Source organism: Rhinatrema bivittatum, chromosome 11 (assembly GCF_901001135.1).
Source record: "Rhinatrema bivittatum chromosome 11, aRhiBiv1.1, whole genome shotgun sequence".
Taxonomy (NCBI): Eukaryota; Metazoa; Chordata; class Amphibia; order Gymnophiona; family Rhinatrematidae; genus Rhinatrema; species Rhinatrema bivittatum.
In genome coordinates this window covers 50,102,417-50,218,320 of record NC_042625.1, presented here as the reverse complement: position 1 = coordinate 50,218,320, position 115,904 = coordinate 50,102,417, and the positions used below count along the sequence as shown (strand labels likewise).

Sequence of the window (115,904 nt, the reverse complement as noted above, 5' to 3'; positions counted from 1 at the left end):
CGTAAATTTTATAAAACTCTCTCTCTACTCAGATCTGTTTATTTTACAATCCTTATTTGCCTCGTCCATAGATTTTTCATTCCCATCTCTAAAGCTGCTTTTCCTATAGTTGGGGAACAAACTTCCTAAACCTTAATATTTAAAGCTCAGTTTCCTATTATCTGGAGAATTAGTCTAGCGGTTAGAACCGCGGGCTTGAGATCAGGGTTCACATCCCACTGCTGCTCCTTGTGACCTTGGGCAAGTTACTTTATCCTCTATTGTCTCAGGTACAAACTTAGGGGCAGATTTTCAAAGGGTGACGCATGTAACCCCCCCCCCCCCCCCCCCCCCCCCCGACAAGCTGCCCCTGTGCTCTCCGAGCCTATCTTGCATAGTCTCCGGCGGGGAAAGCCCCAGGACCCGCATATGTTCAGGCCCGGCTTCGAAAAAGGGGCGGGTCTGGGGGTGTGGCAGCAGCCCAGGGGCGGCCTGGGGGGCATCCCGAGTCCTCCCCACAGCGGCCTGGGCTATGGGCTGGAGAGCTGGCAGGCGTAACTTCTACAATAAAGGTTAGGAGGGGGGGCAGAAGGATTTCGGAGCGGTCTTGGAGGAAGGCTGTGCGGCTCGGCGTACGCAAGTTGCACAATTGTGCACCCCCTTGCGCGCGCCGACCCTGGATTTTATAACATGTGCGCGGCAGCGTGCGCATGTTATAAAGTCGGGCGTAGATTTAAAGATCTTCCCCTTAGATTGTAATACCTCTGGGACAGGAAAATAACTATAGTACCTGAATATAATCTTCTCTGAAGTGCTGAAAAACTGAATATAAAGAAAAATCTGAGCAAGAAACGTCAGTGGTATCTGAAGCTCACCTACTACAGTATCTTTGGTTAATTCTTACACTGAATCAATGAAAAGGATGGATAAATAATCCTCTTTCCTTAGAAAAGGAAATTCAAGGACAAGGGGTCTTGATCTGAAGCTGACAGGGTTGTAGATGCCTAGCTAGCATAGCCAACTTTCAGATAAAATGGCAGGAAGGGGGTGGTTTTTATTTCATTTTGTTTTCAATTTTTTTTTATTTTGTTTTGTTTTATGCTATATAACATAGAAACAGAGAGATGTAACAGTAGAAAACAACTGTAAGGCCAATCCATCCAATTAATTTAGCTTTACAATTCCCAACACTCCCTTAGAGATCCCCTGTATTTATCCCATGCTTTCTTAAATTCAGATACTGTTTTTGTCTACACCATCCCTCAAGCTTCGCTAGATTCATTTTCATGTTTTCCATGCCTTCCTGGCTGTCTACTTTGTTGCAGATTTTGGTATCATTAATAAAAAAGACAGGCCTTTCCTGACAATCTTTCCGCAATGTTCCTTATGAAAATGTTGAAAAGGACTGATCCCTGCAGCATGCAGCCATAGAGTGAACTCCAAATAGCCATCCCGAGGCCTCCCTTTCCCACTGCAAAAATTGTGATTCTTAAAAAATAAAACAAGTCCTACCAGGCCTTTTTCACATTCCCCTTACCCACCCAGATTCCCTTCTTCCCCGAGTCATAAGCGTTTTCATGAGGCAGATACTCGTGCCCCCTCCTTGTCCCCTCTCCAGTGCTTTAATCAAGATGGTGCAAGTGAAGCCTGAGACTGGTGCTATTTCATTTTGTCGTATGGAGGTACCTCTGTAGGGTGGGAACAGATATCCCTCTGTACAATTAAATGGCATTGCAGGGCCTGCCAGAGCCATTTTAAATAGAACAGGAGGTAGGAGGGGCAGGAACATAAGATATGCCATACTGGGTCAGACCAAGGGTCCATCAAGCCCAGCATCATGTTTCCAACAGTGGCCAATCCAGGCCATAAGAACCTGGCAAGTACCCAAAAACTAAGTCTATTTCATGCTACTGTTGCTAGTAATAGCAGTGGCTGCTCCTGTCCTTGGAGATACTTACTATTGTAAGTAAGCGGGGGAGAGGGGGAAGCAGAGAGGGTTCTGGGAATGTTGAAGGATGGGGAAAAAAGGCACGATGAGACTTTGTTTTTTAGAATTGCAATTTTTGTGGTGGAGCAGGGGAGCCTGGGCCTGGCCACTGCTGCCTACTTGGGGTAAAACAAAATTGTTTGTTTTTCTTTCATCTCAGTTTAAAAAAGAAATGGGAAATTTATTTAAAATTTTGATTTGATGGAAGCACATCCCTCATGACAACCAAAACCATGACATGATTTAAACCTGCCTGAGGCAGCACGAAGAGCAGGTGAGGAGTTATAGGAAGTAGGGTGCTTGAGTGACTGCTCAGTCATATAAATCTTTAGAGGGCTAAGAAGGGAGAACAAGCCAAAAGGCAGAGAATGGTGGCACAGGTGCATCACCGTTCAAGAAAAGACTGGGGTAACCTGCAAGGAGTGGATCATAGCATCATAACTGATTGCATAAGATGTAATACAGGCTAGAGCTGGGGGTTATTGCGATGGACTGGGAACCAGCATTGAAATCCCATCTCACCCACTCACAAACCTTGTGACCTTGGACAATTGCTTTGTCGCCCATTGACTCAGCTATCAACATATATTATAAACTCTTTGGGGAAGGGATTTATTGCAGCTGAATACTTATAACTATTGTACAGTGCTGTGTATGTCCAGTAGCACTATAAAAATGGCAATTATATTATAGAGATCTACTAGCCAGATGGAGAAAACTGTTGGCTGTGCCACCTTTGAAAGGATCATCAAAACAATTCTGGACCTCACAAAATTCTTCATTTTTTTTGTCGGTCCTTTCAAAGGTGTCACAAGTCATAAAAAGTAAAAGGAGTCTTGTGTCTGTGGCAGCACTCAGGGCAAGCCGCATGCCAGCCTTCTGCTATGTATGTGGGTGAATGGGTAGTTGTAGGCATGGCAGTGGGGGGTAGAAAGACATGACTGTGAGCAGAGTTGAGGCTATGAATAGAATATCTCCTTCTCCTTCACTCTGCACATAGATTTTTGCACCAAATATTTCATGAATATCGCCCTTTATGATAGTTTTTATTTAGCAAAACCAAACATTTCTCACTATTCAGCCTGCAGTGATGGGTCAGGTTGTGTGCTGTGATGAGTCCATAGTGATGGTCTAGTTGTGTGTAATGATGAGGCAGGAATGAAGGAATAGCCTAGTGGTTAGAACAGCAGGTTAAATCCAGGGACGTCACCTGTACCTTGGGCAAGTCACTTGTCCTTCCATTGTCCCAGCTACCAATTTAGCTGATCATCCCTTTGGGGCAGGGAAATACCTACAGAACCTGATTGTGGCTTGCCATGAGCACAGATTTGGGAAGGTGAGTGTTTGAATCCAGGATATTGGCAGTGATGGATCCAATTAACCCACAGACTTATTCTGCTTTAGCTTATATCTGGAGCAGAGACCAGCGAAGGCAAATTATGATATTTATTATGATCTAACAGTAAACACAACAATACCCCTTACATACTGTATACATATATGATGAATGATATTAACATAATATTGTATTTCAATGATAGAATACAAATAGAGATTAGTTGTGCTTCACTATTGTAGCCCTCATATGGTACAGAAGGAGCCTGGATTTCAATTATATCTATCTACTATTGTGCATAAATGTTTTCTGCTTTCAGAGAAAAAATGTGATAAGTGTGCACACCTTAAGACAATAAGCCATATGCATCCTATGGACCTCTTTCTTAAATCAACTCTTTATGCGGCTGTTTCAGGCTCTTTGGGTTGAGTATAAAACAGTAAAAGGGTCTTTCTGGCACTTGTCATTTTCTCTTTCTGTCCCTGGCACTAAGAAGAAGGAAGATACTTTGAATATCCTTTTAAGGTGCTGGAGAATATTGAGGCACCAAGGGCCTGGTAGATAGATGAGAGCAGAACCTCTTTTAAAGGAACTGGAAGCTTCATGAGGAGCAGGACAGAGAATGCCTTTGTCTGTGATGTAAGATGTGATGAGAATGCAACACAAGCGCACACCTTTAACCGCACTAATCCAGCAAGCAGAGCTCTTGGGCTGTCAGCTGGAAACGTGAGAAGGGAGAGAGTTTAACTTGCTTTACCCCTGGAAACCCCAGGGTGAGACCAGCTGCTTTAGCTAGCACAAGAATAGGCAGCCAGCTGTTCTAGGAGACAGGTCTGAAGAAGAATCCGTCCCGTTGCAGGATTTCTTTCCTGTGGAGGTTCCTGGGGCCTGGCAGCAGTGGATCTCTAGCAAGTCTCCTCTGTAGGTCTCTTGGCTCCCTGGAGGAAGAGAGCTGAAGTACAGACTCGTTTCTGCCGTCTCCACTTGGCTCTTCGATTCTTGAACCAAACCTGAGAAATAAGGTGCAATGAGAGTGTGCGAGAGGGAGGTGATGCAGGGCTGACAGCAGCTCCCTTAGCACTGAAAAGACACCTCCTACCTTCTCATGGAATTCCCTCAGTACAGAACACACAGCTCTACCCCCTCCTGCAGCTTCCCCAGCACTGAACACATAGCTCCTGCCTTCTGCAGCTTCCCCAGCACTGAACACACACCTCCTGCCTCTCCTGCAGCTCCCTGGGCACTGAACACACACCTCCTGCCTTTTCTGCAGCTCCCTTGGTACTGAACACACAGCTCCTGCCTCTCCTGTAGCTCCCCTAGCAACTAACACACAGCTCCTGCAGCTCCCTCGGCACTGAACACACAGCTCCTGCTCTCCTGCAGCTCCACCATCACTGAACACAGCTTCTGCCTCACCTGCAGCTCCACGAGCACTGAACACACAGCTCCTGCTCTCCTGCAGTTCCACCATCACTGAACACACAGCTCCTGCGTCTCCACCAGCACTGAACACACAGCTCCTGCTCTCCTGCAGCTCCACCAGCACTGAACACACAGCTCCTGCCTCTCTCGCAGCTCCACCAGCACTGAACACACAGCTCCTGCCTCTCTCACAGCTCCACCAGCACTGAACACACAGCTCCTGCCTCTCTCGCAGCTCCACCAGCACTGAACACACAGCTCCTGCTCTCCTGCAGCTCCACCAGCACTGAACACACAGCTCCTGCTCTCCTGCAGCTCCACCAGCACTGAACACACAGCTCCTGCGTCTCCTACAGCTGCAACAGCACTGAGCACACAGCTCCTGCTCTCCTGCAGCTCCACCAGCACTGAACACACAGTTCCTGCGTCTCCTACAGCTCCAATAGCACCGAACACACAGCTTCTGCCTCTCCTGCAGCTCCCCAGACATTGAACACAAAGCTCCTGCCTCACCTACAGCTACCCTAACACTGAACACACAGCTCCTGCCTCTGCTGCAGCTCCCCTGTACTGAACACACAGCTCCTGCAGATCTCCAGTACTGAACACACAGCTCCTGCCTCACCTACAGCTCTCTCAGCACTAAGCTCCTGCAGTTTCTTGCAGTGCCCTCAGTCCTGCTGCTAATGCTGACGCAATCTGCCTTTGCAAGGTTACTTCAGCTTTCTCCTTAAACCCTACTCACCATTCTTTCCAGACTTTATAGTTCTGTTCAGTAGGAAATGTCCCAGAAATTATTATTTTTAAATGTGGTCTAAGGGAACCAGGCTATGAATAACCTGTTAAGACTAACCTGTTAAGACTAACTGGACAATCTAGTGACATCCCTTTTCCATTCTCCACCTTCCCTCCCATCCCAGGAATCGCCCCATTCTGAGTAGTCACAGGAAACAGGGGAAATGCTCATGGTTACGCACATATAAGAGACGCACTGTTAGAAAGGAATACTTTGTAACTCTACTATTATTATTATTATTATCAATCACTGCTAAAGCGCTGTTAGACATATGCAGTGCTGCACAGATGCATATAAATGACAGTCCCTTCCTTCTCCAGGGAGCTTAGTGTCACCTTGAAGACCTCTGAGTCACAGGGTGAAAGCACTTCAGCCAGCCTCAGTCCCACATCATGAGCCAGATAAGCTGCCCTCCTGGCTGAGGCGAAGGACCCATTCCCCTCCCTCAACCCCCAGATACCTCCACTCGCTCCTCCTTCAGGTGGATGCGGCTGGCCAGCTGCTCCCGAGTAATGATGTCCGGGTACTGGTTCTGGTGGAAGAGAGCCTCCAGGGCTTGCAACTGCTCCTCGGTAAAGATGGTGCGGTGCCGGCGGGTCCGTCGCTGCAGGTGCGGGAAGGTGCCCTGTTCGGCCGGAGCAGATTCATCGGGGTGAAGCAGCTTCATGGGCCAGGGGAACCTGGCAGCTAAAAAAAAACAGAGCAGAACTACTTCCATCAGCCTGGACCGAGCAAAACCCGATCTTCCCCCGACGCAAAAAATGGTGAACTTCCAGGGCCAAACTTGCTTCCCTTAGTACATCTGGTCTGTATTCTGTCGTCTTTTCCAGGCAATGGAAACCTCCCGGAAACCTTTCCGGGAACATCTCCTTTTACAACCCCCTTACCCCTTTCTCTTTTTTCCAGTCCCAGCCCAGGAGCCTCTGACAAAGGCAAAGCCGGATTTTTGGCATGAGAGGAAGCGCTGACCTGTCTCCAGTAGCGCAAAACCAATAGCGCGCAGCGCGACCTCCGGGCTCTGCGTGTTGGACGCTCTCCGGCATTCTGCAGCAGCAGGGGGGGGGGGGAGGGGCAGCCCGGGGCTCGGAGGGCAATGATCTCGCTGGAAGCAGCCGCACAGCGCAGCTCGCCCTACCCCAAGGCGCACTATGGGAGAGCGCTCCAGTCACCTCAGCTGCCCCACTAGCGCCCCGGGCACTCCTTACCTAGCCAGGCGGGGGAGCCCTGGGAGGCAGGGGCGCCTGAGTGCGAGCAGCAGCAGCAGCTGCAAGAGCCTGTCCGCTGCGGCCTCTGCCTGGGGCCGGAGCAGGGCGGCCCGCTCGGGCTGGGGGGCTCCCCGCTGGGAGCCGAGAGGATGTGCTCGATGGTGAAAGGCCGACGCTTCCGTGGCCGTCCCTTGGGGAGGCCGCTGTCCCGGGGAGCCTCCAGAGCCATGAGCAAGGGCCGAGACTGGCAGCCGGTGCAGGGACCGCACTCTTCTCTTAAGACCTTAAAGCTGTTTGCATTGCGCTTACTCTGATTTTGTATGTAAAATGTATATATATATATATATCTATCTCTTCTTTGAGCTGTCTGATTTATAGTTGAGACCATCTTAAACAAAAATAGTAATCCCTTCGGAGAGAAAAACCTCCCCCATGTGAATACAATAAATTCGAGCTAATCTTGGCTGTCTTTGTTAAGGGTTCGTATGGGATCTAAGATTTAGCTAATCCCACCGAAATGAGTTCAGAAAGAAATCAGCTTTCTCCATCTGGAGGGCCCATTTTAGGCACTTTATATGATCTGTATTGTATTGGGGGGGGGGGGGGGGGCGCCTTCCAGTACCTGAAGGGGAAAACAGCAATTCCCCGCTCTAGAATTGGCAAAGGATTAACTTGAATAGAAGCAGAAGTATCTAAGGCAAGCTTTTGCAATCAAAAGAAAACTGTCATATCACAAAGTATTAGAGAAGCGGGCAGTCAGGGCTGAGCCCAGTTACATGAAATTCAGTCTTTGCTAGATAAAGCTGCCTCTCTCTCCCCTTACAGGAAAGTGATCGTCCCAGCTCTCCACTTCCTGCTGGCAAGACTAGGGGCTGGCCACCAGTGGGTCAGTTCCCATGAGAAGGGGTTACCCCTCTGGGTGTTTCTTCCAGAGCAACAGAGAGGGACTGGGAGCTTGAATGATATTGTTATTTGGGGGTTGTTAATGTGGGGTTTTAGTTGATCTTATTATAGTGTGAGTTCTATTTAGGAGATCCTGTTGTATAGTGAGATGGGAATTTGCCGGGGCAGGGTGGTTAGAGGGGAGTTTGATTGTATTGTACTATTTTGAATTGTTACTATAATTTATGCATTATTAGGATGCTATTGATATTATGTTGATTATACTGATATTATATTGATTTATGATGTTTTATTGCTACTGATATTTCTTGTAACTGTTTTGAGCAATATTTAGTGGAAAGTGTGAAACAAATCTAAATTGAAACTGATAGTGAAATTAAGAACATAAGGTTTGCCATCCTGGATCAGACCAAAGGTTCATCAAATCCAGTATCCTGTTTCCAACAGTGGCCAATCCAGGTTACAGCTACCTGGCAGGATCCCAAAAGGGCGATAGATCCCAAGCTGCTTATCCCTGGGATAAGCACTGGATTTCCCCAAGTCCACCTTAATAATGGTTTATGGACTTTTCCTCCAGGAACTTGTCCAAACCTTTTTTAAACACAGTTACAATAACAGCTTTCACCACATCCTCTGGCAACGAATTTCAGAGCTTAATTATGCATTGAATAAAAAAAAATATTTTCTCCTATTTGTCTTAAATATATTATCTAGTAACTTCATTGTATGTCACCCAGTCTTTTTACTTTTTGAAAAAGTAAACAACCAATTCATGTTTACTCATTCCACACCACTCATTATCCAATTTCAGATCCTGGGGTCCCAAAATAAGATGTGAGTGTTATCCATATTCAGATCACCCTCATCCAGAATCTGAGAAAGGATTCAAGGTTTCCTTTCACATAAGTTGTTTTGCCCAGTAGCCACATCTAGACTAATTGGATGTGATCTTAGACAGCAGGACTCATACTTATGTGCCTTATTAACTAACACCAGCCCAGAAGTAAAAACCAGGATGAGCCTGATCCAGAAAATCATGGGAGAGCACATCCAGAACAGTACAACAGGAGCCCTTGTGCATTCTGCTGCAGAATCCTACTCTGTCTCAGGAACCTGCAATCAGCAAACAAACTGGCAGCTAAACGCTGCTCTGAAGACAGAGACAAGGGCTCTCGAGTCTAGCCTGGGCCTCCTGGTGCTGACTCATTCTGTTCCTTCTCTCTTTCATTGCAGTTCTATTATGACACAGAAAATATCACGGGCAATGCACCAATCTTGCTATTCATAGGCCACTCTGGAAATCAGAAGGCAGTACCTAGGGTGCTAGGGAGCAAACCATCAAGCAGATGAATAGAATTGTGGGATATATGCAGCTCACTGGATAAACTCTACAGCAGAACTTCCCTGCTTTGACCTTCCTTGAAGACAATGGACAGCGCTCAACAGAATCCACACAGGGCTGAATGATGTGACCATTTGTTCAACAAGTGAAAGATGAGAGATGACCCTAAGTGAGACTGTAGCCATGAGTCTCACAGCAAGAAGCACATTATATCAACCTGCCCATTGGGAGCCTCATTTTTCTACTTGGCATGTCAGAAGGCCATTGAATGGACTAATAGACTGGACATCATAAGAACATAAGAATTGACATATTTGGTCAAATCAAGGGGCCATCAAGCCCAGTATCCTGTTTCCAACAGTGGCCAATCCAGGTCACAAGTTCCTGGCAGGATCCCAAGGGGTAGATAGATTCCAAGCTGCTTATTCCAAGAATAAGCAGTGGATTTCTGAAACTCTCCCTTAATAATTGATAATGGACTTTTCCTCCAGGAATTTGTCCAAATTTTTTAAACACAGCTATACTAATACTTTTCACCACATCCTTTGGCAACGAATTACAGAGCTTAATTATGTGTTGAGTAAAAATATTTTCTCTTATTAGTTTTAAATGTATTACCCAGTAACTTCATTGTGTGTCCCCTGGTCTTTGTATTTTTCTAAAGAGTAAATAACTGATTAATGTTTACTCATTCCTTTCCACTCATTATTTTATAGACCTCTATCCAGAGGCGTGCTAAGGAGGGGGGGGAGGGGGCAGTCCGCCCCGAGAGGCAACGGGGGGAGGGGTGCGCAGGAAGGTCCTGTGGTGGCATGGAACAGTGATGTAGCGGGGAAACGCCACCAGTAAATGCATGGAGCTGCAGTGGCAGAGCTTCCGGCATTTCCTGGATCCGGTGCCAGAATAAAAGGCCCAGCATTGCCGTCAGTGGCTGAAGAAGGGAGAGACTGGCCCTGTGAGAGTAAGTGCCTGTGTATGAGGGAGTGCGTGTATGAGTGGGTGGGTGTGGGTGTATGAGGGTGTTTGGGTGGGTGTGTACAAGAGTGTGTGTGTGTGTGTGTGTGTGTGTATGAGAGGGTAGGTGTGTGTGTATGAGACGGTGAGTGTATAGAAGAGTGAGTGTGTGTGTGCCTGTGGGTGCTTATGTGTGAGAGGGAGCCTGTGTGTGGGGGTGGGGATGAGAGAGAGTAAGCATGTGTGTGTGTATGTGTGTATATATATATATATATATATATATATATGGGTGTTTGGGTGTGTGTATGAGGGTATTTGTGTGAGTGTGTACATGTGTATACAAGGATGTTTGTGTGAGTGTGGGTGTGTGTATGAGTGGGTGAGTGTGGGTGTATATATATATATATATAAGGGTGTTTGGGTGGGTCTGTGTGTATGAGGGTGTTTGGGTGGGTATGTATATATGAGTATACGAGGATGTGTGTGTGTGTATGAGAGGGTGGGTGTGGGTGTGTGTATGAGACGGTGAGTGCATAGAAGAGTGAGTGTGTGTGTGCCTATGGGTGCTTATGTGTGTGAGGGTGCCTGTGCATGGGGCTGGGGATGAGAGAGAGTAAGCGTGTGTGTGTATATATATATATCTATATATATATACATATATGAGGGTGTTTGAGCGTGTGTGTGTATGAGTGCATTTGTGTGTGTGTGTGTATGAGAAGGTGGGTGTGGGTGTGTATATGACAGGGTGTGAGTGTATAGAAGAGTGAGTGTGAGTATGCCTGTGGGTGCTTATGTGTGAGAGGGTACCTGTGTGCGGGGGTGGGGGTGAGAGAGAGGAAGCATGTGTGTGTGTGTGTGTGCACGCGTGGGTGAGACAGGAATCCTGTGTGAGAGATAATGAGGTGTGTATGTGTAAGAGAGAGACGGAGGAAACATGTCTGTCTCTTTCACATACACACACACACACTCAAGCTCCCTCTATCTCTCACCAAGTGTGTATGTGTGTGAGAGACAGATGTTGTTTGTGTCTCTGTGTGTGTGTATGTGTGTGTGTGTGTGTACGTACCCACAGTTCATGACAATCTTGGGGTGACAGGTATGAAAAGTGGGGGATTTTAAACATCCTTATTAGTTTTAAATACTAGGTGTTATTTGATGTCTGCTGTTTTGAAGTATTTTATCGATGTTTAGGAATTTTTTAAACACTTTTACAGAACTTCTAATTTATGAATATTATTCTATTCATCAGCTGTTTTGAAATGTATATTTTTAGTATGGTTTTACTATTTTGATTGGTTTATATTTCTTAATTGTATCGTTTTGAGGAATAGTGATTTTCTGCTTTTCCATTGTTGCACTGCATACAGAATCTGACTTGTGGTTTTCAGTTCAGTTTTTGTCTGTGTGTGTGTGTGTGTGAGAGAGAGAGAGAGAGAGAGAGGAAGTATGTATGTGGGTTAGCATGTGAGAGAGACACAGAGGAAGTGTGTGTGTGTGTGTGTGTGTGTGTGAGGGAGAGAGAGAGATAGCTGGAGTAAGCATGTCTGTGGGTGAGAGAGGTACAGAGAAAGTGTGTGTATCTTTCACACACATGCAAGCTCCCTCTGTCTCTCACCAAGCATGTATGTGTGTGTATGAGAGAGAGGGAACATACTTTGTGTGTGTGTGTGTCTATGCATGCAACAATCTTAGGGTGACGGATATGGAGAGCAGGAGATTTTTAAAATCCTTATTAGTTTTAATTATTGGGTATTATCTGATGTGTTTGCTGTTTTGAAATATTTTATCAATGTTTAGGAAATTTTAAAATTATATATTACAGGGGGGTGTGTGCCAAAGAAGTATCCGCCCCAAGTGCCAAGTACTATAAGTACGCCTCTGCCTGTATCATATTCCCCCTCAGCCATCTCTTCTCTAAACTAAAGAGTCCTAACCTCTTTAGCCTTTCTTCCTAGGGAAATTGTTCCATCCCCTTTATCATCTTGGTCACCCTTCTCTGTACCTTTTCTAATTCTGCTACATCTTTTTTTGAGTTTTGGTGATCAGAACTGCACACAATACTCTAGATGAGGTTGCACCATGGAGTGATACAGAGGCATTATGATATTCTCTGTTTTATTCTCCATTCCTTTCCTAATAATCTCTAGCAGTCTATTTGCTTCCTTGGCTGCTGCTGCATACTGAGCAGAAGATTTCAACATATTTTCAACGATGATGCCTAGATCCTTTCCTGAATGGGGACTCCTAATGCGGAACCTTGCATTTTGTAGCTATTATTTAGTTTCTCTTCCCTAAGTGCATCACTTTGCACTTGTCTAAATTAAATTTAATTTGCCATTTGCATGCCCAGTCTCCCAGTTTTGTAATGTTCTCTTGCAATTTCTCACAATCTTCTTGAGATCTGAAAGCTTTGAAAAATGTTGTGTCATTGGCAAATGTGATCACCTCATGTGTTGTTCTCATTTCCAGATCATTTATAATTATACAGTATTAAAAAGCATTGATCCCAGAACAGATCCCTTGGGCTCTCCACAATTCATCTTTTTCCTTTGGGAAATTTACCATTTAGCCCTACTCTCTGTTTTCTATCTTTTAACCAGTTGGCAATTCACAGAAGGACACTGCCACCTATCCCATGACTTTCTAATTTCCTTAAGAAATCCCTCATGAGGGACTTTGTCAAATACTTTCTGGAAATTCAGATACATTATATCAACTGGCTCATCTTTAACCACATGTCTATTTATGCCTTCAAAGAAATGTAGCAAATTTATGAGGCAAGACTTCCCTTGGCTAAATCCATGTAGGCTTTGTCCCATTACACCACATCACTTTATATGCATGAAGAAGACTCCTGGGATCCCAGAATGAAGGGACAGGCCTTACGCATGCTCAGATTCCTGGGGTCTAAGATGCTGTGGTGTGTGTTAGCTATGCTAATATCCTTGGAGTAGCCGTTGCCCATGGATAGATAACGGATCATCTTAAAATCAGATGAGAAGAAGAAGATAACATTGAAGTAAAAGACAGAAACTCATAAAGAAACAAGAATAAAATCATAGGCCTCAATGCTGCAGAATGGACAAAGCTGACGGAAGCAATATTAGAGTGAGGCTGGCAAACCTAGAAGGGGCCCGCCTGCTCCTTTCCCCTGTGGCACTCCCTGCTCACCCTGCAGCTTTGGTCTAAAAACCAACGTTAGCTCCCCTCACACACAAGAGCTACAAACACACTTACACTATTAGTATCTGTTGATTGCTTTTATTCATCCAGCCCTGGTTCTTTCTCTGCAGAAAATGTGACTAGTAATACTCCTTTTATCAAAAGAATTACGGGATTTAGAAACTAGAATTTACAAAGGGGCTTCTGATAGCTGTCCATAGGAAAATACCAATCGGAAAAAAATCTTCGTGCCCCGCTGCAAAAGGGTAATAAAGAGAGACGGATTACTGCCGTGGCCAAGATAGCATCATGCAGCTATTTCCTATGAAAGGTGGGGAGGAGGGGAAGAATGCTTATAGCTATATATTTATATATATATATATATATATAGGAAAGAAAAAAGATTTACTGTTTCCCATTGCTTAAACAGAGAGACTAAAACCATTATGGAAGATTAGGCTAATCTGTATTAGCTGGTTAGTTAGCTTCAAGTGAATTTCTTTGCTGTAAAAATCTTTGCCTTTGGCAGAGAGATCAGCGCTAAACCCCTGTCCTTCTCCCTCTCACACTTCCTTTGTGTCACCCCCCTCAGTCTGTTTAGCTTGGGGCTGAGAATACCTCATCTTTGCTCCTTTTAAACTCCTCTGCTAAAAAACAAAAAACCAACAACAACATTTGAAGCTTTTAGTTGTCTGCCACAGAGAAATGTCTTTTATTTCTCATTTTCTTTGGAAGTCTCCCTTGTTTTCAGACCATGGGATTATCTGAGAAGATGGAAGGTTTCATGGGCTTTGGAATGCAGGGCTTTTTTTGAGTGAGTGAGTGAGTGAGTGAGTGAGTGAGTCGTGTAGCTGAGCAGACATCATAATGAGACAAATATCAAGGGTTGAAGTAACAACAAATGAAAATACTTTGTAAGGAAACAGATGTTTGTTATGACTAACTGTAGGGAATCCCAATACACAATCCATTTTTAGAGCCCACCTAACCGCAGTGAAAAAGTACCTAAGAAGCCAGCAGACTGCTGGAGAATCTGTAGGGACAGACGGAACATTCCTTCACCTGTGGTGGGACTGGGTAGTGATTCAACAATTAGAAAGTGAATAAGCATAATTGTAGACTTTGGGCTGAGGTTGGACCCGAAACTCTTTCTAGCAGGTTGGAATTGGATTTAAATTCTTGCCTTCCCATATCCATGCTCGAGGCCAGTTTAGAGCAGAAAGCACATCCCTTGGGTTACATATAGTCCTTAGCTGGATGGAAAAGTAGAAGAGCAGAGGGCAAAACTAAAAGGAGAGATGATTTTCTAAAGAAGTACCTGAAAAGGTAAAGGAGAAGAGTCTAGCATTCATAACATCCAAGAGATGACAGAAAGAGGAAGGCAGCAATAATATCTGGAAAAGCTAAGAGAAGCTGGGAAAGTAGTCACAAGGACAGCGCTAGTTTCTGCACTGCCCTATGCATAGAGCCCCCGCTGCTACCCCCATTCCTCCGTGCCCCCCTCCACACCATCCCCCCATGTCTTTGGGTACTTGCCAGGTTCTTATGGCCTGGACTGGCCACTGTTGGAAACAGGATGCTGGGCTTGATGGACCCTTGGTCTGACCCAGTATGGCATGTTCTTATGTCTCCCCCCTCCCCCGTGGCAGCATGAGCGGCCCTCTGTTTCTTCCACGGTGGTGCTCTCTCCGCCTCTGCTGCCGACCGGCTGGCCCACCACCTCCCCGGGTATACCGCTGTGTGCAATTGCATGGTTTGCCCACCCGGTTGCGCCAGCCCTGACTAGTCAGGAGAGCAAAGATGCAAATGGAAGAAAAATCAGCTAATACAGCAAAACAGAAGGCAACACTTGTTTTATTTTTTTTTAGATATGGTACTGATAGAAAAAAAATAGAAAAGTGGGATTGTAAGATTTGGAGGTGAAGGCGAGGAATACATGGAGGCTGACAAGGAGAAAGTGGAAATGCTTAACAAATATATCTGTTCAGGGTTCATTGAGAAAGGGCCTGGCGAAGGACCACAGAAAATTGTCACAAATAGGATTGGGAGTAAGGTAAAGCTGAAGCAAATTTCAGAAGACTGTTCATGAGTTGCTAGCTCAACTAAAAGCAGATAAGGAAATGGGGTCAGATGGGATACATCCAAGGAACAAAGAAGTCCTGGAAGCTCTGCTCAGTGTGCAGCAGCAGCCAAGAAAGCCAAGAAAGCAAATAGAATGCTAGGGATTATTAGGAAAGGAATGGAGAATAAAATGGAGAATATCATAATGCCTCTGTAATGCTTCATAATGCATGGTGCGACCTCATCTTGAGTACTGTGTTCAGTTCTGGTCACCACATCTCAAGAAAGATATAGCAGAAGGGCGATCAAGATGATAAATGGGATGGAACGAGTCCCCTATGAGGAAAGTCTAAAGAGGGTAGGACTCTTCAGCTTGGAGAAGAGATGGCTGAGGTCTATAAAATAATGAGTGGAATGGAACGCATAAATGTTAATTGATTGTTTACTCTTTCAGAAAGTACAAAGACCAGGGAACACACAATGAAGTTACTGGCTAATACATGTAAAACTAGTAAGAGAAAACTTTTTTTTACTCAATGCATAATTAAGCTCTGGAATTCGTTCCAGAGGATGTGGTGAAAACTATTAGTGTAGCTGTGTTTAAAAAAGGTTTGGACAAGTTCCTGGAGGAAAAGTCAATAAAACATTATTAAAGTGGAGTTGCAGAAATCCACTGCTTATTCTTGGGATAAGCAGCTTGGAATCTATCTACCCCCTGGGATCCTGCCAGGTACTTGTGACCTGGCTTGGCCACTGTTGGAAACAGGATACTAGGCTCCTATAGAGGACGGAATATTGCAATTTATTCAACCTAGAACTACCAGCAAAACCATACCTATATTGGATGCTTTTCTTAACTTGTAGGATGTAAGATGGAATATTCAACAAACAATTATCCCTAATCCAAAGAGTTGATCAATTAAAAATCACAATTGCCACATGAATCCCTTATAGTACAGTCAGCAATGAAATGTCCCAAAAAAATCAAACCTTTTCAAATTCATCTCCTGGAAAAGATCCGAAGATCTTAGATAACATGGTGAAAAAGGTATTCTCGGCTGCTATATTACAATCACATATTGAGGTGCACCAAATTCAGACTGCACAATTCTTATTCAGTACTTCCAATAGTATCAAAAGCTTCAGTGATGCTATTCCAGAAGACAGGAAGGAGGAGTGTGAAACATTAACTAAATATTCAGATGAGGCTATAAAACATCTTACTAGAGCAATTTACAATTCCTTTGACATTGCTTCTAAAACGTCCATCATAGCCATAGCAGCAAGAAGAATGGCATTTTTACAAGCTTCAAGTGTCCGTCAAGACATTCATGAGAAGATAGCTGGTACACCATGTAAAGGAGAGAACCTCTTTGGTGAAAAAGTAAACGAGGCAGTAGAGTTACTCAAAAAGAAAAATCTAGCCTTACAGTCTCTTTCATCCAACTCCACCAACCAACAACAGAATAGAAGAGGTCAATTCTGTTCATACAAACGACCTTATTCTTCTTCTTCTTCATATCGAGGTTGTTTTAGTAGTTAAAGCTACTATCGTAAATAGCCTCAAAACTATAATGCATTTGTTCAGAGAGTTAATCAATCTCAAAGAAATCAAATATCTCGATCGAGTAATAGATGTAATACTAGGCAGAACAACTCTGCTAAACAGTGCTCTCAACAGAGTTTTTGATATCATATACATCCTCAAACCCTCCATTGAGTCCCTGACAGGAGGAAGACTCACAAAATTTCTCAAAGCATGGGAAAATATAACAGCAGATCAATGGGTCCTACAGATAATTCAACAAGGCTATCATTTAAATTTTCAAAAATTTCCCAAAACCCATTAGTGCATCACCAACCCTTCAGCACATCTAAAATCAGAGAAACTATGGGAAGAGATAAAAACCCTATTCCAATCTCAAACCATCTCAAGGATCTCTCTATTTCAAGAAAAGAGAGGGTTTTACTCAAAATACTTTCTAATCTCAAAGAAAACAAGAGAATTCTGACCTATTTTAGATTTACACCTGTTAAACAAGCATCTCCGAAAGGAGAAGTTCTGCATGTTTTCTCTACAGACAATAATGCCATTTCTTCAAAAGGATTATTGGTTAATGACTATAGACCTAAAAGACGCCTATACTTACATTCCCATAAGACTCAAGCACTGAAGGTTTCTCAGATTCTCATTTCAGGGACATTATTTTCAATATTAATTCTATCATTTGGTCTCGCCTTAGCATCAAGAGTATTCACGAAGGTATTAGCAGTGGTAGTTGTTCATAGTCGAAAGTTAAATATTCTCATATTCCCATATTTGGACAACTGGCTGATTACAGCCACATCAGAATCCGAAAGCATTCACCATACAAGAGTAGTAATAAAGGTCCTAGGACCTAGGCTTCATAATAAATTTAAAGAAATCAAATCTCTACCCTTCACAAAAATTGGAATTCATTGGGGCCATTCTCAACACCTAGAAAATGAAAGCCTTCCTTCCCTCAAGAAGAGCAGAAGCTCTCGGAAAATTGATTCACCATATCTCCAAAAGAAGCAATACAGACGCAAGAAGAATGTTAAGGATAATTGGTTTCATGGTCCATGTAGTTCCCAATGCAAGATTAAAAATGAGGAAAGCACAGTGGCATCCGAGGTCTTATTGGAAATAGAGCCGTCAATCTCTTACAGCCAAAGTTCCCATATCAGAGCATTTAAAGAACTCTCTCCATGTTATGGTTTCGAGGTGTTTGAGTGGATTCTTGGGTACTATGGAGATGGCAACTCCCACGGGGAGGAGCCCTGTGAGGAACCGCAGTACTAGGCCAGACTCTATACATGCAGACACAGAGAATTCTTGTTTATTATACAGCTTGAGGGTACTGCCCAGGAGACGGCAGCAGTGAGGTAACCAGGGGTCCTCGGCAGAGGAGCCCCATCCCACACTTCTATGATGGTAGGCTGCAATGGGTAGAGGAGACAGTCCCGGATGTAGACTCACAGCGCTGAAGCTGAAGGTGAGACAAGCTGACAAGGTTAGTTTACTCACTGAATAGATAACTGTATTAGATGATGATCCTGGCAGGCAGAAGTAGTTGGATTTGCAGGCACCAAGGCAGGGAGAGCAGGCCCTCGAGGAGCGAGTACCTGGTATCCCAGATAGACACCTGAAAGAAAGCATAGGGCCTCCCGAGGAGCGGGTACCCAGGTTAGAGGTGAATGGCCCTGGAGGGCAGAGAGAACTTCCAGCGGCAGCAAGGAAGCGGCAGAGCAGCTTAGACCGGAGGCATATCCAATCCTTGCTAACTCAGTTTCAGGTCGATACAGTAACGTGCGGTTGAAGATTTCCCGTCTGTAACATGCTGGGAGCGCACAATACAGACGAGTAAGGCGATCCAGCGATACAGTCTCCAGTTTCACGCGTCCTTAGCGCTTCGTAAAATAGACACATAACCCTTTCCGCACGCAGCATGTAAATGAACGAATTAGCTGTATAATGAAGGAATTAGCTATTCCCCTCCGATACTGTAACGGGCGCTGATATTATCTCCTTAGTAACCCGCTGTTTTGCCGCGGCCTTAACGTGTTAGTTTACCGCCTCCCCCTAGTAGGAGTTAGGACTGTGAGTCTAGTAACAAATCCATCGACACCGCTTAAGATACTCAAAAACAATAAAACACAATAAAAAAAAAGCGATACAGAGATGATCGAGAAAATGTAATGCTGTGGGACACATAAAACCTGTCAGAAAAAAAAATAAAAATTTTTAAATACCTGTCGGAGGGCCGCGTGGGTCCAGGCGGCCGGCGGGCGGGCGGCGGCGGGAGCCGGGTGGTCGCGTGTTAAATCTAGGCCGGGTCACACAGGCGCGCATTCATCCACTGTTCCAGGCGGCGGCGGCGGGGGCGGGTGGACGCGCGTTAGTTTCAGACGGCCGGCGGGCAGCGGCGGGAGCCGGGTGGTCGCGTGTTAAATCTAGGCCGGGTCGCACAGGCGCGCATTCATCCACTGTTCCAGGCGGCGGCGGCGGGGGCGGGTGGACGCGCGTTAGTTTCAGACGGCCGGCGGGCGGCGGCGGGAGCCGGGTGGTCGCGTGTTAAATCTAGGCCGGGGTCGCACAGGCGCGCATTCATCCACTGCCGGTGGGGGCTGCCTCCGGAAACCCCCACCGGCAGTGAATGAATGCGCGCCTGTGCGACCCCTGCGATTCGGTGCTCAAGGCAGTCACATGCCGCCTGGATGAATGAATTCATTCACTGCCTGTGGGGGCTGCCTCTGGCAGCCCCCACCGGCAGTGGATGAATGCGCGCCTGTGCACAGGCGCGCATTCATTCATCCAGGCGGAGGAGCCGGCGGAGGAGCCGGCGGTGAAAGCAGCCGGCGGAGGAGCCGGCGGCGAAAGCAGCCGGCGGAGGAGCCTGGATGAATGAATGCGCGCCTGTGCGACCCCTGCGATTCGGTGCTCAAGGCAGTCACATGCCGCGCATTCATTCACTGCCGGTGGGGGTTTCCGGAGGCAGCCCCCATCGGCAGTGGATGAATGTGCGACCCGGCCTAGATTTAACACGCGACCACCCGGCTCCTGCCGCCGCCCGCCGGCCGTCTGAAACTAACGCGCGTCCACCCGCCCCCGCCGCCTGGAACAGTGGATGAATGCGCGCCTGTGCGACCCCGGCCTAGATTTAACACGTGACCACCCGGCTCCCGTCGCCGCCCGTTGGCCGTCTGAAACTAATGCACGTCCACCCGCCCCCGCCGCCGCCAACAGGCGCCCACCCGCCCGCGGCCTAGATTTAACACGCGACCACCGGCCCCCCGGATCCCGCCGGCCGCCTGAACCCACGCGGCCCTCCGACAGGTATTTAAAAATTTTGTTTTTTACACTTCCTGGTGCCTGTCATTTCAAATGTCATTTGAAATGACAGGTACCAGCGCACCCAGGTTACTGTATAGGCGCTGTATTAAGCGCCTATACAGTAAAATGGGTTGCGCGGGCCTAACCCTTCCCTAACGCTTCACAGCCGCGGCATGCATTTGCATGCAATTAGAAGAGAGTATCAGGCGCTAGGTCAAGAGAACTGTGCGTGCGGGGAGGAAGGGTGCGCCTGACACTGCCGCACTGTTTCTACCGCGGCCTTACAGTATCGACCCGAAACGGGTCGATACTGTAAGGCCGCGGTAGAAACAGTGCGGCAGTTAGCAAACGAAGGGCAGGCTAAATACCCGGATGGCGTGACGTCACTCGGAGGGGCTGCCCCCAAGGTTCCTACCATGATGTGGATAAGATGTGGGTGGCGTGCGCACGCACACCCTAGGAGGCCCTCAGGAGAAACATGGCAAATACCGTCGCCGTAGCCATTCCGGGGACGCTGGAGAGAGAGGCATGAAGACGCGGCAGCAGCCATCTTCCCAAGGCTAGTGGAGAGAGAAGGAAAAAAGGTGAGGCACAGAGGTCGAAGCCATCTGAGACCAACTGACGCAACACTCCATTGGTGGACAATTCACAGCAACCTACTCTGTGGTCAGAGTATGTGCAATCCCAAGAATCAAAACAGGATTACAACAGACGCATTGTTAGACAAAAACACACAGGGGCAATGGTCCAAAACTCAGATGCACCTGCACATAGATCAGTTAGAAATATGGGCTGTTTACAATGCATTACAAGCTTTCAAACCTCACCTTCTCAACTCAGCAGTTCAAATTCAAACGAACAACCAGGTCACCATGTTCCACATCAACAAGCAAGGGGAACAGGCTCATTCAGACTCTGCAAACTTGCTTGCCGGATATGGGACCCAGCAATATCCATGCAAATAGAACTATCAGCAGTATACTTTCCTGGGAAGGACAACATATTAGTGGGCTGTCTAAGCAGACAGTGGAACCGGCATGACTGGGAATTAGATTCTCTATTTGGTGCAAACCTTGACATATTTAACCTGAGCCATGCTCCCTAGCGCAGCTATTAACCTGCTTGCATCATTTAAGTGCAGAACATTTAACAAGTTCCACTATCAAGGTATACTTAAGTGCCATAGCTTCTTACCACATTTCAACTTTTTCAGATCCAATATCTCAGAATCCGTTAGTTCAACATTTCATGAGAGGTCTTCAGAACCTGCATCCATAAGAACATAAGAAATGCCACACTGAGTCAGACCAAGGGTCCATCAAGCCCAGTATCCTGTTTCCAACAGTGGCCAGTCCAGGTCACAAGTACCTGGCAAGTATCAAACATTAGATAGATCACAAGCTACTATTGCTTATTAATTACCGTAATAGCAGTTTATGGATTTATCCTCTAGGTCCTCTAGGAACTTATCCAAACCTTTTTTAAACCCAGTTACACTAACTGCTGTAACCACATCCTCTGGCAATGAATTCCATAGCTTAACTATGTGCTGAGTGAAAAATAATTTTCTTTGATTTGTTTTAAATGAGCTACTTGCTAACTTCATGGAGTGCTCCCTGGTCCTTCTATTATCTGAGAGAGTAAATAACCCATTTAATTTAAACTTGTTCAAGTCCTTTCATGATTTTGTAGACTTCTATCATATCCCCCCTCAGCCGTCTCTTCTCCACTCTGAACAGCCCTAACTTCTTTAGCTTTCCTCATAGGGCAGCCGTTCTATGCCCCTTGTCATTTTGGTCGCCCTTCTCTGCACTTTCTCCATTGCAGCTATATCCTTTTTGAGATGGGGTGACCAGAATTTTACACAGTATTCAAGGTGCGGTCTCACCATGGAGTGATACAAAGACATTATGACATCCTCCGTTTTATTTTCCATTCCCTTCCTAATAATTCCTAACATTCTGTTTGCTTTTTTGATCACCACAGCACACTGGGCCGACGATTTCAATGTATTATCCACTGTGACTCCTAGATCTCTTTCCTGGGTGGTAACTCCTAAGATAGAACCTAATATTGTGTAATTAATGCACATAGGGAAAAATAACCCTTGCTGTACTTTGCACTTGTCCATGGTAAATTTCATCTGCTATTTAGAAGCCCAGTCTTCCAATCTTGCAAGGTCCTCCTGCAGTTCATCACAATCCACTTGAGATTTAACTACTCTGCAAAATTTTGTGTCATCCGCAATTTTGATAACCTCACTCATCGTACCCCTTTCCAAATCATCTATAAATATATTAAAAAGCACCAGTCCAAGTACAGATCCCTGAGGCACTCCACTGTTTACCTTTTTCCACTGTGAAAACTGACCATTTAATCCTACTCTCTGTTTCCTGTCTTTTAACCAACTTGCAATCCACAAAAGGACATCGCCACCTATCCCATGTCTTTTTAGTTTTCCTAGAAGCCTCTCATGCGGGACTTTGTCGAACACCTTCTGAAAACCAAATACACCACATCTACCGGTTCACCTTTATCCACATGTTTATTCACCCCTTCAGAAAAATGTAGGAAATATTTGAGGCAAGACTTCCCTTGGGTAAAGCCATGTTGGCTGTGTCCCATCAAACCATGTCTATCTAAATGTTTTGTGATTTTATTCTTTATAACAGTTTCCATGATGTTTCCTGGCATTGAAGTCAGGCTTACCAGTTTATGGTCTCCCAGATCACCCCTGGATCCCTTTTTAAATATAGGGGTTACATTGGCAATCTTCCAGTCTTCAGGTACATTGGATGATTTCAAAGATAGGTTACAAATTTTTACTATTAGTTCTGAAATTTAATTTAGTAGTTCTTTCAGAATCCTGGGGGGTATACCAGCCGGTCCAGGTGATTTACTACTCTTCAGTTTGACAATCAAGCCTACCACATCTTCCAGGTTCTCTGTGATTTGGTTCAGTTGATCTGAATCATCACCCATGAAAACCTTCTCTGGAACCGTTATCTCTCCAACATCCTCTTCAGTAAACACCAAAGCAAAGAAATCATTTAATCTTTCCACAATGGCCTTATGATCTCTAAGTGCCCCTTTAGCCCCTTGATCATCCAATGGTCCAACCGACTCTCTTGCAGGCTTTCTGCTTCCGATACATTTAAAAATGTTTTTATTGTGAGTTTTTGCCTCTAGGGCCAACTTCTTTTCAAATTTTCTCTTAGCCTGTCTTATCAATGTCTTACATTTAATTTGCCAATGCTTATCCTATTTTCTTCTGATGGATCCTTCTTCCAGTTTTTGAATGAAGATCTTTTGGCTAAAATAGATTCTTTCACTCACCTTTTAAACATGCCGGTAATTGTTTTGTTTTCCTTCCACCTTTCTTAATGCATGGAATATATCTGGTCTGTGCTTCTAGTGTTGCACCTGGAGGTGGACCCTTGTCCTAGAGCAGCGTGGAGCGGTTCCCTAGTCGGACCCAGGAAGCACCGGCCTCCAGGAGGCGGAGCACAGGAGGAGACAGAGGCTAGCTGGAGCTTCACCACTGGAAGCCCGCGGTCTCCCCAGGTGGAGCCCTTGGGCACCCGGGCCACTTGGACTTAGGTGGGCCTCGCAGGGTCTCCCGGAAAGGAAGTACAGAGGTGTTGCCCACCAGGATCAAAGGTGCATGGTTGATGTCAAGACTGGAGGCCTGAGGAATCAAGGAAGGCCAGAACAGTCTGCAATGACAAGGCTAGGAGCAGGGCCAAGCTCAAGGAGGCGTGGTCAGTGATAGCAGGGATCAAGTTCCAAAGGTCAGTCCGAGAGTAGTCAGCCAAAGCAGGGGTCAAGTTCTAAAGGTCAGTCCAAGAGGAGTCAGCCGAAGCAGGGGTCAGGTTCCAGAGGTCAGATGTGGTCAAGGAGGCAGGCAAAGGTCAGAATCCAGGCAGCGGTCAATGTAGTCAAGAGCAGGCAGAGGTCAGTATCCGGGCAGCGATCAGCGTAGTCAAGAGCAGACAGAGGTCAGTACCAGATAGTCAGTCCAAGAGGTAATATCTGAGGGAACGCAGGAACAGACAGATGCTGGAACAGAAGGACACTGGAACAAGACTGGAACAAGCGATGAGATACTGAGGCAAACTAGTACACACACGGTGTCGACCCGATTGCCAAGCAAGGAAGTGCAGGCAGGGACTTCCTTTAATATCGTGATCAATCAGGACGCGTTGCAGAGCTTGGACTCACCCCTGGCCCTTTAAGGGACTGGGCGGTCCGTGCGCACGCACCTAGGGGCAGGGCCGATGCCATGGAGGACGCTGAGCCCCGCCGTGAGGCCTGGTGCGCTGAGGAAGGCCCAGCAACTGCTGTCACGGGACGCTGAGGCCTCGAGGAACTTGCAGCTGCCACGGGAGAGGCCGACCCGGGACCTGCAGAGGAGTTGGGAAGATGAGCAGGCATAACGGGGCGCGCAACATCTAGGATGGAATTTTTAACACTTTTTACCTTTGTAGCTGCACCTTTCAGTTTTTTTCTAACTATTTTTCTCATTTTATCAAAGTTTCCCTTTTGAAAGTTTAGCACGAGAGCTGTGGATTTACTTACTGTCCCCCTTCCAGTCATTAATTCAAATTTGATCATATTATGATCACTATTGCCAAGTGGCCCCACCACTGTTACCTCTGTCACCAAATCCTGTACTCCATTGAAAATTAGATCTAAAATTGCTCCCTCTCTTGTCAGTTCCTGAACTAGTTACTCCATAAAACTGCCTTTTATTCCATCCAGGAACTTTCTTTCTCTAGCATGTCCTGATGTTACATTTACCCAGTCAGTATTGGGGTAATTGAAATCTCCCATTATTACTGCACTACCAACTTGGTTAGCTTCCCTAATTTCTCTTAGCATTTCACTGTCCATCTCACCATTTTGGCCAGGTGGATGGTAGTATACCCCTATCACTATAGTCTTCCCCAACACACAAGGGATTTCTACCCCGCCCTTCAAGGTCTTCTGACAAATTACAGCTAATCATTCCTCCTCTCTCAGCTGCGAAACTATCCTCTACCAGACATAGAGCCTTCTCTATAGCTGGACCAACAGAATGGAACTCTATCCCAGGATACCTAAGTTCCATCAAAGATTCCAAAACATTCAAAAAAGAACTAAAAACATGGTTGTTTAGACAATCATTCACAGACTGATATGATCAATATATATATCAATATCAACCTTCATCTTGAACTCTAATACTTCTTTAATAAGTTTCTTCTAAATTAAGCCTTAAATTGTCTCATTCTAACATGTTATACTCTGCTACTGCTGAGATGTTATAACTTTGTTTATGCTGTGTTATAATTTATAACCTGTTCATTGTATGAAGTTGTTACACTGTAAACCGGGGTGAAGGCACTCAGCTATACTTCGGTATAAAAAAAGAATATAAATAAATAAAGATTCTGTTGTGCATTTAGTCTCTGTTATTATTTGTGATAATTGTGGATGGATCCTTGGGCCGGTGGCAGATGACCATGCCCACGGGGGAAGATCCCGAGAGGGACCACCGGTCAGGCTCAGAGTTGGGAGATAGACACACACTAGTTCTTTTATTAAACTGTTTTAGAGAACCACCAGAGGTGGCAGTAGTGAGCTGGAAGAGCTGTAGTCCCTCAGGCACTGGAACTGGGCTGTAGTCCCTCAGGCACTGGAACAGCAATCCCAGCTGTAGAGAAACTGAGATAGCGAATAGGCAGAGTATGCAGAGTTCAGGAACAAAACCTTGATGGTAGCACTCACACTGTAGTCTCTTAGAACAGCCCAGGAGCTGGAATGAAGTAGGCCCTCGAGAAGCGAGTACCTGGTTCCAGGGAAAGCTCTGGGAGAGAGATGGTAACTCACTGGTGTTGTAGGCAGCAGTGACTTCCTGGCAGAAGTTATATTCAGTAGCAGGTCCGGGAACGTGGGCTCTCGAGGAGCGAGTACCGGTTCCAGACTGCGGCCTGAAAAGCAAGAGAGAGAGCGAGGCCCCCGAGGAGCGGGTACCCCTGGTAAAGTCCGAGGAGGCAGAGTAGCAAGGTAAGCGGAGAGCGAATCCCATCCGCAGCGATACCTGGAGGCAGCTAGGTAGGAAACCCTTTGCTAACTCGATTAGCCAGCAAAACAAGAGACCTTAAATATCTGGCGATGATGATGTCGTCTCAGAGGGACGCCCCTGAGGTTCGCGCCACAGCTGGTACTTGAGTCGGGGCCGCGCGTGTGCCCTTAGGCCTCAGGAGAACATGACGGAAGGCAGCGTCCAGCCGGTCCGGGGACGCCAGAAGAGGTCAGCAAAATGACACCGCGTCAGCCAAACTTCCATCAACCAAAGAGGGAGTCGCCAAAGAGGTAAGGTGGGCGGAGTGGAGACGTCGGGCAGCGACGGTCGCAACAGTCTCTTGCAGGATCTTTATCCTGTTGGATTCTATGCCATCCTGGACATAAAGTGCCTCCCGCCACCAAGACGCTTCTCTCTGTCATTGCAATATAATTTGTACCCCGGTATAGCACTATCCCATTGGTTATCCTTTTCCACCATGTCTCTGAGATGCCAATTAAGTCTATGTAATCATTCACTGCTATACGTTCTAATCTGCCATCTTATTTCTTAGATCTGGCATTAGCATACAAACATTTCAAAGTGTGTTTTTTGTTTGTATTTATATTCTGCTTTGCAGTTGACAGGGATAATTTGGAATCTTTTAGCTCAGGTGAGATTTTAATTTAGGCACTTGGGCTACATTTATTATTAGTGGAACCTCTCTGTTGGGATGCCAATACTTCATTTGTATCCTTTGAAGATACCTCCTTCCGAACCATGCGCTGCTGAGCGACTGTTCTAGTTTAAAAGCTGCTCTATCTCCTTTTTAAAGGTTAGTGCCACCCTTAAGACCACCAATGCCGGCATGGGACTTAACTTATGTGCTAACAAAACTAACAATACATCCTTTTGAGCCACTTGTATCTATCCCGCTTCAATTATTATCATGGAAACTTTCATTTCTCTTGGCCATCACTGCGGCTAGAAGGATAAGCAAACCTCAGGCAATAGTAACCTACTCCCCCTATACAATCTTCCACGAAGACATAGTATCTCCTAGAACAAGCCCTACATTTTTTCTAAATTACTTCTGATTTCCATCGTAATCAGCCTATAGAACTTCCTGTCTTCTTGCCAAAACCACACCAAAACAAAATGCAACAATTGTACCGCAATGTAGATTTCAGGGTCTTGCTCTTCTATTTGAACTGAACTCGAACCTTTAGAAAATCAAATCAGCTATTTGTCTCTTACTCTGAATTTAAAAACGGTGGGAAGGTATCCAAACAGATGATTTAAAATTGGATAAAACAGTGCATAAACTGCCAGGGGCGGATTGGCCTATCGGGGATCCCCTGGTGGGCCAGTCGCTCCAGTCACGTGGTCTGCCGTGTGCGGCCATGACAGAGCCTAGGCAGTGAATACCTGGGCCAGTTGTCCTCGGGAATCCGCCGCTGTACACTCCAGAAAAAAAATCTAAACCAGAGGATATCAGACCTCATCAAATAAGAACAGGGGCAACCACAATAGCTTTTTATTGACCGCTAACAGATATTGAATGCGGCGATGTCATCAAGCACCAATACCTTTATCAAGCATTACTATTTAGACCATTACCTCAGACTGAGTACAGAATTTGGAAAAATAATATTAAAGACTATAATTCATTATGTCAAGACTGCTAGCTCTTTCTGCACAAGACCAGTGGATGCTAAATACCAAATCGTTACTATGAGAAATTTTTTTTAGCATTCACAGTTTGGGAGTCCCACTTGTGTGGCTGTTAATGCGTGCTTCACCCCAAAGAAAGCAAAGTTTCTTACCTGTAACAGGTGTTCTCCGTGGACAGCACGCAAACAGCCACACAATCCCTCCCTCCCTCCTTCCTGGAAAGGGTGGAAGAAGATACGATATTCGCAAAATTATTTGCTAAAGCTATTGGATTGAACTGAGGAGTTTGTTGCTACTGGCAGTGGGAATCCAGGGGCATGCTCAGATCTTCAAGAACTTTCTGAGCTTCATCTATAGTGAGCATGCCCGAACTCTAGGCGGGAGGCTGACATTCCCACTTGCGTGGCTGTTTGCGTGCTGTCCACGGAGAACACCTGTTACAGGTAAGAGACTGCTTTTTCTCTTATTAGGAGCTGTGGGCGGGGCTGGAGGTGCTCGATGGGCTCAGGGCGGGGCTGGAAGCACTGAGCAGATTGGAAACGGTGCTTGAGGCGCTGAGGGGTCCCCGCTGGTGCAGATCAGGCAGGGAAGGGACTGGGGGGCGGTACCGGAGAAGCTGGGAGGGCTCGGGGCAGGGCTTGAGGCGCTAGGCAATCCTCGATGCTGGCGCAGATCACGCAGTTAAGGGGCTGGGGGCGGGGCCAGAGGAGCTAGGCGGGCTCTGGGGTGGGGCAGGATACGCTGCGTGGTACTTGGTTTCTGGCGCAGATCGCATAGGGGCGGGTCTGGAGGCGCTGGGCGGTCCCTCACTGCTGGCGCAGATCAGGCATGGAAGGGGCTAGGGGCGGGGCAGGAGGAGCTGGGCAGTTCCCGGGCTCTTGGCTCCACCTCTTCCTCGGCCCTTAGCGATGACTGCGGAAGCGGCTGCTGGGATGGAACAGGAGGTCCAGCGCTGTCTCCTCTTCTACGGGGCCTCGAGGTTCGGAGGCTTGGGGAGTTCGGTCTTCGCTTTCCTGGAGAAATTGCGGCAGTTTGCGGGGTGAGTGAGGCCATATGAGTTTATGGAAACTGGGGCTTAGTGCAGCAGATTTGGAGGCCTCTCCTCCCCTTGCGTTTTATGGTAAAGAAATCCAGAAGGACATCCGAGAAATTCCTAGGAGTGCATGGGACAGAAGAAGGAGGTGTATTAGCACAAGTTGGAAACTCGTGAGAGTAGCCCGGGTTGTCAGAGCTTCCGAAGTATTCAGGATCTTAAACTTGTTTGGATCTGGAACTGAGAGTGCATTTCCCATTCTAACAAGCAGGCAGAGAAAGGAGCTGCCTTGGGAAATTATCAGTAGGTGACCAGTCCTGTTCCCAGCTACTTTAAAATAGTCAAATCCCCTTTCTATTCCCAAAGCAACTCCTGAAGAACTTCAGCCTGCCTGCTACCCAGGCACAGGGGAAATGAAGGCGAGAGAGACTCATTTTTAAGATGATTGACTTATGAGTGTGAGAGAACATAAGAAAATAAGAAAATGCCATACTTGGTCAGACCAAGGGTCCATCAAGCCCAGCATCCTGTTTCCAACAGTGGCCAATCCAGGCCATAAGAACCTGGCAAGTACCCAAAAACTAAGTCTATTCCATGTTACCATTGCTAATGGCAGTGGCTATTCTCTAAGTGAACTTAATAGCAGGTAATGGACTTCTCCTCCAAGAACTTATCCAATCCTTTTTTAAACACAGCTATACTAACTGCACTAACCACATTCTCTGGCAACAAATTCCAGAGTTTAATTGTGCGTTGAGTAAAAAAGAACTTTATCCGATTAGTTTTAAATGTGCCCCATGCTAACTTCATGGAGTGCCCCCTAGTCTTTCTACTATCCGAAAGAGTAAATAACTGATTCACATCTACCCGTTCTAGACCTCTCATGATTTTAAACACCTCTATCATATCCCCCCTCAGTCGTCTCTTCTCCAAGCTGAAAAGTCCTAACCTCTTTAGTCTTTCCTCATAGGGGAGTTGTTCCATTCCCCTTATCATTTTGGTAGCCCTTCTCTGTACCTTCTCCATCGCAATTATATCTTTTTTGAGATGCGGCGACTAGAATTGTACACAGTATTCAAGGTGCGGTCTCACCATGGAGCGATACAGAGGCATTATGACATTTTCCGTTTTATTCACCATTCCTTTTCTAATAATTCCCAACATTCTGTTTGCTTTTTTGACTGCCGCAGCACACTGACCGATTTCAATGTGTTATCCACTATGACACCTAGATCTCTTTCTTGGGTTGTAGCACCTAATATGGAACCCAACACTGTGTAATTATAGCATGGGTTATTTTTCCCTATATGCATCACCTTGCACTTATCCACATTAAATTTCATCTGCCATTTGGATGCCCAATTTTCCAGTCTCACAAGGTCTTCCTGCAATTTATCACAATCTGCTTGTGATTTAACTACTCTGAACAATTTTGTGTCATCTGCAAATTTGATTATCTCACTCGTTGTATTTCTTTCCAGATCGTTTATAAATATATTGAACAGTAAGGGTCCCAATACAGATCCCTGAGGCAGTCCACTGTCCACTCCCTTCCACTGAGAAAATTGCCCATTTAATCCTACTCTCTGTTTCCTGTCTTTTAGCCAGTTTGCAATCCACGAAAGGACATCGCCACCTATCCCATGACTTTTTACTTTTCCTAGAAGCCTCTCATGAGGAACTTTGTCAAACGCCTTCTGAAAATCCAAGTATACTATATCTACTGGTTCACCTTTATCCACATGTTTATTAACTCCTTCAAAAAAGTGAAGCAGATTTGTGAGGCAAGACTTGCCCTGGGTAAAGCCATGCTGACTTTGTTCCATTAAACCATGTCTTTCTATATGTTCTGTGATTTTGATGTTTAGAACACTTTCCACTATTTTTCCTGGCACTGAAGTCAGGCTAACCGGTCTGTAGTTTCCCGGATTGCCCCTGGAGCCCTTTTTAAATATTGGGGTTACATTTGCTATCCTCCAGTCTTCAGGTACAATGGATGATTTTAATGATAAGTTACAAATTTTTACTAATAGGTCTGAAATTTCATTTTTTAGTTCCTTCAGAACTCTGGGGTGTATACCATCCGGTCCAGGTGATTTACTACTCTTCAGTTTGTCAATCAGGCCTACCACATCTTCTAGGTTCACCGTGATTTGATTCAGTCCATCTGAATCATTACCCATGAAAACCTTCTCCATTACGGGTACCTCCCCAACATCCTCTTCAGTAAACACCGAAGCAAAGAAATCATTTAATCTTTCCGCGATGGCCTTATCTTCTCTAAGTGCCCCTTTAACCCCTCGATCATCTAACGGTCCAACTGACTCCCTCACAGGTGCATGAATGGACAGTAGCCAGGGTTGAAGCCTTCACGAGTGGCGCTACTGCTCACAAATTTCAAACGTGTGCTATTTCAACTTCTTTTTTGTGATAATTGTGTAACACACCTGACTACAAAAAAAAAATCCCTCCCCCCCTACTTTGTGCCAAGCAGATAAAAAAAAAAATTCCCTCCCTTACTTTGCTGTGTGCCTCAGCTCTTCTTTTCCAGAGATTGAGGATGCTTTTGGCACGTTGCTGTTATTAAAGCCCCACAGGCAGAGTTGAGCGATATCTATCACACTGCCTCTTCTACAGGCCGGCATTTGGACGCGTGTTTTGGACACGCTAGCTTTACCCCTTATTCAGTAAGGGGTAATAGCGTGTCCAAAACGCGCGTCCAACCCAACCTCCCCCCCCCCAACCTAATAGCGCCTGCAATATGCAAATGCATGTTGATGGCCCTATTGGGTATTCCCGTGTGATTCAGAAAGCAAAATGTGCAGCCAAGCAGCACATTTTCCTTTCAGAAATTAGTGCCTAATTTCTCCGGGCACCAGTGATATTAAGTCGGAGGTCCCGAAAGTTTAAAAAAAAAAATTTAAAATGGGCCCGCGGCTGGCGGGTCGAAAACCGGAAACCCAATTTTGCCGGTGTCCGGTTTCCGAACCCGTGGCTGTTCTCCCCCCCCCCCCCCCCCCCCCCTCACATACACACACGCTGGAGGGAGGAAACGGGATAGTGGTGTGGTTGGTTTGGGAGAGCGAGTACTGGGATTGGGCAGGGATGAGGATATTGGCATCATTGTCCTGCAGTTGCAAATGTTTCACAAGTCTCTACTAATGTATACATAAATATAGTATGTTTACACATTTCAGGTGAGTGAGTGAGGGACTAGTTTGAGATTTTTATGGTGATTATTGACTGCTAAATGTTTAGGGATGCTGCAGAGAATGTGGTTACAGCAGATAGTGTAACTGGGTTTAAACAAGGTTTGGATAACTTCCTAGAGGATAAATCCATAAACTGCTATGATGGTTATTAATAAACAATAGTAGCTTGTGATCTATCTAATGTTTGGGTACTTGCCAGGTACTTGTGACTTGGATTGGCCACTGTTGGAAACAGAATACTGGGCTTGATGGACTCTTGGTCTGACCCAGTATTCCATATCTTATGTTCTTATAAATGGACAGTAGGGTTGTGTACATTTTTTTACATGCATAAAATTAAATTTGATAAGTGTAACTACAACATATGGTCCTAACATTTAATTTTATGTGTGTAAAATGGCATTTACTCACACGAACTACTGAAACGAATGAAGGAAAACAAAACAGGAAAGCTTGAACAAATGGAACCAAATCTCTTTTCTTGTACCTCCCTAATGGCCATTAGCTAGTGCTGAAGTCTGGGCGATGGATGCTTCTGCTTGTGCCAGTGTATTTTAAATCTTTTTTATGTAAATATTTTAGGAATAGAAGGGGTGCACTTTTTGATTCTAAAAGCCAGTATGGGGCTATGACAGCACCCAGTGGGTGTATCTTTCAAAAACTTTGGAATAAAGGAGAGCTTAGGGAGCCTGTTTTAGTAACCACATGAATTGGGTGCTGCTTCTGTACCAGCCTTGTATTCAGTATCCACATAAGGATTCCTGAAATTTTATTTTGTGATTGCTGCCTGAAGACCAGTAAAATCAAATTTTCCTAGCGTGTAGCCAGATGGACTCAGGACCAGTGGGTTATGTGCTCCCCTGCCAGGAGATGGAGACAGTCAGATTTCAAAGCTGACGTCACCCTACGTACACCCCTGCAGTGACCTCAGCCCCTCAGTATTCTCCATCTCCAGCAGATGGTGGAAGTATCTCTCCCTAGGGGAATGCTGTACTTTTTGGAAGGAGAAATTCTACTTTCCTAGCGTGTAGCAGATGGACTCAGGACCAATGGGTATAGTGTACTCCTGATAGCAGTTGGAGATGGATCAGATTTCAATCTGATGTCAGCCCTAGTACATATACCCCTGCAGGAAGTGCAGCTCTTCAGTATTTTCCGTCTCCATAGCAGTTAGGGACTCTATGCATGCTAGCACAGCGTTAGAGTAATTTTACCAAAAGAAAACCAAATTAAGAAGAAAATCTTACCTCTACAGACGAGCCCCGCTCTCCTGTGGTGACACCCGTTGGGTCCCTCCCCCAGTTGAGATTCCTGAGGTGATTTCCACGATCCCTCGGAGGTAAGCCGGGGACCTAGCCCCTGACATTGGGTGAGGCTGAGAGGCAGCGGGTGCAACCTCGAGCGCGGTGGCAAAGGTATTTTCCCTCTCCCCCCGCAGCAGGAGACCGCCCGGAACGAAACCGGGAAGCGCCGAGACAAGGTTACGTAGAAATCTATTTAAAAGTCTCCGGTCTCCGAAGCTCGAGGAGACACACAGGTCACCAGCCGGGACCAGTGCCACCGGGTTGATCGGCCCTAGCAGGGCTAGACCCCGGTCAGATCCGAGGGCCATCTCCTCCTTAGGCCATTTCCCACTATTACAAGCGGTCCAGCAACTAATTGACCTGGAATGGGATGCCCCAGAAACCACGTTCAAAAGGGCTGGGCTCTGGCAGCTATGTACCCTCTGGACCCAGCCACCAAAGATCTCCTGGCATGTCCGAAAGTGGATGCCATGGTTTGTGCGGTCTCAAGCGCACTACTATCCTGGTGGAGGGAGGAGCAGCACTCAAGGATGCTCAAGACAGACGTCTGGAATCTATCCTCAAACAGTCCTTTGACGTCTCCGCTATGTCTTTACAGATCACGGCCTGCTTAGCACAGCCCAGGAACAACACTCCTGGGGAAGCCCTGGAACCAGCTGTATCATTCCTCGCGGATGCCGCTTTGGATCTGGTATGCACAGCAGCTAGAGGAGTCTCATCCGTCGTGGCAGCCAGAAGACAAATCTGGCTCCAAAACTGGTCAGCTGACACATCCTCCAAAACGAGACTCACAAGGATGCCTTTCAAGGGAACACTCCTGTTCAGAAGCGAACTAGAGAAACTAGCCAACAAATGAGGCAAGTCCCCACTGCCGCGGCTACCGGAGAACAGGAATAAGAGAAACCAGCGATCCTTCCCCCGGACCTCCAGGGGCAGAGGATCACGACATTTCAATCCATATAGAAGCTCATATCAAGCGGCCCGCCCCGCAGGCTGGAGCCAGTCCTTTTGGAACAAGCACAATAAAAGGGGAGCCAGCTCGGGCCCAGGCCCCAGCCGCACCTCACAATGAAAATCAGCCGACCCATCCAAAGGAAGAAGCCATAGGGGGCAGACTGGCACTATTCTACCAAAGATGTCGAGATAACTTCGGACAAGTGGGTCCTATCCATCATTCGAGAGGGATATTACCTGGATTTCCACCACCTTCCCCCCCCCCCCCCCCCCCGGACAAGTTTGTGGAATCTCCCTGCCACGACCCTTCCAAGAGAATGGCAGTGGAAGCTACATTGACCAGATTGCTAGCCTTAGAGGCTATAACACCAGTGCCGCCACAACAAATAAATACTGGCCATTATTCCATCTATTTTATCGTTCCCAAGAAGGAAGGAACGTTCAGACCTATCCTGGACCTCAAGGCGGTCAACCGTCACCTGAAGATTCCTCGCTTCCGCATGGAAACCCTATAGTTGGTAATAAGGGCGATACAACCGGGAGAGTTCCTTACCTCCCTGGATCTGTCGGAAGCCTACCTACGCATTCCGATCCAACAAGAGCATCAGCGTTTTTCTACGCTTCTCGATCCTGGGTGTCAATAATTTCTGGACTCAAAGCTAGGGCAACAAGAACACTTCGACTCAGCAAGAGGTTTTTAAATTTAGTTTATTCAGCTTTTTAAAGAAGAGTCAGACAAGTGTTCCTGGGAGTTGCTATATGCCCTCTATCTGTAATAACTAGCATCTCAATGAATATATGACATGCCCTGACTTTTATATAATCAAAATACAGCACTACCGAAGTTTCCAGAATCATGTAACTGCCCACAACCTCATTTACAAAAACACATGATGCTGTTGTCATGACAATCTATCATGTATAGGAAATGCTTGTGAGGACATCCTCCATTCATTTGTAAAAATCATACTATTTACTTGTCTTCCCTGAAACCACCCTTCCACCATAAAAGTTCCTTTATCAACACGGCTTTGATGCACTCTGTTCTTCTGTTCTTCTCTTGATATTCTTTGTTGTGTAAACAAATCGCAAGTCTCTGGCCTTAATAGGAAGCTCAGCATGAATTCCGTTTTCTGGAGCCAGGACTTAATTAAAACTGTAACTTTAAAAGAAGAATCTTTTCACCTGGCTCCTGTCCGTTGAGATAGGCATTTGTAAGACAAAAGCTTGTATCCTGGTTTCATGCGAACCCAGCTTCATTGTATTATGAAGTAAATGTTGCCATTGAATAGGCCTCTTCCTGTTGGTGCCAGTAGATCTCTCTCAGGGACATTCTGCAAGTCATGCTCAGAAAGGCACTCAAAGTTCATTCACCTCTGACAGGCCACAGTACAGCAGAGGCGTCTGGGTATTTTTCCTTCCTAATATTGTGTATCTGATCAATCATATTCTTCATGGGCCGTCACTACCAGTTCAGGGCACTACCTTTCGGGTTAGCCACTGCACCCCGTATGTTCACCAAGATCATAGTGCTGGTGGCAGCAACACAGAGGAAGGAAGGAATCCGCGTGCACCCTTATCTAGACGATTGGCTGATCAGAGCGAAATCCCCAGAGGAAAGCCACCAGGCAACCAACAGAGTCAAAACTCTACTGGAGAGCCTCGGGTGGGTGGTCAACACAAACAAGAGCTGCCTACAGCCTTCCCAATCTCTAGAATACTTGGGAGTCCGGTTCGACACCAACAAGACAAGATCATCCTGACACAGACAAGGAGATCAAAACTGATGACTCAGTTACAAACACTGTTGAGCGAACTTTGCCCCACAGCATGGGATTACCTACAAGTTCTCAGCCTCGTGGCAGCCACACTGGAAGTAGTCCCGTGGGCACAAGCTCACATGAGAACACTACAACACTCTCACTACTATCCGCAACGCATAGCAGAAAGAAAATTTCAGTGGTGGGGGCCAGAAGACAGCTATGGCTACAGAATTGGTCAGCAGATGCAACCTCCAAGGCCAATCTTACAAAGATGCCTTTTAAAGGGTCGCTCTTTTTTGAAAGCGAATTGGAAAAGCTGGCCAGTAAATGGGCGAATCCCCAGTCCCCCAGCTACTGGAAGGTAAGAGGAAGTGGTTACAGCACCCCTTGCCTATGAGGGGCCAATCCAGGGGCTCCCAACATTTTTGCCCCTACAGAAGCTCAACATTACAGAGGTCTCAGTCCTTTTGTAGTTGACAGTCAGAGAGGAGCAGGCTTGGGTTCAGGTATGTACCAAAGCCCCTAATGACATTTTGCTAACCCACTCTCAGAACGGAGAAAGGGGGTCGACTGTCCCTCTTCTACCAGTGGTGGTTCGAGATCACTTTGGACAAATGAGTATTGGAGGTCATATGAGAAGGCCATGCGCTGGAATTTCACAGCAATCGAGGATCTCTGTCCTCTATTGCTGTGCCTGTCCGTCCAGGCCTTACATCCATGTGTACCCCTGTATTCATGATGTTTCCTTGCCACTCCCAAGCACAAGAAGCAGGCAGTGGAGATTAATCTTTTAAGGCTTCTCAGGATGAAGGCTATAATCCCAGTACCTGCACCCCAGGAAAATACAGGGCATTATTCTATTATCTATTTCATCTCACCTGAGAAGAAAGGTTCTTTTCGCCCCATCCACCGACATCTATGAGTGAATCGTTTCTGCATGGAAACCTTATGCTTCATGATAATGGCCGTACAATCGGGAGAGTTCTTAACTCCCCTGGACCTATCCAGGGCCTACTCACATATTCCAATCCATCTAGAACACTGTTTCCTATGCTTTGTGGTACTGGGTCACCATTATCAGTTCTGGGCACTGCACTTTGGCCTAGCTACTGCCCCCAGAACATTTTCCAAGATTATGGTGGTCATTGCGGCAGCATTGAGAGGGAATCCTGGTGCATCTGTACTTGGACGACTGGATGATGTGGGCCAAGAATGTTGAAGAGAGTTTCTGGGTGACCAACAGGGTGACCTCCTTGCTTCAGGAGCTCGGTTGGGTAGTAAACCTGGACAAGAGCTGTCTGAAGCCTTCCCAGTCTTTGGAATATTTGGGAGTATGGTTCGACACCAAGCAGGGCAAGGTCTTCTTCCCAACCATGCAGATAAGGAAGTTGATGTCCCAGGTGTGTTTCTTGATGGGCAAGATACGCCCGAGGGTGTGGAGCTATCTCCAAATTCCCTGTTTGATGGTGGCAATCTTGGAAGTGGTGCCGTGGGCGAAGGCACACATGGGACCACTTCAATACTCACTGCTGTCACGTTGGAACCTGCAGTCTCAAGACTATTCAATTTACCTCCACTTGCCGATGGGAGTATGTTCTCTGCTCCAGTGGTGGTTGCAGGAAGTTCATCTGAGCAGGGGTGTACCCTGTCCTCACCAAACTGCTGGTCCTCACGACAGGCACGGGTCTCCAGGGCTGGGGAGCTCACTGTCAGGAACTATTGGCCTAGGGACGTTGGACTGAACAAGAGGCCTCTGGAACATCAACCGCCTGAAAGCCTGAGGAGTCAGATTGGCATGTCTACAATTCAGCCACAGACTCCAGGGTCAAGCAGTCCACGTGATGTCTGACAACACAACGAAGGAAGCCTATATCAACCACCAGGGTGGAATCAAGAGCCAGCAAGTGTCACAGGAGATGTATTTTTCACCCATTCCATAAGGAGATCTATCTACAGATGATCTCAGCCTACCACATCGCAGGAAAAGACAAAGTCAGAGCAGACTTTTTAAGCAGGGAGAGTCTGGATCCAGGAGAATGGGTGGTGTTGGCCAAAGCCTTTCAACTGATAGATCATTGGGGCCTCCCTTCCATTGAACTGCTGGTCGCATCTCACAATGCAAAGGTGCCCTGATTCTTCAGTCGCAGAAGAGATCCGTTGTCCCTGGGGATTGATGCTCTTGTTCAGACCTGGCTGGAAGAAGAATTGCTTTATGCCTTCCCTCCGTGGCCCCTGCTGGGCAGGGTCATTCGCAGAATCGACCACCACAGGGGATTAGTCCTACTAGTAGCTCCAGATTGGCCTAGGCGTCCGTGGTCTTCGGACATGCGGAGACTCCTGATGGAGACCCCCTGTGCCTCCCACTGCACAGGGACCTGCTACAGCAGGAACTGGTCCTTCATGAGGATCCAACTCGATTCTGTCTTGCGGTCTGGCCCTTGAGAGGGCTCGCCTGATGAAGCAAGGATATTCTGCGACTGTAATTGCCACCATACTCCGCGCTCAGTTCTCTACATCCCTAGTGTATGTGCGGGTCTGGAGAGTATTTGAGGTCTGGCATGAAGATCGTGGTATCCCCCCTTGGGCAGTCAAAATCCCACACTCTGGAATTTTTGCAGAACAGCTTGAATAAAGATTTGGCCCTTAACTTCTTGAAGGTGCAGGTAGCAGCTCTCCTGTTTCAGAGGTGAGATGAACGGAATCGCCCTGTCTGCTAATCCAGATGTGGCCTGTCTTCTGAAAGAGGTGAAGCACCTTTGGCCAATTCTATGGTGGCCAGTTCCCTTGTGGAATCTTAATCTAGTATTGGAGTTTTTGGCAGGGCCCTCCTTTCGGCCCCTGCGCACTTTCCTTGCATTTATTAACCTTGAAAATGGTATTCCTGGTGGCTATATACTTGGCACATCGCATCTCTGAAATACAGGCATTGTTGTGTCTGGAACCATTCCTCCGGACGATTCCAGGAGCTTTACAGCTTCGTACTGTTCCATCCTTCTTGCCCAAGGTAGTCTTGGTGTTTCATTTGAATTAATCAATTTCGTTGCTATCTTAGGAGAAGCACAAGGACATGGAGGAATACCTCTTCCTCCGTCATTTGAATGTCGGTAGACTTTTGGTGCGGTATCTGGAAGTTTCAGAACCGGTGTAAAAGACGGATTGCCTGTTTGTCCTTCACGGTAGAAAGAAGCAGGGAGAACCAGCTTCACGGGTCACCATTGCTCGCTGGATTAAGAAGGTAATCACGGGAGCCTATGGGGAGGCAGGAAAGCCATTACCTTCTCAGGTTAAAGCTCATTCCACCAGGGCTCAGGCAGTCTCATGGGAGGCAGTTAGTTTCTGTCCCTGTTGATATCTGCCGAGCGGCAACGTGGTCCTCCTTGCACACCTTCTCCAGGTTCTATCGCCGGGACGTACAGGCCCGAGAAGACACAGCCTTTGCAAGGGCGGTGTTAACCGGACCATGGGCAGCCCCTCGCCCCGATCGAGAGTAGCTTTTGTACATCCCATTGATCCTGAGTCTTATCTGGCTACACGCTAGGTAATGGAGAAATTACTTACCCGATAATTTCATTTTCCTTAGTGTAGACAGCTGGACTTAGCATCTCACCCCCAGCCACCCAAGAACTGTGCCAAGGATTCGCCCGTGGAGTGAATATCGAATCCAAGAGATTACAGGTAAGCCTTCATCCAGTCCCTAGATTAGGGCACCTATATTCTTACTGGAGTTCAGTGTTTATGATTGGTTGAGTATAGTTACAGTTATCCATTTTTAATCAAGTTTTTTCACTAATGGGTCCACAGTGGCTTTTCAAGAGAATACTGAGCGGCTGAGGTCACTGAAGGGAGTGCATGTAGGGGGGTGTCAGGTCTGAAATCTGACTCCGTGGTCTCAGCGTGGGCAGGGGAGCATAACCCATTGGTCCTGAGTCCATCTGTCTACACTAAGGAAAATTTAAATTATCAGGTAAATACGGTAATTTCTCCATTACACAACTATGTGACAGAAGCACCAGCAGTAACTGGTGCTATCGCACAGCAGCTCACAGATAGAAACAACAATTTATTTATTTATTTATTTGAAAGTTTTGTATACCGACCTTCGTTAAGAAAACATCACATCGGTTTCCATAGAACAATAAGGAGCCAACAGGGCTTTACAATGAACCAGATAAAATAAACTGGGGAGGGGGAGAAATAGGGGGGGGGGATTAGAGGGAGTGGGAAACGAAGGTTATGCTGTACATATAGGTTAACAAAAAATATAGTTAAATACAATTATAAATGCCTGGAAATTGTAAGAAGATAAGGGTATGAGGTCAATGACTCTCAAGGAATGCAAGACAGGTAGAGGCGGGGGAGGCAGCTCAGTGATCCCCTGGGATGGTACCCAGTACAGTATGTGGTCAGCGACACCTGAGTGATACCCAGATGAAGTGTGAAGGGTCAGTGCCCCCCCTGGGAATTGTAGATAGTTAACATGTGCATGTGTATGTAGGGTGCCAATGACACCTGAGAGGTACACACATGCACTACAGGATGTACAGGGAGTCTTTCACCTTTTTATTTTAGCCTGTTTTTTCACTTTCCAGCAGTGGCTCTGTGAAGGGCTGCAAGACCAGAAGCCTGAAGGAGGCTCTGCAGATCCTGGACAGGATGTGCAAAGGATTCTGGGAATTGAGCGATGAGGATGCACTGCCCTTGCTCGAGTGCCTGCTTGCATTTCAGCTGAGCAGTGCAAGCAGCTCATGCTGTTTCCAAAAGCTAGAGAAGGTAAGCAGATCTGCTGATGTTTGTATGTTTTAGGAGGCATTTTATGTTTTGATATTTTTTTATTTGTTTGTTTTTGTGCTGTATGTTTGTATGTACACCGCTTAGTCCAATTTTAGTTGTGATTTGCGGTCTATAAGTTTTTTAAGTTATGGTATGCAGATTGGACTGCCACCTTTCTCTGAGCAGCCTAGAAGCAGAGCCATTCCTTTCCTGCCAGTCGGGGTATGCAGTGGCTATTGCCAGCCCTGGGAGGAAGGCATAGGAACAGGTGCCCTCTGAAATACTGTGCTGTGGCAGATGGACCTTTGGGAGAGGTGCAGATTAATGCTAAGGACCTTGCTTAGGGTCTGTCCCTGCTGCAGCCACCCTAGAATGGCTCCTTTAGAAGACAAACTCCCTGTGACTCTGGGATGGGAGCAAGAGGAGGGCAGATAAAAACTTGCTGTTTCTCTTGAGGGAGGGGAACAAAATACCACCCTAGTGCTTTTTTTCCCCAGGATTCAGTCAGCAGTGCTGTGTGCTCCTCACTGCACCCTTGCAGCTCACAAAAAGAAGTAAATTATTTTATCTTCACTACAAGCTGTTCATGCTTTGCTTCCTCCCCAATACTACAGATCATCATAAAGTTAGCAGAAGGTAAAGAGAACCTGTGCTCCCGCGAGATGAAGAAGTTATTGAGAGCCCAGATAGAGGACAAAGAGGTGAGAGCAGCACCCAGCAAGAGGTACTTGAGATTGTGGTAGGAGGAGAGAAGTTCAGCGCATTGGCTGCTCCTGAGCTGATGGGAAAGAGATACAGAATTCAGCCCAATGGCCTGCACACCAGGATGATGGGAGAAGATACCACACTGTTTTACAGTATTGCACCCTGGGAGGGTGGGAGGGGAGATACCATGCTCAGTGTACTGGTCCACAGTGATGCAGCCTTTTTTGTACTGTCCAGGTTTTTGCTTGGACTCTTGCTAGCCTGCTCTCATTCTCTTGCCATCTTCTTTTCTGCTTGTAGATACTGCTTGCTGGAGACCTGGAGGCGGGTAAGTTTGTGCCATGCTCTCTGCTTCTAGCCCACTCTTGCCTGTGCTGCTGACTGCTCTGTTTCTCCCTGGGTGCAGTCTGCATGTTTCTGCAGGAGAGTGACCCTGCTCGTGCCTTCCTCGGACAGATTCTCCCCACCTTGCTACTGAAAGTTGCTGCTACCTTTCAACGGGTGCTGCAGGATGAGATGGCAAAGGACTTTGTCTGGGAGCAATTGATAGTCAAGGTAAGAGCAGTTATATAGGGCTGGAGCGTATTACATAATCTTCCTTATCCTTTCCCAGGCAGGGCCCTGGTATGTCACCCTCAGGGATATTTTGTGCAATGCCTGTTCCCATAATGGAGGGGGGAAGCAGTTTGTCTGCTGGAGGGTGGGGATAAAGGTTAAGCAGTAACTCGCTGAGTGGACACACTGTTGATCATTTGAAGTCTCTGAAGACTCTGGAATTTTTCCCTTTTTCTCCTCCAGATGTGTCTGCAGATGTTCCAGATGATGCCAGATCTGATCAGACCTCTGGTTTGGAGTAGAGCAGAAAGCAGTGAAGCTCTGCAGAGGATTCTGGGATGCCTGCTGCAGGTGCTTATGGGAAAGGTAGGCGTGGCACATTCTGATCCAGGAGACTGAGCACATGCATGGTCACTGATGAGACTCTGATGTACTGACCAGAAACTAATCATCCAGGATGGAACGGGTAAATGAAGGATGGTTGTTTACTCTTTCAAGTAATTCTAACGGGACATACCATGAAACTAACATACATGCACAATTTACTAAGCGCAGAACACAGGAAAAGCCGGGCGCACGGGCTATGAGTGTGCGTCACCGCGCCCTGCCTAGACGCTCAAAATCTGTGCGCATAAAAATCTTTAAGTGCAAGAAAGATAAGCACATTTCTCTTTGTATTACTTGTCATGTTAGGGCTTCGCGGTCTGATCTGGATTCCAACTTATATCAGCACTGTGAGGAAGCCCAAGGAGAGTTGGCCTCCCCGGACTTTAAGCCCGGCTCCTCCCATTCAGAGGAAGGGTTAGGCACAGACTTAACTGGAAGTACCCTGGATCTGAGTACTCCCTTGATTGGGTCATCCATGGGAGAGGGAAATTCAGAGGCACCTACCTCCAGTACCTTCTGGACTAGGCATGGACCCGGCTGCCTTCTTTTGGGTGGAATTTTTCCAGGATCTACAAGCCTTCGTACAGGTGCAGTCTACTACCTCAATTGCCCCTGTCCAGATGGTAAGCCCTCCCTCTCCCAGTCGTATCGGCAGACATCGAGACATGCCTTGTCTTACCAAGGGCATCCCTGGTAGGGACCCGGATGGCTCAGACGAAAAGGATGATCCTGACCCCTTGGAAGAAGGGGAAATTCCCCCTGGGTTGGAACCATATCGAACCATGTTGCAGTTTTTTCATAGAGATGAATTGCCGGCCTTGGTTTTCCAGACCCCGAAGACGGTGGGAGTCCCATGGATCGATTCTATGATGGAACCAAAGAACAATCCAATTTTGATCTTCCTATGGAAAGCATCTTGCTACTTTCCAATAGTGGAAGCCATCCAGGTGTTGCGTCCGTCGGTCGCAGACGGCTGCGACCGCTCTGCCTTACCTCCTTTTCTTCCCTATTCTCTCTCCTTGGGAAAGATAGCTGTCTATGGTGCCGAGGGCCTCTGCGTCTCCAACTTAGCATGGGCGTTCCAGTTCGCCATGCCCACTCCTGTGGCCTCCTAGGGCAAGTGCACGCACATCTCCTATGCTCAGATACACGTCATGGCGGGATCCTCGGGGGCGTCCCCACCGCATGATGTCAATACCTCCGGGTATATCAAGCCTCCGATTCGCTACCACCTTTGAGTTAGCAAGGACTTGGTTTAGCTACTCTGACCGCTCTAAGCTGCACGCTTAGATGCTGCTTTCACTCTAAGGACCTCGCTTCTCTAGAAGCTCTGGACACCTGCTCCTTGGGGGGGTCTCTCGCTTCCATCTACCCTTCGGGGTTCTCTACTAACTAGACAACCGCTCCTCGGGGGTCTTCTCTCTCTTCTACATTTCAGGATATCTGACTATCAGGTACTCGCTCCTCGAGGGCCTACCAGCCTTGTATCCTGCACCACGGACCTTCGGGCCTACCATTTCAACATCAGGATGACGCCTACATTCCGGTGAGTACCTCTATGTTGCGGTGCTCCAACTCCACCAACCAACTGCGGCGTAACCTGCACAGCGGGCTTCTGCCTATTGTGAACATCTGGGTGAGATTCTACATCCGAACCTGTTGAACGTATTGGCACCTTGCAGATATCAGTACCTTACCTTCCTGCCTACATCATCTATCTACAGCAGTACAGTAAAGCCTTCCAACCATCCCATGTCTGCTATATTGAGTTCAGCCTATCACTGTGGTTCCCCACGGGGTGCCTCCCCGTGGGCAGAATCATCTCCACAGCAACCAAGGGTCCACAATGCCACAAACACAACACCTGGAGTGGGATGCCCCGAAGCAATTTTTAAAGGGGGATGAGCATTAGAAGCTCTATACCTAGTGGATCCCACAGTGAGAGAATGTTTGTGTTTCCCTAAAGTGGATGTGCTGGTCTGTGCCGTGTCGAAGTGAAGAACTATCCCAGTGGAGGGAAGAGCGGCCTTAAAGGATGCACACGATGGATGGTTTCCATCCTTAAACAAGCCTTTTGATGCAGTAGCAATGACCTTGCAGATTTTTTCATGTTGTGCTCTGGTAGCTCATTCATCCTACTCCTCTCTCGGGGTGGATAACTCGGGGGTAAATTCCAGAGTGGTTATTGATATGATACGGACTTTGATACTTGAAAGGTTTTAATGATCCAAAGAAGACGACAAACCTTTTCCGTTGGAAAAAAATCAGCAGAACCAGGGAGGAAGACTCAGAACCAATGTCGGGAAGTATTTCTTCACTGAGAGGTTGGTGGATGCCTGGAACGCCCTCCCGGAGGAAGTGGTGAAGACCAAAACTGTGAAGGACTTCAAAGGGGCGTTGGATAAACACTGTGGATCCATAAAGTGTAGAGGATGTGAATGAAGAGAGGGTGGCTTGCGGGAATGACGGCTACTACCTGGAGATAATACCCGTATTCAATAAATATACACATGGTTAAGGCGACTCCAACATTGCTCTATGCTTCAACGGCAAGAGGAAATGTGGAAAAAAGGATTTGCATTCACAAAAAAGTGGGGAGTAGCTTGCTTGTTACAGCAGTTACTACCCCAAACCAAACAAGCCTGATACTTCACTTTCAATGCATATCCAGATTAGCTCTCTGCTTCAACGGCAGGGGAGAATGAAGAAAAGATGATTTATATTCAGACAAAAAGGACTGAATTACATAGTCTGGGTAAATAACCGTGGGAGTAGCTTGCTTATTGCGGCGGTTACTACCCCTAACCAATTAAGCTAGATACTTCACTTAGTTGCAGCTCCAGCACTGCTCTCTACATTAATGGCGGGGGTGGAAGGGAAATAGTACCAAAAGGTTATTAAGGGCCAAGAATAACAGATAAGTATGAGAAAAAAAAACAAGTGTGAAAGCTTGCTGGGCAGACTGGATGGGCCGTTTGGTCGTCTTCTGCCGTCACTTCTGTGTTTCTATGAATCCCACCAAGCCCTTGTCTGCTAAAAAGTCCATACTTCAGCCAGAGGAGTGGCCTCAGTGGTGGTGGCCAGAAGACAGCTATGGGTACGGAATTGCCTTTTAAAGGATCACTCCTTTTCAGAAGTGAATTGGAAAAGCTGGCCAGTAAATGGGGCAAGTCTCTGGTCCCCCGGCTACTGGAAGATAAGAGGAAGCAGTTACAGTGCCCCTCACCTATGAGGGGCCGATCCAGAGGCTCTCAACGTTTTCGCCCCTCAGAACTTGACATTTCAGAGGTCTCGGCCCTTTGGGAGGCCTCAGTACTTTTGAGGTTGACAGCCCAAGAGAGGGGCAGGCTCGGGTTCAGGTTTGTTCCAAATCCCCCCAGTGAAATTTTACTGACCTACCCTCTGAACAAGGAAATAGGGGATCAACTGTCCTTCTACCAGTGGTGGGTTGGGATCACTTCAGACAAATTTGTACTGGAGGTCATATGAGAAAGATATATGCTGGAATTTAACAGCACTCTTCGGGGCATATTCATGTCTCCTTGCCACTCCCAGCACAAGAAGCAGGCAGTGGAGATTAATTACTCTTTTAAGACTCCTCAGGATGAGGGCTATAATCCCAGTATCTGCACCCCAGGAAAATACAAGGCATTATTCCATCTATTTCATTGTACTCAAGAAGGAAGGTTCCTTTTGCCCCATCCAGGACCTCAAGAGTGTCAACAGACATCTACAAGTGAATCATTTCTGCATGAAAACCTTACGTTCTGTGATAATGGCCACACAATCGGGAGAGTTCTTAACTTCCCTTGTCCTATCCGAGGCCTTCCTACATATTCCAATCTGTCAAGAACACCAATGTTTCCTACTCTTTGTGGTACTGGGTCACCATTATCAGTTCTGTGCACTGCCCTTTGGCTTAGCCACCGCCCTCAGAACATTTTCCAATATTATGGTGGTCATTGCAGCAGCATTGAGAAAAGAGGGAATTCTGGTGCACCCATACTGGACAAGAGCAGTCTCAAGCCTTCCCAGTCCTTGGAATATCTGGGAGTCCGGTTCGACACCAAGCAGGGCAAGGTCTTCCTTCCGACCACATGGATAAGGAAATTGATATCCCAGGTGCGTCACTTGATGAGCATGATACGCCTGATGGTGGAGTGATCTCCAAGTTCTTGGTTTGATGGCAGCAACCCTGGAAGTGGTGCTGTGGGCAAGGTCACACATGCGACCTCTTCAGTGCTCACTAATGTCATGTTGGAAACCGCAGTCTCAAGACCATTCGATTTGCCTCCTCTTGATGAGGGAAGTATGCTATGTGCTCCAGTGATGGCTGCAGGAAGTTCATCTGAGCAGGGGTGTGCCACTGTCCTCACCAAACTGGCTGGTCCTCACGACAGATGCGAGTCTCTGGAGCTGGGGATCTCACTTTCAGGAACTGTCGGCTCAGTGATGTTGGACCGAACAAGAGGCCTGCTGGAACATCAAGTACCTGGAAGCCTGAGATTGGCATGTCTACACTTCAGCCACAGACTCCAGGGTTAAGCGGTCCACGTGATGTCGGACAATGCAATGACAGTAGCCTACATCAACCGCCAGGGTGGAACCAAGAGACAGCAAGTGTCAAGGAGATAGATCTCCTTATGGAATGGGCAGAAATACATCTACAGATGATTTCAGCCTTCCACATCACAGGAAAAGACAACTTCAGAGCAGACTTTTTAAGCAGGGAGAGTCTGGATCCAGGAGAGTGAGTTTTGTTGGCCAAAGCCTTTCAACTGATAGTAGATTGCTGGGACCTCCCGTCCATCGACCTGCTGGCCGCATCTCACAATGCGAAGGTTCCCCATTTCTTCAGTTGCAGAAGAGATCCATGGTCCCTGAGGATCAACGCTCTTGTTCAGACCTGGCCGGAAGAAGAGTTGCTATATGCCTTCCCTCCATGGCCCCTGCTAGGCAAGGTCATTCGCAGAATCGAGCACCACAGGGGATTAGTCCTACTAGTAGCTCCAGTTTGGCTATATGCTTGGCACGTCGCATCTCTGAACCGCAGGCATTGTCGTGTCAGGAGTTTCATTTGAATCTGTTCATTTCATTGCTATCCTTAGATAAGCATAAGGACGTGGAGCAATACCGCCTCTGTCATTTGAATGTCAGTAGACTTTTGGTCTGGTATTTGGAAGTTTCAGAACCAGTCAGAAAGACGGATTGCTTGTCTATCCTTCACTGTGGAAAGAAACAGGGCAAACCAGTTTTGCGGGCTACCATAGATCGCTGGATTAAGGAGGTGATCATGGGATCCCATGTGGAACCTCTGGGCTACATAGAGGAATATTTAGTAAGAAAAAGGAAGTGATAATTCCCTTGTATAGGTCCTTGGTGAGGCCTCACCTGGAGTACTATGTTCAGTTCTGGAGACCGTATCTCAAAAGGTATGGAGGCAGTCCAAAGAAGGGTGACCAAAATGGTGGGTGGTCTCTATCAAATGACTTATGAGAAGAGGTTGAAGAAGCTAAATATGTATACTCTGGAGGAGAGGAGGAGCAGGGGTGATATGATACAGACCTTCAGATACTTGAAAGGTTTTCATGATCCATGGTCAACAACATCTTTTCCATTGGAAAGTAATCTGAACTAGAGGTCATGATTTGAAACACCAGGGAGGAAGGCTTAGAACCAATGTCAGGAAATATTTCTTCAAGGAGAGGGTGGTGGATGCCTGGAGTGCCCTTCCAGAGGAAGTGGTGAAGACTAAAACTGTGAACGATTTCAAAGGGGCACTGTGGATCCCTAAAGGCAAGAGGATGGGAATGAATGAGAAGAGACATGGGGATAGCTTGCTGGAATGGTGGTTACTACCCTTATCCAATAAGCCTTCATATGGATAATACAACTCCAACATTGCTCTCTGCTTCAACAGCAAGGGGAAATGTGGAAGAGAGGATTTACGTTCAGACAACAACCAACAAGAATATTGAACTGTACAGTCTGGGAAAATAAGCATGGGGATAACTTGCTTAATGTGGCAGTTACTACCCTTAACCAATAGGCCTGATATTTCACTTTTGATGCAACTGCAATATTACTCTCTGCTTCAACAGCAAGGGGTGGCAGGAAATTGGACTCAAACAGTATCCAACAAGGTCCTGACCTTAGCAGTCTGGGGAGCTTGCTGGGCAGTCTGGATGGGCTGTTTTGGTCTTTTTCTGCTGTCATTTCTATGTTAAGTTAAAGCTCATTCCACTAGGGCTCAGGCAGTCTCATGGGCAGAAGTTAGACTGCTGTCCCCCATCGATATCTGCCAAACGGCGACATGGTCCTCCTTGCACACCTTCTCCAGGTTCTATCGCCTGGAAATACAGGCCCGAGAGGACGCAGCCTTTGCAAGGGCGATGTTAACCAGCCATGGGCTGCCTCCCACCCCAATCGGGAGTAGCTTTTTTTTACATCCCATTGGTCCTGAGTCCATTTGCCTACACACTAGGAAATAGAGAAATGACTTACCTGATGATTCTGGTTTTCTTAGTGTAGACAGATGGACTCGGCATCCCGCCCACGGCTGCCCAAGAACCGGTGCTAAGGATTTGCCCATGGAGTAGATATTGAATCCAGGAGACTACGGGCCTAGATAAGGGCATCTATAATCTTACTGGGGTTTAGTGTTTGGTTGAGTTCATTTACTTTCTGCTCCTCTGGCTGTAACAGAGCAGTGGAGAGTGCTGATGGTGTCTCTGTCTTTGATTTCAGACGGGGCCCAGTTCGGACCTGGCAGGCACAGCTGTGAGCATGTTGGTGAACAGCACACCTGCGGCAGAGGGAGGAGCCCAGGCTGTGCGGAATCTCTTCCAGCTGTTTCACAGAGGTGGGGGGCATTATTGAAGAGACACGTGGGAGGGGGCGTAGAAGGTGGTGGTTGTGATAAGTGTGGATACAAGAGTGACACCGAGCAGAAACATCAGGATGTAAGGACGGGAGAGTGCATGGAGGCAGAGACAGGATTAGAGATTGCTTCATTCTGAATGTGGTAATAAGAGAGACCAGACAGGAAGAGACTGCGGGAGTCTAGGCATGAAAGGGAGGGAGGTGTAAGAATAGTGATGCCAGAGTAACAAGGGGGTCTCCCTATGCTTGGGGGGCAGAGATGAAAGAGATCACCAGGGAGAGGAACATCTTTGGGGAGACGGCAAAAAGATTGTCAGGACCCTGGGACTGGACAGCGAGGTCAGGGGTAGAGAAAGACAGACTTGAGTCTGGGGGATTAGCCTGTAACCCCTTCCTTCCCCCTCAGTATGTGAGAGAGGTTCCTCTTTGCTAATCATCTACCTAGTTGACATTTATTCAGTTTAGGTAAAGGTGCACATAAAACCCCCTTCTGAACCCAACCCTATTCCCACCCTCAGTCCTTCACATCCATCCCAGGTCTGCCTGGGGTGCGGGCCTCCACCACCTTTGCTCATAGGCTTATTTCAGGCCTTGCTATCTTCAGCTGGCACCAGGCCCCCTTCTCTGTTACCTCTTCATAGCTGCCAATATGGGAGCCAGCTCTGTGGGGGCTTGAGAAGCTTCAATATTGAGCAAACTCCTTCAGGCATGGGGGGGGGGTAATTTGAATTGCGTGTAGCAGCCCCAATTGTTTTGAAAAGTTGGCTCCCATGATCACTAAAGGTCAGTATGCCATAGTTTAAAATGGAAAAAAAAATAAATAAAAGATCCCGCAGTCCCATTGCTCATTAGGTCTGGTCTTTTTTTTTTTTTTTTTTTTTCAATTTAAATTTTATTGAATTTTCAAAAATACAAAACACCCAGTCAGTGCCAACAAACAAAACTACAACATCATAGATAGAATAAACAAGGTCTGGTCTCTTAACCCAGGTTGCCTGATGCTGTTGTAACACTGCTGGTCATGGCTGAAACTGCTGCTTCTTGCAGATTGTACCCCAGAGCGTTCTTGCAAACACGATGCAATGATAGCACTGCTGTTTAGGGATGCAGCTGTCACTCTGTGCGGGATACCCCAGTGCGTGCTGTTTAGGGTCGTAACTGCCGCTTGCTGTAATGCTCCTTTTATTCCACTCCAGATGTTGGGGAGGTGGCGTTTGGGAAGCTGATACTGTCAACTCGTGCCCATCCGGAGGATGGATTACAGACGTTGGAACTCATCAGGGGCTTATTGGCCTGCAGCCGGAAGGATATTCTGAGCTGTGCTCAGAGCGGGTCCCTGGGACAGGTACAGTCAGAGCCCCGTCCAAGGGGGCTGGGGGCTGCTGCCTGCTATCCTGGTTCCTGTGCTCGGAGAGGGGCATAGGAGAGTGAATTCTGGGGGGCAGGGGGCTGGTGAGGTGCATTACTGCACACTGTGGCAGACACTGGGCTCGGCTGCGTTTTGACTTTGTGTCTCTCTCCAGGGGTGCCTCCTGCTCGATGTGCTCTTCCCAGACTTGTCTTCCCTGTGCCAAGAGAAAAACAGCTGTCGCTACCGCTGTCTTCCAGGTGAGGAGGGAAGGGATTGGGGGGGCGGGAGGGGGAGAGGAGTAGCCTGGAGGGGCAAGAACAGCATGGGAGGCAGTGAGGGAGGAGGGAAGAGAGTAGCCCAGGGTGGGAGGGAGGGCTCGTTTCGTGCTTGTCTGGGGACTGACATTGTTCATTCTCCTCTGCTGTTCAGTGCTTGCCCTCTGGCTGCAGCGACTGAAGGAGTGTGCAGTGGACGCCTGGCGTGTGAGGGAGAAGCGGCTTCTGACCGGCCACTCGGAGCTGCTTCAGAAACTCTCCCAGCTCTCCTGGTTCAGTGCGGAGAGACTGGTAATGGCGACACCCCCTGATCAAGCCCACACATGTCTGTCTCGTGCCTTGCTGCAGCTGGACGGGGCGTCTCGACTTCCCTGTGTCTCTTGTCTCCTCGTAGGCGGATGGTGTCTCCGTGGGTGTGTTTGAAGCCTTTGAACGCCTCTTGGAGATTTACCTCCTGGAGTGTCAGCACTTTGGAGACCTGGCACAGCCTCTCTTCCAGCAGTTCCTGCAGAAAATCCTGGGTATCCCCTGGCAGATGAAAGTCAGATACCCAGCGCTCTGTGCCCTCCTGCCCTATGTGGGAACTGAGGTGGTAAGAACGCCCGGGAGGCTGTGAATGTGAGCAGCAGACAGCGATCGCCTGCTGGTCCAGCCAAGGGAGCTGCTGGGAAGGGAAGGAGACGTTCAATATTTTGAAAAAATACCGACGGCAGAGGTCAGCCGTGGCACAGATGGAGGCTGTGCAAGCTGTGACCGTTCTGAGACTGACAATCCACTTCCATTCTTGCCCAGTAGCACCCTCGCTATTCCAGTACTGAGCCCCCCACCACACACACAGTTTATGCACCTCAATCCTGCCCTGTCTCCCCCCTCCCCCCCCTGCTATTCTAGTACTAAGCATCACACATGGCTCAGCCAATGCACCTCACTTCAGCCTGCACCACCCTCTGCTATTCCAGTACTGACCCCTTTCCCTATACACACAGCCCTATGCACCTCAGTCCTACTCTGTAGTCCCATCCTCCCCTGCTATTCCAGTACTTAGCTCCAAACACGGCTCTGCCAGTGCTCCTCACTCCTATCCTGCAGCACCCCCTGCTTTTCCAGATAGTCTTTCAGTCAGTCACTTTCCTGTAGGTTGACAGAAGCACAGTGAGTAACTCCTCTTGTCTTACAACAGGTTCTGGATGTGTACAGAGAGTTACCCCAGCACCTTCTGCTCTGCCTGTCCACAAACTACCTGTGCCCTTCTGCTGCAGAGCTGTACAAGACCTTTCTGGAGCTGCAGAGAAGACGGTGGATGGAAAGCATTGCTACCATCTCGGAGGACGAGCTGGCATGGCTTTGGGCGCAACGCTGGTTGCCCACTCTCTCTGAAGCCCTGGCCTCCCCTGATTCCTTCCTACAGAGCAATGCAGCCACCTATCTCCTAGCACCTACCTTACGGAGCTTCCCCGCTGCTTACCCTCTGCTGGCAGAGGGCATCCAGGGCATGGATTCGGCACCGCTCCGGGCTTGGGTCACCCTACTGAGCGCCCGGAAGATGACCTCCGGGGTGGTGCCTTCGGATGGCGAGACTTTGCAAAAGCTGAGCCTCTGTATCCATTCTGAGGATGAGGCTGTGCGTCTGGCCACCTTGAGCGTCCTGTGCCGCAGCCCCAGGACTAATCAGATGCTGTCGGAGGTGGAGCTGCAACTACTTCAGAAGTTCCTGCCACTGAACCTCAGCTGTGACTCCTCCGGTTTCCGCCAGGCGCTGCAGGCCCTGCTGAAGAAGGCTTTGGTTAGGCAGAGGAACAGCTCGCTCGCTCTTCTGAGGAGCCTGGAGGAGCAGACGGCGAGGGATGGGGGCAGGGCTGCTGCAGAGAGGACCCTTTCCCGAGGAATAGGTAGGTGCACGAGTACAGCGTGTGTGCCGGGTATACTAGGCACCCGTGCAGCCCCAGTCTGGGAGGACTAATTATCTGGGCCCTTTCTCTCCTGGGATCAGCAACAGGGGATTTGTTTGGGGGGGGGGGGGGCAGGGGGAATTGAGAGGAAGAGGAGTTATAGCAACTCCTGTTGAGGGTGGGGGAGTGGGCACAGAGTGGAAGAGGAGTTACACCAGCTCCTGACTTCTTAACACGTTCTTTAATTGTAAAATTGTCGAAATTAGTTTATTTCTTACTATTACAATGTTTGCTGTTCCATTTTCTCATGCCATTAATTCAGTGAACTTCTCTGCTCCTGAGGAATCTGGGTTTTGTGTGTCTCTGATTTAGAGCAGAAAACTGATGGACTTCTTATTCACGAGCCAATACAGAATGGTGCACTCAGCCAAACACACCATTTAGCCCCCGTTTTGGCCGCGCATTTTAGACGCGCGATTATTACCCCTTATACCCTAAGGGGTAATAGCGCGTGGAAAACATGTGGCCAACCCCCCCCCCCCCCCCCCCCCGAAAACTAATAGCACTCATCACATGCAAATGCATATTGATGAGCCTATTAGTCACCCAGAATACAGAAAGTAAAATGTGTGGCCAAGCACAAGGGCAGGCATTAACTTCAAAGCAACCGGGAAAAGTGTACAGAAAAGCAGAAAAAACGGCTTTTCTGTACACCCTCCGACTTAATATCATAGCGATATTAAGTTGGAAGCACCAAAAATACAAAAAAGAAATCTGTCCGGGGGTTCGAAAATGGATGCTGAATTTTGCCAGCGTCTGTTTTCTGAACCCGAGAGTTTGCCAGCGGTTCGAAAACCAATGCCGGTAAAATTAAGCGCCGGTTGTTGGACCCGCTGACAGCCACTGCTTCCGCTAATAAGGAGGCACTAGGGACGTGCTATTGTCCCTAGCGCTTCCTTATTAGCACCCGGCCTAATTTGAATACAAAATTGCGAGCCCAGGAGAGGTGCCTGGGTGCTCAACTTGGAGCGCCAGCTCTCCCGCACGTCTTATTGCATCGGCCTCTCATTAATGATTGGTCTGTATTTTAATTAGGACCAGCAGTGTCCTTGGCTCTGTAATTGCTACCAGCATCCTTAAGAACATGCCATACTGGGTCAGACCAAGGATCCATCAAGCCCAGCATCCTGTTTCCAACAGTGGCCAATCCAGGCCACAAGAACCTGGTGCTATAGTGACTGGTTATTGGCTCTGCAGGGATCAGCGGTATCCTTGGCTCTGTAATGACCAGCGGTGTCCGTGGCTGTGTAATTGCCACCAGCATCCTCGGCTGTCTGGGATCAGCGGTATCCTTGGCTCCGTAATGGCCAGCAGTGTCCTTTTTTCTCATGTAGATTTCGTGCAGTGGCTGTTGGAACTCAGCATCTCTTCACTGACTCCAGGGTCAAACTTCCAGCGGAAGAAAACTGCACTGCTCCTGCTGCAAGCCATACTGGAGACCTGCACTGACAGCTGGAGCCCTGAGAGGAAGAAGGGGCAGCCACCCCGTGAGTAACGCCTCTGACCTCTCCTTGGTCTTACAAATGAGCCGAGGCCTACAGTGACGCGCTTCACACTCTGCCTCTCTTCTTTGGCTGCAGAACACATGGTGGGGCTGCTGGATTATGCCAGGGAGAAGGGATGCTGGGATTTCTTCTCTACATCCAACTTGTTGGTGTTGCTGAGCTGCTGTCGGGACAGAACTAATGAGGTAACTTGGCTCCGTGCTCAGCTGCCAAACTGCTCTCCAGCATTGTTCCTTACAGCCCTCTTCTCTCCACTGTAGATCCGTGAGCTGGCTGCCGAATTGCTCGTCCAGTACTTCCCATCAGCTTTCCCAGAATTCCTTGTGCAAGCTGTGTTTGATTACGCTGAGGAGTCCATATGCAGTCCTAGGGTGCAGGAGGCTGAGGCTGGAGCCCTGCTCATGAAAACCCTTTTACAGAGGTAAGGGGGCAGCTCTGGGCACTGCACTATTGCTCATGCATGTTCCAGGGGGCATGTTGGCTGGATCTGTGAGGGTTCTAGGTCTGCGCAGGGCTAAACTGTGCTCGTTGTGTTTTCTAGATCAGACAGAAGCACACTGAGGAGACTCTTCCCTCAGGAAGCAGAGTTGGCACTCTGTTGCAGTGGCCTGTGCTATGCTCAGCACCTTCTGCGGATGCTGAAGGATCAGTATGCCATCGCTCGCCAAGACCTGCTGCAAGCTGCAAAGGAGAGGCCAATGCATGGTGAGTGGGCCGGGTGCCTGAGAGACCAGGGTGCAGCGAGTGTGGCACGCCGGGCACGTGAGAGAGCGAGAGAGACCAGGGTACAGCAAGTCTAGTATGCCGGGCACATGAGACCAGGGTACAGTGAGTATGACAGAAAGAGAGAGACCAAGGCACAGGGAGTATAGCGTGCCAGGCATGTGAAACTAGTGTACTGTGAGTGTGGTATGCCAGGCGCCTGACAGGCCAGGGTAGAGAGAGCATGGCATACCAGGCATGAGAGAGAGAGAGCCTTGAAGAGCGAGTGTGCCATGCCAGGCACTCACTGTCCCGACAGACACTGCAAAGACAGCCCCTGAGACGTGGACACTAAAAGCGGCTAGTGGGAGCAGATTTTTCTTGTTTAAGTGAACGGAGAATTTCTTCTCTGGATCGTGGCAGGTGTGATCTTGGCCTTGCGGCGATGTTTGCTGGAGGTTCCTGAAGTGGTTGCCTCTATGGTGAAGGCAGAGCATACGTCGCACTGGAAAGGGTTTCTCGATAGCTTGGTGAGAAGTTTGAAAGGGATCAGTGACTTCCTGCTGTGGATCTTACACGGAGCCCAGGGCACCAGCTCTGAGAGGCCAGGTGAGGAGGGCACGGGGGGGGGGGGCTGTGCATGGCAAGCGTGCCACGCCCAGGGGGGGAAAGAACGCAGACAGATCCCAAGTTTGTTCTCCGCACTGTGCTCCACTCTGTAGCCTTCACTGACAGGGGAGGGAGAGGAAGAGGAAAGAGGGAGTTCTCTGCAGTCAGCGGCGGGATGGGTCTGTCCCCAAGTCTCTGTTCTTCCACACCCACAGGGAATATTTTACTGAAAATGTTTGTACAGCAGTCACTGTTTCGTTAAAAAAAAAAAAAAAACCAAACCAACCCAGCGAGTTAAAATCGAGGAGCAAATTTTGAATGGCAAAGAATTCTTAAATCACTTTGCTAACCTTTTGTGTCTGGTGTTTTTATTCTCCACCTCTCTGTGTCCTCCCTCTGTTTTCTTCTCGTGAAAGTTCTGTCTTGCAGTCTCCTGTCAACTCTGCCTTCTTTAATGTTCTTCTTTCATCTTCCCATGAAGCAGTAGGATCCCTTGCTGCATCCATCATGGTCATGCTTCTCCTACATTGGAGCAGCAGGAGTTCTCTCACCCCCACCTGCATTGGAACCAGAGGAGCCCGTCCCGGCCACCTCGAGACACTGTGCCCGTGGGAGGGTGTAGTGGGGCAGAGGAGAACCTTGGTGGCTGGTTAGTGTTCACATTTGTCTCCCAAGCCATCAGTTGGCATAAACATTGCACACCCTCCCTGTTAGCAGCTAAAACTCACATCCCAGCTACTGCAAAATATGTAGGAGGCCCAGCAGGCCTAACACCTTGCTGGTTGCTGCCGAACAGATGACTGGAATAGCCAGGCATTCAGGTGCTGTGCCCGCTCCTCCATGTAGCATGTTCTGATCCCATCTGCTCTTATCCTTTGCAGTTGCTGCCCCATCCATGGCTGACATGGGAAATGCTATCAATGTCCTCATCTCTCAGGGCGGGGGACTGGAGCGGTCTCTTGGCATGGATGGAGAGGATCCTGTACTCCTGTCTGAAGAACACGGGCTCCTCATGACCTGCTGCTGGGTATCTCTTAAAGTAAGACCTTGCTGAACGTGTATTACCTGTTTAGTGGCTGGGATTAGGACATCTGGGAATTATGAGGTGGAACTGATGTCGTCGTTCTGGCTAAATGTCCCATTTCTTTCTGCTTTTCTCTTCCTGCTGACATGGGCCTGTGTTTCACTGGCAGGAAGTGGGGCTGCTGCTGGGATCACTGGTGGAGAAGATACTGAGTCTGGTGCCGCCTCCTGCTGGTCCGCTGCTGCCTGTTGCGACCTTGGAGATGGTGGCTGGTATATTTCAGGACACTCTGCTCAGGTGTCGACACTGGGTAAGGAGCTGTCCTGCTCTGTTCCACTCACGGCTGAGACTCTCACTCAGATTGCATCACCTAGGGATCTTAGAAAAAAGGGGGGTGATATTGCCCTTGTATGGGCCCCTGGTGAGACCTCACTTGAAGTACTGTGTACAATTCTGGAGACCACACCTTCAAAAGGAAATAAACAGGATAGAGTCAGTCCAGCGGGTGGCTACTAAAATGGTCAATGGTCTTTATTCTAAAGCAGACTTAAAGATCTAAACGTACACACTAGAGGAAAGGCGAGACGGATGGAGGCAGAGAACTAAAACCTTTGAGGCACTGCTACATAACCTCATGTGCCACCTGCAGTCCCTCAATATTTCTCCGTCTCCAGCAGATGGTAGAGGTGCAGACCTGCAGTTAAGAAGAAAGCAAGAAGGGACAGAAGAAGAGAAGTTAGAAGACGCACCCTGAGATGTTAGGTTCCTTCAGGGGGGCCATCCCTCAGGTTGAGCAGGGGGGTTGGTAATCTCTGATCAGCTTTAGCCCACAGCAGACCCAGGGGTCTGACAGCCAGGAGTCCTGGTTCCCTCTTATCTCCTGAAGGCTTCTTCCTAGAGGTGTTGCCAGCGGTTTGCTGTGGCTGCTGTTTCTTTAAAAAAAAAAAATAATAAATTTAACATTTTTCTTTCAGCAGCAGTGCTTGAGCTGTTTCTGGTTTGGTCATTGGAGCAGGCCCAGGTTGGGGAAGGGAGCAGTGTAGCTCTTCTGTTCGCAGGTTTGGGCTGCTCAGGGAGCTGGAGGCTGCGTTGGGCCATGTTCTCCTCTTCTCCCGTGTGCCACGATCATGCGGCTTCTGTTTCTCTGCAGCAGGCCCGGCCACATGGAGACAAGATGGCACCAACAGCAATTTCCCAGTGCAGGAAAGCTTGTTGGGTCGGTGGCCTGGCTCGGGGACAGCTGAATACAGCGGCACTATGCAGTGTTTCGTTTCTGGAGGGGAGGGGCCCTCCGGGGAGGAACGAGGCAGGTAGGCGAGCCACAGGTTCCCAAGCACCTGTCAGGCTCAACACTGGGAGCCGGAAAAGTGACCATAAAGTCCTACCCTCTGCTTCCTGTCTTTTATTCAGTTACCAATCCACAACAGACTTTCTAATTTCTTGAGGAGTCTGTCATGGGGGGAGTTCTTGAGGAGTTTGTCAAACGCCTTCTGAAAATCCAAATACACTATAGCAACCGGATCATCTTTATCCGCGTGTTTATTTACACCTTCAAAAAAAAATCTAAGAGTGATAGGGCACTGAATCCCTGAACCCCAGGGGCGGTTCCATCATCCTCACTATGAGAGCTCTCTTAGTCTTCCCAACAGCAGCTGATCACAGAGGCGTAGCTCTGGATTCATGATGTGTTAGTGAACAACCACAACTCCAACGCCCTCATCTGAGAATTATTCAGCAAGGAACAGCAACTAAAATGCAATAAATGCCATTGTGTGACCGCATCTCGAGTACTATGTGCAGTTCTGGTCACAGTTTCTTCAAAAAGAATTAGAAAAGGTACAGAGAAGGGCAACCAAAATGTTGAAGGGGATGGAACGGCCCCCATATGAAGGAAAGCTAAACAGGTCAGGGCTCTTCAGCTTGGAGAAGAGACAGCTGAGAGGAGATATGACCGAGGTCTATAAAATGGTGAAGATGTGAAGGGAAAGCCAGAATCAGCTGATCAGACTGGATGGGTCTCGTGGTCCTGATCTAGCCTCACATTCTTTGTTTGCGTCTTGCAGGGAGTGGTGGAAGGTTGCAGCTCGGGACTCGCAAGGTTCTGCGCATCGCTGCTGCGCCACCCTGACCCAGCCATGCAAGTGCTGCCCAGACACATGCTGACACAGGTACTTGCCACTCAATGCGCGCAGTGGCACTCGAGTCGTGCGGGCGCACAGTGACAGGCAGCAGGCAGTCCCGTCCACCAGACTGACCCTTTCTCCCAGCGAAGAGAGGTTCTGGAGGGTTTGATTGCAGAGCCCAGTGTCTGCTCCCTGGGCTGGCTGGGGCCAGAGATGGGACAGCTGGTGGCCAGGCTCTGGATGCAGCAGCAGTCTGCCCCTGCGATGTCTGGGCTGGATGGGACGGGGATAGAACACAGGGAGAAATCCCCATGTGAATGAAGACTCCTGGTTCTGATTGACCTGGAAACTCACAGGAGCAGGAAGAAACTGCCCACAATTTGTATTTTGCAGCCGGGGGGGGGGGTGTGGGGTGTGTGTGATTCCTGTCCCCGTTCCCTGGAGAAGTGCAGAGTTTCTTTTTCTGTGTGGCTGACGTTCAGGATTATTTCCCTTCCTCTGTAGCTGCACAGGTCTCTGCACGGCAGGCAGGTCCTCTGCAATCCCTTCCTGTGCTCTCTTTCTCTGCCAGGCACTGGCTCTGTTGCAGGGACCCCGAAGCTCCTCTCTCACCCGCCGGGCTGCAGGATTCCCCATGCTGATCCTGGGCATCGTGTCTGGGGAGGACATGCTCGCATCACGCCCACTCCTGAAGGACTCTATCCAGGTCCTCCTTGGCCTGGGCAGCACCCCTCTGCCAGCTAACTGGGACCAGACCCTGGACCTGCCGCAGGTACAACCACAGGAAGCAGCACTGGGTATTGAGGAACTAGGCTTTAACCTGTGCATGGTGAGGTCTGCAGCCGGTCGCCTGCGAGCTCTGGGGAGGCAGTGTCTTAACACTGCACCTGGTACGCAGGCAGAGGCTTATGTGGAACGATCTGCCTGGGGAGGCGCTGCTTGACTCTCTCTCTCTTTTCTTATCTGGTTGTCCTCAGATCTCCGCAATCCACGTGCTGCAGGTGCTAGTGTGGCGTTCCCGCCTGGGTCCTGAGCTGCTGCCCCTCACCACACCCACCATGGTCCTGGCCCTGAGGTCCCTGGGCTCCCCCTGCTGGGCTATGAGGAATGCAGCTCTTCAGCTCTTCAGTAAGTGTGCAGATAACGCCCCGGGCACCCTCTGTGCACTCTGGGCAATAGCCAGGCTCTGAACTCTGCTTTCTGGGAGGATGAGGGAGGTGGTGGATGCCGCAGAGGGAAGGAATGCTCAGCTTTTGGGTGTAATTTTCTCTTCAGAGCATTCTGTTTTGGAGAGGATGCCTTGTTCTGTGGTTTGGGAGGTGGTCACTCTTCAGTATTGGTGTTGTGCTGGGGGAAGGGAGCTGTGATTTTCCATTATTTCTATTTTCCAGGCTCCTTCTCAGCCCAATTGTTGGGGCAGACCCTGAGTCAAGAGGACAGCTTCACTCGGAGCACGCTGACCCCCCAGGCTTTCTTCACCCAGTACCCCCAGCTGAGGGACGTTCTGCTGCGAGAGCTGCACCAGGCTTTGGAGAGCTGTGATCCTTCCCAGAAAGGGACCTTCCACCTCTGCCCCTCCCTGCACTCTGTCCTAACGCTGTTGGCGAAGCTGCAGCCAGGGGCTGATGACCCACCCAGGTAAAGAATGAGACAGTGAGCGCATTGGGATCTGCAGCCAATCGGATCCCTGCATTAATTTGGGCATGCCGTGCCCTCCTATCTTACCTTCAGTGTGCTTTTGGACAGGGCAGAACTGATGGACCATAGCGAACCCTGCTTGGGTTTGCTTGCTGACCCTCCTCCTCTTCCCCACAGTGGCGCTTCTCGTTTCCTGGAGCCTCTGATCCGGCTTGCAGGGAGCCCCGTTTACGCCATTCGGGTGATGGCAGCCAGGGCTCTGGTCTCCCTGGCTTCGGTGACAGAGTACGAGGATCTCCTACGGCAGTTAATTGGAGATTTATCTACCATAGGCAGCGCCATCTCCCACAATGCCTTGCATGGACGCTTGCTGCAGGTAGAAGCTGTGCTGGCCGAAACGCTGCAGGGGACGCGGTAAGAGTTGTGTGATTACCACCCTCGCAGCCAGTGATTGGTGGGTGCTTCTGCAGAGGGGGCAGGGGGGGATTTCCCCAGGCATCGCTCTGTAATCTTAGTAGTAGCGATCGCTGAGGCTCGAGATCTGAGGGTTTGCAGCAGGCTTCCACCAGGATCCTGCTGTTTGCTACTGTAGAGGGGGGTCTCGGAGAGGTGCATTGCCAAAACAGAGAGAGCAGCAGCCAAGTGTTAAGGACCTGAACACAGATTGCCCTCTTCTTGTCCCAAGGGATTGTTTTGGAAGGGCTCAAATCTCACTGAAGATTTGGATGTGATCCCTGAGGAGCTTTTGGTATCAAAGACTAGGGAAAGCTACAGTGAGGGCTGGAGTGCTAAGAACAGCTGTGCTAGGTCAGAACAATGTGCCATCGAGCCAAGCATCCTGTTTCTAGGTCGCACCCAGCAGATCACAAATAGGAGAATCCCATTCCATGTACTGAGTAACCTTTCTTACCTCTGCTTCTCCTTGCTGATACAACCTGCAGAGCGTAGCCCAGGATCCTCTTTTACCCTCCTCTCACTAATACATACTGTCCCCAGCAAAGAGTATACCCCAGGTAACCTCCCTCATTGATAGTACATCATATATCCAGGTAACCTCCTCTCCTTCCTACTGTTCTGATGCTGCAACCTCCCTCTCTGGTTTTCAGCCTGTCCATGGATGCTTTGCGCTCTCTTACTCTGGAGCTGGAAGAGCAGTTCTGGTTGGTTGCCCCAGTGCAGCGCTGCCCCCTTATTCGTGCAGCTTACCTCCGGGTCATCTTGCTGCTCACAGAATGCTGTACGCAGGATTTCAGACGGCGGCTCCGAGAACTGTTGTATGTGGAAACACTCGCACTGCCATGTGGGCTGAAGGTGAGATCCCGTGGGCCATGGTGCATACACCTCATTCACCATACACCTGATAGTGCAGTCCTATTGTCCATGAAAAAATGCTGGAAAGCCAGCAGGGCTCTTAACATTCATCATTAAAGATTCTTTTCTTTCTATGTTTTAATCAATTTTTTTTATTTTTTTATTTTTTTTTTACATTTGAGTGTGTTTCTTTTCCCCTGGGGTTGCCCACCCACCTCAACTCACCCCATCGCTATTAGATTAGCCAGTAGGAACTCATGCTCCATACTTTTAAATTAGGAAAATTTCCTAGCATGTAGCCAGATGGACTCAGGACCAATGGGTTATGCTCCCCTGCCAGGAGATGGAAACAGAGTAAGACTGCAGAGCTGACATCACCATACGTATACCCCTGCAGTGACCTCAGCCCTCCAGTATTCTCTGTCTCCAGCAGATGGTGGACATACTTCTCCCTAAGGGGATTGCTGTACTTTTTGGAAGGAGAAATTCTACATTTATTGGAGAAAGATTGAGCTCTGCTTTCCTAAAGGTCCCTCCCCCAGTTGAGAATTCCTGAGGTGATTTCCGAGATCCCTCAGAGGTGTGACTTGGTCCAGTAGCCGGTTCCCAGCATGGACTTTGCTGCGGAAGCAGTTGAAAGGCAGTGGGTACAGGAACCTGAGCCTAAAGCTGGAGTCCCACTTAACACCAACACTGCGAGGAAGCCCAAGGAAAGTTGGCTTCCTCTGACTTTGCGAAACAAGGCTCCTCCCATTCAGATGATGGGTTGATCACAGCCTTAAACGGAAGTACTCCAAACCTGAGCACACTCCATTGATTGGATCATCCATGGGAGAGAGAAATTCAGCGGCACCTACCCCAGTACTTCCTGAGCTAGGTATGGACCTGGCTGCCTTTTCCTGGGTAGAATTGTTCCAGGGGCTACAAGCCTTTGTACAGGTGCAGTCTACTGCCTCGCTTGCCCCTGTCCGGACGGAACCTCAACCGGTATCCTCTCCCTCTCCCAATCCTTTCAGCAGACCGTGAGGCATGCATCGCCCTACCAAGGGCAACCCTGGTAGGGACCCAGATGGCTCAGACAAAGAGGATGATCTGGATCCCTTGGAAGAGGGGGAAATTCCCCCGGGGTTAGAACCATCTAGAACCATGTAGTGGTTCTTTCATAGAGACTATTGCTGGCCCTGGTTTCCTGGAGATTGATTCCATGTCAGAACCAAAGAAGAATCCCATTCTGATCTCCCTATGGAAAGCCTCTTGCTACTTTCCAATACTGGAAGCCATCCAGGATTTGATTGACCTGGAATGGGATACCCAGAAGCAAATTTTAAAGGGAGACAAGTGTTAGAAGCTCTGTACCCACTGGACCCAGCAGTGAGAGAGCATTTGCGTTTCCCTAAAGTGGATGCATTGGTCTGTGCCGTCTCTTAGTGAACAACTATCCCAGTGGAAGGAGGAGCGGCCTTAAAGAATGCACGTGATAGGTGGATGGAGTCCATCCTTAAACAGGCCTTTGACGCTGTAGCAATGACCTTACAGATTGCTTCTTGTTGTGTCCTGGTAGCTCGTTCGTGCCTACTCCTCTCTGAGGAGGTGGATGACTCGGGAGTGAATTCCAGAGCGGTTATGGAACCCGCTGCTGCCTTTCTAGCAGACACGGGCTCTAATTTAGTCCAGCCAGAGGAGTGGCCTCGGTGGTGCGGCCAGAAGAAAAGCTACGGCTACGCAATTGGTTGGCAGACGCAATATCCAAGACCAGTCTTAAAAAGATGCCCTTTAAAGGATCGCTCCTTTTCAGAAGCGAATTGGAAAAGCTGACCAGTAAATGGGGTGAATCTCTAGTTCCCCAGCTACCGGAAGATAGGAGGAAACAGTTACAACGCCCCTTGTCCATGAGGGGATGGTCCAGGGATTCCCAACATTTTTGCCCCTACAGAAACTTGACATTTTAGAGGTCTCTACCCTTTGGGAGGTCTCAGTCCTTTTGTAGTCGACAGCCCAAGAGAGGGGCAGGTGCGGGTTCAGGTTTATCCCGAACCCCCCCCCCCCCCAATGAGGTCTTGCAGACCCACTTTCAGAACGAGGAGAAAGGGGGTCAGCTGTCTCTCTTCTACCAGCGATGGTTCGAGATCACTTCGGACAAATGGGTACTGGAGGTCATACGAGAGGGATATGCACTGGAATTTCACAGCATTCCTCGAGACATATTCATGATGTCTCCTTGCCATGCTCAGCACAAAATGCAGGCAGTGGAGGCTACTCCTTTTAAGGCTCCTTAGGATGAGGGCTCTAATCCCAATACCTGCATTCCAGGAAAATATGGGGTGTTATTCCAAGAAGGAAGTTTTATTTCACCCCCATCCCTGGACCTCAAAGAGCGTCAGCTGACATCTTCAAGGGATTCATTTCCGCATGGAAACCTTACACTCCGTGATAACGGCCGTACAATCGGGAGAGTTCTTAACCTCTATGGACCTATCTGAGGCCTACCTACATATTCCAATCCATCAAGAACACCAATGTTTTCTACACTTTGCAGTACTGGACCGCCATTATCTGTTCTGGGGGCTGCCCTTTGGCCTAGCCACTGCCCCAAGAACATTTTCCAAGATTATGGTGGTTGTAGCGGCAGCATTGAGGAAAGAGGGAATCCTAGTACACCCGTACTTGGACTGGCTGATTCGGGTCAAATCTGTGGAAGAGAGCCTCCGGGTGACCCACAGGGTGACCTCCTTGCTTCAGGAACTCATTTGGGTAGTAAACCTGGACAAGAGCAGTCTCAAGCCTTCCCAGTTTTTGGAATATCTGGGAGTCTGGTTTGACACCAAGCAGGGCAATGTCTTCCTTCCAACCACGCGAATAAGGAAGTTGATGTCCTAGGTGTGTCTGCTGATGAACACTATACACCCGATTAGTGTGGAGCTATCTCCAAGTTCTCTGTTTGATGGCAGCAACCCTGGAAGTAGCGCCATTGGTGAGGGCACACATGCGACTGCTCCAACGCTCACTGCTGTCATGTTGGAACCTGCAGTCTCAAGGCTATTCGATTCATCTCCACTTACCAATGGGGGTCTGCTCTCTCCTCCAGTGGTGGTTTCAGGAAGCTCATCTGAGAAGGGGTGTCCCTCTGGCCCCCCTGAACTGGCTGGTCCTCTCAACAGACATGAGTCTCCAGGGCTGGGGAGCTCACTGTCAGGAACTGTCGGCCCAGGGATGTTGGATGGAAGAAGAGAACCTCTAGAACATCAATCACCTGGAAGCCCGGGCAGTCAATTGGCGTGTCTACAATTCAGCCACAGACTCCAGGGTCAAGCAGACCTCGTGATGTTGGACATCGCAACGATGACAGCCTACATCAATTGCCAGGGAGAACCAAGAGCCAACAAATGTCACAGGAGATAGATCTCCTTATGGAATGGGCGGAAATACATCTACAGATGATCTCAGCCTCCCACAACACAGGAAAAGATGTCAGAGTAGATTTACTAAGTAGGGAAAGTCTGGATCCAGGAGAGTGGAGATTGTCGACCAAAGCCTTTCAACTGATGGCTTGATTGCTGGAGCCTCTTGTTCATCGACCTGCTGGCCGCATCTCACAATGCGAAGGACCTCAGATTCTTCAGTCACAGAAGAGAACCATGGTCCCTGGGGGGTAGACGCTCTGGTTCAGTCCTGGCCAGAACTATATGCCTTTTCTCCATGGCCCCTGCTGGGCAGGGTCATTTGCAGAATCAAGCACCACAGGGGATTAGTCCTACTAGTAGCTCCAGATTGGCCCAGGCATCTGTGGTATGAGGAGACACCTGCTGGAGATCCCACTGTGCCTCCCATCGCACATGGACCTTCTGCAGCAGGGACAGGCCTTTCATGAGGATCTGATTCAAATCTGTCTTACGGTCAGATCCATCAGGTGAGCCCTTGAGGGCTCACCTGATGAAGCGAGGATATTCAGCGGCGGTAATAACCACCTTGCTCCCTGCTCTGAAGTTCTCCACATCCCTAGCTTATGTGCGGGTCTGGAGAGTATTTGAGGCAGAGTGCAAGGAACCCAGTAGGCCGCGCCCCCCCCCCCCCCCCCTTGGGTGGCCAAAATCCCACTTATTCTGGAAGTTTTGCAGGGTGGCTTAAATAAAGGGTTTGTCCTTAACTCCTTGAAGATACAGGTAGCAGCTGTCTCCTGCTTAAGGGGTGAGGTGAACAGAACCTTTCTGTCAGCTCAACCGGATGTGGCCTGTTTTTCTGAAGGGGTGAAGCACATTCATCCTCCCCTGTGGTTGCCGGTTCCCTTGTGGAATCTTAATCTAGTATTGGAATTTTTGGCAGGACCCTCCTTTTGGCCACTGTGCGGTCTCTCCTTGCATTTATTAACATTAAAAAATGGTGTTCATGGTGGCCATATGCTTGGCATGTCAATTCTCTGAATTACAGGTATTGTTGTGTCGGGAGCCATACTTCCGGATGACTCTAGGGGCATTACAGTTATGTACCGTGCCATCCTTCTTGCCTAAAATAATCTTGGAGTTTCATTTGAATCGGTCCATTTCATTGCCGTCTCTAGATAAACTCAAGGATGCAGAGGAATATCGCCGCCTCTCATTTGCATGACAGTAGACCTTTTGGGTGGTATCTAGAAGTTTCAGAACTGGTCTGAAAGAAGGGACTGCCTGTTTGTCCTCCACGGTGGAAGGAAGCAAGACTAACCAGCTTCATGGGATACTATAGCTCGCTGGATTAAAGAGGTAGGCACGGGAGCCTATGTGCATTACCTTCTCAGGTTAAAGCTCATTCCACAAGGTCTCAGGCAGTTTCATGGGTGGAAGTCAGACTGCTGTCCCCTGTCGATAACTGCCGAGTTGCGACATGGTCTTCCTTGTATATCTTCTCCAGGTTTTATCGCCTGGACGTACAGGCCCAAGAGGACACAGCCTTTGCAAGGGCGGTGTTGACCAGACCGTGGGTAGCCCCCGGGGTCTCCTGAACCAGGCCTGATGACTGGGTAGAGTGGACACCATCTGAGACCCCTGCGGCCAAACCTATCCCTCCAGAGGCACAATCGTGGCAAAATGAGGCTGCATCAAGGCATGGTCACCTCAGGTCACAGCCCCGACAGAATATCCCATGCTCAGTAGGAAGCGCTATGAAGTCACAGTCAGCTCCAAAAATAATTCCTGCCATGATTGATTCTCCCGCCGCCACTGGAATGATCTCCGACTCTGTCCTGACACAACGGCTGAATCACTTGTATCCTCACTCACCCGACTATGGCCTCCAGGCACAAATAGTTTTGCCGTCGTGCTTGCTGGTTACCAATGTTAACTTTATTTATTTATTTTGTTTTTTTAAAGTAACAGTGCACACCAGGGAAAGAAAGAAAGGAAAAATAATTCTTCCCTTGCACCTGGATGCTGACGGTTGAGGGTGAGAAGGACACAGAGGGAGCGAGGGAACCAGGAATCCCCTGGCTTTCCCTCCCCTCTGGAGGATGAGGGCCAAGCTAGATCAGGGACAACCAATCCCCTGCTTGCCCTGCTCTACTCGAGGGATGGCCCACGAAGGAACCTAACACCTCGAGGATCCACCTTGTTAGATGTGTGTCTTCTTCAACCTTTTTCTTTTCTTAAGTTCAAAACTCTAAATTGCAGGTTTGCACCTCTATCATCTGCTGGAGACAGAGAAATACTGAGGGACCACAGGTGGCACTCTCAGCTATGTAGCAGTGCCTGAAAAGTGTTTTGTTCTCTGCCTCCATCTGCTGGTTGGGATGCAAAATCCACTTGTCTGGACTGATCTGGGGAATGAACAGAAACAGTATTTCCCAACCTTTTCAAGCCTAAGGCACACTTACATTAACAAAAATGTTAGGTGGCACACGAGCTCCATGTTGCAGGCCATATGGCCAGTAGAAGAGCTAGGGAAGCACTGAAAGCCCTGGCAATCTCTCTTCCAATTTTAAAACAAAGGAAAATGGACAGGAAGTGACATGAACCAATCATGATGGACAAGCTCTCTATATACAAGTGCAAGGGAGAAGTAAGCGTGGCATGGGTAGCTGGCTAACTTTATTACCTGCTGCTGCTCCAATGCTCAGTGTATGTTCTCCCCACCTTACGCAGCCAAGGGATAGGTGGGAGGATGTAAGGACTCGGAGGAGGCCGAGGATGGGGAAGATGAGGAGGTGCTGTGTGCCACACGAAGCAGGGCCTAGCTATCTATTCCCTGCAAGCTGCCCATTAATTACCACACCCTGGGGCTCATGCTGTAACAAGGAAGAAGAGGCATGCATGATTACACATGCTCTCAGAAAGGAGCCACCCCTGGTATTTCTAAGAGGAGAGCCCAGATGCTAGCCTGGATCTGAGACGGTAGTGACTTTTCCATGGCACACTTGATGAGGTCTTAAGGCATACCAACCCTTCTTTAAATAGCCCCTAGGGCCATCTTCAGACACAATCCCACATTTCCGAGGCTTGCAGGAGTAGAGAGTAGATCTCTTCACATCTCGCTGACCACTGTGGGAAGTTGCCTCTGCAGGGAAATGCAGACATGATGGCAGAGAAAAACTGTGTGGCTCATCCAGCCTGCCCATCCACAGCAATACTTAGCTCTCCAATCCCTACCGGTCCCTCAGGGATCCCCTGTGCTTGAATTCAGCTCCTGTGCTTGTCTCCACCACCTCCACTGAGAGGCCATTCCATGCATTCACCACCCTCTCTGTAAAGAAACACTACTCCCGGGTCTACCCCCTTGCCTTAATAGTATTGCAGAGTCTCTAGTTAAGCAGCCGTTGGCTTATTGCACTTGTAAAGAGATTCCCCCTGACCCCAAAGCTTTGCAATACCTTCATTACCTTTCCCCAGGATAAAAGCCTGTCCAGGACCATTTGAGGTCTGAATCTCCTAAAGAAACAGGACCGCAGCATCCAAAGCCATTTCGGCCCTCCCCCAGGTTTCTGTCCTCTCACAACTGATTTTGAGGCTTCCCTCCCCCCCCCCCTTTTTTTTTTTTTCTTTTTTCTAAGAGGTTCCGTGTAGCTTCAATTCTAAACACAACTCTAGGCCCAAACCTTTCTCTAGGTCCCCCCTGATATGTGTGCCTGAGCTTGAGACCAACATGGAGACGGCAACTGACCCAGAATCCTCTGCTATCTTAGCCTTTCTGTGAACTTTAAATGCCCTGCTGAGCCTGACCTGGAGCAATTCCAAGGACACCTGGACAGCAGTTGAAGCTGGCGACACTTTGTGATGCCTAATTATAGGGTCACAAGAGCAGAAGGCAACTGTCAGAACCTCAGGCTAGAATGTTGGTTACAGGGACATCGGTAAATCTGCACGCAGCCTAAGATGTAACGATTTCCTTGAGCAGCAAGATTTTAACAGAAGAAAGGATTATCCAGAGAGTGATGGTAAATGGGCCCCAACTTGGAGAACTGTTTAGGGATACTCATCATGCTGTTGACATGACAACCTATGTAGATGATACTCCAGGTGGTCCCGCAACTTAAGAATTTCTAGTACTGTGTTTGTATTTTACCTATAAAAGAAGGATCAGTTCATGTATACGACGAGATGCTGGTGGTCAGTTTGTCAGAGAACGGGCATCCAGCATCTCCCAAGAATACTTATATTCCTCAATAAAAAATGATGCTTTTTACAAAATCTAAGTGCTCTTGTTTCCATGGAGAAGCGTCATAAGCGTGTTTGGCGCATACGGTAACACCCTCGCACCTTTTATTAGGCCGAGCTGTGGGGTGATAGTGCAAACTCTCAACCTGCCCGGAAAGGATTTTCTTAAGGTCCTAATGCGCTTTCATTTCTTTCTGGGATGTATGTTCTGCCTATATTGGACGGGTGGATTACAAAGTGCACGCAACAAGAGACGTCCATTACAAGCTGCCAGTGGTGGGTTTGGCTGTGTGTGTGCCAGGGTTGGGGGGGGGGAAGGTCACTCATGCTGTCACTGGCTCTTCCACAGGTGGGTTCGGCTGTGTTTCGCCAGCTTGCTGCCCACTTCCTGTGCACGGAGGCGGCATCACCGGAGAGATATGCCCATGTCTGCCAGCTCTTGACCGGTGGGGACCCAGACATGCGCCTGGCAGTACTGAGTTGGGTGATGGAGCACGATGACGGGAGGATGGATGAAGGCTTAGAAGCGGCAGTGCGCAGGACCCTACAGGTGACGGTTGTCTCCTTTTTGGCATTCGTTACCACGTTCAGTGCTGATCAGGGGTGTCCTGGGCACAGTTGATGGCTCGTTTTTTGCCTGCACATACTGCTTGACTGGAAGGAGCATGGTGCGGCTGTTTTAGTGACACGGGTGCTGTCTCTCCGCATGTCTCAGGAAGAACTCCTGTCTGTACTGCGTGTGGTGAGGAGCAATGAATTCCTGACGCGGTTTCTGCAGGCGTACGTCTCTCTCCACCATGCCTGCCCCCCTCCGCAGCCCTCGACCTCTGTGCAGGCGTCTGTGCGCCTCCTGCTGTCTCTTCTGGAATCGGGCTCCTCGGGTCCTGACCTGCAGAGCCATGCGCTTTGTGTTGTCAGCTTGCTTCTGCTGCAGGGGTAGGTCCTGAGGTCTCGCAGTGTGCCTGACTCTTATTGTGTCAGGGCAGAGGCTGCTGCTCTGATTCTGCTGTGCTTGACTTCCCTGTGTAGGCAGGAGCTGGAGGATCTCTCACTGCTGGAGCGCTGGAGCCGGGTGTTGGTACTGTGCAGCGATCCCTGCTCCTCTGAACCTCTCAGAACGGCTGCAGCAAGAGCTCTAAGGCTGGCAGGAGCTCGTGTGGTTCAGAGGGCCCTGAGCTGTGCCTCCTCTTCGTCGCTTTCAATATTGGCTGTAAGGTATGAGCCACATCACTGCTATCCCACATTGCTCTCCCCCTCCCCAGGATCAGTGTAGAGATCTAGAGGTTCAGTCACATTTAACATCATCTCAGCCACAATGCATGTGATCAGATAGAGCTAGTTTAACAACCTGGAGAGTTTGAGAGTGGTAGGACAGGGATGGGAAAAAAGTTGGATGGGTTCTGGGAGGGAAGGGAACTGCTAGGTGGGTGGCGCATGCTGGTGGCTGGGGAATGTGAGTTGTTTTGTCCTGGCAGTACATTTTGTGTTATGGAATTGTACAGATTTGGTTCAACTGTAAAAGGCACCCAGGAATGGTATCTGAGCCTTAGCTGAAATATAAACCCCTAAATGTAAGATTTATAAACCCTGCGAAGCCGGAGTATTATAAATGATTCTCAGCTGCAGTGAGAGTGCATGGAAAAGGCAGTTCCCTGTATGTACCCAGATCAGTCCAGACTCCTGGGTTTTGCCTCCCTGCCAGCAGATGGAGACAGAGAAATTTTCACTGACACTGCACATAACCCAGTGTGCCACCTGCAGTCCCTCAGTATTTCTCTGTCTCCAGCAGATGGTAGATGGTGTAAAACCTGCAGTCTGGAGAGAGAGAGAGAGAGAAAAAAAAGATTAAAAGACACAATTTCTGGATCCTCGCAGCAGGTTGTGAGGTCCTGGAGGGGCCACTGCCCCTGGTTTGAGGCGGACGAGCAGGGGGTTGGTGACCCTTCTAATAGCTCAGTCCGTAGGGTGGACCGCTGGTGGTCCAGATCCCTCACCCCCCATGAGCCAGCGGTGGAATCTGCTGGCAGTTCTGCACTGCAGGCCCAGTGAAGCAGGGGAAGTGTCCCTTTTCTATGGTTTTGAAAGAAACAAGCAAACAAATCCTTCTTGGAAGGAAGGAGCGTGAACACAAGTTTAGTGAAACAGTATAAGTTTTATTCACGCTCTTGCAAGAACGGGTGTCGTATATTTATTTATTTATTTATTTAAAATTTTTATATACCGACATTCATCCAGGATATCATATCGGTTCACATTGTAACATAAACTGGCGCTAGGCATGGCGCTTTACATTGAACGATTAAAACATGCGAACAAGGTATTAAAAGGGGGTGGGAGATAACATGGGAAAGTTTGCATTAAATTATATTATAGCAACGTTTGCAAATATATACATATGTACAATGGAAAAAGACTAAGAAGTGCAGGCAGGCTAGTGAGGGAGAAAGGGGAGGAGGAGAGAGGAGAGCTGAGAAGGAGGGAGGAGCGGGGAAAGAGGTAGGAGGGGGAAAGAGGGAGGGGAGAGAGGGAGAGAGGGACAGTATAGAAGCAGGCACATCCCCCTCGGGCTCAAGCAGTACATTTTCTTGCTTATGCAAGCCCCTTCTTCCCCCTCCCTTTTCCCTTGGGTATAAGATACTGTTCATGATGCCTTTGTCTATGTGCAGTTGCTAAGTTTTTCGGTTTTCTATGCCAAAGTCCTTGCTGAAGCCAGGTGTGGGGTGGGCTACAGTCTTATCTCTGCCTGCAGCATTCCTCTCCCTGACAATCCGTTCTTCACAGGCTCCCTCCCCTGTCTGTACCGTATGCGCTACTCTCAGCAGATTGGGGTTTCTAATTTGTTCTTAGGCCTTACTGCTCCCAAGGCTTTCTCTTGTAAGTTGCTTGCATGCAGCTAAGCCAGTTTCTAAACAATTTGTGGGTTCTCTCCTTAACTCTATTTTATGAGAAGCAAAGAAAAAGAGAGGGGATACAGCTCTAGCCCTGTCTTAACCACCGAGAAGGCAGCAGTGGTGGGCCTTTGCTCACAGTTTGTCCTGGGCTGGGTCGCTAACATTTGGCAAAAGGAGACCGATTTATATGGCCAGCGGTCTGGCTCTTTTCTGATCTGCCATGCGGCCTGCGCTCCTGGAACCTGAACCTCTGCACCAAAGGAAAGTATTAGTTTCTACGTTTGCTCTCAGAAAGTAAAAAAAGAGAACAAAGAACTTGTACAGCAGCGAGCTTACAGGGGGGAGAAGCTTTCTTAGCAGCTCGGGGGAGCTCAGCGATGAGGTTTTTCAGCAGCTTCTCTGCCTGCAGAGGAGACCGGGGGTGGGGGGTGTTGGCTCCAGGGCACGAGGGACTGTTCACCTGCTTGCCGTTGAGGTGCTGGTGGTGCTGTGGGGAGGAACAGCGAGTGGTGCAGCACAAGCATTGGGGGGAGGGGGGAGCTGCGTCAAGCATGACTGCACCGGTAGAGCAAGCCTCCCTGGTCTAGCGCTGAGGCTTTCCCCGTCAGCATGGAAATGGCAGTCATTTTCAATTCCCTAGCAGCGTCGGCGGGAGAGGCAGGGGAATCCCCTCATCTATCACCAGTGGTTCCCTGTCCCGAAGAAGTGCAGAGAGGCACGTGCACCGAGGAGGAGGAGGCTCTGGTTCTGGTAGCCGTCTTCTGATTGTTTTAATTTGCTCGTGCGCAAAGCGTGTTTAGCGAGATGCTGGTTCTTGGCCCCAGCCTCCAGGGATTCTCGGCCAGTCAAGAGGCCTGAGCTGTTCAGAAGCTCTTCAGGCCGATGATTTTTTGGGGCCGGGTGTTAAACGGATCCGGGCCTAAACACGCTGAAAATGCAGGTAGGCTTTACTTAGCCGTGTGGAAGGCCACTGCAGCGGTTCTTTTCTCGTGTGTGTGTGTAGGCGTGTGCTGGCATTCTCACTGCATGGCGGTTGCATGTGCTGGGACCTGTACGCTTAAGGCCATGGCCTAGATTTGAGTGCGTACGCCTGTGACCTAGACTTGACCAAGTATTTGCGCAGGTACTTGCGTGCATAAGACTACAACCTAAACTTGAGCGCGTTTGTGCAGCTACTTGTGTGCGTACGAACATGACCTCTACGAGCGCGTATTTGTGTGTGTATGACAGCGACCTAGTCTTGAGTGCGTATTTGCGCACGTCCTAGAGGGGTATACGTGTACGCCCAGTTTGCATTGGTGTGCGCACAGGAGGCTGCCTAGAGCTGAAGCTCAGGAGAGCTAGGCGCCGGGGATGAAAAGGTCTAAGCGCCTTGCTGTCTGTGAGGCTTCCTGTCTGATACAATTTAGTCCTCACTCTCTCTCCGTTTGCGTCAGCGCTGTTTAGATGCTGAAAGCCTAGGGTGTGTCTGGAGGGGGAATGAGTGGGAGGTGAGGCAATGGTCTGTTCCTGAGGGCAGAAGCTTCCCCGAGGGAGGTTGGAGAGAGCAATGTTGGGCCTATGGGCTCCGGTATAGATCCATCTTCCTCCTCCTCCTGGGTGGAGTGTTTCCAGGGCCTGCAGACCTGTTATAGTTAGTGAGGTTTGGGTGGACCCTTGGACACTGTGGAAGCTGACCACACCCACGGGGGGGCAGTCCCGTGAGGGGCCACAGGTCAGGCTCAGCTCTGGACACACAAACACACAGGCCGATTCACTAAAAGTCGCGTGCGCCAGGAGAGCGGGTGCTCGCCCGCTCTCCTGGCGCACGCGCAGGCCACTTTCCTGTGCGCGCGATTCAGTATTTAAATGAGGGCTCACAGTAAAAAGAGGCGCTAGGGACACCAGCGCGTCCCTAGCGCCTCTTTTTTGACAGGAGCGGCGGCTGTCAGCGGGTTTGACAGCCGACACTCAATTTTGCCAGCGTCGCTTCTCAAACCCGCTGACAGCCACGGGTTCGGAAACCAGTCGCCGGCAAAATTGAACGTCCGGTTTTCAAGCCGTGGGCCCATTTTAAATTTTTTTTTTAAATTATTTTTAACTTTTGGGACCTCCGACTTAATATCGCCAAAATATTAAGTCGGAGGGTGTACAGAAAAGCAGTTTTTACTGCTTTTCTGTACACTTTCCCGGTGCCGAGAGAAATTAACGCCTACCTTTGGGTAGGCGTTAATTTCTGAAAGTAAAATGTGCGGCTTGGCAGCACATTTTACTTACTGAATTGCGCGGGAATACCTAATAGGGCCATCAACGTGCATTTGCATGTTGCGGGTGCTATTAGTTTTGGGGGGTTTGGGCGTGCGTTTTCGAACCCCCCCCCCCCTTACTGAATAAGGGGTAAAGCTAGCGCGTCAAACGCGGGCTAACAGTGCACTCCGGCGGCGCGCACTGTACTGTATCGGCCTGAAAGAGAGTTCTTTATTTAGACAGTTTGAGAAGCCACCAGAGGTGGCAGTAGTGAGTAGAAGATGTAGCCCGGCTGGGCTAGTATTCCCCAGGGCGCTGGAACAGCGGTTTCTCCGGTAGCAGTGCTGTAGTAGAGAGACTGAGAAAGTGAGTACAATAGAACATTCACAGAGTCTTAAATATGGAGAAGCCCGGAGATAGGGAGAGCTGGCCCTCGAGGAGTACCAGATCCCTGGAGGTAGAGAGACTTGTTGGCAAAGTACTCACACAGCGGTTCCACGTAGGAGATGGCACTGGCACTGGAACGGGGGCAGGCCCTCGAGGAGCGAGTACCTGGTTCCAGGGAGACAGCTCTGAGGAGTAGATGATGATAGTAGTACTCACTGATGGTGCCTGTAGAGAATTCTTCCAAGTAGAAGAGAAGATAGATGCAGGCAGCAGGTCAGGGAACATGGGCCCTCGAGGAGCGAGTACCGGTTACCTGACAGCGACCTGAAAGAAGCAAAGGCCCCTGAGAAGCGGGTACCCCGTTAGAAAGAGTCCAATGGAAGTTGGAAGGCAGAGTAGCTGGGTACGGAGAGTGAATCCCATCCGTAAGATCACCCTTGCTAACTCAACGGCTAGCAATAAACAGTAGGCTTAAATATCCGGGCAGCATGACATCATCACAGGGGGACGCCCCTGAGGAACACGCCAATGAGGAAATAAGAATGAGGGCGGCGCGTGCGCCCTAAGGTACCTGGAGAGCATGGCGGGAGGCAGCGCCCGAGCCGGTCAGAGGACGCTGGAGAGGGTGGCAGACGGACGCCGCGGCAGCCAGGCATCCATGAGGAGCAGGAGTCGTCGCAGGAAAGGAAAGGTAGGTGGAGTGAAGCCGTCGGGCAGTGACGGTCGCAACAAGACCTTTCTGCAGGGGCGCCCAGCTGTAGCTGAAAGTCATTATTTATATTCCTCAGGGTTTATAAATTGTACATTTAGGGGTTTATATTTCAGCTAAGGCTCAGATACCATTCCTGGGTGCCTTTTACAGTCGAACCAAATCTGTACACTTCCATAACACAAAATGTACTGCCAGGACAAAACAACTCACATTCCCCAGCCACCAGCATATGCCACCCACCGAGCAGTTCCAGGAATACTACAGATCAGTCCAGACTCCCGTCCCCTTATTTTTGCGAAAGACCTTTCCCACTTCTGGATGTTTATAAAATGAAGATTTTTGCGAAAAATGTATATAGGTTAAGCTGTTAGGGTAGAAAGCTTTTTTAGTTACCCTGGAATTTGGGGTCCAGATTTTAAAGGGTATTCCCACTTTGCTCGCCCCAGATGGAAATCATTTGGGGCTTTGAGAGTAGAGATCTTGGCTTGGGTACAGGTCAATACTGAGGGACTGCAGGTTGCACTTTCAGTTAAGTAGCAGTGCTTGAAAAGTTTTTATTCTCTGCCTCGATCTGCTGGTAGGGATGCAAAACCCACTTGTCTGGACTGATCGGGGGTATTCCAGGAATGAAAATTAGCAGTAAGAACCCATTTTCCTATACAAGCCATCCCTTGCAAGCTCTTTATAGTGTCTTTATTCTAATTTTAGAGTAATTGGTGTAGGCATCAAACTCCTGCAAGATGGGGACAAGGGAGTAAGGAAAGAAGCCTCCGCCTTTGCCACCCTCACCCCCCAGCTGTTGAGGGAGGCCCCTACAGACTGCGCCCCAGTGCAGAGCAGCAGAGGCCTGGAGGACCTCCTGGAGCTGCTGCTGCAGCGCTTCTGGGACAGTGCGGAAACTCTCCAGCTCTGCCTGCAGCACCTGCCCTCGGAGGACCTCAGCAGTGTCCTGATGGATCTGAAGAAGAGCAGGTACGCGGCTCGCTCGGCAGTCGTGGGGAGGGAGGGATACTCTGGCCTTGTGATTCTCACTTCATTACCCTGCATTTGGGACTCTTGAACACAGAGGCCTCCGTTTATGATCCGTAACTTCCCAGACCCTATGCAAGCATCGGGCACTGACGGGGATGCTGTCGCTGGATGAGCTACAGACACTGGGGTGAGTCTCAGGCATGGTGTATTGCTAACGAAGCTGTTTCCTGACAGGGCTGCCAGTCTGTATGAACAGGATGAGCCCAATGTTTCTTCAGAACCCGCTGTCTTTGCCTGCATATTGCTGCCATTCCTGCTTCAGCTGCTGGAGAGGATTCCCACATCTGCTGAGCTGCGTGCACGCCTGGAATGCTGGGTAAAGGACACCGGTGCCAGCATTGTCTATCAGGTGCAGTGCTGTAGGCAGTGGTGGAGCCAAGGTGAGTGCTGAGCACGCTCCGGTTACGCCACCTCCCATCCACTTAGGATTCTGTGGTATAATACGTCAACCCTCTCCCCCAACTGAATGTGCTCTGCAAGGGAGGCATGGGTGTATCTTTCTATACACGCCTCTTCATTCCAGGTTTCATCAGGGAGCCATCATGCACAGCCTCTTGTGTTGTCATAGAATATGGCTGTAGATAAAGATTGCAAGGCCACTACAATTGGCCCATTTTATCTTCCTACTTCAATATGGTAGACCCTACCTCATCCCAGACTTTTACCCCTCACTCCCCCACACCTAATGATCCTCTCTGCTTATCCCAGGCTTTCCCTGTGTGTACCCAGATCAGTCCAGACTCCTGGGTTGTGCCTCTCTTCCAGCAGATGGAGCCAGAGAAATTTTCACAGCCACCAGCACATAACCTGGTGTACCACCTGCAGTCCTTCAGTATTTCTCGGTCTCCAGCAGATGGAGGAGGTACAAAACCTGCAGTTCTGAACCTCAAAAGAAAAAAAAATATTGAAAGTCAGAGATTTTTCTTTTTCCAAGAGGATTTCCCTCCTCGGAGGTTGGTAGGTTCTAATGGGACCCTCCCTCCTGGTTGTAGGGGCGGATGAGCAGGGGTTGGAAACCGTAAATTGCTCTTGATACCATGCCGGAGGTGAAAGCTTGGTGGTCCAGTTCCCTCACCTCCTGTAAGTCAGGGAGAAGCCTTTGCCAGGCTTCAGATAAGGCTGTTCTTTTTTTTTCTCTCTTGTCTGGATCTTATTTGTTGTAAAGTTTCAAAAAAAAGAAAAGAGAAGTACAGTGTGTTTGCAAGTAAGGATCGTGGTGCCTTATCTCTGTGTTTCCCTGGCACCTGTGGTGCAGGGAGGCAGCTCGGGGGATCGTTCTGCCTTTTGACTCCTGGTGGTATTATTCCTTGTTTGGGTGTTTGCCGTGTAGTCGGCGTGGTGCCCAACCATGCCGAAGGAGGTCCGATGCTCCGTTTGTGGCCACAACTCCACGCGCCTGTTGCAGGATGGTCGATATTCCTGGTGCCTCTCGGCACGGGAGGGCACATTGGGAGGGACTGCGGTGGCATCCCCTCTGCAGCATCCGTCTAGTGGGCCAAAAGCCACACAGTACGAGGCTGACGATCCATTCCTGCTTGGAATGGGAATGGTGGCCATTTTGGAAACCCTCGCGGCTAAGTCACAGTTTGCAGTGAGGAGAGGGGATCTCCCACCCATGCTTTTTCCACCCGATTTTAAGTCCTCAAGAGGCCTGGGAGGCAGACAGAGGAGGATTCTGAGAGTTTCTCTTCTTTTTCCACTGAATTTGTGGTGTTAATGCACAAAGCCTTTTTGGCCCACCAGGCTGTGGGGCAGCCCTCTCGCAAGCGCAGGACTGCTGGACCACTTTCTGGTGATGAGATCCAAGTTTTCGGGGGCCACGAGGATTCGGTGGGTCTGTGGTCCCCCGACATCAGGGGCCACCTCAGAGGATTCTGACTGAGGATTGTCACAGGGGGATGGCGCCTCTGACTCTGATCCAGATCGGGGTCCGCAGGATCTTGCTGAGGAGCCAGGAAAGATTTCGACAATGGACTGGGACAATCCCAAGGTGCTCCACCTTTTTCAGAAGGAGGAGCTGGGCCTCCTGATACCGTTTGTCTTGGCGAAGTTAGGTATAGCAGCATCTCAGGAGCAATTGGACCGGGAGGATGTGGATCCGGTCATGACGGGCTTGCAGGGTCCGGCCAAGACTTTTCCGTTTCGTAAGTCAGTGAAATAGTTGGTGGTCAGGGAGTGGGATACTCCAGAGTGTGGCCTTAAAGTGAGCCAGACTATGGATAAGCTGTATCCGTTGCCCGAGGGCACTCTAACTCCTGCAGGTTCTGAAGGTGGATGCTTCTGTCTCCGTAGTTACGAAAAGGACGACCATCCCAGTGGCAGGGGTTGCGGCTCTGAAGAATGTGCAAGACTATGTCTGCTCTGGGCATCCGAGAGGCTGTCTGCAGTAGTTTTTATGCTTCAAGCGTCACGGCGGCGGGTGCAGCAGTTACAGGAGAACAGACATTCCCTGTACGTACCAGGATCAGTCCAGACTCTTGGGTTTTGCCCCCCCTCCAGCAGATGGAGACAGAAGTTTATAAACAAAAACTCCGCCTACATTTAGGCTGGTGCCACCTACAGTCTGGCAGTATTCTTCTGTCTCCTAGCAGGTGGAGAGGGTGCAAAACCTACAGTCTGTGTTAGGCCTACGTTGGTTAGGTGGTTTTTGTAAAAAAAAAAAAAAAAAAAGGTAGGAAAGTTTTGTTGGTTTTTTGTCTAGTGGGAAGGGACCGCAGAGGCTTGCCTGCTGGTCCCAATCCTCGCCTCCCAGGGGAAGTTAGGGTCCTGAGGGGACTGTTCCCCCTGGTAGAGGCAGCCGAGGAGTGGGAGAGCCCCACGTACCGGCTCTACAGGGCTGGGGGTGATACCGGGGGTCCCGGCTCACTCCCCCCAGCCGGCTCCGGATCCGAGGTAAGCAGTTTAAAAAAAAAAAAAAAATAAAAAAAAAAATTTGTTTTTATTTATTTTGTGTGCTGTGTGTGGTGTGTGTGCTTGTGCTTGCTAGGCTGTGCTTGCTCGCGGTGACTGGGGCCCGCCGATCCGGGGAGAAACTTTGATTTTTTTTTTTGTGTTCTCTCTGCCTCCGTTCGCCGCGCCAGTGTGAGGGATGCCTCGGCAGGCATCGTGCAGGGCCTGCGGGTCCGCGGCAGGGAGGCTGTCGCGCGACAGTCTTTGTTCCGCGTGCGTGGGCGGCGGAGAAGGAGGGTCGGCGGTGCCTTCGGCGTCTCGGCGGGGTAGGCAGGACCGCGAGGTAGCAGCGTTCCCGGAGCGGACGGCTGTGAGTTCGTCAGGGACGGCGGCCATTTTGCCAGCGTTTTCGGCGGGAACGGCGGCCATTTTCTCAGCGCGGGCAGCACAAGTTAGCGCGGGCCGGCAGACCAGCGCACAGGTGCGGGACCCGCCGCGTTTGTCCCCCCAGAGGGTGTCTGGAGGCGAAGAAGGGCCGTTAGGGTCCAGGTCTCCTGGGGATGATTCCCCCGAGGATGAGGAGGAGGGGTCATCGGATTCCTCCTTTAACTCGCGGTTCGTGATGCTTATGCATAAGGCGTTTAAAGCACGCCGCCTGGCTCGGAAGAGAGGTCCGGGGGTCCCCGCTTCTGAGAGCGGAGCGCCAGCGGTCAAGGCCCCAAAATCCAGTACGGGGGGAGGGGGGCTGTCTAGGCCCCGGCCCAGGCCAAGGCCTCTTCGTTCCAGGGGGGCGGAGGGGCCTTCGCTCTCCTCGTCAGAGTCGGAGGCGCTGGCGGATCCGGAGGAGGATCTGGACTGTCCATCCCAGCCCCCGAGGGGGGTTGAGGGGGATGAAGAGCCGGAGCCTAAGGATGCAGGGACACTGCACGCTGCGGATGGGGACGATCCGAAGGTAGTTCGGTTGTTCCATAGGGATGAGCTAGGGCCCCTCATCCCGGAAATCCTGGGGGAACTGGGAATCCCACTTCCCCAGGTAGAATCTCGTCTGGGTCAGACGGATCCGGTTGTCTTGGGCCTCAGGGGTCCCTCGTCGGCGTTTCCACTACATTTCTCGGCATCGGATTTGATGTTAAAGGAGTGGGATACTCCGGATTTGGGACTCAAGGTAGCTAAGGCTATGGATAAATTATATCCACTGCCGGAGGATGTGTTGGAACTTTTGCGCCTGCCAAAACTTGATTCGGCGGTGGCGGCGGTTACCAAAAAGACCACCATCCCGGTAACGGGAGGTACGGCTCTAAAAGATATACAGGATAGAAAGTTAGAGGTTCAACTGAAGCGTATTTTTGAGGTCTCGGCGTTGGGTATCCGGGCCGCGGTTTGTAGTAATTTTTCGTTGCGAGCCGGTTTACGCTGGGCACAGCAGCTGTTGGCGAATGAGTCTCTATCGACGGATGAGGCGAGACAGGCGAGTCGATTGGAGGCGGTCATCGCGTATAGTGCGGACGCCTTTTATGATCTCCTGCGCACTTCGGCACGGACCATGGTCTCTGCGGTAGCGGCGCGGCGACTGTTGTGGCTTCGCCATTGGGCGGCGGATGGTACCTCCAAGGCTAGGTTAGGCTCTCTTCCCTTTAAGGGGAAGTTGCTCTTTGGTAAGGAGTTGGATGATATTCTAGAATCCTTGGGGGACAATAAAGCGCACCGTTTACCGGAGGATAGATACCGCTTCCGGGGTGCTCCAGCCGCTCGGCCGCGGTTTCGTGGGGGCCGTAGAACTCGTGCGGCGCGAGGATCGAACTCTTCGTTCCGTCACGGTGCGGCCCGCCAACAATCGTACTCGCAGTCCTTTCGTGGGCGTCGATTCGGCCGTCCGGGGGCCAGTCCGGCTGTGCAGGGCAGTAAGCCAGCGCAATGAAGTGAGGCCGGTCCGTTCCTCGGTTCCTCCGGTTGGAGGCAGGTTAAGCCGGTTTTACGAGGAATGGACCAAGATTACGTCGGATCAGTGGGTCCTAGAGGTGATAAAACACGGCTACGCGTTAGATTTTTCACGCCGTCCGGCTCCGGCTTTTCTGGTATCCCCTTGCGGGTTTTCGGAAAAGCGCCGGGCGGTGCGGGAGACTCTGGCGCGGTTGCGCGACCTCGGGGCCGTCGTTCCGGTTCCGACCGGCGAACTCCGACAGGGCCGGTATTCCATTTATTTCGTGGTACCCAAGAAGGAGGGGACGTTTCGTCCCATTCTCGACTTGAAGAGTGTCAACAAGTGTCTAAGGGTTCCGCGTTTTCGAATGGAAACTTTGCGGTCCGTGATCGCGTCGGTCAGAAAAGGAGAGTTTATGGCCTCTCTGGACCTCACAGAGGCGTACCTGCACATTGGGATTCGACGGGAGCACCAACGGTTTCTCCGTTTTGCGGTACTGGGACAACATTACCAGTTTCAAGCGTTGCCATTTGGCCTCGCAACGGCTCCGCGCACGTTCACCAAGATTATGGTGGTGGTGGCGGCGAGACTCCGCCAGGAGGGGCTGTTGGTGCATCCATACTTGGACGATTGGCTGATTCGGGCCAAGTCGAGGACTCTTTGTCAGCTGGCGATTCAGCGGGTGCTGCACCTGTTACGCTCACTGGGCTGGGTGGTCAACCTGGCCAAGAGTCATCTGGTGCCGTCGCAATCCCTGGAGTATTTGGGGGCGGTGTTCGACACGTGTCAAGGCACGGTGGCCCTAACGCAAGAGCGTATCCTCAAACTACAGGGGCAAATTTGCAGGTTGTTGCGCAAACCGGTCCCAGTGGTCTGGGACTATCTGCAGGTCTTGGGCTCTATGAACTCCACGCTAGAGTTAGTTCCATGGGCGTTTGCGCATATGCGTCCCTTGCAGTCCGCGTTGCTCTCCCGCTGGAGCCCGGTCTCGGAGGAATTTTTCCTCAGCCTGCCGTTGACCCAGGAAGCCAGAGACAGCTTGCCATGGTGGCTCTGCCAGGAAAACTTGAGTCGCGGGGTTTCGTTGGAAACTCCGTCGTGGACGGTGGTTACCACGGATGCCAGTCTGCTCGGTTGGGGAGCAGTCTGTCTCGGTCGAGCGGTTCAGGGAACATGGTCGGCTCGGGAGGCGTCGTGGTCCATCAATCGGTTGGAAACTCGAGCGGTGCGATTAGCTCTGGTGAAGTTCCTCCCGCTTCTCCGCGGGCGTTCCGTCAGGATTCTGTCGGACAATGCGACCACGGTGGCTTATATCAATCGTCAGGGGGGAACCCGGAGTCAGCCGGTAGCGGCAGAAGCTCGGTCGTTGATGATATGGGCGGAGGCCCATTTGAGCAGTATCGCGGCTTCCCACATAGCCGGGGTGGAAAATGTCCAGGCGGATTTTCTCAGTCGGCATTGGTTAGATCCCGGGGAGTGGGAGCTCGCGGAGGACGCCTTCAGGCTCCTTTGCGATCGGTGGGGCACACCGGCGGTGGACCTGATGGCCACGTTCCGCAATGCAAAGGCTCCTCGATTTTTCTCTCGTCAACGGGAGACGTTGGCGGAAGGAGTGGATGCACTGGTAGTTCAGTGGCCGAGGGATGTGTTACTTTACGTGTTTCCTCCGTGGCCGCTTATCGGACGGGTGCTGCGTCGCATAGAGCAGCATCCGGCGGAGGTGATCATGGTGGCTCCAGAATGGCCAAGAAGGCCCTGGTTCGCGGATCTGGTGAATCTAGCGGTCGAGGGGCCACTTCGGTTTCCGTTTCTGCCGGATCTCCTACATCAGGGGCCCGTTTGTTTCGACCTGGTGCATCACTTTTGTCTAGCGGCATGGCTTTTGAGAGGCAGCGGTTGAGCTCTAAAGGATACGCGGCTTCCGTGGTGTCCACGCTGTTGCATTCCCGAAAGAAGTCTACGTCTTTGGCGTACGTGCGCGTGTGGCGACTGTTTGAGACTTGGTGTGTGCTTCGCGGCACAGCACCTACCCGGGCGACTATTCCGGATATTCTGCTGTTTCTCCAGGAGGGGTTGGCTAAGGGCCTGTCCTGTAGTACTTTGCGGGTGCAAGTGGCAGCGCTAGGAGCTTTTCGGGGGCGGGTGCACGGAGTTTCGGTGGCGCAGCATCCGGATGTGGTGCGTTTCCTTCGGGGGGCAAAACAGTTACGCCCTCCGTTTCGTCCTCCGTGTCCGTCTTGGAATTTGAATGTGGTTCTTAAAGCGCTGTGTAAGGCACCGTTTGAGCCTCTGCGACACGTCACTCTTAAGGACTTGACGCTCAAGGTGGTATTTTTGGTGGCTATGGCATCGGCGCGGCGGATTTCTGAGCTGCAGGCTCTGTCGTGTCGAGAGCCTTTTCTGAGGATTTCGGATTCGGGAGTCTCCTTGCGAACTGTGCCGTCTTTTCTACCAAAGGTGGTTTCGGCCTTTCACGTCAATCAGACGGTGGAGTTGCCATCGTTTGGTCAGGGACAGTCTTCGGATCCCTTAGCTAGGGACCTGCGGAAGCTGGATGTTCGGCGCGTCTTGTTACACTATTTGGAGATTACTAATGTGTTCAGGGTCTCTGATCATCTGTTCGTCCTCCATGGTGGTCCCCGGCGAGGTAAAGCGGCTTCCAAGACTACAATTGCTCGTTGGTTGAAGGAAACCATTCGCTCAGCATATCTGTTGGCGGGGAAACCGTTGCCGGTGGGACTGAAAGCCCACTCAACTCGCGCCCAGGCTACATCCTGGGCGGAATGCCAACATATTCCTACAGAGGAGATCTGTAGGGCGGCCACTTGGAAGTCAGTCCATACTTTTGCCCGGCACTATCGTTTGGATGTGAAGGCGCCAGGGCCGTCGGGGTTTGGAGAAGGGGTGCTTAGAGCAGGCCTCTCCGGCTCCCACCCTCAGTAAGGGAAGCTCTGGTACATCCCAAGAGTCTGGACTGATCCTGGTACGTACAGGGAAAAGAAAATTAGGTTCTTACCTTTTGCTAATTTTCGTTCCTGTAGTACCGAGGATCAGTCCAGAGTCCCGCCCAGTATTGCGATTGTCTGCCGGGAGAGGATGTGTGCTCTGTGTGCTGTTTTCTGGAATATGTTTTGTTTGTTGGTTACCTCGAGTTCGGTACCCAGTTGGGTGGAGTTAAGCTTCAGTTTGGCTTAGTTTGGAGGTAATCTTCAGTGTTCTTTGGGTTATTTGTTGCGGGTTCTCCTGCTACTTTGACATTCAGTAATACTGCCAGACTGAAGGTGGCACCAGCCTATATGTAGGCGGAGTTTTTGTTTATAAACTTCTGTCTCCATCTGCTGGAGGGGGGGCAAAACCCAAGAGTCTGGACTGATCCTCGGTACTACAGGAACGAAAATTAGCAAAAGGTAAGAACCTAATTTTCTTTTTGTTGCCCTCGGAGCCTCAGTGGGCAGAGCATCTCTAGGCCACAGTCACTTATGGCGCGGATGCCTTATATGACTTCATTTGTACTTCTTCCAGAACACTGATGTCTGCAGTCTCAGGCTGGAGGCTTCTTTGGTTGCGAAATTGGTCAGCTGCCATTCAAGGGCAAGCTCCTCTTTGGCAAGGACCTGGAGCAGCTGATAAAGCTTTTGGGTGAGAATAAGGTTCACAAATTGCTGGAAGACAAGTCCAAGGGGTCTCTTCCAGTATGCTCTCTGTTTCGTGAGCAGAGGCGTTTTCGGCAGAGTAGAGCTCCAGATTCTGGGCAGAGACATGCTTTGGGGAGGCCGCAGTCCTGGAGCCAGTCCTTTCGGGCCCGTAGAGTGGGCAGGAAGCTCACAAGCGCCAGGGTCCTGGTGGGATCAAGTCTTCACAATGAAGTGAAGCTGGCTCATTCCTCCGTCCCAGTGATAGAGGGTTGCCTCACGCATTTTTACGAGGCGTGGGCCAAGATCACATTGGATTGGTGGATTCTAAGCATGATAGAGCAAGGTTACACTTTAGAGTTTGCTCAGCCATGCAGGAGTCTCTTTATGAGGTCTCCCTGAGGCTCGGTGAAAAAGGAGCTAGTCATGCTGCAAACTCTCGAGCACCTGCATCTGTTAGGAGCCATTGTTCCCGATCCTCTGCTCGAGTGAGAGAGGGGACTTTATTTCATCTATTTTGTGGGACCCAAAAAGGGATGGGGTGTTCCACCCAATTCTGGATTTGAAGAAGGTGAATCTAGTTCTCAAGGTTCCACAACTTTGGATTGAAACTTTGCGTTCTGTCATCACAGCGGTATGAAGAACAGAGTTCCAGGTGTCCTTGGATCTGACAGAGGTGTACCTGCACATTGGGATCTGTCTGGACCATCGGAGATTTCTCCGGTTCATGATCCTAGGGCAGCATTTTCAATTTTGTGCTCTTTCATTCAGATTAGTGACAGCTCCGCAGACCTTCACCAAGGTGATGGTAGTGGTGGTGGCGGCCCTCAGGAGGAAGGGTACTCTTTTATACCCATTTCTGGACAATTGGCTCATTCAGGCAAAGTTGTAGGACCTATGCAGGCAATTGGTGGAGGTGGTGATGCATTGCTGGCAATTGGGTTGGATAGTGAATCTATCCAAGAGGCAGCTTCTCCCCTCGCAATTGAATTTTCTAGGGCGTTTTCATACCTGAGTGGGGAAGGTTTTTCTCATGAAGGAATGAATGCTCAAGTCGCAGTCTCAGCTCTGGAGTCTCTTGCAGGCCTGGGTTCACAGGGTCTGGGATTACTTGCAGGTCCTCTGTTCCATGGCATCTACTTTGGAACTTGTTTCCTGGGTGCTTGCTCATATGAGACCCCCTTCAGCAAGTGTTATCCCGCTGGGATCCAGTATCGGAGCAGTTTCATCTTCCCCTGCCGCTTATAGACTCAGCAAGGTCCAGTCTGTCAAGGTGGCTTTCACGCAGCCATTAGGGCCATGGAGTGGACTTAGAGGTTCCACCGTGGATGGATAGTGGCAATTTCTGATGCCAGTCTCTCTGGCTGGGGAGCAGTGTGCCAGTCCCAGTCAGTCCAAGGGCCATGGTCATCAGAGGAAGCATTGTGATCCATCAATCATCTCGAGATGAGAGCGATGCGGTTAGCCCTCCAGGAGTTTTTATCTCTCTTGCACATCCGATTGGTAAGGATCCTATCCAACAATGCGATGACAGTAGCCTACATCAACCGCCAAGGAGGGACCAAGAGTCTGGCAGTAGCTCGGAAAGCAGAAATGCTGATGTCTTGGGCGGAGCAGCATCTGTCTTTGATAGCAGCCTCCCATATTGCAGGGTCCAACAATGTGCAGGCCAACTTTCTCAGCTGTCAGTAGTTAGATCCCAGAGAATGGGGGGAGTTAGAAGAAGGATGAGTCTCATTACCCACAGATGGGGTGTTCCTCATATGAATCTAATGGCGACTCAGCGGAATGCCAAAGCTCCTCAGTTCTTCAGTTCCAAGAGAGAGTGAGGAGCAGAAGGGGGTCAATGCCCTGGTTCTTCCTTGGCCAGGCGATGTTCTGATATATGTTTCTGCCATGGCCTCTGGTGGGCAAGAGTGAGAAGAATAGAGGTCCACCCAGGAAGAGTAATTCTGGTGGCTCCAGAGTGGCCTCGGAGACCTTGGTTTGTGGTTCTGGTCAATCTAGCGGTGGGCGGCCCGCTGAGGCTGGGTTATCTCCCAAACCTGCTGTGTCAGGGACCCATATTTTTTGATCAGGTAGATTGCTTTTGTCTAGCAGCTTGGCTTTTGAGAGGCAGCGTTTAAGGAAGAAAAGATATCCGGAGGATGATATCACAACTTTGTTGCAAGATTGTAGGTCTTCCACCTCTTTGGTGTATGCTAGGGTGTGGAGAGTTTTTTCAAGTCTTGGTGCGCTCATCAAGGGATTGACCCTCAGCAAGCCTCGTGTTGTAGAAAAGACTGACTAAAGGTTTGTCATTCAACTCCTTGAGGGTACAGGTCTCTGCCCTGGGCTGTTTTCAGGGCAAGTTCATGGGAGGCCCCTGGCATCACATCCGGATGTGGTGCGCTTCCTCAGAGGAGCAAAGCATTTATGCCTCCTACTCGTGCTTTTTGTCCATCTTGGGGCCTTAATTTGGTCCTCATGGGATTGTGTTCAGCACCGTTTGAGCCCCTTAGAAGGGTTACCATTAAAGGATCTCACTTTGAAGGTGGTTTTCTTGGCGGCTATTTGTTCAAGCAGAAGGGTCTCTGAGATTCAAGCTTTGTCCTGCAGGGAGCCTTTCTTATGGATCTTAGTCGGGGGGTCTCATTAAGGACGGTTCTATCTTTTCTGTCTAAGGTGGTTTTGGCATTCTACTTGAGTCAATTAGTGGAACTTCCGGCTTTGCAAAATCTGGAGTCTGGTTCGCCTCATGCTACAGAGTTAAGGCATTTGGATGTTCGGCGTGCCTTGTTGCGGTACCTGGAGGTGACTAACAGTCTTAGAGTGTCAGATCGCCTTTTTGTGCTGTGGAGTGTTGCAAAGAAGGGTCAAAAAGCTTCGAAAGCCACGATTGCCATTGGTTGAAAGAGGCTGTTGGTTCCACTTACACTTGTCGTGGTTGTCCTGTCCCAGAGGGGTTAAGGGCTCAGACAGCCGCTGGGCCGAGAGTCAGCTAGTATCACCACAGGAGGTTTGTAGAGTGGCAACGTGGAAGTCTTTTACATACCTTTGCCACTATAGATTGAACGTCCAGGCTCCAGAAGTTACTGGTTTCAGAGAGGGTGTCCTTTGAGCAGGATTCTCAGTCCCACCCAGGATAAGGGAAGCTTTGGTACATCCCAGGAGTCTGGACTGATCTGAGCATGTTCAGGGAAAGGAAAATTGGTTCTTACCTACTAATTTTTGATCCTGTAGTACCACAGATCAGTCCAGAGTCCCACCCGGGGTGTAAGAGTGTTTAGAGAGTTCACTCGATCTGTCTTGTCTTTTATTGTCTGAAGAATGGCACAGGTGTGGGTTGTGTGTTTTTTTTTTTCTGACTTGCCTTAAAGTTTGAAATATTGTTTATAATTGATTTTTCTTTCCTCTGCTCGTGCGTGGGATATTGTATTCATATTTTGAGTGGAAGGTTTCTGATCAGCTTGGGTACATAGTGATACTGAAGGACTGGCAGGAGCTACACCAGGTTATGTGCTGGTGCCTGTGAAAATGTCTCTGTCTCCATCTGCTGCAAGGGAGTCTAAACGCAGGAGTCTGGACTGATCTGTGGTACTACAGGATCGAAAATTAGCAGGTAAGACCCAATTTTCCTTTACCCTTCACTCTCTTAACAGCTAAGGATCCTCTGTGCCTTATCTAAGGTTTTCTTGTATTCTTACTGTTTTATCTCCGCTGGGAGGCTCTTCCTTTCTGTGATGGGTGTAATAGAAACATTTCAAGTCTCATATCCTGAACCCTATTCTAGAACTTTGGTTCTAGTGAAGAGTGCTGTTTGAGATATGTGAATCTTTCTCTCCTATCCCTGTTCTCTTTATGATCTGATCATACTGGATTCCTTGCTGGCTCTTATCAGGGAGTTGTCCTGGCGCCTGTTTGGAGGCTGGGTGTGGAGGAAGCTGACTCTGCCCCTTTTTGTCTTGTTTTGCAGATGGTGACTCTTTGTCAGTCCTGAAGGTGCTAAGCAGTGCTAAGGTGTGCACAACAGTTGCGGTGCTTCTAGTGAAGGCAGAGTTCCTAAGTCGGACGCTGGCTGCCCTGGAGAGCTGTGGCACTCCTGCATTAGAAATCTGCTGCACCTCCCATGACCTAGGCCAGGAGCTGAAGCTGCTGCAGGCGCTGCTGGCCCAGCACGGCCTGTGCCCACCTGTGCTCTGTTATAGGGCGCAGCAGCCAGACCCACCGCCTGGACTGTGTTGCAGATCTGCTGAGGGACAAGTGACAGGGATGCCAGCTAGGATCCTGCAGCAGTAGCCACCTGTCAACTCTTTTGGATGCAGGTGCCACACCTCCAGCTAGCATGCACCAGGCACTGTGCCTGGCTGATTTGTTGCCATGGATGGATGCGCGCACTTAGATGTGTAAAGGTCTCGGAAATTTTGAATTGAAAGAGAAAACCAAGAAGAAATATGAAAATTTGGAATCCAAAAAATTGTACTTGAGCACCAGCATCATCCATGGTGTAAAGATAACATTTATTAAATAATTTGTGGTTGAATGCTTCTGAGGAAATATGGTGCACAAAATTATATCAAAGCACTATTACACAAACTGTACAGAGGAGTGTAAAATAAGCAAAAGATTATAGACAGGAGAGTTGATAACACCTCGAAAGCTTTATGTTGATCATAAGACTCTGCTTAAATCCATTTCGGAGAGGTAAATAATTCACACTGTGTGACTCGTGCCTTAATGAATTATAAATAACTTTGATTTCTTATTAAAGTGACCCCAGCCCTGGGCCTGATCCTCTTACACTTTCTCGGGGCTCCCTCTCTGAGCGTAGCAGCGCTCTGCCTGGCTGCGTCGCTGCTGAAACTGCTGACAGCTGCACCTTTTCTACTGCTTATTGCAATGGCCCCACACTTCCTACAACTTTGTAGCAGTGGCCTAGCTACGGGTGGGCCTGGGTGGGCAGTGGCCCACCCACTTTCCATTCAGGCCCACCCAAATTTGTTTGCAAGACACTGCAGCCAATAAAAAGCAGGCAGCATCACCAGGCACCCAAGGGAGAAAGAAAATTAATAAAACCAGCTGGTGTGTTGCAGCTCCCAGTGTCCCACAGCCTCAGTAATACTTCCCTTTACCTTCTTCCTGCCCCTGCGGGCCAATGGGAAACCTCCTCCCTTCTTCCTGCCCCTGGGCCAATTGGAAGCCTCAGTTCTTGCCCCTGCGGACCAATCGGAAGCCTCCTCTCTGCCAGTGGGAGGAGAAAGCCTCTGATTGGCCGGTGGGGCAGGAAGAAGGGGGGGCATCGGGCTGGGAGGAGTGGCAGTGTTCAAGCCACGGGCTGCAAGTGCTGAAATGCAGAGAGCCACAAAGAAAAGAGGCCAGCCGCGCCAGGAATCGCAATAGAGTAGGGAGTCCCCAAAGCGAGCATGCAGAGGCCGGTTGCTCCATGGAGTCTCCTCCTTCCCCCAGTGAGTGCGGCAAAACCGCATTTAAAGTAAAAGTGGCACTCAGCCTTGCTGATTTCAGATGGGGCAATTGGAGCTCCCAGCGGCCGTAAAAGCAGGCAGATGGGCCGCGGGAGCCTAGGGATATACTGACAGAAGAAAGGCTTGAGTGCTGTGGTATATTTTTCTAAAATAAATGTTTGCTGCTTCAGTGCGGCTGAGAAGGCAGTGGCAGCAGCAGGAAATCTGCCACTGCGAAATTAAAGGGGAACACAGCATTGGGGCTCTAAGCAAAGTGTGTGTAAGAGACAGAGACTGGGCAGGGAGGTGACTGGGGTGTGTGTGAGAGACAGAGTCTGGGCAGGGAGGTGACTGGGGTGTGTGTGAGAGACAGAGACTGATCGTAGGGTTTAATTGGGGGGGGGGGTGTGTGCGTGTGCGCAGGGTCAGTGCTTCCATTAGGCAAACTAGGCGGTGGCCTAGGGCGCCACAATTTTGGGAGGTTGCAAACTCCCACCAGCACAAGAGGTCCTATGACAAATCCAATACCAAAGGAGGGGGTGCTGTGCCGGAGCTGCTGCCAATAGGAAATCCAGGGGAGGGGTTGCATTTCTGAAGGTTCGCCTAGGGTGCCAAACGCTCTTGCACCGGCCCTGTGTGTGTGACTTGTGGGCCATAAGGACAGAGCTTCAAGCAGCTGCTGCTGCTGCTCCTGGTATGTGCTTTCAAGGGAAAGGAGTAGGAAAGTTGCTGGAGATGGTAAGTAAAGGTGGCATTTTAAGTTTATTTTTCTTGATTTGACTGCCATTTTAATTATTGAGTATTATGTGATGTGTCTGCTGTTTTGAAATATTTTATTGATATTTGGACAATTTTTAATAATTTTTATGAGTTTTGTTGGATGTTATTCTGTTCATCAGCTGTTTTGAAACATTTATTAATATAGTTTTACAGTTATTTCTGTGTGGGGCTCTATAGCAGCTTGGCTTGTTCTGTTTTCCTAATAGGAGGTGTATTAGTGTTTAGGGCCTGTTTTAATATTTGTAGTGTTGCCTTTTCATAGATAGGGTTGTTATATGTTCCATAATGCAGACTTTGTTTAGTGCCTACCCATGTTAACCTTGGGCCCAGCCAAAAATTAATTTCTGTCCCAAAGAGGTCCCTCCAACTTTTTCAAGCCACGGTACTCGGTAAGTTTTTTACCCATTCTCAGTTGATTGCTGTCTAGTTTGGCCCTCATGGCGTAGTGGCCGTCGCCTATACTGTGCCTCAATTTTTTCCATGGCGTTGGGGTTCCGTCGGTGCCCAGACTGTAATCGCACCATGTCCATCACAGACCCTCAAAGTCTGTGTAATGGGTCTTGGATGAGAGCACGATGTCTTGACCTGCACCAAATGTGCCCTGATGACACCAAAAGATCGCGAGGCCAGAGGGAGAAGATGGAACTTCTCTTCCGTGCTCAAACCCCGACTCCGGCCATTGCATCGACGTCGTCAGAACCGGCTCAGTCAACTTCGCGCCAGCATCGACCACCGGTTGGTGTCTGTCCGGCATAGACGACATCTCGGCCTTCGACACCCTCTACTCCCCCTCAGGATGGAGGGTATCGTAGAGACAAACATAGGCATCGAAAGTCTCGGACCATCGAGGGAGCGAAATCATCGACCTCGCCATCATCCGAGCCGCCGTCGAAGAAACCCCGTCCAGAAAAGGCACAGACCTTTTCGGCAACTGGGTCACCGAGGCAACCCTCACCCGACAGGGTATTGGGAGCTGCAACTCCGCCTTTTACGGTGGTCCCTCTGGCTATGCCTCTGCCACCTTCTTCTGTTCCGGAGCTGGGGCTGCTGGCTCCAGGTCTCTGAGAAGAACTGGACCGGATGGTTCAGGAGGTTATCGACAAGACGATGCAACGACTCCAGGTTCCTCCGGCACAGACACCGGTACCGATTGTGGAACCGCCCACCGACCCGATTCCGGCAGCGTTGGCACCGCTGCTTTCCAGGATGGAAGCACTCATTGCCGCTTTTCCACCGATGACATTGCCATTTTTCCCCGATGATCGAGTAAGCCCTCCGCGCTTACTCTGTCATCGGGAGGAGAAACACCATTCCACATCCTCCATCAGGATTTCTGCCTCAGCCATCTATGCTGATACGTCCATCACCACCGCTCCAACCATCGGTGCCGATACGCCTGTCTGTGCCACCGCGCCATCCATCAATGCCCTCTATGCCTGCACAGATGCCTTCATCAGTGCCTCCAATTATTCCTTCGATTCTTTTGGAGCCTAGACTAGGACCCTCTGGTATCCCACCACCCCGTCCTCCTCTAGTTCCTAGAGGAGCAGGTGCTGATACCTATGATACCTAGAGTGATGACTCCTCCCCAGACACAGATGATTTACCTTCACCCACTGAAAGTAGAAAGCGTTCTCTTCCAGAGGACCTTTCCTTTATAAATTTTGTGAAAGAAATGTCTGAATTGGTTCCCTTCCAATTACAGACTGAACAGGATGATAGACATCAGATGATGGAGTTGTTATAATTCCTGGATGCTCCCAAGGAAATAACCTCCATCCCTATCTCCCAGGTTCTTCTGGATCTCCTCAAGAAGAACTGGGAACATCCTGGCTCCATTGCTCCAGTCCACAGAAAAGCTAACACTACCTATTTGGTGCAGTCAGCTTTAGGTTTTCAGAAAACGCAATTGGATCACCAATTGATAGTGGTAGAATCTGCACAGAAAAGAGCAAAGATATCAAAGCCTCACACTTCTTTTCCCCCTGGCAAGGAACAGAAGTTTCTAGATGCCATTGGTTGCCGTGTCTTCCAAGGATCAATGCTCATCTCCCGAATTGCCGCATATCAGCTCTATATGACCCAATATAATAGGGTCATTTTTAAGCAGATACAAGATTTCACAGACTCCCTGCCTCAGCAATTTCAAGATCAACTCCAAACCCTAGTAAACAAGGGTTTTGAGGCAGGCAACCATGAGATCAGATCATCTTACAATATGACACTGCTACTAGGGTAGCTGCAGCCGCTATTTCGGCAAGGAGATGGGCCTAGCTCAAGTCTTCCAACCTTCGCCCTGAGGTACAAGACAGGTTATCCGACCTACCCTGTGTAGGAGATAATCTGTTTGGCGAACAGATTCAACAGATGGTGGCAGAATTTAAGGACCATCATGAGACCCTAAGACAGCTCTCTCTGATGCCTTCTGCCTACTCTTCAAAACAGCCCTTCCAAAAGGACTCTAAGAAGTCATTCTTCCGCTGAAGAAGTCCTACCCGCCACCAACCAGATCCCGTTCCACGAAACTGTTTCAAAAAGCCCAGTCTCATCAGATACGGATACAAAAACTGCAAGCAGCTCCTCAACCAGGTCCTGCTTCAGGTTTTTGACTTCTACCTCGAGAGCAGTAGCCAGCTTCCATTGCCTCACATACCAGTGCGAGGTCAACTGTGTCACTTCAATAACACATGACACTCAATCACCTCAGAACAATGGGTACTGGTGATAATTGCTCAGGGTTACTATCTGAACTTTCTCTCCGTGCCACCAGACTCCCCATCTCTACCGACGTGGAGAACATCTGATCACTTCATCCTTCTGGATCAGGAGGGTCTCCCTCCTTCTCCAGTCAAAGGCAATAGAACCCATACTCTACTCTCAGCATGGCCTAGGATTCTATTCCCAGTACTTTCTAATACCCACAAAATCGGGAGGCATTCATCCTATTCTGTACCTACGGGCCCTCAACAAGTACCTCCAGCGAGAGAAATTCAAAATGGTAACCCCTTAGGCTCGCTTCTTCCTCTTTTACAAAGAGGAGACTGGCTATGCGCTCTAGAGCTCCAGGATGCATACGCTCATATTGCAATAACCATCTCATCGCAAATACCTGAGGTTTCTAGTAGGCCCCAAGCACTATCAGTACCAAGTACTTCCATTCGGCCTAGCATCTGCGCCACAAGTCTTTTTCAAAAAGGCCTTGTAGTTGCAGCCTTCCTCGGGACTCAAGGTGTTCACGTCTACCCTTATCTAGACAATTGGTTAATCAGGGCTCCTACTCAGCAAGCTGCTCTGTCATCCCTCAATCTAACCTTACACACTCTAATTTCATTAGGATTTCTTGTTAATTACGACAAATCCTACTTACTCCCATCTCAAACCTTGCAGTTCATTGGGGCAGACTTGGACACCTTGCAGGTAAAGGCTTTTCTGCCTTGACAGCGAGCTCTCACCCTCATGTCTCTTGAGCAGCAGCTGCAGTCTCAGTACTCCACCCCTGCATGCCGCTTTCTCATCCTTCTGGGACACATGGCATCCTCAGTTCAGGTCACATCAATGGCCTGATTGGCCATGAGAGTCATGCAGTGGACTCTAAGGTCTCACTGGACTCAAAGCATTCAGCCCCTGTCGACCATTGTCCATGTAACAGACTCACTCCGTCAGGCTCTTGCCTGGTGGAAAAATCAGATCAATCTCCTCCACGGCTTGCCCTTTTAGGCTCCAGATCCTCAATTAACTCTCACCACCGTGGCTACCAACCTCGGCTGGGGAGCCCATGTGGCCAATCTGCAGCCACAAGGATCTTGGTCTCCCGAGGAAGCCAAACGCCAAATAAATTTCCTGGAGCTTAGAGCAATCAGATATGCTCTCAGGGCATTTCAGGATCACCTCTCAAATAAAGTTATTCTGATCCAGACTGACAACCAGGTGGTACATCAACAAACAGGGAGGCACGGGCTCCTTCCTTCTGTGTCAAGAAGGAAGGAGCCCGTGCCTCTGCACAGATATGGGTGGAAGCTCTCACCCATTCGATGTACCTCAGGGCCACCTACTTGGCGGGCGTGGACAATGTGTTGGCAGACAAGCTGAGTCGCATCTTTCAAACGCATGAGTGGTCTCTCAGCCCCTCAGTAGCGAACTCCATCTTCCAACAATGGGGATTTCTTCAGATAGACCTCTTTGCATCTCCTCAAAACCACAAAGTAGAGAACTGCTGCTTTCTCATTTGCAACAAACACTCTCAGCCCAGAGATGCACTCTCCCTCTCGTGGGCAACCGGTCTACTCTATGCATTCCCTCCACTTCCTCTTCTCTCAAAGACTCTCGTGAAGTTACGTCAGGCCAAGGGAACCATGAGCCTGATAGCACCTCCCTGGCCACGTCAAGTGTGGTTTCCAATACTTCAAGAACTCTCCATTCACAGGCACATTTCCTTAGGAAAGGACCCGCTTCTGATCACTCAAAACGACAGGTACCTCCGCCACCCCAATCTTCAAACCTTGTCCCTGACGGCATGGATGTTGAAAGGTTAATCCTTCAGCCACTTAACCTTTCTGAACCAGTTTCCCGTGTCCTGATTGCTTCACCGAAGCCTTCCACAAGAAAATCTTATTCTTACAAATGGAACAGGTTTATGTCATGGTGCTCTTCTCAGTCCCTTGACCCCTTTTTTCTGTCCTATCATGAAGTTTCTGGACTATCTCTGGCACTTAGAGTCAGGTCTAAAAACTTCTTCCATCAGAATGCATGTCAGTGCGGTAGCCGCCTTCCATAAAGATGTTGGGGATGTCGTATCAGTACAACCCCTTGTGACACCTTTTATGAAGGGCTTGCTTCACCTCAAGCCTCCATTGCGTCCTCCAGCCCCTTCTTGGGACCTCAATCTGGTTTTGGGTTGGCTCATGAAATCACCATTTGAGCCTCTTCAATCCTGTGCTCTTCACTATCTCACATGGAAAGTGATTTTTCTTCTGGCAATCACTTCGGCTTGCAGAGTTAGTGAATTGCAGGCTCTAGTTACCTATCCGCTTTACACTAAACATCTGCAGGACCGGGCAGTACTCCACACTCACCCTAAGGTAGTTTCGGACTTTCATCTCAATCAATCCATTATACTACCTACCTTTTTTCCCAGGCCCCATTCCAATCCAGGAGAGCAGGCTCTGCATACCCTTGACTGCAAACGGGCTCTAGCATTCTACCTAGACCGTACAGCTGCCCACACGAAAAGCACTCAATTGTTTGTCTCTTTCCATTTCATTAAATTGGGGCGGCCTGTGGGTAAGCAGACTCTCTCCTCCTGGTTAGCGGACTGCATATCCTTTTGCTATCAGCAAGCAGGCATTCCACTTCAAAACAGTGTTAAAGCACACTCTGTGAGGGCCATGGCGACTTCAGTAGCGCACCTACGATCAGTACCACTTCCTGACATTTGCAGGGCTGCCATCTGGAGTTCTCTCCATACTTTTACAGCCCACTATTGGTTGGACAAAGCTGGAAGACAAGATTCCATCTTTGGCCAATCTGTCCTGCGTAACCTATTCACAACTTGACGTACCAACACCCTTGCGCCTGCCTGTTTAGGGTTCAGGATGCCCTCGGCCAAATTCCACCCCAGTTGTTGTGCCTGTTGCATGCCTTTGGGTACAATTGGTGCATACTCTGACATCCTCAGCTCAGTACTCACCCATATGTGAGGACTACCATCCTGCTTGTCCTGTGAGAAAGCAAATGTTGCTTACCTGTAACAGGTGTTCTCACAGGACAGCAGGATGTTAGTCCTCACGAAACCCACCCGCCGCCCCACAGTGTTGGGTTCGTAACCTTATTTTATTTTTCAGTACTACCTGTAGCTTTCAAACAAGACTGAAGGGGGAACCCTGCTGGCTGCAGGGTTAGTGCCATGCTGGGCATGCCCAGTAGAGGGTCAGTCAAAGTTCTGGAAACTTTGACAAGTGTTCCGTGATTGGGCTCCATCCTGTGATGTGAGGCCTAACATCCTGTTGTCCTGTGAACACCTGTTACAGGTAAGCAACAGTTGCTTTATCACGCTGCTAATAAGACTTTAAATTACTACTAAACACTGTGTTACAGACCAGCAGCACTGTCTAGCATTTCTTCTTACTCCATCTGCTTGGGGGGGGGGGGGGGGATACACATTGGTTTGGATGCATCAGGGGGTGACATGTGAGAACTTTGGATTTCATCCTGCTATAGTTGTGGATTAGGCGGGGGAACAGGGGGATGCACAAACTCTCCTCTCTCATACATGCATAACCACTGTCACACACACACACTTCAACTCTCTTTCTGCAGGTGCCATTGCCTCTGGTTCTTGGGCCATGCTCTCTCCTCCTTTGCTGTAGCCATTGTCACATGTGTAGCGCCGTTCAATTGCATCCTTTACACATGTTCCCTGTACCTACTTCGATCAGTCCAGACTCCTAGGTTTATGCATCCCTGCCAGCAGATGGAGACAGTTTCAGTGACACTGTTTCATGATCCTTGATGCCACCAGCAGTTCCCTCAGTATTTTTTTTGTCTCCAGTCCATGGTAGATGGTGCTAAACCTGCAGTTCTGTGGTTTGGGCAGTTTTTGAGTTTTGCTACTGTGGGGGTCTTTTTTTCTTTCTGGCATCCTAATAGGTTCTACCCTGACCAGTTGAGGCAGGCAAGCCAGGGGTCTGGGACCTCTCTGTGCCCATGGGGTGGTCCAGATCCCTCCCCATCACAAAGCTTCTCAGGCAGCTGTATCCTTTATACAGCTGATATTCACGTGCCTGCTTTCCCACAGCTGTATCCTTTATACATCTGATATTCACTTGCCTGCTTTCCCACTCTCAGACAAGAGGTGGGGCTTAGTACAGCACTGGTCTAAGCCAGCCCGGTACTTCTGCTGTACAGGATGCTGGGCTCCATGCCCCAGCCCAGCACTTCTGCTGCTCTTTGATATGAGATGCTACGATCAATGCACCAGTGGCCTGACGCGGCACCACACTTGTGTACAGGATGTTGGTCTCTGTGTCGCATTGCTGTGATGCAGCCCTGCCCTGCTTACGTTCTCATGTCCAGGATTGCTGGGCTCCATGCACCATTGGTATGACACAGACTGGCCCTCGTGTTCTTATCTGTTAGTAACCTCTACAAAAAATCTATCCATTGAAGAGCACCCTTTATTAACCCTGTACCCTAACCCCTCTGTTCCCCACGTCTACAGGTAGAAAGAGGAATAAACACAGACACAAAAGCTAAATCCAAGTCTGTTTATTAGATAATTATAAGGGCAAAATCCAGAGTGTGATCAGACCTGAATTAGGGGAGAAAACCCTGGGTACTCTTATTTCACAGTCAGGAATAGTTAAATATATATTATCAGCAGTAATTTGCCACACAAGCCTGGTAAAAAAAAAAAAAAAAAGCCAGAATCTCCAGCTTGTCTAAGCGTATGCAATCTGGTCTAGGACAGCAGGGCACAGTGCCTTAGGAGTCCTTCAAGGATTTAAAGCTGCCCTGGCCACTCCCAGCTTAGCCTACATAATATCCAGGGCCAGTGCAAGGGGATTAGGCACCCTAGCCACCTTCTGGCTTGGGCTCCCCCCTCTCAGTTTTTTGGGCCAATCCTCTATGCCCCCACCACTTGTGGCCCCCTAGGTCCAGGCCTAGTGTTTGCAGTGGCCCTGGCCCAAGAAGAGTGGCCTTAACTCCACTACGTTTTACAGCTTTTAGGAAAAAAGCTCTTACCTCAAACACAACATACTTAGTTTTGCCTCTTGTTACAGTTTTAAAGTCCTTAATTCCATTCTACATAAAACAAAATGTCAGTCTGGAAGAATGTAAATACCCCCCAAAAAGATCCAAGGCTAGGAATGAAGCTATAATGGCACCAGGTATGGCAGTTTATGGTAGGAAGATAAATGAAAAATGTGTAGGAAAAAAATCAAAGTAGAAAAGTCATACCTGTAGGTTTGGTAATGCCACTTATAAATTGGAATACAAATTATCTAAACACACACGTGACATATAACAACTCATGAGTATTATTAAACTCCATAATGCACAAATATAGACAAATGTCCACAAAACAGATACTGATAATGCATGTTGACGAGAGTGGTGTACTTGCCAGGTTCTTATGGCCTGGATTGGCCACTGTTGGAAACAGGATGCTGGGCTTGATGGACCCTTGGTCTGACCCAGTATGGCATTTTCTTATGTTCTTAAGACCTAAGCTAGGCCCTGCATGGGCACCGAACACAGTGTGTCGAGAAATTCTCTGCATCAGGTATGCTGCTTAAACTATCAGACACTAGGACCTCCAAAGCAGCACCCCTGCTGCAGAGGATTTCTTGAGCACGCAGGCCTTGGAAATTGTATGAGATGGGGATGAATATTGATATTGGCAACATACATGATGAGTATCTTTTTTGTGCAGTTAAGTCTATATTTGTGCACTATGGTGTTCAATAGGAGCCATAAGTGGAACTTTACTATAAGTTACAAGAACAGTTTTCAGATATTTTTATACTACAAGCCTATGATTATAGAGTGGGACATTTATGTAAGACAGTGTTAGCTGCTATAGTTCTACAGCTGCTGGTCTATAGTTACCCTTAATTAACTGCTGCTTTCAACATATAGAAACATTTTCCACTTTTTATTTTATAATTTTGGTTATAAAATGTTAAAGAATTCCCCACCTCCTGATCTTGCTCACTGCTAAACCCTGGGACTGATGCACAAACGGGGGAGCTGCCCATAATATGGCACACAGGAATTTTAGCTTTGGCACATGATTCACAAAACACACACACACAAACATGCCAGGTCATCACAGGGAGCAAGCAAACAGTGAGGCCTTACTCCTATCCTTACCCCCAAGGGACTTAAGATATTTTTGACAGTGTGAGAAAGGGAACAGGATTCAGGGCATATGTGCACAAGAGAACCTTTCAACAGGATCCTAGGGTTTATAATTCTATTCTTCCCTTTCTACTACAAACCCCTGGATGCTTTGGGACATACGGCCACTGCTAGACTAACTGTGTGAGGCGCATCACAAGGGAACCAATCCTCTTTCACTGCCATCCAGATTCATTCTGGTAATTGTAATCCTGCTGTTAAGACACATAAGGAAATAATGAAGATCCCTGCCATAGAAATGTCCATGAGGCTGGTTTTTCATTATAAGGTGCAAAAAATTGTAAAACTCATGCAGTTAGGGACATGAATAATTTACAAAGCAATATAAAAAACATGCTACCCTCTCCTACAGAGATGAGTTGAAACTCCACATTCAGGACATGAACTGTTAAGGGGCTCCAGGCCAGGAAACTGGAGAAAGAAGTCCCTACATGCCTATAAATATTAAGCAGAGAAGCAGGACTCCACATCCCAGAATGCAACTGGATGGTCAGTCAGGATTCCCAAGAAGCAGAACAGGGGACAGCCATGTGAGAACAGAATGGTCTTCCAAGCACCCATTACAACACAAAAAAATAATTACAAACAATAATGCCCCACTCCCAAATATAGTGTACCTCTCTGTAAACTGATTTATATAAAAAAAAACGACACTAGTTTTATTGAAAGCTTTTTCTTAGCAAGTCAGCCATTTTATATTTGGTAGCTCCATGCAGGCAATTGCCTGAGCATGCTCAATGTGAATGCTGACCTGTAGCAGCAGTGGTGAATACACACAAGGGGGGGATACAGGACACAGGATCAGTCTCCCCAGAAACATCTAGGACCCACACCTATAGCGGAGCCCATTTGTTTTCATTGGGGAAAAGGGAGGTGCCACCTATTGAAAACATTAAAACTGATTTTAAGCAAATCAATTAAAAATAAAACTTTGGGCCAAGTCAGTCAGAAGCTGTTTGACTGGGTCACCTGTGCAGTGATCCTGGACGGGAGCAAAGCCATGGATCACCCCAACAGCCAGAATGGAACAAGCAGGATCAGCTGGCAACAAAGGGCCATAGTGAGACTCAGGCAACTGGGAGGGTCTATTCCTTTCAGGACTTGCTAGACTCGTTCCTCCTCCCTCTTATGGTAAAAGCACATCTTGGAGAATGAGATCTTAGGAATGCTATAGGGTCCCTACTTACATCTGTTAGAGGCCTATAAATAATTTTCCCTAGATTCATAGTACACATGTGATCCAGCACACTGGGAGCAAAGACAGAGGTAGGTATGTTGAGGATGGTCTAGTTATAAATTCGTTTTCAACCCCCATCTTGCTAATATATTGCAGCTGGCAGTGAGTTTACAAGGGGCAGGTCACACCAGGTTGGACCTCACTTTCTGCTCTACTAGGCCTTCCACGCCAAGGGCACCAACCTCATGGCAAGGCACATCCTGAAGCACAAAATTGGCTCCAATAGGAGCTGTTGGCTCAGAGAGAGGAAGGTCACTGGACAGAAGAGGCACAAATTAAAATTATCCAAACAAAATGGCTTTTAGTTTAGGCAGTACAGTGGCAGGAAGTGAACTGAAGGATGTAGGAAGGCACATTCAGAATCTGCAAAGGACAGGAGCTCTGGGTGAGTTGCTACACCCATTTTCTTCTGAATTTCTGCATTTATATAAACTAGGAATTTATTTATTTTCTTTTTTAGTTTTCCATGTATCTACTTGGCAAGGTACACCACAGGCAGAAGAAATGGTTTATGTTGGCAATGCTCCTGCGGAACCCAAGCGCACCACAAGTTAACCCACAGCTTTTCAAACCACTTAGCAGCTAAAGGAGTACACGTGCCGGACTGCTGTGGAGGCAGAGGGAGGGAAGGGACTGAGACTTCTACACCCTTGCTGCTTGGCGGGGCCTGGAAGCAGGAATCTCCAATGCCTCGCCATCTCTAACAGGACCTGCTCTGCAAGGCACTGATTCTTTATCAGCAATCATAAATAAGCATTATAAATACTAAAAGTCTTTCTCCCTGAGAAAAACATGCATGCTTTATGAAAACATTTTTCAATTGCAGTGAGCAGGTGTAGAATTAGATTAGCTCCTCCTGGGAAACTGCAGGACCCATGAGCTTCCCCACACCCTGCACTACTCCTTACAAACTGATGACTTATAAAGCACCGTACACCAGCCATCATGTAACTTCTGCTCAGGATCAGGCAGCTTTTAGGAGCTGGCTTAAAAATGCAAAATGGAGGAACTATGTACCTGAATTTTGTTTTCCTTAGTGTAGACAGCTGGACTCAGGAGCAGTGGGTTTATGCTGCCCTGCTAGCAGATGGAGACAGAGCAAGCTGACATCACAGTATATATACTCCTGCAGTGACACCACCCTGCCAGTATTCTCTTCAAAAGCAACGGTGGACAGAATAGCAAAAAACGATCAAAAACGGGTAACCAGAACTGTACTCAACCAACCATAAACACTGAACTCACATAAGATTCTAGATACCCCAAGCTAGGGACTGGATGAACAATTACCAGAGCCCCATAGGAGGACTATTGACACACTCATGCGGCAGCCGAGGGCGGGAAGCTGAGTCCATCTGTCTACACTAAGGAAAACAAAATTATCAGGTAAGTAATTTCTCCATTTCCTAGCGTGTAGACAGATGGAATCAGGACCAGTGGGATGTACCAAAGCTAAGCCAAAACTGTGGGAGGCTGCCCATGGTCCAGTCAATACCACATATGCAAAGGCTGCATCCTCCCGGCCCTGCACATCCAGATGATAAAACCTGAAAAAAGTGTGTAAGGACCATCACGTCACAGCTCGGCAGATATCAATGGGAGACAAACTAAACTCCGCCCATGCCACTGCCTGAGCCCTGGTGGAATAAGCTTTTCAGCCTCCACATACGCAGCTGTGACTACCTCCTTAATCCAACGAACTATGGTAGCCCGCGAAGCCAGAGTGCCCTGCTTAACTCCCGCCATGGAGAACAGGCAATCAGTCTTTTGAAAAGGTTCAGGAAGCTCCAGAAACACCATAAATTGCTTGACATCCAAGGAGCACAAGAGGTGATACTTCTCCACATCCCTGATCTTATCCAATAATGGCAAGGAGACAGACTGATTCAAATGAAAGTCCAAGACTACCTTGGGCAAAAAGGATGGACAGAATAAAGCTGTAACATCCCTGGAGTCACCCAAAGTAATGGCTCCCAGCAAGTCAAGGCCTGCGGCTCAAAAATTCAAAATACTGAAAAAATAGTCACCAGGCACACAGTCTTCAAGGTCAACAACTGCAAGGAAAGGCTACACAGCAGATGGAACGTAGGGCCCGCCAAAAATTCCAGCACCAAGTTAAGACTCTACAATGGAACCAGTAACATCAAGAGACGCCTAAGATGCTTCACTCCCTGCAAAAAAATGGGCCACATCAGAATGAGACAAGGAAACACCATTCATCAAGCCTCTGAAACAGGCAAGAGCCACAACCTGCACTTTCAAGGAATTAAGGGCCAAACCTTTATTCAACCCATCCTACAAAAAATCCAGAATGACTGGAATCTTAGGTAGACAAGGAAGAACACCTCGCTCCTCACACTAGGCCTCAAACTCCAAACCCACACACAAGCCAAGGAAGTTGAGAACATGAAAGTGTAGAGTAAGGTGGCAACCACCACAGAGGAATAAACATGCTTTAATAGGCAAGCCCCCTCAAGGGCCAAACTGTAAGACAGAATTGAGTCTGATCCTCGTAATGAACCAGTCCCTGCTGTAACAGATCCATGTGTGACGGAAGACAAAGGGGGGTCTCCACCAGGAGTCTTCGCAAATCTACATACCATGGATGCCTGGGCCAGTCCAGTGCCATCAGATGTACTAGCCCCCCTGTGGCCTTCGATCTTGTGAATTATTCTGCCCAGCAAGAGCCAAGGAGGAAAGGCATAAAGCAAACTGTCTTCCGGCCAGACCTGTACGAGAGTGTCTATTCCCAGAGACCACGGATCTCTCCCGCAACTGAAGTATTGAAGAATCTTTGCATTGCGAAAGGTCGCTAGCAGGTCTAGGAATGGAAGGCCCCAGCGATCTACAATCAGCTGAAATGCCTCGGCTGACAACACCCACTCTCCTGGATCCAAACTCTCCCTTCTGAGAAAGTCTGATTTTACATTATCTTTTCCTGCAATGTGAGAGGCTGAGATCTGCATATGACCATTCCATAAGCTGGTCTATTTCCTGCAATACTTGCTGGCTCTTGGTTCCTTTCTGGCTATTGATATAGGCCACTGTTGTGACTGACATCACGCGAACCGCTCAATCCTGCAGCCTATGGCTGAACTGCACGCATGCCAGCCATACTGCCCGGGCTTCTAGGTGATTGATGTTCCAATGGGACTCTTCAGCATTCCAACGCCCTTGGACTGTTAACTCCAAACAGTGAGTGCAACTGTGGAAACTTGCATCCGTTTGTGAGTACAAAATAGGTTGGAAAGGACAAGGGAACTCCCTTGATCAGATGATCCTCCCGCAACCACCACTGGAGGCGGGAGCAGATTTCCTTCAGCAAGTGGAGCCAAACCACAGTCCTGAGATTGCAGGTTCCAACGAGACAGCAGAGCACGCTAAAGAGGATGCAAATGCATCCTCACCCAAGCACCACTTCCAGGGTAGCTGCCATCAAGCTAAACACCCGTAGGTAGGACCACACCACCAGGCATATGGTGGTCACCATCTGATGCACTTAAGACATCAATTTCTGAATCTGAACTTCCAGTAGAAATACTGTCCTGCCCTGTGTCAAACCGGACCCCCAGATACTCCAAATACTGGGATGGCTGAAGATTGCTTTTGGTCAGGTTCACCTCCCAACTGAGCTCCTGTAATAAGGAGATCACCGTGTTTGTCACCAGGCAGCTCTCTTCCTAAGACTTGGCTCGAATCAGCCAGTCCAAATACAAGTGCACCAGGATCCCTTCTTTTTGCAAGGCTGCCACTAACACTACCATAACCTTGGAAAATGTTCTGGGAACAGTGGTTAGACCAAAGGGAGATGCTCGAAACTGATAATGGTGCCCCAACACTGCAAAGCGTAGAAAGCATTGGTATTCCAATCAGATGGGAATATGAAGATAAGCCTCTGACAGATCCAAGGAGGTCAGAAATTTCCCTGTGAAAATGAGTCACCTTCAAATGACTATTGACTGAGATCCAGGATGGGACAAAAGGAGCCTTTCTTCTTGAGCACAACAAAATAAATGGAATATTGCCCTATACTTTTGAGACATGGGCACCAGAACCACAGCCCTCAGCCTAAGGAGCCTTTGAAGTGTGAACTCCACTGCCTGCTTCTTCTGCGGGGATTGGCAAGGGGATACCATGAACATGTCCCGAGGAATACTGTGAAATTCCAGCACATATCCTTGTGCACCTCCAGGACCCACTAGCCTAATGTGATCTTGACCCACCTCAGATAGAAGAGAGACGACCACCTATATCTTATTCCAGAAGGTGGGTCAGGAAACCTTCATTGGGAAGCTCGGGAAGGTCCGCCACCCAAGCCCACTCCTCTTTTGGGCTATCTGAGACGAAAGGACTGAGTCCGCTGAAAGGCTGGCCCTCTGTAGGAACAAAACCACCTGGAACTCCGAAGATGAAGAGGGCATAAGCTGTCACGACCATGCTTGGCCTCCTGCACCTGCTGCCTTTCAGCTGAACTAGCAGCTACGTCCACACCAGGAAACCCAGCTACCGGACCAAGGCACACCTCTGAGGGACCATGGAAATCACCTCAGGAATTCTCAACTGGGGAGGGACCTTTAGGTATCACTGCAGAAGAACGGGGCTCTCTCTTCCTTAATTTAGGATTTCAAATTTCTCCTTCCAAAAAGCTCGAAGCAATCCCCATAGGGAGATGCACATCCACCATCTGCTGGAGACTGAGAATACTGGCAGGTTGGGGGTCACTGCAGGGTTATATATACTGTGACATTGGTTTGCTCCATCTCCATCTGCTGGCAAGGGAGCATAAACCTCCTGGTCCTGAGTCCATGTGTCTATATGTTAGGAAATCCCTGTATTGTAGGGCATGTTGACTGCACATAGGGCTCTAAACAACCCCCAAGCTCACAGCTGCAGCCACTGAAACAGTCTAAAGCTGAGGGCAGCACATGACCTGGGCACCAAGAGCATGGAAAGGCTCATCCCCAGCCCCATAAACCTCTCCTTAAATCAAATGGAATGAGATGAGAACAGCTTGCAGCTATACAGTAAAAGATACCCCTGCTAGGAAGTTGGCACTATTGTAGGGGCAAATATTCTCACATGCCAGCCTCAGGCAGGGCCCCCAATACTCCCATTGTCTGACTGGGAAAAAGAGCAAGCAGTTGCAGGTCTACAGTGCTTCCTCTGATTGGTCCATGTTGCTCCCAGGAACTGGTTGGTCCTCCACTGCTCCCAGTCTCTTAATTGGTCTGTGATGCTCTGAATGTCCCCGTTGGTCCCAGTCTGATTGGTCACCCTGTTCCCAGCTGCCTTGGGTCCTCAATGCTCCCAGTCTCTGATTGGTCCCCATTGATCCCAGTTGCTGGTTGGTCGCATTATTCCCAGATGCCAGGTGTCCCAGCTGCTCCCACTCTGTCCCCAGCTGCTGGGTATCTGGGCAGCTCAGTCTGTCTTCCATACCTTGTTCAGAATCTTCACAACTTCATCATAGATTATGAAGACGATGGCAACATCAAGGCACACCCGGCCCAGACGAGGGACAGTCCCCTTGTAAAACCTGCGTAGAGCAAGAAAATATGGATGTGAGGGAAAGCACGGTAGAAGCAAGGGGGAGGAGGCAATGCCATATCCAAGTCTCCAACTGTTGGTGGGAAATCCTATGTATTTGCAGCTTTTAGGTGGCCCCTGCAGGGCTGTTGCAAGGGGTCTGTAAGAGCGCTTGCCCTGAGCATCAAGGCAGAGAGGGTGCTGCACAAGCAGATGAGCTCACAAGGGGACAGAGGTACTGTTGGCGACCTTTGCCTTGGGCACCTGGACCCGATTCGGACACAGCTGAGAAATATTTCACAAGTGTATTTCCTGTCTGTTACTCTAAGCTTCCTCCCTGCTCCCCCTCCCCCAGACTCTGCAGATGATTCATCACTCACGCTCGTGGCCCCTCATATCTCATGATTTGATAAGCACAGTCCCAGGTGTTCTTGTACTTGTGTGCCTCCAAACCCTGTGAACGAAAGGGGAGGGTCAATAATCTGTATTTAACTTAACATGAACTCTAAGCCCCCCTCCCCCCCCCCACTGCCAAAGAGACCAGGATCTGCCCATCATCACTTCCTCCCATTAATCATCCATGGGAGCAGGCTGGATCCACAGCTACAAGAGTCCCATAGAGATCAGGCTCTGTTCACACCCCACAGCCCGTTGATTCAAGATTACTCCAACATACAGCTCCACTGCCAGCAACACCCTAGGCAGTGCCCTCATGTGGAAGCCCAGGCCACATCACTGAGCCCTTGGGTCATGTTACTGAGTGTTAGGCATCACCTGCATCCTGGTTTTCACCACATCTAGTGGAGTGTTTCCAAACACACTGGCAGCCCCCGCTGTGGCACCAAATATGCCGGTGACCAGGGGATTCATCACTTTGTGTGGATCATCCCCTGTGAAGGAAGCAAGGGAGGTGGGGGGGAAGAAGGGGAGATAGGAAGAGAGAGGGGGAAAGGCAAGGTAGAAGCAAAGAGAACAAGTTGAAAAGTACAGGACACAAAGGTACATTTCCCTTCAGAGCCAGTGAAAGCTGGCATGGGAGACTGATAGTAAAAAGCTATCAGCCAACTGCAATGTTGCATCAGTTTGAACTAAAATCACATTTAACAACATTTAGTCTGCCCCAGTGCAGTGTTCCAACCAGATCTGTGCAGTAGATGCCATGTTGCAACACTCATATGGAGGGATGGACAGAGACTGAAGCACCCTGGCACTACTGCAATGAGCATGAAAAGGAACAAAGTGCTGAAAAATCAAAGAGGCACAGAGAGAAAGAAAAAAAGCTAAATAATCCTAATATTTGAAATTATCTTCTAGCTTATAAAAAGAGATCTGAGACTATTCAAAGGCCCAAAGTCAACAGAAATGTCATGAACCCCTGAAACGAACCAGAACTGCCTGTTGCATGGGGAAGAGGACAGACTTACCTTTGTACCAGTTCCTGAGTGTGGTCATCACAAAGAAGCGAATGGCCTGGTTAGATCCCTGTTTCAGGACCGTGGCTGTTAATCCTTGGTAAGTACCCCTCAAACCTGCAACAAAACCAAAGACATCAGAAAAAGATCTCAACTCATCTCGGAGAACTGGATCCACTGAAGCAGCCCTGGACCAGGAGACCACTCTTGCATCCATCAATTCTTTCTAGGTACTTTCTGATTTAATCAGCCTTTAATGCACAATGTAATTACAAAAGGAAGTGAGATCAAGATATCAGGCTCATATTAGATTTGAAAATTGCTAGGATAGCAGGGAGAGCTATAGAGCAGGTGACATGCTTTGGCAGAGCTGTGTGTGGGTGTCAGAATAAAATGCAGAATATCAAAATGCCTCTATGGCTCCATGGTGAGACCGCACCTTGAGTATTGTGTGCAGTTCCAGTTGTTGCCTCTAAAAAGGCATAGCAGAACTGGAAAAGGTTCAAAGAAAAGCAACCAAAATGATAAAAGGGGATAGAATAGCTCCCTTTTGAGGAAAGGCTAAAGAGGTTAGGGCTCTTCAAGTTGGAGGGGATATAACAGGTCTATAAAACTCACAAGTGGAATAGAATGTGTAAATATGAATCGATTATTTGCTTTTTCAAAAAAATGCAAAAACTAGGGGGCACGAAGTCTGTAAGTAGCACATTAAAAAAACAAAACAAAGAAAATTATTTTTTCACTTAACGCACAATTAAGCTCTAGAATTCATTGCTGGAGGATGTGGTTAAGGCAGTTAGTATCAGTAAGTTTAAAAAAAAAAGGTATGGACAAGTTCCTGGAGAAGTCCATAAACTTATTAACCAGGAAGACTTGGGGAAAGCCACTGCCTGGGGATAAACTGCACAGAATATATCTAGGATTCTGCCAGGTGCTTGTGACCTGGATTGGAAACAGGATACTGGGCTTCATGGACCCTTCATCTAACCCATTATGGCAGGGAGTGCTGCAGGGCAGGAGTGAGGTGCACTGACAGAGCTGTGTTGGGGGAGGGAGTCTCATTACTGGAATAGCAGGAGGTGTAGGCAGGTAGGACTTAAATACACAGGCAGAGTTGCCCTGCGGCTGCTTTTGTGTACACAAATTCATGTACTACATTACAAGGTTTTCTCTTGCAGGTCTCACCTTGTTCCCGAATGATCTCTCGCACCCCATGGAAGAAGCCGCGAAACTTTGGTTTTGCAGAACACTGGTCATGGATGAATTTCACCTAGAAGTGAAAATGTTGGAAAGGAAAATTGGTTCTTACCTGCTACTTTCTGTTCCTGTAGTATCACATATCAGTCCTGACTCCTGGGTTTTGCCTCCCTGCCAGCAGATGGAGACAAAGTTTTACTGATGCTGCCACTTAACCTTATGTGCCACCTGCAGCTCCTCAGTATTGAACTGTATCAAAGCTTAAGAAGAAAAATCTCCACAAAAAAAAAAAAAGACAAACAAAAAAAACTTCCAATAAACTTTAAACTTGTATATCTCTTCTCAAATGGAATACATTATATATAACCAGAAAATAGTCTGAGCAGATGACTCTCCTCCACAGCTCAGGCGGGTTCTGGACTGATCTGTGGCACTACAGGAATGAAAATTAGCAGGTAAGAACCAATTTTCCTTTCCCTGTACATTCCCAGATCAGTCCAGACTCCTGGGATGTACCAAAGCTTCAGACACTGGAGAGTCACGCTCGCAAAACACTCTCGCCGAAGGATGGATGACCATTGCCCACGTCCAGACGATTATGCTTTGCAAAAGTACGCAATGACTTCCAAGTCGCCGCCCTGCATATCTCTTGCAGAGAAACTAGCTGGGCCTCTGCCCACGAAGCAGCCTGAGAGCGCGTCTAATGAGCAAGCAACCTCTCAGGAACCAGCCAACCCTTGCACAAGTAAACTGACCCAACAGCTTCCTTTAGCCATCGCGCAATGGTAGCCTTTGAAGCCTCAAGACCTCTCCAGAGGACAAAAAGATGATCCGACCTTTGAAAATCATTAGTGACTTTCAAGTACCTTAACACACTGCGGACATCCAACAACCTAAGCTCCCTCGTGTGAGGAGCCGAAGAATCCACCCCAGGAAAGGCTGGAAGCTCCATTGTCTAATTCACATGAAAAGTAGAATAGACCTTCAGTAAAAGAGAAGGCACCATACGCAGGGACACCAGAGTCAGAAATCCTTAGAAACGGATCACGGCACTGCAAGGCTCCTAGCTGAACAAATCATCACCAGAAAAACAGCTTTAAGCATCAAATCCTTACGAGTCGCCCTTCTGAGTGGTTCAAAGGGAGCCCCATACAAACAGTTAAGGACAAGATTAAGACTCCAAGATGGATACCCTGCTCTGGAGGATGCAAGTTCTTCATACCCCACAAAAACCACATTTTATTGGGATGAACCAACAAGGTAGCACCTTCAATTTTGGCCCTGAGCAACCCCAAAGGTGCCACTTGAACCTTACAATTTAATGCCAAACCTTTGACCAAACCCTCTTGCAAAAAAGACAAGATGTCCACCACCGCAGCTTCCAGAGGTCGCATACCACAAGCATCACACCAGGTCTCAAAAACCTTCCAGACCCTGACATACGAGAGAGGAGACTACTTTCTTCTAGCATGCAAAAGCGTGGTCACCACCACCTCAGGATAGCCCTTATGCCTCAATCACCTCCTCTCAAAAGCCATGCTGCTAGAAAAAAGTGAATATAAAAAACCGAATAGCGTGAAATAATTGAATCAAAACATAAAAGAATATTCCACTATATGAGACAGGCTTTATGTAAGTATAAGAACAGTGTCCATCATACAGCGCCCTTTGTCGCAGGTAGCTTATGTGCAAGCTTTTTTCAAGTGCTGGGGCTTTTTAATCATAGGACATGTTCAGTTATTTATGAATTCCCCCAAATGGGAGATATATGATGCACTTATCTTTGAGTTTATTGTCCACAATGCAGTGAATGCCGAATCCTTCCGACACTGCAATGTTTTGGAGTCTTTTCTACTCCTTCCTCAGGAAGCTTAAAACTGAAGACTGCGGTGGATCAATCTGTGCAACAAATGAAGACAAAAGCCTTTAAAGACAGTGTTTAGCTTATTGTATGAATAATGGCTGCAGTTGGTGACTGAATACTTACTTATGAACAAGTGTGGTCAATTTGCTGGCAGGTTAAGATCACTGAATATACTGCAATATAAGTTATGTGAAGCATAGTCAACTAAGATATCCAACTCTAAAATATTCATTTAGAATTGTCCGTCTATGCAGTCAATGTACTTACTTCACGGTGCCGTTAGCTACATTACAGCGCACTTCCCCTTCATTGACAAATGGCTTTGGTTGAGACGCCGTTTTTAAAGGGAACCCCGTCGTCTGTGTGAATTGACAGCCGGGGCTAACCATACCAAATATGATGAATGACGTCAATGGATGGCAGCCATCTTTGATGGAATCACTACCTTTGAAAAACTTTAAAGTGAGAGCTATGATAGATTAAACAGTACGATAAAGCTACTAATAGGTTAAAGTCGCTGGGTGAGTTCTCTGTGCCACTGATGCTCTATTTTCCTTTTTATTAAAAATGTAGCCTCGAATGAAACATGATATATTCAAAGCATGATCGACCATCTGTATGGATTGATAACAGGAGAAGAAATGCCGAACAGGATGACGTGTCATGTAGCGGCTATGGATTAACGGATGGCTATGTGTGAGATGTCTCTTGCTTTTTCAAATAAGGGAATACCACTCAACTTTTTCATTAAGGCCTCCTGGTTCTACGGTTTGCAGTTGGTATATCCATTGGTTCTCTTTTAGATTCAGTGTCGATATTCTATCTCCTCCGTGCCAAAAAGGGGGAACATGTTCCAAAATGATCCACTTAAAATAGTCAAATATGTGTCCATGATTTATATAATGTTGGACCATAGGAGCTTTGAGGTCTTTATTGTTGATACGAATGCGGTGCTAGATAAAAGTAAGCAGCATGGTCTGAAAATATAGGCCCTTGACGAAGAAGCCCAAAATCTGAGCAAATCGAATCGGCCCATCCACAGCTAGATTGACCAGATCCGTGAACCACGGACGTCACGGCCACCCCAGAACCACCAAGACCACCTCACCTTGGTGTTTCTCTATCGGATGCAACACCTTTCCCACTAGAAGGCAAGGAGGAAATACGTAAGGCAGCACTCCTCGAGGCCAGGGCACCACCAGAGCATCTATGCCCTCGGCCCCGAACTCTCTTCTCAGACTGAAAAACTGAAACACCTTGGCATTCTGACAAGTCGCCATCAGATCTACATGAGGATCCCCCCCCATCTCTCCCAGATTAGCTGCATTGCTGCCTCCAATAGCTCCCATTCTCTGGGATCCAAAATTTTGCGACTCAGAAAATCCACTTGAACATTTTCTACACCTGCTATGTTTGAAGCTATATGCTCCAAACAGAGCTCTGCCCATTGAATCAACTCTTGAGCTTTCTGGACCACTGCTCGACTCTTGGTCCCACCCTGTCAACTAATATAAGCTACTGTAGTTGCATTATTGGAAAGTACCCTCACAGACCAACCACCAACCAGAGGCAGAAAGGTCAGTAGAGCCAATCGTGCTGCCCTGGTCTCCAACTGATTGATTGACCAGGAAGCCTCTTGCATGTCACAGGAACCTTAAGTCAATTGATGCTGACAAACAGCACCCCAACCAGAAAGACTGGCATCTATAGTAAGCATTACCCAATTGGGAACTTCCAACAGTAGTCCATGCAGCAAATTATCTTGGTGACTGCTGGATTCCAGTCTGTCTCGTCCTCTGCCCTTGAGAGGCAGGGGAAAAAAACCCCTCTTAAGAGCAGATCCCAGCGCACCAGAAGACCCCTCTGCAAAGGCCTCATATGTGCAAATGCCCACGAGACCAGCTGTAGGGTAGAAGCCAGTGAGTCCAGAACCTGCAAATCATCCCACACCCTGGGAACTGGCAAGGATAGCAAACGCTGAACCTGCCTCTGCAGCTTCTGGGCCCGCTCCTCTGTCAAGAATATCTTGCCCTGCTGCGTGTCAAACTGAGCACCTAGATACTCCAGGGACTGAGAAGGGACCAAGTGACTTTTCACCAGGTTTACTACCCAACCGAGTGATATGAGCAACTGGACCACCTTCTGCACCAACTGACAGAGATCCTTGTACTTTGCCCTGATCAGCCAATCGTCTGATGCAAAACAGCTGCAACCACCACCATTACCTTGGTGAAAGTGCAAGGTGCCATGGCCAACCCGAAGGGAAGAGCCTGAAACTGAAAATGCTGATCGAGAACTATAAACTGCAGAAACCGCAGATGATCCCTTCGAATGGGAATGTGCAGATACGCCTCTGTCAGATCCAATGAGGCCAAAAACTCGTCCGCATGAACCGCTGCAATAACGAATCTCAGAGTCTCCTTGCGAAAACACAGAACCCTGAGTGCCCGTATTCACCTTTAAGTCCAGAATCGGTTGAAGGGCCTTCCTTCTTTGGGACAGTGAAATAAATGGAATACCTTCCCGTCTGCTGCTAGTTGTGAGGAATGGGGACTACCACCCCCAACTGCCACAACTGACTCAGCGTTTCCCGAACCGTGAGCTGCTTGCCTAACGACCCGCATGGGGAAACCAGGAACAAATCTCAAACCGGGCCTTGCAAGCTAACGTGTAACTGTCTCTTATCACTGCGAGGACCCACTGATCCTGAGTAATCTTGGTCCACTCCACGTAAAACCGCGTTAATCGGCCCCCTATAGAAGGAACAGAGTGGACCAGCCTCGCCTCATTGGGAAGATTTAGCTCCTGCTGGATTACTGCCAGCAACATCTCGGAAGGGTCTTCTGCCCCCATGAAAAGACTGACCCTAGGCATAACCCCGAACAGAGAACTGCTTCTGCGACCCCAACAGACCTGTGGGTTGGACGGAATCTCTGGACATCTCGAAAACGAGACCTCACCTGAAACAAACTCTTACCCTTAGGTTTATCCTCAGGTAACCTATGCACCTTATTTTCCCCCAAACTATCAACTGCTCCAAATCCTCACCAAACAAAAGCTTTCCTTTAAAAGGTAAGGACCCCAGTTGAGCCTTGGAGGGCACATCCACCAACCAGTTGCACAACCACAGCAACCATCGGGTGGAAACAGCAGACACCATAATCCGAGAGGATGTTTTCACCAAGTCATAAAGAGCATCCACCCCATATACTACGGTCACCTCTACATGCTCTGCCCAGGTGGCTCCAGAGCTTGCCTCAGGATCCTGAAACTGCTGCACCCAGGGCAAACAGGCCCTCTGCATAAAACGTGGTCAAATGGCAGCTTGGAGACCTAAGGCTGACACCTCAAAAATCCTCTTCAGAAGGACCTCCAATTTACGATCCTGGAGATCCTTCAATGGTGCAGGCCCACAACTGGAATGATCATCTTTTTAGCGATCACAAAGATCGCTGCATCTACCTTGAGGAGTGCCAACAGTTCCAGTGTTTGCTCGGGATAGAGCTTTGCCATAGATCTCCCCACCTTCAACCAGCCTCAGGGGTATCCCATTCCCTCTCCACAAGTTTCTTTACTGACTTGTGGATAAGGAAAAGCCCTCGGCGGTCCCCTTAAACCATTGAGAACCAGATCAGTGCCTTCCAGATCCAAATCATCCTGCGGTACCTTAAGACCCAGCTCTTGAAAAACGTGAGGAATCAACAGGCCTAACTCCTCCTTATGGAGGAAACGTACGACCTTCAGGTCATTGCCCTCAGAAACCGGAATGTCATTTGTATCCCTCCCAGGCCAGGGTCCAATGGCAAATCAAGTCTAAAGGGACCCTGTCCACACAGGGGAATCAGAATTCTCCCCATTCAGGACTGCAGAGACGCGACCGGCTGAGACCCGAGCCGTGATTGGATCCCTCATACGCCCTTCTGATAGACTGCCATGATCCTGAGAGGGCAGACAGGCCTGCTGGCTGGCCAGATAGGCTTCATCCAGCAAAAGTACAAAATCTGCCGAAAACTGCTGAGACTGCGCAGGCAGAGCAATACCAGGGTCCTCATCTACATCGGCATCGTTTTGATCCCGTTCAATGCCACCAAAGATTGGAGACAGATGCGGGGGCTCCCCCTCCTCCCCTGTGCGTGTGGGAACGGCTGCAAAAGAATTCAACATGGCCACCATTCCAATGCTGAGGGGAAGGGATCTTCCCCATCGCGCCATACGCGGTGGGGAAAAGAAAATTATCCCTTACCTGCTAATTTTCATTCCTGTAGTACCACGGACCAGTCCAGACAGTGGGTTGTCTCCCCCTTCTAGCAGATTGAGTCAGAGAAAAAAGAAGGGTGCTCTCTCATAACCTGGTGCGCCCTCTGCGTCCCTTTTAGTATTAAGAATATCAAAGCATGAAAGAAAATGGTTGAATGGATCAAGTAAAACCAACCTCAAACTGT

General features: G+C 48.8%; 3 protein-coding genes across 8 annotated transcripts in view; 1 reads left to right on the top strand and 2 right to left on the bottom strand.

Moving 5' to 3' along the window:
* Positions 1-3,486: 3,486 nt before the first annotated feature.
* On the bottom strand, positions 3,487-27,982 carry GSC2 (goosecoid homeobox 2). Its single transcript, XM_029571689.1, has 3 exons — positions 27,878-27,982; positions 5,984-6,210; positions 3,487-4,312 (listed from the first exon to the last, which is right to left on the bottom strand). Exons 2-3 carry the CDS (start codon positions 6,188-6,190, stop codon positions 4,208-4,210), a joined length of 312 nt encoding a protein of 103 aa, XP_029427549.1. The 5' UTR covers positions 6,191-6,210; positions 27,878-27,982; the 3' UTR covers positions 3,487-4,207.
* Positions 27,983-28,608: 626 nt separating this feature from the next.
* LOC115100721 (thyroid adenoma-associated protein homolog) lies at positions 28,609-89,921 on the top strand. 6 transcript variants are annotated; one of them, XM_029619490.1, is made up of 32 exons: positions 28,636-28,764; positions 39,572-39,666; positions 40,581-40,761; positions 41,376-41,462; positions 41,767-41,794; positions 41,873-42,021; positions 42,265-42,387; positions 49,156-49,270; positions 50,487-50,635; positions 50,814-50,898; positions 51,071-51,207; positions 51,311-51,508; positions 52,097-52,805; positions 54,200-54,352; positions 54,446-54,555; positions 54,631-54,791; positions 54,912-55,075; positions 55,496-55,681; positions 56,563-56,720; positions 56,875-57,015; positions 58,769-58,873; positions 59,400-59,600; positions 59,806-59,956; positions 60,220-60,466; positions 60,644-60,880; positions 61,573-61,777; positions 69,746-69,946; positions 70,112-70,332; positions 70,426-70,611; positions 76,321-76,584; positions 76,819-77,024; positions 89,042-89,921. In XM_029619490.1, the coding sequence occupies exons 3-32, from the start codon at positions 40,645-40,647 to the stop codon at positions 89,362-89,364; spliced, it is 5,517 nt and encodes a 1,838-aa protein (XP_029475350.1). In that variant the 5' UTR covers positions 28,636-28,764; positions 39,572-39,666; positions 40,581-40,644; the 3' UTR covers positions 89,365-89,921. The 6 variants fall into 6 exon arrangements, 5 of the variants coding, with proteins under 5 accessions (XP_029475348.1, XP_029475347.1, XP_029475349.1 ...); XM_029619488.1 differs by lacking the exon at positions 39,572-39,666 and having other exon boundaries at positions 28,609-28,764; positions 40,584-40,761; XM_029619487.1 differs by lacking the exon at positions 39,572-39,666 and having other exon boundaries at positions 28,609-28,764.
* Positions 89,922-105,565: 15,644 nt separating this feature from the next.
* SLC25A1 (solute carrier family 25 member 1) overlaps positions 105,566-115,904 on the bottom strand; it is a 24,377-nt gene continuing 14,038 nt past the window's right edge. Inside the window, exons 5-9 of the mRNA XM_029571167.1 lie at positions 109,587-109,671; positions 108,414-108,518; positions 107,764-107,879; positions 107,370-107,443; positions 105,566-106,999 (exon numbers count right to left, since the gene is read on the bottom strand). Of these exons, the coding sequence (XP_029427027.1) occupies positions 106,885-106,999; positions 107,370-107,443; positions 107,764-107,879; positions 108,414-108,518; positions 109,587-109,671 (495 nt within the window). The 3' untranslated portion in view covers positions 105,566-106,884. The remainder of the gene's footprint in view (positions 107,000-107,369; positions 107,444-107,763; positions 107,880-108,413; positions 108,519-109,586; positions 109,672-115,904) is intronic.

Bases quoted from the DNA above. Each gene is read 5' to 3' on its own strand.
- LOC115100721 (XM_029619487.1), top strand. From the start codon at position 28,634: ATGACTGCGGAAGCGGCTGCTGGGATGGAACAGGAGGTCCAGCGCTGT. The intron at 41,795-41,872 runs GTAAGTTTGTGC...CCCTGGGTGCAG, and splicing joins TGCTGGAGACCTGGAGGCGG to TCTGCATGTTTCTGCAGGAG. The intron at 42,388-49,155 runs GTAGGCGTGGCA...CTTTGATTTCAG, and splicing joins TGCAGGTGCTTATGGGAAAG to ACGGGGCCCAGTTCGGACCT.
- GSC2 (XM_029571689.1), bottom strand. From the start codon at position 6,190: ATGAAGCTGCTTCACCCCGATGAATCTGCTCCGGCCGAACAGGGCACC. The intron at 4,313-5,983 runs GTATCTGGGGGT...CTTATTTCTCAG, and splicing joins TGAAGGAGGAGCGAGTGGAG to GTTTGGTTCAAGAATCGAAG.